The sequence below is a fragment of the Haemorhous mexicanus genome, chromosome 8 (genome assembly GCF_027477595.1).
Source record: "Haemorhous mexicanus isolate bHaeMex1 chromosome 8, bHaeMex1.pri, whole genome shotgun sequence".
Lineage (NCBI taxonomy): Eukaryota > Metazoa > Chordata > Aves > Passeriformes > Fringillidae > Haemorhous > Haemorhous mexicanus.
In genome coordinates, this window is record NC_082348.1 from 14,332,726 (window position 1) to 14,459,636 (window position 126,911).

Below are 126,911 nucleotides of genomic sequence, written 5' to 3' on the forward strand. Positions count from 1 at the left end.
AAGGACATCTTTAATCTAGCTGTCATGAGGCTGTCCCCATACTAGGAGTTAAATCATCAGTCCTTACCATAATTACCTTCTGTCCAGGATACCATGGGGGAAAATGCTGATTTTTGCCAATAAACATGGAGGCCTCCCCTTGGCTTCAGACAGGTGAGTAGAGTTTGACCTGCAAAGATGAGCAGGGCTGGTGAAATTAGAGATCTTTTTGAAAGTCTCTGGAGCACACCTTTTTAGGCCCTCAAAACTGGCTGTGCAAATTGCTTCAGGAGGGTTTTGTTTCCAGCTGACCAAGTCCTTGCTGGGATATAGTGCCAGTTTGGGAGGAGTTTCTTGGGTCTTTCTGAATATTTGAGACATGGCCTTGTCATGAATGGATGCCCAGGAAACACTCCCAGGCTCATCTTGTTAAGTTATTAACACAGATTTTGACCTGCTTTGGGCCCAAGCTGTCAGCATGAGGGTACCCAGCAGAATTCGGGAGTTGACATGGGTCAGGAGGAATGGACAGTTTGGATGTGGCCACCCTTTGGCCTTTTTTGCCCTGAGGAATAAGAGTTTGGACTTGGCTGAGTCTTTACCCATTGACATTGGCACCAGAAAAAGGTCCTGAGCACACTGGAATAAGTGTTGCTATAGATACACTTATCATGCATGAAATGAAGAGTTTGCAGTAGAACCAGAAGCAAAAAAACCAAAGAACTTAAATTCTGTGTATCAGAAATATAACCAGTACTCCTCCTAAATCATCATGTGATGCCTGGGAGGATTTTTGGCTGTCTTGTGGCAGCAACTGCTTCAGGACCTTTGGAGTGACCGCACAACTGCCCATACCCAAATGGCTGCTTGCAGCCTGACAGGGCTGAAATGGTGAAATGCTATTTCCCAGATTGCCTATGGGGTTGTGAAAAGGCAGAGACTTTGGCCTACTGAGGAAACTTCTGTCCTGGATGCTCTTCCTAAGAAGTGGAGGGAAGGTCACAGCTTTATCTCAACTGCGGCCCCTTAGGGATGGAGGCAACCTCTCCTTGGCAGTGTCCATCCCAGCTGAAGCCAGTGCTTCTCTCCAGCACTGGGGCATCTTAAATAATGAGATCATCCACCTTTAATGTGACATCAAGAAGGCAAAGTAAAAAGTTCGTAGCTCTGACTGTTGTGTGAAGACTTTACTGCTGCCTGCATTGTTGCTTTCAAAACATTTGTTAGGAACAAAAAAACCCATTAAAATTTAGACCAAAATCCTCAGCCAAACCAATACTGTGACTTTATTAAGCACAAGGTTTGGGAAAAGAACAGCTTGGCTGTTCTTAATTAAGGTTGTCTTTCCCTGGCAGATTAATTACCCAGAATTCATTGCAGATTTCTGGCACCATGGATGTTATTGATCCAGTCAGGATGATAGTTTGTGCTTGCAGGAATCTGTCTGTGATCCTCCTTCCATGGGAATTTGGGGAGGGAGGGAAGGAGGGAGCTTGCTGGTAGTTGTTAATAGAATTTGGAGCAGATTTTTTTCCCCATGCTGGTTAAATCAAAATGCTAGACAGTTGCATAATCTCGTTCAACTCAGTAACAGCAGCAATTTCCACCACCACCACAGGGCAGAGAAAAGTGTGGAAGAAGTGTGGAGACAGATGCCAAAGGAAGCAGTGGATTTTTTTTTCTGGAGAGGTAAAGTAATGGGATTTTTCTACATGTGTTCAGAAACAGAGTGCTGAGAGTGTACAGCACAGAGTACTGTGGATGCTTCCAATGCCTCCTGGGCTGTAGTTTTAGTGTAATATGATGTGTTCCAATCAAGTCCATGGCAAGGAGCAGGGTTGCTGGTACCCTGTGATGTGCACATGCAGGTCAGGGCTGATCCCACCAGTGCTGGTGAGCTCAGCCCAAGGCCCCTTGTTGGCGGGGATAGGAAGCCAGTGACATCTGCTCCAGCCCTGCAGGAGAACACCATTTTGGCTTTCCAGAAGGGGAGGCTGAGACAGGCTGCAGGTCAGCTGATGGGAGAGGAGCATTGCTGTTTGGGTAGCTGAGAAAGACAGTCCAAGGAATGTCTCCTGGGTGCAGAGCTCTCCCTGAAAATATCAGTTCCTTGTTGTGTGAGATCATGAGTGATTCCCTTTCACAGATTTGTTACTTTGCAAAATTTAATGGGCACCAGCAACTTTACCTTGTTGAGCCTCTGATCTCCTTTAGCCTTGCAAATAGTATTTTAAAGCCTCAAAACACCTCCACGTGCCTCTTCTTGTTTGCTTTGGCTGTCAGACAAATGCCTTAGTTAAACATTTTCAGGCATGATTTCTAATCCTGAGGCTGTCGTGTAGCATGAGGCTGTGCTTTCCATCAGGCCAGCTTGTTGGCTATGGTGGCTTTACTTGCTCCTTTTTGTCTGGTACTTAGCCTCTTTCTATCTTTCCTTTTTTGTTTTCTCAGGATTTTTTTTTTGCAGGCTTTAAACAAGAAAGCAAACTATTCCCCAAAGCTCTGAAAGGTGCTCCTGTGACCAGATGTGCTGTAATGATGAGAGTCACAAATGGTGACAGGCATAGGACTAGCTCCACAGCCTTGAAGAATTTGCTGTTTAAAAAATCCTGGGTTTCCCTGAGTATTTAGAAATTCAGGCCTGAATTTTCAAGAGGTATCAGTAATTTGAGGTGCTAAATTGGCCTAGAAAGCATTTTGGTTTGGTTTTTTTAATTTTAGGAAAAGTTTAACAGTGTTTTATTTATGCTTTTTGCAAATTTGGAACCGAAGTTGAGAATAGGAGGCAGGTTTCAAGCAACAGATGTAATGATCTGTAGACCCCAAGCACAATTAACTGCAGGGCTGAGAGGCTTGGAAGCTGAAGTCTCACACTGACTGAGGACTGCAGGAGAACTTCACAGTTGCTGTAGGTTCCTCTCCTTTTTTCAGTAAGTGAAGAAACAACTGGTTTGGGGACCACATCTTGTGTTCAGCCTGGGCAGCCAAACTTGCTTCCTCTGATTAATACACTCAGGGGAAAAATGGCTGATGCGAAATTGGGGTGGGTGTTTTTTTCCTAACTTTACAGATAGGTGTCAATTTAAAATTGAGACAATGGAGGCCAGTCAAGCATCTCAAATCATGCTAGACAACTGTGTGGGCAGTTTGGTGCTGAACACAATTGAGATGAATAATTCCTAGGAGGCACCTATTTTTCTCTGATGATTACTAAAGAAGCTTAGAGTTTGACAAGTGGCCTTTAGATGTATAAATTTGGGTGAGCTGTAGCTGTAGATGACTACATTAAATATGTACAAAGGCAGGTGGAAATAGATGGCCTTAAGCATTGCTCAGCTGGCAGAGGTGGTTTACTGGAGATTGAAGACACAGAGAGCTTCAAGGGTCACTCCGTGTGCTGTGAGCAGAGACAGCTCCAGATCTGGTATCTTTCACCACCAAGAAATCTTATCTGAATGGAAAAGACATGGCTTGTATGTGAAAGTTGCACTCAGTGAAATGATTTTGCCTTTCTTTACACCAGTTATAGCTTTGAAAATTATCTATTATGTTCTGACCTGAGACCATTCTGAAGTTTGATAAGGCTTTAGTGGCGCAATAAAGTTCACAGTAGTCACAAATTAGAGAGAAGGCTTGGGCATTTAAAAAAAAAATATAAAATAACTGAGTTTATGGGTGTCTGTTGTTATTTAATGCATTAAATAACCAGGGCACTGTTTACATTAAGTAATCAGTGTTTGTTGCTCCCAGCTAAACCTGAAGTGAGACTGAGTGAAATACTTTAATTATTCTCTGTAAGGTGTGCAACTCTGTGACTGTGTCTTGCCTGGATGCATGGGGCTATTTTTGGCTCTTTGTGAGGATGGGAGGCCTTGTTTACAAATGTAACTGACCTTGGTAAGAACTCAGAGTATTTCAGCTGATTACCATACCTGCCTGTGAACAGGCTCTTTTCCCTTGCAGATGCAGGTACCTACCTATGGTTCCACTTTGGCTGATGCCAGTTCATGAGGCAGTAAGACAATGCATGCCAGGAGTCATCTCAGGTGGCCTTGGGAGTGGCTGAGCAGTGCCACCTCACACAGGCACATATTTATACACGTGGACATGACTGGGTGCAGCTGTGTCAATTCACATGAGGCTTTTGCAAACATGATGCTTTAAAATTAAGTGCTATTAATTCAATGGCAAACATGGGTGAGGAGTGGGTTGTATGGTTAAAATAGTAATTTTTGCAAATCCTGCAGCAACACAGGCTCAGTTGACCTCACAGAGCTGATCCACTTACTGCTCTCCCAATGCTCTTGCTTAAGGATTGCAAAACCAGAAAAGATCTGAAGAGCTGGGAGAACAAAATGCCCCAAGGGCACAGCCCTGATGTTACATGCCCACTCAAGCCTGAGGAAATATCCTGCAGATTTCAGTCAGGTTTATGTCAGTCCCTTAGGTGATCTCATTCAAAATTAATACACTTGTTGTCTATTCAATAGACTTATGTTACATTGGGAATTTTACCACTATAATTGCAGACAGTTGTTTGCTGTCTTCTTTAGAGATGGGCATCCTCTGGCCATTGAGTGGACAGTGTTATTTTGCCTCTAGAAGTGGCCAGTAACTTCTGGATGGGAGGCACTGACTTGCTGCTTGAAATTCTCAAACAAGATTATTTTCTCTTTAAGATTCCGGTAAATATATTCCCATTCAGATTATAACAATATTCATTGTAGTTTAGGTTTTGAAATTTCCTCCCATTTCTAAACCAAAATACTTGCGTATTTCCAGGAGTTAAAACATCTTCCTGCCACCACCTTGTCTCTAAAACTTTTTACTCTTGAGCCTGTGATTTTTGCAATTCTGCCGTGAATTTTGCAGCTTGAGCTCAGATCCCAATGTTTTGGCAACACTCCTTTCTGTGTGTGAGGAAATCCAGGCTGCAATATCACTCAAACCTCCCAGTTTTACAGATTGCCTTACATCTCTGTAGAGCAACCCAGTGTTTCAGTATCCCTGTTCTCTTGAAATCCACTGAGGTGGCAAAGACCACAGTGTGTTACAGCTGCTACAGTTCAGCAGAGCCTGGTTGGCTGGTGTAGGAAATTCCTTTTGGTCTGAGCAGCTGCAGGGCACATGATGGCTTTTAGCAATGGAGTTGTGTGCACTGAATAAAACTAGCCCTTGGAGGCCACTTGCAATTAATACATTCTATTAAGAATAATTGGGTTTGAGGTAAGATGATGTGTGCAGTGATTTGTGTTTGTCTAGCCTGGGTGATGCAGGTTTTTGTTAATCAGGGGATATGATCTAGCAAGTTTGTCATGCTGCAGTCTGTGGCAGAACCAGTTTTGGTACTGGACTCATAGGCTGGTTGGAGAGGGCTTCTTGAAGTCCATGTTGTCCATGTTTCATGGCTTCTTCCTCCATTCCCTGAGGACCCTCTAGGACCTGTCTTGTCCTCTTTATTCCAAACCATCAGTGTTATCACTGCAGTAATCAATAACTGCCACCAGCCTCTTCATTTATCTTCCTTCTCTCTATCAGTACTATCCCTTCTCCCACTGTCACAGTCCTTCTTTTTTGTCTCTCATTTTTGATTACCACAGCTGTTTCTTTACAGGCACCTCCTTGTCCTGTCTATTTTCTTTTTCTCTATTTGCTCTTTTCTCCCTCTCCATCTCTCTGCATTTCAATAGACTTACTGGAATAGATCTATATTTAAAAAAAAAAAAGGGAGAGAAGAAAAGGACTTATCTTCTTCCAGGGCATGGATGAGGAACAGACTGCCAAACTCTACAGAGCAGTATCCTCACATGTACAAGCATGGGAATGTTCAGTGATCTTTTGGCATAAGTAGAGTTTTCAGAGCTCCTTGTGACCATCTTCTGGGTGAAGCACTGCCCCTGCTTTCCGTCTGAGATAGGAAGGCTGTGTGGCTGATGGCGCTGGGCTTCTGGGCACGTCACCTTGACAAGTGTTGCTCTAGGCATTCAGCAGGCACCTCAGAAACAAGGAGCAGCCTCAGAAGATGTCCTGGGGTACAGCTTGGCTGCCATGTGCACTCAGAAGAGGAGCTGTGGTTCTAGCCTAGCTCTTTACCATCCCTTCCAACCCTGTCATTGGTGATTGCTTCCACTGTCCTCCCTTCCCCTGTGCATGCTTGCACTGAGCATTGCCTGTGTCTTGGTGTTTCCACAGCAATCTGTGGAAGACACAGCCCTGGTGTAGAGGTTGACTCCAGCACTGTTTGAACAGGAGATTTCTCTGTTGAGGGCAGTTCTGTACAATCCCTGGGAAGGACGCAGCACATCAGGGTGTGTACTCTGAAAACAGCTGCATGTACTTACCATGGTTGCTTCAAGCTTCTCTCTTGAACATAGGGAAGACACTACACAGGAGCCTTATAGTGATGTTTGGTAAACAATTTTTGCTGTTGAATGACATAAACAAATGGTATGTCAAAGTGCTAGCACATTCTGCTAGGCATGCTGAGCCCCGGCCCTTTGTTCTAATCTCCTTATGTGAAGTCTTTGCCTCTATCTGATGTGTAAAGTTAAAAGTTTACTGTGTAAGGTCCTGTGTGAATTGTGACCAGAAAGAAAGAGATTTATTGTAGCAAACAAGCAAGAAAGGAGGTGAATTTCACAATGTGTTACAAGCGAAGAGAGGAAAGGAAAAGATTACCAAGAGTCATTAATTTTCTTTTTTTATTATGTATATTTTCATTAGAAAACAATCTTGAACACCCAGGAATAGTTTTCTAATAAACGTAAGCTCATGAAGAGCACTTGGAAGTTTCCATTCTGGGTTCAGGAGAATGACGGGACAGTAACACAGTCGACATGGTCAATCCTCTTAGTCAGCCCCTCCCTTGTGGCTGATCTTTCCTTACATTGCAGCCTTCCCTTCCCCGTGCTTCCTGCCCTGGACAAAACCACTCCCTCCCTCCCAACCCCACAGACATCTCTGTAGTGTCTCAAAGAGAGTATTTCTGCATGGACACACCATTGACTCATCTCAACCCTCAGTGAACATAGTGATTTCTGGCAGGCCTGAATGAGGATCCCAGCAGCAGACCTGGGGGATCCATGCAGAGACACTGCTTCCTCTCCTGAGCAGACCCTTTAGTAGTGAAGGAGGCCTTAGGAGTGACTTCAAAGGGGACTCACATGTAGAGATGCAAAATTTTCCCCCTGGGGACGAAGATCCAGGGAAGTGTTCTTGCCATCCCTGCTAGCTACCTCCATTCTTGCGCTCAGCCTCTCAGGGGCAAAAGTCCTGAAGGGATTGATGCATAGCTACGGGCTGGTTGTGCTTCTGGAATGAGGAAGATTTCCTCCCCAGGCCTGGCCTGCATTGCCTACAAAAGGGTTTGTTTATAATGGAGAGCTGATGTAAATGAGCCAAAACCACGAGGGAACAAGGCCATTTTGCTTTGCTACCGTATGAAGCTGACAAAGATTCTTGCTCTCCTGTCCTCGGAACAAGCCTCACCCAGGTTTTACCACCATCCAAAATATCAGTGCTTTGTCCTCACTGTGTGTCTGGCTCAGGTACCTTATCCACTGTAGTTACCCTGAGGCTAAGAAACAAAAGATTCCCCATGCCATTATCCCACAGCTTGATAGCAGTGAAGGAGATGCTTGAAAGCGGTTGCTCTTCTGGATCAAGAAGTGAAACTCCATGAAAAAGGGTTCTGCTGGCCACATCAGTCTAGAGGAGTGGGAGAAGGTTTGTGTGCCTGTTAGCAAGAAGCAGAAGGGCTGTCCAGACTCCCATCTCAGAGAGATTGCTACCATTTGGTAGCAATGAATCACCCCTTTCCAAAGGAAAGCAAAGATGATGGAGTAGTGAGTGAAAGGGGAGGGGGAATATCATCTCATAAGAACATAGGTACTGAGATCAGCTGGTCAGAGAACATTAATTTTTGTCTCTCTAGCTAGAAAATAAGATCAGGTGGGTTAGTCAGAAGTCTGTTCATCCTTATAGGAAAAAGGATCTCTATAAAGTGTAGTAGAACTCCCAGAGAAGTGTGGCAGGCTGGATTTTAAAGGAAAGCTCTCCTGTGATGAAGACCAAAGAGCAGAGTAGCTCTCAGCAGCTTGAGCTGTGAAAGGATAAGACAGGTCACTTACAGGGACACGATGGGCATGTGCAATTTTTGTGATTATTAATATCATAACCTATATCAGCTGATGAAAGCTGCCCAACACTGACTTGCTAACAACAGGCGGTGATCCTGCCACAGAAGAGTGCAGCGGTAGGCAAACAGCCTGATGCCAGCAATCCCATCCAGTGGGAGCTCTGGTAATCTGGTGAAGGCTACACTCTAGGAAGTCTCCTTGAGCAGACTCAGTCACTGAGACTTTCTCTGAATGATCAGGGAACTGAATGTGATATCTTAATTCTGTTTGGCAAAGCACATCTCGATGCATAATATAACATAGAAAGGAGCATCTTCTCTTAGTACCTCTTCTCTACTGTTACTTACTTCTTTAAGACTTGGGTATCAGAACACTCCTTTTTCATTTTCTCTCTTTTTTTTTTTTCCTTTTTAAAGTAAGAAATATGGGAAATGTGGCTTGGAAAATAATTACTGTCTGAGTTCTTGTCCCATTTAGAAATCCATCTCTTTTCAAGCAGTTGTGATGGCGGCTGTTTGTGCTTTTGCATCATTGTGCTTTGTTGGAGGCTCAGATAATTCTGAGGGATCTTTAGTCTGTTTCCTGCTGCTGGAGCCGAGTGTCTGTTTTCCACATATTTCTGCCTTAATTAAATGCTATACAATAATGAGCATGAACTAAAGATAGGCCAAGAGTGCCACAAAAGTATTTCCCTCTTCTATCTTCTCTTTGCCTGAAGTCAAATCCTATGTTGCATTTTCCGCACAGCAACTCCCTGGCTTCTGACAAGACCTATTCAAAAATCAAGTATTGTTGTAGGTTTATTTAGGTTTTTATCTCTTCTTCATGTTTTCAGGATAACATTTATAAATATATATGTATATGTTTACATATCCATTATCTTGCAATTCCAGTTCTGAAAGAGAAAGGAGAAATTCACCCACTGACCTGGAGGTAATTTGAATAATGAACTAAGATAGTTTTTGATGTTTGTGTAAACAGCACAGAACTGTCAGATTCTGCTCTCCTTTTATCCGACATGATAGATATGAGATCAAAGACTGCCTACAGTAACTGCTGCATGTCAGACTTGCATTATTGAGGGAAATATTCCTAGAGCCACTGGTCCATTGCTGCAAAATGGAGGAAACCAACTGGTGTTTTCACCATATTTCCTTCAGCACATAAGAAGTGGTGAAGGTCAATGCAATAAGCTCCTACACTTGCTTGTCCTCTCAGGATTCAAACGTCATTGTTTATAAACGGAGTGAATTTGCCTGTCTGGAAATGTGAAGGATGTAGGAGACTTAAAAACTACTCTGGGAGGAATTCTGTGTCTGCTCATGAGATCTTCAGGGTCAGAGTCTAAGGACGGCAGAGGGGATGAGGCATCTGTTGCCTCAGGAATGAGGAGGAGCAGTCACAGGGAAGATGATGCTGGAGGGGAGATCAGCGTACTCAGCCAGTAGTCCCTAAGGCAATTGCACTGCTGACTGCTTTCCTCCAAGTGCTTGACCAACATAAAAGAGAAAGGGGAAGGAACAGCTCTTCTGGCTATGCATCCTCACAAGAAGGAGGACAGGAATCCTGGTGGATGGACTACAGGTTGGAAGCGCTAATGATGCAGCCTCATCCTACACTGAAGAGCATTAGTGCTTTGCTTAGTCAAAACAATCTTTTTCTCTTAAGGAAAATGAAAAGAGGATGCTTGAATGACTGACAAGGGGACAGAAGATGGTCTTCTGAACTGGAAAGTCTTCAGAATTGTCCTCCAGCTACAGCCATTGGCTCTAGTGTTTTACTGCTGCCATATCAAGGGCTTTGAGAAGAGCCAGGGATCAGGCAGGCATGAATAATATTCTCCTTTCTCCCTGAGTGAAAACAGGACAGCTGACACTTCTCTTGACTCAAATCTAAGCTGCTGACTTTCTCTTTCCTTGAGTTGCCCATCCCATTGTGGGAAGGTAAAACAAGAACTTCTTTACCACCTTGCTTGGGAAACCACAACAGGGAACACACCAGATTTTTCTGAAAAACAGCCCACAGTTTTTTACATTTTAAGTTGGAAATCAAGTGTTAGCTGGGTTTTGCCAGCATTTGTAGTTTTTTTGTAGCAACCAATTAACAGCAGGCATTAAGATTGGCAAAATAAATATATATCAAAACTGATGGTTATAGAGTTTGACTTATTGATACAGACTCTTAACATTCCCTGTGTTCTCTGGTGACCCTTAGGTTAGTGCATGTGTTTGACCCCTTGCAGGCACAGAGGAAGAGGGTTTGAACTTGGCAGTGAGTATTTACCAAGAGACAGGATGGCAAGAAGGGAAGAGCTATGGAAGCTGGAGACCAGCACTGATGTTTCAGTAGGCAAGAAGAGCATTGGCAACTGACACAGAGCAAAACACCTCTGAAGAGCATAACCAGATAAGCATTACCAGAAAGACCTGTCAAAGCTGACAGAAAATCAGGGGACTGGCAGAAATCACTAGATTGAGCAGGACCATACACACACGATTTCTGATGATGGCTGAACACAGTCCTCCACACTGACCACCCCCAAACAATGCTGGAGGACCACAAAGCCCAAGAACTGAGGGGTCTCCACAGTGATAGGACCCAGAATTTTCTCCATTGGGAGAAACAGCTGCCAAACTCTGCAAGCTTTGTTTGTCAGTGGAAGGTGATCTGACAGCTTTGTAACAAAGTACAGGGAACGTCTCTTCAGGGACCCAGCAGACAAGACTAGAAGAAAGACAAGGGGAAGAACAGATGCCTCTATAGCATAGCTCTGCCCCATCTCATCTATCTGCTAGAATCACCCAATACACAACTTATTTTTCATGTCTCGGGAGCGTACTGTCTCCATTTGCACCTTTGAAAGTCCTGCATAGTAGCACAAAGGGGACGGCACAAGGAGATTGTGGGAGATGAGAGAACTGTGCTATGGAAGGAAGAGATCCTCAGTATTTCTGCCATCAAAACTTTGAGGAGGAAACAAAAAGGGAATTCAAAACCCCAACCCCCACACTAAATTTGCACTTGTTCTCTCAGGCTGGCAGCCTAGAAGTCCGTAAACTCAGAAGTACCTTGTTCTGGAGTAAACTGTTCTGAAAATAGTTTCCAATGGCTTCCCCCGAGTTTGCTTTGCTGGTGGCAGCCCTTCGGCTCCCATGCTGGCACATGTATGAAGCTCTTTGAACAAGTTTTGACCTTCCTTTAGCCCCTCTGCCCATCAAGCCAGCTAATGACATGCTTCGTATTGCACAGAACACATACAATTGACAAGTTCATAGTGTTGTTTAAATATTAAACAGTCTAGACAGGCTTTTGAGTCTTATGCCACTGTGAAAAGGCTCAGACCATGCCCATCTCTGAACTGGGCTGCGGGATCATTTGCACAGTAAGACAGACAATAAGACTTGTATACATTGCCATGCAACAGAATAGACCCCAAACCGCCAGCCCTAAGTGGAAAGTTTATTTCTAAGCACAATATATGGAAAAAACAAACCAACAAACCCCACAGATATAGAAAACGTTGTAGCAAATCCCTGGTCAAGTAGGACTTCATGTCTGTCACTATCCTGCACCTCACAGCCGCTTAAAATGTCATGCAATGGAGGAGAGGGCACTCGGACGACAGCCTCCGCTTCCAATCGAGGAGGGTCTCCAAGGAGGAGAAGGCCGATGGGCTCCCGCTGTGATTCAGACTGTAACCAGCAAAAGGGCAGCGCTGCTCACCCCCACCACACACCTCGTCACTACCGGCGGTAGACTTAGCACTTCAACAGGCTTTACCAACGTGGATTCTCACAACACCCCTGTGAGGTAGGTACGTATTGTTATTCCCCCTTTGCGTGGAGGGGGGACTGAGCCAAACAGCCCAAGGCTACAGAGTCAGTGGCAGAGCTGGAGTGAGAGTATGCAGAGTCCTGTGTGCTCAGAGTACACCACTCTTTAACAGCAAGTTGTGCTTCTGACCTCGTAACATTTTATCGGTTAGCCAAATTAAAGGAATTTGACTTCTCCATATTAAATGAGTGGAGGGCAGGGAGGGAAACGACATCATGGGTGACAGCTGGCCCTTCATCTGTGTATGCTTCCCCCTTCCCAAAAGCACTATCATTACTCAGTCTCTTGGAATGTGGACAGAACAGGCATAGGAGTGAGAGGCTGCTGTGTTTGCTTGCTTTGGCCAGGTTTCTCTCTACTGAAGCAGTTCTTCCATAGTTCATTCATTGCAACACCTTCCTTCTGGGGGATAGCTACTTTCAGAGATGACTGGAACTGCCCCTTCCCTCTCCCTCTGCCCACCACCATCTCTTCTCCCTTCTGCCAAAAGCACTCTTTGGTAGGTAGTGAATCTGGTCAGACAAAGGTACAGTGGCCTCAGAAACCATGCTGTTTCACACTGGTCCTCAGTAAGCTGGCTTTCTTGGATGGTGTTCCACCTCCCACATTCTCTGCCAGAGAATTAAGTACCTGTTCTGTTGCATTCTGATATTTAAAGGGACACTGTCAAGTAATCGAGATGAAAAATACGACCTTGCCTTAAGCTGCTAACCTCCATCCTCAACGCTGCAGGATGGTTATCATGTTCAAACACAGAGGCTGAAGTTTGACACCTTCTCACCTGTGACCTGTGACAGCCTGGCTGCCGAAGGAGCTGGTAGCCCACGTTTGTCCTGTCTCCACAGAAGGTGTGAGAGGTGCTGGTATGATGATGGAGGGCAGCTGCATTCAGCCGTCATGCAACCTTGCTTGGCACTGCTGCTAAATGGATGAAGTTTGACTGAAGACTTTATCTTGATTTTGGAGGGAGTTCAGGCTTGAACACTATGGGGTCATTGTTTTGTGATAGCTGAGCTTTTGCTCCTCAAAATCCCAGCCAATCTCCATATTTCTAGGGTTCCTGCTCTTATGCTTCCTCTGTGGCAGCTGCAAAATAACTCAACCCCATAGAGTTGGGACATACCCTCCATAGAATGAAGACAGTCAGCAGGAAATCAGAAACATGGATTTCCTCCTGTCACAGAAGAAAAGTCGGGAGGAGAAGGAGAGGGATGGTAAAAGGAATGGGGTGAGTGGAGAGAACCATACATGCCCGAATGGAAAAGGACAAAATCGGTAGGGAAAGAAATTTTATTTTCAAGCTTGTAAGAGAATATTACAAACAATGGAGAGTAAAAAAAGCCCAAACCCTAAAAACTATTTAAAAAGTACTTGACAGTGTCCCTTTAATATCCACAAATGATTCAGCCATTGTGCATTGAAAGAGAATGTTCCTGAAGAGCAACCGATACCTACGAGGATATATCCCAGAGAAGGAGACTTATTAGAAGTGCTACACAGTCAGTCAGCAACTGTGCTCCCTCTTCAGACTAAACCTCTTTTGGATGATTGAATGGAATAGACTCTGTAATAAACTAACAGACTGGATGTGAAAGGATCAGCCTACAAGACTGAGTGAGACTGTTGCAAATTGAGCAGCAGAGATACAGACACCAAAAAAAAAAGGGTACATCTCCAATGCATGAGTGTCTGAATCAGCAAGGGAGCAGAAACCCATTAAATATGGGTCAGCTTCTTGTGATTAGAGCAAAATGGAAGGAAATTAACCTGGAATGTCTGCATGGAAAATGATGTGTGTGGGTGGCAAGGTCTGGATGCTGGATTTGGGGTTATGAAGGCATGAATCACACCAGTACTTGTGCTTGAAACACCTGCGGAACATTTGTACAAAATTTGCCAAAAATGCCTATATGTCAAATAAAGGTTATGGAGCACCCTCCCCCCTCCCAGTTCTACCCTCACAAACCCCTTGTCAGGAACATTATGAAAAAAACAGGCTTCTTGGTGAAATTTGGGTATGCCTGGATTTTGTTAAGATTTTCTTACTGAGATGATTCAATCTATCTTCTGTAAATCAATACTGAAAAATCCCCAGCCATTTCACTTCAGGTACCCCACAGCAAATCAAACAAGGCTACAGTGACTCATGAAACAAAACAACTCATCGCCCTGGTTAATTGGAGTCTGGAAAATAAAAACACTCCAAATATTTTGTTCCCTTCCATGTTTTTATAAATCTCACACTATGTGTGTGTTTGTGTGCGCGTGCATGTGTGTACGGGGGCTGTGCACAGAGCGTTACCTATTCCAGGTAATAGGATTTGTAAGACATGCTCAACCGTCTGTTCCTCTGCTTCCCCAGAGCTCTGCCTACTCAGTTTGTAGTCTGTATTGCACTTGTTTTGTTGGTTTTTTTGTGATTTGTGTTGTTATTTTTTCTTTTTTTTTTTTTTTTTTTTTGTTTTTTTTTAAACAGGCTGGAAAACATTAACCTCTTTAGCATGAGTGTGCAGCTCTCCCTCCACCTGCATTTTTCCTTAGCTGGCCAGGTGCCGCCTCTTATATCTTGTGCAGTTACTGAAAAAAGAAAAGAAGAGAAGAAAAAAAGAAAAAAGAAAAGGAAAGAGAAAGAAAAAGGCACACCATGCTCCTCTGCTTTATGAGTTCTTTGTCTCCTCCGCTTCGTGTTAAGGCCTCCTGAATTCCTCTGCTCAGACCGTTGTGACCCTCATGACGAGCTCTCTGTTACTACTAGACTGACTCCTCTGTTCGTGAGGCCTCAGGTGGCTGAGTATATGCAGGATGGTATAAGCACAGTGGTGGTCAGAGAGGGTGCCTGTGGCATGGCCAGCAGCCCGTGCCCCGCTGTCGGCTGGAGCGGAGTTAGTGGCTGTACCACCAGTGGAGGACGAGTGGGTGGTTTGGGAGGAGGGGCGCTGATTTGTCCTGGTCCCCGTTTTTTGCTCCTCCATGTCCTTTGTTTTGTCATAGTTCAGCACTTTCCACTGCTGATTGACCGCCTGCCACCGTTTAAAAATCCGGTAAACCGAGGGCCCTTCGTGTATTATTAGACCTGGAGGAAGGGGGAAAGAAATAGACATAAAACACAAACAAAACTTTAGAAAGAACCATAAACCTTCCCCAGCATTTTTCCCCAGGTAGCTGTTTAAGCTCAGCTCTCCAGCCAGTGCTTTCTCAATGATAAATCCTGTATTTTAATTACCGACAGGCAGAGCACTGGTGCTCCTCCTCTGCTGGATCCCTTTTTCCCCTGAATTAAAGGGATTACGGTTTTATCTCAGCCATCGACAAACGGATCGTAAATGTAGCACAGTGAGTTATGCTCTTACAGCAAAAGAGTATCTGTTTACCAACAAATGCCCAAGGTTTATCTCTCACTGGGCTAATTTTGCATGCTGCATAGGCATGATTCACCGGGCTCAGGCGTGTGTTTGGAGGGGGTGTAACTGCAGCTGACGTGTCACTGACGGCTGCTGCACCAGCGCTGTGTGTGTGCACAGCCCGTGTCTCTCCCCACACACACAGCAGCAGAGCAGACACATGTGGAAGACAGAAGCAGCAACTGAGCAGAAAAAGAGGTTCTGTCTGTACCCTTAAGTGGTTTGTTATCCCAAGCAAAGTTTTGCTCATCTGCAGAGCAGGTACCTCATCGAACGTCACTCCCTCCTTTGAGGGGGAGCTCAGCACGCTTGACAGAAAGGGCAGAGGAGCTCCCAGTGTATGCAGAACATGCAGGCAGTGCCTGTGTCCTGCTGCCCACGTGCAGGCACAGGGCTGATGTCTGGGGACGGCTCTGGACTGTAGGACATGGCACTGCTAATGGTCTCTGTGCTCCCAAAAGAAGGAGCAGCTCAGGCCCCTCGGTAGCCCAGCAGCTATCTCATTTCCCAGCTGTCTCCATCATCCTCCCCACCCTTGCATGAGCACTAACAAATTAAATTTAGTTGCTTCTATGATGACAGTATTTTAGTATTAAGCTCTGCTACTATTATTGAAGTTGCCAGACCCTGGCTAGACCCTGTGGAAGTACTAGGTCTCTAGCAGTGGCTGCAACACAGGTCTTCTCCACTGAGGCTGGAGGAAGCTGCAACACCTCCTGTAGACTGGCTTGGCTGGCACACTGTAATATACCTCACAAGCTTTGCTAGAGAATGGGATTTATGTGGACTGAGGGGAGTCTGAGTGTCCCTGCTTTGCAGCCATCTGTCTCTTAGGAAAGTGCCTTTCTGTCCCAGGCAACTGAAGCCAGACCAGCAGGCAGGACTGGGTGAGTTAGCACATGGATGGCTTCAATGTCCTTAATGATGGAGGCTTCACCACTCTGGGTCAGGATCAAGATTATCAAAAACCCTTCTAAGAAGAGTAGCTCTCTTGCTTTCCTTTTGCAAGCATAAAAATACAAGAACAAGACTCACAAGAATCAAACCCATGCCTAAACAAAGGAACAAAGGGGCTGACTTGACCAACAACGTGTGGAGAGATGATGGGCACCCCAGAATAAAGTGGTTTGCAGCTATTACTGATTATTCAGATGCTACAGCTTTACCAACCACCTACCTTTTTTAGACAGTTCAAGCTTCTGATGACAGATAATTGCTGGAGACAGCCTGTGCCACATCAGACTCCAAAACACCTGGAGGTCATCTTACCCTTAGGGCTGATCTCCCCATTTACCCACTGACAGGATGCAGGCACTTGGTTTCTTAGGGTCAGCATCTGATGTTAGAGAGTTTAAATCCTTGCTTCAGTAGAGATTGAGTTTCCAGCCTCCCTGGTTCTAAGCATAACTAGGAGCCCTGCTGACTTGATCCCAGACTAGCTTCAGGGGGACTCACATTGATTGAAATGGGGTGCTGAGCCTGCTCACTGGCTGCAGAATTAACTCCATTGGATAGCTTGTGTGCAGATCTGACACTTTTGGGACAGGGAATGGTGTAGGGCACCACAGAAAGAGAGAGCTCTACCCTCTGGTTTCCACGGGCCACTGAGATTGCATACCCTGCAGTGCTGCTGGCTTTTTATAACCAAACCCAGTGATGTCTTAATAGAAAAATGTGGCTTTCCTTCCTGCTTTGAAAGATGGTTGAGAATTCTGACGTGGTCTGATCAAAGCATCAACCATAAAAAGCAGGACTTAGGGAAAGCCCGCAGATCCAGCCAAGGACACAGAGCTTTGAAGCATGCCTGAAGTGGATCAGCCCATGACAAGGGACATTAGACATACATTTAAATGAGCTGCCTGATCAGTAATGAATGAAATTCCACTCTGATCAATGGTTCTCAGTGTTTCTCAGAGACCACTTTAAGCCTGGGATAAAAGAGCCAAAATCAAATGTTTTCTCTTTGGCTGTAGAACATTCTCCATAGCATCAAATCCATTCTACAAAGTATTAAACACCGAGCCACGATTGTAAATCTATTCTTAATTACCTTATCACAAATATTTAATGCACAGCCTGATTCAAGAGGGCTGTTTATAAAATTCTTGTTTGTTTGCCTTCTAATTATAAATGTTTATGATCTTATGCAATTAACTGTGTGATGCTGATGGATGGGTTGCTGAGTCAATTGAGCAGCTGTTTTCTTAGATAGTTTTGGTTTCCAAATATTTATAAAAGTACAAAATAACCTCTTTTCATCTGTATTTACTGGGCTCTAAATTACTTATCGATTTCGCAGTGTCAAGCTCAGGAAGCTGTAAAATTAAGAAGGAACCAAGTGGAGAGGTGGGCATGGGAGCGGAAGTAACAGCGATTCATTTACAAAAGGAAGTGCCAAGAGTAAGCAAGAGTCTATCAGTTAATATCAAGCTGCATGATGCTTAATGCTCTCATCGAAACACATCTTGTCTGCCTCAGATAAATTAGGATTGGAATTCTTGCATTCAGCCCTGTGCATCCCTTAACAAGAACACCCCTCCCCTCAAGAATTATTCTTGTTGACAGAGGTGAAATGTTCAATTTAAAGGCCAGAATTCAGTGGGAAGTCTTTTAGGAAAGACTGTATTCAACTTGAGGTGTCCATTTAGAAGCAGTTATTCCATAAGCCAAATCCTCTGTTTGAGTGTTTAAGATTGCAGGCTGGTGTGATCTTCTCTCTTTGTGCAGTCCTCAACACAGAAATGTCTATATCAGAGTTTCGGATGGATTCTAGGAGTGTCCCGGTCCTTTTCTACTCCTCCCCATTTTATCTCGCCCTCTTCTGCTTCACAAAATCTCTTCTCAGTATATCCTCTGTGAAAACCATCATCTTCAGAAGGAAAATTTCTGTGAGCTGTACTTGTACTTGTTAGTCCAGATCATTGCCTGCTTCATGAAATCCCTAGTTTGTAGTGTTGGTGAAGTGGAACTCCCATGGAATGTGGGCACTCATGATGTGCTGCTCTCATTCCCATTTTCTCATGTAGAGACCTGGCGGACCAGCCTTGGATAAAATTCCTTGATCTGAAAATTGTTGAAAGCTGGACTCTCTTGGGAATAGATGAGACAGAGGTGCATTCCATCAGTGGGCTTGTAAGAAAACTGATCAAGAGAAAGGTCCTCAGCCCAAGGACCAGAAGGGCTGCTGGGAGAACCGTGGCAGATGTAACAAGGGAATTGTGTTTGTGTCTCTGGATGGGGAAGTGGGGATCAGCTGCTGTACCACCATCCTGTGAGATTAACCCAGGTGGTTGTGAGCCTCCAATTTAAAGTAACTTTGGAGCAGCAGTTTCCCAAAAATGACATTCAGTGAATTCCTGAACGTGGTCAGCCTGTGCCACTAAGTGATGTTTTCCCCAGAATTTTCAGCCTCTAATTAACCTTCCTCTTATCCCAACACTTGCCATGCATTTTCTTGAAAGAAACAGGTAAATTTTTAGGGCAGGAACTGTTTCACCTCTTTGCCAGTAAAGAAAACCACCAAAACAAGGCTTCTGCTGACAGTGGGTAGCTCATCACCCCTGCACTGACACTGATATTATCTACATGAGAAAAAAAATCACAATCCATTCCAGCCTGTTGCCTTCTCAAAAAGGCCCTGTCCTGTCACCTCTTGTTTCCACCTTCAGCAGGACTTTGCCTTTTTGTTTTCCTTTTCAAATGCAATTTCATCTCAGCCAGACAGCTGCCATGCTTCAGCCTGTTTCTGTTGCTTTCATTATTGGGTGTCAGGGGAAGATTATGGCAGCTGTGATCAAAGCTTAATGTTTGCCTCCACAGCAGTTGTGACTCAGGCCAAGGTAAACCAAGCTTTCTGGGAGATAACACTTTATTTGCTAGGCTTTCTCTCTGTTGACATCATTGCATACACAAACCCTTCCCTCCCTTTCTGTGAATTCTTTAATCTTTTGTGACAATCTTAAATTTCTGCATTTTTGTTTCCAAAGCTCCACCAGCTCAGCCCTCACTAATCTTTTTGCCTTAATCTTATCTTATTAGCTCCATCCTTAGTCGCCTTTCATCTTGACCTAAGAACAGGAAAGTGGCTGATGATAAATCAGGGAAAGAGAGTCAGAAGGATCTGTTCCTGGAAATACAGGCTTGGAAAGGGGTACATAGAATCTGGCATCCCTCACCATTGTGCCTAGGTCAGTTCCAGCTGAATATGACAAGTTCTCTGAACAGCCTGGCATACTTAGATGCTCCTGTGGCAGATACTCAAGGCTGCAGAGGAAATGGGGAAGAGGGTGAACCTGTGCTTGTCAGGAAATGGGGAAGAGAGTGAACTAAGGAGCAGGGAGAGGTAGTTTTGTATTTGAAAACAATGTCATGCCATCAATGTGACTCTGTACTTGGGCTGATTTGGAGGAGAGTTGTGAACCCCAGAGCTGACCAGGCAGGGGATGAGGTAATGTCCCCCTTCTCCTCAATCCTGTTCATCATCTCCAGAACCTTTTCATTTCATCCCCCTTTTTCTGCAGGTGAACTCCCCAGCAGGGTGCATTCCAGGAGCAGAGAGGTGCAGAATCAGCACTGTAACACCCCACCTGCCTTTTGGTTCCCTGATGAAATAAACTGGTATGTCACTCTCTTCAGCAGTGTGACTGTCTGATCCAGCTTGTGTTTGGGATTCTGATTTCTCATTCCTAAGGGTAATGCTTTGCACTTCTCTTTATTCAATTACATCTTGTTGATTCCTCCAATTTGCCAAGATAATTTCAAATTTCAAATGCTGATCTGATCCTCCAAAGTCCTTGCAGCCTTTCAAAGTTTGGTGTCATCTGTGTATTTTATAACAGTAGATCCTATTTAATTATCTAAGTCATTAATAAAAATATTGAAGAGAGCAGAGTCCAAAAGACTCTTTACTTGAAAGCAGTTTCTCCATTGGCTGTATACCTGCATTATAGTTATTTAATCTAGAACATGCTTCTCTGGGAGGAGAGTCCAAAGGCAAAGCACCAAGAGCATTGCCCAAGCCACAGCATATTAAACTAACAGCTTCCCCCTTAGCCACTTTGCAATTACCCTTCCAAATTACATCTGGTTATACTACTGTGCTCACCAATTGGTTAGCTCAAAAATATTCAGTATCTTTCTATGAATCAGTTAAGCTGATTTGCCCTTCATTTCCTCAGTGCCTACCTTCATTATCTGATAGAGATTGTATTTAAAGTTAGGTACTCTGCTTGCATTTCCCCAGCTGCCTGGCACCTCCTGCATCCTCCTCAAGCTCCTGATGATGAAATGCTCATGGATCAGCCACTGTTCCTGCAGCTGCCTCTGAAGTTCATTAGGACATGCTGTCAAGGACAGAGCTAACTCATTTGAATATTTTTGAGGCTCTTCTTTTCTGATTCTGCCCTGGGCTCCTTTCTCCTCATTAAAATTATTTTAGTTAAGTTTTGAGGACAGAAACAAAGGCAACATTTAACTATTTGGCCCTTTGTTATCAAATACTATTTGAGCTCTTAGACTTGCCTTGTTCTTATTCACTTATGCTTATGGACCCAGTTCTTTTTGCCTTTTGAATCTCTGGATGGTCATCTTGGGGCTCAACTCTGACAGCTCCCCATGCCTGTGTGATTTCTAGAGACTTTTCATTAGTTGAAGGTTATTCTTTCTGCCTTTTGTGTGATTGCAGCTTCTGATTTTGGGTCCTCAAAGAGTTCCTGATGCAGCCTCTGTGCTCTCTTCCCACGCTTCTGAGCTTCCCCCTGCACAGGCACAGTCTGCTGCTGTGCCTTTAGTATCATCCCTTTTGGCAGCTGTGAGCTGTTCACAGCTCTTTTATCCTTCAGATTCTCTTCCCAAGAGACACTCGCTGCTCTGCTCCCTGGGGGCTGCTGCTGCTGCTTTTCTGGAGTCCATTATCCTCACATCTTACTTTTCTTCAGCTCTGGAATGCTTTCATTAAACAGTTGCTTCCCATACAAACTACTGATACATGCAAATTTTCAGGGAGTCTTTGCTTTCTGGGGAATCGAATAGGAAGTATAGATTCCTTTGTAACTGTCATCTCCACTCTCCAAAATATAATTTTTGTCCCTAGAATGTTTCAAGAGCTGAACACTGTACCCTGCATACAGGATTAGTTCCTAATGGTTAGCCTGGAACATATGGTGCTGTCTTTTAGAAATTTCTGGAAGCTGCAAGACACTGGACCAGTGATCAGGATTTCTCTAGACCATAAGACTTTAAGCAAAGGTCTGCTCTGAATAATGCTGGAAATGTACTCGGAGGGTGTGCAAACTTAGCAATTGCCAGCATTGAATGAGATAAAGTATAAATTGAAAATGTATTCATAATGATTAGAGCTCAACCGAATGCTTAACATATGGAAAAATAATTAGCTGATTATAATCAGGCACTTTCTTATCAATCATTCTCAATACACATTTTTTTAAATGTTTAAAGAACTGATTATGTATGAGTCTAGAATGTGTTTTTGCTCAGCAGAACTGGGATGGCTGGACTCCCTTGAGTGCTGTTATCACTGGATGACATGGCCATCATGGATCCCATGGACCTGGGGAAGACAAAACACTCCTTCTTCTGTGAAGTGCCTTCACTGTAGTGAGGTTTCACTGTCACACAGCTTTCCCAGCACTGGCATGCCATGCTTGGATCTCCTGGGCCACAGGGCCATGACGCCAGCAAAACCGAAGTTGAGCCCCTCAGAGATTGGTACCTCCATGGCCAGGGAAGAGCTCCCACCAGTGTACACAGAGAAGCTGTTCCCAGTCTTGAGAGGAAGTTTGGACTCTTCCGTTTTGGGTCACTATAGCAAAAACAAGATGGCCCATAACCTTCAACTGCTGGCTAACCAGAAAACCTTGTGTTTATTACAGCTCATTTCTCCTTGTTCAAAGGCAGCTGTGCCTCAGAGCTTCCTCAGCCCCTGGTGGGCCAGGACTACCACCCCAAGTGCAGTGAGAGCCCTTCTCCTTCCCTGCTTCCTCCACTGCATCTGGCAGAGCCAGGGGAGCAGCAGATCCCATCTGGGCAGGTCATCATGCTATGCCCCAAGCTCTCTGCAGCCAGTAACACCCAGCCCCAGAGTCAGCAAGAGCCCTGCCAGGTGGGACATGGATCCAGCGTGCTGGCACCTCAGGGAGCCCCACAGTGGCTGCTCCACCAGGTGGGTGATCCTGGGGCACAGTGTGGGGGGCTGGGGATAGAGGCAGCTCTTTCATTACTGCTGGGAGTGCCTGGTGTGGCAGCTGGCAGCTTCCCTCCCCCAGGAAGCACAGTGATTTTGCAGGATGAGGCTGAGCTACATGGCAAGAAACAATTTCCAGGCTGTGACACTGCAGCATGTCCTAAGTTCATGTGACACAAGTGTGCAGCAGTGATTCCTGTGTGCACAGGATGCCACAGGTTCCTCCTGGAAGCAGGAGCTGTCCACCCCACAGACATGGAATTTGTAACTGTGGGAGGAGGAAGGCTTTATCCAGCAGAATGAATTGAGTTGACAGGTAGGACTGCCTGTCATGGGGCTTGTGGAACTCATGGGAGCTGGGGGCAGGGTGTTGCAGGAGCATTTGGGGAGCTTTTATGGCTGCAAAGTAATGCATCCTCTCTGCAAGGTGCTGCCACCATCCCAGGGCAGCCCCGCTCAGCCATATTCTCCAAAACACACAGGCTGGGCCCTGTAGGGCTGAACTGGTAAGACCCAACATGAGGAAACACTGGCAAAATTAAGGAGCTGAGAAGAGGTGTCCCATGGAAATGAAATTTCACTTTGTTCAGCACTCCCACATGGTTTGTTTGCAATGGGAAAATAACACCAGCTGTCCTGCAGAGATGTGACAGAGGAGCTGGGCTGACCCCTGGAGCTGCACACAGCAACACCGTGGCCCTGGAGATGCCACAGTACTTCCATCTGTAAACATACAGACTACCAAGCACAACTTTCTCCTCCTGCACTGCCCAGACCAGTACTTTTTTACCCCTTAACTCAAAACTGTGATTAAAAACCACCCTAAAGCAAAACAAGAAATAACTGAAAATAGGTAAAATGAAACCCAAAGAAATTTTTGCTCAGGCAGTAGATAAAAGCATAAACTGAAGTACTCCCATAAACTCAGTTGTCTGTGGACAGCTACAGCAAAATGGACGTTGTGCCCTAAAGGGCCCTTGTACTCCTGTGGTATTTAACTCACAGGGCATTATAAAGCAGAGGATTAAAGGGAAGTCTGTAGTTATGCAGGCAGCAATAAATGAGACTCTTCTTGGAAAAAGCAACTAAATAAATAGAGATGGGAGCTCCAGCAAGAGAACAACCCCTTGCTTCTGAATCATGCCTCTCCGGCACCATTCCCCACTTGTGTGTCTATCCATAACTGTGCCAGAACAGGAGGGATAGGGCTTGGAGGCAGTACTCATTTACCCTCTTGCTCTCTTAAAGTTTCCTCTCCTTGCTTTGTAGCTAGGACTGGGTAGATCCTCTTGGAACCTTTTTTTTTTCCTCTGAATTTAAAATGGATATAACAGCAACACCCTACAAATTGAAAAGGCTTTGTTCAAGAGGTGAAAGACATTCATTGTGTGCATGACAGATACGGTAAGGTCTTTAAAAAAAGGGAGTAAATAATAATTTCAATCTAGGTTGAACAGAGCACTGATCTCCAGGTGATTTTATGGGTCTTTTCTACCTTCAGATTTCCAGACATTCCCTACAGAAGTCCATGGAGTTGAATACTTATGGTGAAGAGAGAAAAAGCACGTGACTTCCACTTCATTCTGTTTGCGTGATGGAAACCATTCCTCCAGGTCTGGGTCCTGAACCTTCCTATGCCATAGCTAATGTTACTCTGACCAAAGCACTGCCTGGGCAGCCATGCTGATCCCCAGACATTCCAGGGACACTCCTTTAAAAGGACAACACCACTGTGCTATGCAGGGCTTGGGAATCTGCCTTCACACTTGCTTGGAGACCTGAAAAAGTCACATTGTTCCCCAAAATGGAAGAACACGTGTATTTGCAGACAGGTTAAAATGTTTCATTTGGAATTGAATTTTTTTAAAATGTTGTATTCTAAATTCTGACACTGAATTTGAAATACTCAGCATGAGCAGTCATCTCTAAATGTTAAATCAAAATGCTTTGTTCAAGAATGATCAAAACATGACATTTGCTTATTGAAAGTAGAACTAATGCCTCCTTCTCTGCTTTTATTAGCAAATGAAATTCTGTAAGGAAAAATGAGAATAGTTTCACAATTTTTTCATTTTCTAAGTGATGCAGGTCCTGTCTGAGCCCAATTCCTCCAGACTATTCCAGTCACCTAAGTGCTTTTTCACTAAGAGAAATACAAACCAATTAGGAGAGACACAAAGGTGAGTACAGATCACCCTTGCCATCCCCCAGGGTAATGTAGGGCACACGGGCCAAACTAAGACACCTGAGATGCCTGTGATGTCACACGTTGGCATGTGCATGGTGATTGCTTCTACCACCTCACTGGAGTGAGATGTGGACATCTTTCCCCTCCAACATGCAGGAAGGCATCCCAAGGATGTGAGGCAGAAGGTGTTCATGCTGGAATTTGGCCAGCCTTTTGTTAGGATAAACATGTTCCTGGGACATGCCATGGTGCAGCCTGTCCTGTGCTGCTTTGTCCTTCACAGCCATGCCAAAAAAAAAAAAAAAAAATCTCTCACTGCAAACCCAGGATTTCTGTGAGATCTCCTAAGCCTTTCACCTTGGGTGCTGCAGCCTCTCTCTGCTCCCTGATGATGTCCCCACAGGTCTCACCCCACCTTCTCCCCTCCAAAGGTCTTCCCCTCTCCCACAGAGGCACTATTCAAAATTAACAAAGAGTGGTAGAAGCCAAAAGGAAAAGGGTCTGGTATTTCTGATCTGTTACTAGCTAGGATCTCTAGGAAGGCAAAACATGTTTCTTACTCCTCTGCACCTGCAAGGGTCTTCCACCAGAGCTGAAGGCCTTTGTGGCTGCAATATCAGATGAGTGAATACTGACAGAGGCTGAGGGGCAGGTAAGGGTTTACCTGCACCTATGGGATCTGTCAATGCTGAGCTTACAAGTATGACAGCAGTGAACAGAGCTGAGCGTGGCTAAACCTGCAGCAAAGGTTTAGAGAGCCTTGGAGATCACAGAAAGGCTCTTCATGTGGCTGTGGCTGAGCAGGGTCAATTGTCCCACCTGGCATGGCATGGATATTGTGGAACCAGCTCTGCCATGGGGCAGAGGGGCTCAGGCTGTGGCTGTCATTCATGGGTCTTGGTGCAGGAAGAAAAGCACTGCTTCAGGGAGTAACTTTCAAGAAGAATTGAGTTTAGCAACTTAGCCCATAGGCCTGTCTGCAATATTCTTCATTACAGCCTGTTGTATCTGGGTTGAAAGATGGCTCTGCTGGTAGGTAGCCATCAATCAGTCTCTACAAGGTGATCCCAGAGCTTGATTAATGTGTCTTCATATTAATCTCTTCTTACCTCTGCTTCTGGCTCCCCACTGAGCTGGGGACACACCAAAAGCAGCCTCATACATGGGGGTGACCCTGCCATGGTCTCATCTTTGACCAGGGAGTTGAATTCTCTTGCTGCAGCCACAACAGCCTGCCATGGACCACAGCTTCCACCTCCAGGAGTAATGTGTCTGTGGGGATGCAGGCTGTAGTAGGAGGAGTGACGGGACAGAAGGCAGTTGGAAAAACACAGCATGGCACAGAACTGAGGACTTTTTTCATCCTTTACTAGACAGCACAGTTTGTGCAGCTGGCATGGGAGATCCTACCAGCTGCCTACAAAGGAATTTCCTGCCACAGTGTAGAGGTTGTGACAGGCAGGTGAGTGCTCCTGCCTCTGCCCACGTACGGAAACCTAACCCGGGGACACCAGGCACTTGATTTTGTCAAGGAATTTCATGACAGTAAGGCACCATTCTGATTGTAAGGTATCACACTTGAAAGCACAAGATGCAGTTCACAAGGCAAGAGAATTTCATTTTTCCCTCAAAAAAAGTTAATTATGTTGCCCTCATTAAACACCAAACACATTGATCCACTGGAGCAGAGAGCACCATATGGTTATTCACGATAAATACATCTCTGGAGCCCTGCTGCAACAGTGGGACCCTGCTGGAGATGGATGTGGGGAAGGAGTGTGGAGCTGAACGCACACATCTGAAAGCCCAGGTGCTGCTCAGACTGTGCTGGAAGGGGAGAGGGTTCAGACCCAGGTCCAAAGCTGTGTCTCTTTGCTCAGCAGTGACGTCTGGCTCTGCGGAGAGCGGCCAGACCTGTGCTGGAGTCCTGTGGGCACACAGAGTCCCTGCAGCCCTGCCCACTGCTGGGAGCACACAGTGCTCCACACGTGCCAGCTGCCCCTCTGCTCTCTTATGGAACAATCAATGCAACAGTGGATAAAAATAGGTCCCTTCTTTCAGGGGCAGAAGGGTGGCTTGTCTCGATTTTGCCGAGAATCCACTGTTCCTGGATAACAGCCAAGGAGTCAGTGGCCAGATCAGCTTTGCAACGTTGCTTCTCCTGATGCTGGCCCAGCTACAGGGCCCACAATGATCGCTCCCCAGGAGAGACCCTGCCCAGCTGGATTGAGAGCCCCATAACATGCCTTGTGGGCACTGCTCCTGTCTACACAGCCTCTGTACAGCTGATAGATCAATGATTTGCTCAGTGGTTTTTAAAGCATGCATGCTGTGGCTGAATGTGTCCAAACCAGGGTTCACGGCGAAGAGAAGGTGACTTTGCTGCCAAGCTTTATCCCAGCTGCCTGCTCTAAAGGTAGGACCTGGATCTGGCCATTCCTATTAGCTCCTGATAGCTCCAGTTTACATGCAGATTGGGTAAGAAGTGCATGAAGAGCATGGCAAGCAGTACATCAAGCTGAAAGACACAGAAGACTTCTGTATATTCTCACAGATCTTTTCCAGGTATGCCAAAGCCACACACATTTGCTGCGTGGGCTGCTGTCAGGTCTGTCCTCCAAAGAACATTTGCTGAACTTCTCTGCCTTGTGCTCTGCCTTTAGGGTGTCATCGAGCCAACATGTGGGTTTGGTGCTTCCTCAAAACCGATTCCCTACTGCGGTAGCAATTCTTCCAGCTTTGTACCTTGGGGGAATGTGTAGACCTGAGTGAAAACATCTGCTTTCCTTTTGAGAAGGGGATTGATATAGATGAAGACCAAGACCCTGAAGACACTTCATTTCTCAGTTTCTTTTTATTTCGTTGTGACTTTGACTCCTAAATCCTTTGAATGCTGAAGGCCCAAGTGACCTGGCTAGATAACACCCCGAGGCTACCTCAGCCCGGCATTTCCTCTGGAAAGCAAAGCTAATTTAGAACAAAAACCCCATTAGTCTTGGCAAGAAGCTTGAATTGTCACTGTTTCAAGGAAGCTCCATTAATTACTGTTCCCACTGCACTATGAAAGATCAAATGCTGGGGATCGGTTTTAATTGGCTATTGATTTCTTATGTTATTACCTATGGTTGTGCTGAGATGCTGTCAGACATACTGGATGCTTTTGATTATTCTTTCTGGCAGCTGGGATTAAAAACAGCAGGCAGACATTTCCTGATCTGTAATGGATTGCCATGGTGTGCCAACAAGACTCGTTGGCTGGATGAATGGTCCTGCTCTGCCTATCTTGTGCTGCTGAGCTGCAGTGCAGTTTTGAAGGCAAGTACCATCAGGGATCAGCCAGGGAAAGAGCGGGAAAAACTTCAAAGAGCACGAGGATTTAGTGCTTGCAGAAATGCACTGCTGTCAGCACTAAGGGCAGGGAGAGCCAGGGAGCAGGGACTTGGGCACAGACAAAGCAGAAGAGCCCATCAGTCAGTGATCCAAGGAGAGGCAGATCAGATTACTTTTGCACTGCTGGGGATAACTCCCCAGGCATGCCAACCTCAGGGATAGCCCTGTGTGATCCCAAGCAGGCCAGCACACACAAACCATATCACCACAACCCTGTGCACACAGCCTGCTAATGGCCCTCCTGGGACATGCTTCTCCCTCAGAGCCCATCTGGGGATGCCTGAGCCTGCTCTCTGACATGCTCTCATTAGCTGGCAGAGCTCCTCCTTGTTTAACAGGAGATGCTTTCCTGTCCTCCTGACCCCAAATGACACCTTATTCTACAAATGTCGACTTCCCCTAATTGCACCTTGACAGAGAGAGAGGCAAACCCCTCCTTTCCTCTCCAAGGACTGTCATTTAATTAACAGGCAGGTATCTCTCAGGATTTAGAGGCCAGCTCTAAGCTGCTACTCTCTCTACTCAGTAACTGAGGCCTGTGAAGGCTCATTCCATTTATCTGTGCATTTCAATAACCGCGTTTCTGCTAATCTCGCTATGCGACAGATTTACCTCTTGGATTTACCTCTCATGGACCATGGAGAGAGCAGTTAATCAAATGAACAGTCCACATCTCACTTCTCATTCCCTTCCTGGTTCCTGAGCTCAGATGTCTGTGCTGTAGATGACTTCATAGCAGAGCAATACCTATGCTGGCACCATCACCAGTTCCTAGTTTAATCCAACTCTCATATCTGTCCAACAGACATGACCAGAGATAGCACAGATGAAAGAGAGATCAGAATCAAAGACATCAAGGCTGGCTGGATATCAAGAAGCATTTAATTTGTTCCTCCTTCACAAACTGGGATCATCTCTCTGCAACCTGTTCTTGACATATGTTTTCTAACAGGTTCTTAAATAAAATCCAGTACTGGAGGCTCCCACAAATCCCAAGCAATCTTTTCCAGTGCTTCTTGCCCTCCTGTTAGTTGTCTGAGAGCAAGGCAGAGAACAGTGTTGAAAGGCCATCTTGCACATTCTGCCCAGAAGGACAGAGATTCTGGTGCTTGGGGCCATACCACCTGTCCCGCTGATCATGAGGAGCAGGCTGGTTTTACTTTGGTTGTGGTTTTTGTTTTCATCATGGGTGAAGAGGTAGATAACGGTTCCTGTCCCTCCCAAATGTTTTTGTGGGGCATGCTAGATCTAGAAAAGTCCAAAGAAAACTAGTATATTACTGAAGGTTAATGACTGAGGGTCAAATCCAGACCCCTGCATTTTGTTCCATGGATCAATAGTCTCTGAGTAAACAGATGTATTTTGAGAGTTCAGCTTGGAGATGATCTGACCATTTCAGAACAAATTAAGATAACAACAACCAAATGATCTGTGCTGAGAGAGCTATATGTACAAGGAAGCACTCATGCCCTGACCTTTGACTCCGCGCCGGAAAGATCAGTGCTGCCATGGGATTGTCCGTGCAAACTGCTGCTGATATCTCTATCTTGGCAAATTGCTACCTAAATCCCTTACTGAATAGGTAGAGAGGAGATCACACAAAACAGCTGGGCAGTTGCTGACTGACTGTCTGATTTTATTCACACCTCTGCAGAGTTGGTGACTTCTCCAGCTTTGAGACTCCACACTGCCAGAGGAAGTGTCCTACCGAGCATCTCCAGTGACAGGGTGTATAAACCTGCCTCCAGGACAAGAGTACCCAATGGATGTGAGACACACAAGTATAACTGAAGTGCAAACTGGCTGGAACCACAGAGGAGCTCTATTTCAGCACACCTGCTCTTCAGTAAGTACTTTGTCTTTCAAACCCCTGCTCCTCTGATAGTGAAAGAAAAACTTGGGGGTCAAGCTGGAGGAAGAAACAACTGGAATTTGTGCAATTACTGTAGGACCTAGGGTATCACATTCTGCTATCTAAGGCTGCCCAGCCTGTTACAAATAAATGTACAGACAGCATCTTACATTAGCTCGAAAAAACCAGTGTGGTAGAACTGAGTGCACCTAATGTCCTGCCCTTTCCCCATGACTGAGCATTTCTTAGTTCCTAAATCTTTCCTATCCACCCACAGGCTAGGAAACAAAAGAGGAAAAGGGCTCTGATGCAGAGGAGAAGACACTGAATTGCACAGACAACACTCCAGTATTTCAAGATCCATTGCCACTGTAATTTTCCACGAGAGGTTTTATCCTAAACTTGCAGAAGTTGAACTAAAACCCACTGATGAATAACAAGAGGCTTGGGGCCATGCTGGCAGTCAGGACCAGAACTTTCAATCTCCAGAGCTGCCTTTGACTATTTGTCAAAAGACCCTGCATGAGGCAGTAAGGTTTGGAAGAAAGATAAAGAGAGGGATAAAAGCTGTTCCACAGTGAGGAACTCACTGCAAGCCTTCTAGGGAGACATTGCTGCATCCATCACAAAGTTAAAATGAATGAGGAATTCACCTCAGTTGCAGTGTTCATAGAATGGGTTGGGTTGGAAGGGACCTTAAAGATCATCTTGTTCCAACCTGCCTTGAGCAGGGACACCTCCTACTACTCCAGGTTGCTCAGAGCCCCCATCCAGTGTGGCCTCGAACACTTCCAGGGATTGGGCACCCACAACTTCTCTGGGCAACCTGCTCCAGTGCATCACCACCCTCACAGTAAAGTATTTCTTGCTAATATCAAACCCTACTCTCTTTCAAATTGAAGCCATGACCTGTGCTCCATCACCACATGCTCTTGCCCTAAGTCCCTCTCCAGCTCTCTTGTAGGCGCCTTGACATACTGGAAAGCTGTATCCCCAGACCCTTCTCTTCTCCAAGCAGAACAACCCCAACACTCTCAGACTATGTAGATAGGAAAGAATTCCCTGTGATTGGTCCCTTCCTCTGGCCTGACCTGGCCTTGGCCCTCAGTGGGACAGAGCAGCCTTTTGGCTAGTGCTAGTGCACACCCTGAAATCTGCAGGGCTGAGGAGAAGTCACTCAGAAAAGAGAGATAACCACATCAACAGCCAGGGAGTCACAGCTCATGCTAAAGATCTCATTTGTCACTGAGTTGAACTGGGCAGAAGAGGAGGAGGAGGGTAGGAGAGTGAACACATACTCTCAGCTAGTACTGCTCAGAGCTTATTTCCTCTCCACTGCTGAGCTGGCAGCAGCAGCAGCAGCAACAGCTGGGATTTCAAAGAGCACAAATGCACTATACAATCAAGTTTTACACTGCAGGGTGGCAGGGGCAGAGGCCTGGCAGCACCATATATGAGCTTTTCTACAGGAATGGAGACAGAGCTCACGTGCTCCAGAACATCCCCTCTCCTGCTTGAGCATGGGTGGGCAGCCTGGCAGCACGGGCAGACGTGCTGCACACAGCCCAAGCAGAGCCAGCTCTGGGCAAGAGAACCCACGTACAGACATGTTAACTCACTGCATCTGTAATGCTTCCCACTGGCTTTTGAGTTTGTGGGAAAGCCAGCATGCCTGGCACCCCAGGACTGCCAGCTGTGCAGGGAGGAACATGAGACAAGGGGGTGCCCCAAGTCACGACTATGAAATGTTCCTGGGAATGGGATGTCTAATTGTTCTTTGGCTGGAAAAAAGAACAAAGCTCCCAGCTTAGGGCATTATGCTTTATGGTGACATCAGTGGAGATGCAAATAAACTTAGTTTTTCCTCAGAGAAGGTGGAAAAGAGAAATAGAGGCCAAATCCTTGGAAAAAATAACAAAAACAAACAAACAAACAGAAGAACCTTCTGTCTGCCCAGTTCCCCTTCAGTTCAAGGTTGGCATGGTTTGTTCTCTGCTATGTGGGAAGATTTAGCTCCTATTAACAGATGAGCTAATCAGTTCCCCTCAGCTCTTGAAGCTTTATCAAAGCCAGTTAATCATGTTACTGATGTCTGCCCGGCTCAGAGCTCTCCACTTCTGTCCCCTGCCAACAAGGCAACACATGTGCACACCACACATGCACAGGGAAATTTTATTTTCCACTTTCAATTCTACCAGCAAGAGAACATAGCCTGTTGTGCCTACTGAGCCAAGATATGCGTGCTGCCCATCTCTCTTTAACACACTTTGTTCCTGGGGAAATGTGGTAGCTCCGCCAGCATCACATGAAGAAGCAGGGTGATCTCTACAGGCCAAGCTCACATCTCATTGCTAGCACAATGGTGGCAACAGTGGGAGGAATTGGTCTTGGCAGGCCCAAGTCCTGTGCTGGAAGGCTGCTGAGGCAAGAGCCAAGAGCCATTTGAATCTGGACACCAGGGTTTGCAGTCCAGAATTCTGGTCCTGACACTGGGTCTGTTTTACTTCTCCACCCAAATTTCACCATTGCTGCTCTGTCCTTCTTCTCCTGAGGGCTGGAATAGGGGCTGTTCTTCCCTCTGGAATGACTCTATCCACACATACACATATCCACCAAGTCAAGATGACTGCCTTTTCCCACTGAATTTGGGAGGGCTTCTTCTAACTCCATAACAGTGACGCCAGGACCTGGGCATGAAAAGATCTTTGGTTCCCTTTTTGCTTCCAGTCAGGGTCACTTGAACTGACAAGTGATCTTGTGGCCTGGGCTTGGGTGGACACTGCTCAGGGGCACATTTGGAGGTGGCTGGTGCTCACCAGAGTGTTTCAGGAGCTGCTGCAGATATTGGCAGCTATGTCTCTCCATCCTGCAGACCTGTACTGGTCCCAGGGAGACTCTACTGGGGTCAGGCTGACAGCAGCTGCTGTGCTCTCCAGGCTTGTGCAGTGTGAGGCAGCTGCATCCTCAAAGAGCTGCTCTGTACCAGCAACCTGACAAGGACCCCAGGCTGGCCCATGACCTGGTTTTGACTTGCAGCTCCAAGGTGGGCCAAAGAAGGAGAAGCCAGTCCTGCCTGGCAGAGAGACTGCACTGGAGAGCCAGGGAGCTGCATGTGGAGAAACCCTGCCATGCCCAGTGTGGGGCAGTCCCTAAATTAGCTATTCCAGGAGGAAAGGAGTTTCTCTAAAGCCTTACACACCCCAGCCTCCCCCAGACCTCCCCACCCACTTCTTGCTCTGAAGAGACATCTGGTTCTCTTTGGCATTTTTGCAGGTCCCTCTGCCACCCCAGTCAAGGAAACACTCTGGGGCTGCCCAGACGAGCTGAGAGAATGGTGAAAAATGGGCCATAAAAGCAAAGAGGAGGAAAAGCTGTGGGCACTCAATCCAAGCCAAACTGTATGGTCTGGCTCTGCAGGCCACGTCCCACTCCTCTCCAGAGGTGAGTGAGCCATGGCCGCCGTGTGAGATATGGTCACCCACCTATACAGACAATGTCCATGAAGCCGTACATTCCATAGCAGATCTGGAAGAGCAGGTCCTGGCGCTGCCACTTGGCTGAGGGACTGAAGGTCGACCAGATGAGCCATGAGATACTGGCGATGAGGAAGAGGGAGCCCAGGATGGCCGCTGCTATCTGAACCTTCTCAATGACTGTCAGAGAGATGGCCTGCCACTGTACAGGGAAGGGACAAGAGGGAGGGAGGAAGGACAAAAGAGAAGAGATTAGTTACTTGGAGCACATCACTGTTTTACACCATCGTGGTGGCTTTGGAGATCTCAAAGAGCACCTATGGGCATAGGTGCTTTTACCCCATCCGCATCTGGGATGGAGCGTGGCAGTTGTTCAATAGTGCATGGTCTTGGGTTTCTTGACAGAAAAGAAAATAAAAGAATCCTGCATCTCACCAGGAAAGCACAGCAACCTGAGTGAGGCAGGATGGATGAAGGCACCAAAAATAACATGCCCATGACAGTAGATCTGTGATGGCCATCACAAACCGTAAAGCTACTCCATGAAATAGAGGGAGTTGCTCCCAGCTGCTCCCTCAACAAGAGGCCAGGCAAAATCCTCACCCAGGGCATCCCAGTACCAAAAGAGTAAGTATCTCAAAGAACCAAGCTTTCTTTTGAAGGCCTCACATGAGCTGGCTCTGTGCCACTTTGTGAGATCTGACATGATCACAGCCCTAAGTAGAATCTCACAGTGGCAATGCACATCCCACAGAACGTGCTACAAACAACATAAGTTGTTGTGGTCAGGACACCCTGCCTTTAGATGATGACATATTCAGGCTGTGTTCCAAGGTAAACGTCAATGCTTCTTCCTCAGAAAAAGAAAAAAATAGAAATAACTCCTCCAAATCCATTCACTTTGTCAAAGAGCTTTGTATAAGCTACGTTATAAATATCCTAAACCCAGACTCCTCTCTGTCATCCAGCATAAAACCTCCCCACTCAGATTTACACTGCTGAGAAAACTGTCCTATAAAACCAAGAGCAGAAATTGGAGACTTTAACAAGACTTGGGGATGTGGTCCACAGCATCTTCTGCAAATCAAAAATAAAATCTGAAAACAGAGAGAGAGTCTCTCCTGGCATTTAAGTATATAGGCCACCTCTAGCTGTGAGATACATGCCCTTGAAATCACAGTGGGACTGGCAGGAGGATAAACAAAGATGGACTTCAACCTCCTGCAGGTATAGAGGATTCAGAGGAGCTGAAAATCTTTAGCCCAGATTCAGCCCGAATTCAGTTTCCCCGTGAAGTGACAGTCTTGTGAGCTCTCAGTGCCCTGCACGTGGTCAAACATATCCTAGGACAGCAGGATCACCCAGCAAGCCTTGTCCCATCCTTCTGCAGTGCAAGAAGGGAGTTCAAGTACTGGATATCTCTTCAGTGCTCAGGCCAGCCAGGAGTTAGCAATATTTTTTGCAAGGACTTTTGAACCCAGACTGAAGGGCAAGAAGCACAAGGTGACTTGTGCTGGTACAGGCACACATGGCACTGTGACCAGGCCAATGACCAAACCCCTGAACCAAATGCACTTCCCTGAAAAGGGCTGCATTTGGAGAGGGACAAACGAGAGCTTAAACAAAGGCTGAGGTCTGTGGGTGGCAGCTGAAGGAGATTCCTCTGCCTCTGCCAGCTTTGCTCCTTGGCTTACATCCTGCAAGGGCAGACAGCCCTCAAATTGTCTACCATGGATGTGCAGCACCAGTGAGGGGGGCAGTACCAGCTTATTTGGTAGTTGGCCACAGAAATGGCCACTGAGCTACAGAGCAGAGAGAAAGCTTGTTCCCCCCTGAAGCAGGACTGGGCTCAGCTAAACCTAGTCTCTTCTCTGGGCTCAGCTACTGCAGTCCAGCTACTTCCTGCCATCTGCCCCAACAGCTGACCCAGCCAAAGGCAAACACTTAGCACTGGGGCCACTCAGTAATCTTTTCAACAGCCTGTTCCCACTCTGCCACAGCCTGACCTGCTCCATGCCTCCACCAAATACATCTGGCCCCTGTGTGCCACTGAGAAGGTCCCACAGTGAACAGCCTGGAAGTCCCAATGCTTCAGAGGTGCTGGAGTCCACAGGAGAGGTGCAGTGGTGTAACTCCTCTCCTGACATCAGGCAGAGCAAAGGCCACCCAGCTCCCATCACAAATCTGGCTTCTGAGGGTGGGATAAGCAGCTCTGCCATCCTCCCATCAGCTCTCCAGCTTCATTCTCAACAGCACCACAAGCCAATGAAGGACAAATCTGCAAGCAATGCCATTAGCCCAGAGCTCCAGGACTAAATTCATGTGGTGGGGAGGGAGCTTGGCTATGTGCATGGGGTTGCAGTTCCGCCCCTGCAGCTTTCCCCAGATTCATCTCCCCTTCCACTGCCTGTGGCTGACTCGGAGGGAAGGAGAGTGCTGAGAGCACAGCCTGGTGCTGCGTGCGAAGGCTTTACCGCAGGCCCCGCACACTGACCCGCGTGCGCCTGTGCCAGCCAAATCATTCTGCATCATTTCTCTCTCTTGAGGAGGTAATGGACTGGCTCCTTACCATCTGCCTGGCACACTGCAAGGCCTCTGGTAGCAACAGGTCCTTCCAAGGTAGCAATTAGAGGAGAAGGGAAGGAAAGAAAAAACTGTTTTCTACAACTAGAAACCATGTACAACCAACACCATGGCTTTGCAAAGAAAGGGAAGCTTAGGTGTAGCACTAAATACACTGTCAAAGGGGATGGGGCTCAGAGAACAGAAGAGTTACACCTGAGTGCAAAACTCAAACTCTGCTCCCCTTGGCTGGGAACAGGGAGGCTGAAACACTGGCAGGGACAGTGCCTGCCACTGCTCAGCTGGCAGTGGCTGCTGGGAAGTTCACTGTGGTGATAATGAAGAGCCTGGAGTCTGTCAGCTGTGCCAGGGGGTAGGAGGCTCTCCCCCTGCATCTGGCACTAAGTGACAGTGACACACACAGCAGCAGTCCTGACTCTGTTCAGAAGGTGGCACTGGGGTGTGATTACCCTCTGGCAAGGAGGTAAATGGGTCAAAGCTGAACATTGGGGAAAACAGCCAGCAAGCAGAAGAATTTAATATTTTCCAGTAAAAACAAAAAGAAGTAATAAACGTATTTTCTCTCTGGCAACATTGGGAACTGCAATTTAGTGTCCCAGATCTAGCTTGAGCCACTAATAACTAGAGTCATTATTTTTCATCTTTTAATTCCATTTTGCTACACATCTTAGTGTATGAGATAGAAGATATTAGCGTGAGACAGAAGATAGAGCCTCTAACCCCCATGAGTGCTCAGACAGAAAGGTCCAAGAGCTGTTCAGAGGTGGAATGTGCTGATGAATTTCAGCTGCAGGAGCTCAGCTTGATGTGTCCCAGCATTGGTAGCCTTAGGAGGTCACCTCAATCACAGCACTGTGTCTTTCTGATTTCATAACAGCCCCTAGAAAATCATCCCTTTTCCCAAGCCCTCTCCACCCTCATTATGGCCAGCAGACCAGGGACTTGGCAGATGACCCTATCATCCTTGGGTCACCAGTAGAGCTGCTCAGCAACTCTGGAGTCCCTCTACTGGCACATCTGAAACCCCCAAAGCTCTTTGTCTGAATGCCTGGCAGCAGACACAGCCCCCTCCTTCCAAATCTCCAGCTCAAATGTTCAAGATCTAGCAAGATCACAGTGTCAAGCAATCCCACCTTGTGGGAAGAGACCTAAAGCTGAGCCCTTCTTCCCTCAGCTGATAATGACTAGAGCTCCTGGTAACCAGTGAGCAGCACTAAAGTGCACCTTTAACACCTCAGCTCACCCAGGTTGTCAATCAGGGACATGACCTTTAGGCAGGTAGAAAGCCCTACAGATGCTCTGCCAGTGCTGAACAGGGCAGAACTAAGGACTTGGTGGTACCAAAAAGCTTTAAAGGCTCCTACAAGATAACAGGATCAGCTTTGTGATCTCCAGACTCACAATGGCTTCAGAACATGTCCAAGCAGTTCTCTGTGATGGTCTGCCATCCACACTGGAAAAGTGCTCCAACCCTCCAAACCATTCTAGAGAAACGGTCTGGAGCTGTCTGTCCTCTGCTATCATCCCCCTGGGCCAAGTGCTTTGGCACACCACCCATGTCTGCAGGTGCAGACCACTCTCTCTCAGACCAGTTTCCCCAAGTTTCCCCATTTTGCCCAAATCACAAAGCTCTGCAACCCAGATGCCTCAGAGAGGGCTTCTTAGGAGCTCAGGTCTGACATTTGTGATGACTTTAGTCAGGGTCCAAGCTGGTACTGCTGCCTTTGTATGTCACTTGCTCTCCTGCACTGTTTCATAACCTGCAAGTTGGCCTTGACAAAAACCTGTTTCCCTGTTTGCTTCAGTGCTTCTGCTTATAGATTTGTAAGTGAAAACCTGGTAATGTAACACAGATGAACAATGTCATTACTATAGTATTTAATGCCTGATCTGTATTTCCCTGTCTTTGGCACTTGCAGTCTACAAAGCTTCCCAAGCACCAGCACAAGCATATCCAAGGCAGATACTGCCTGCAGAAGATGTCTATGTCTTACTGCAGCAGCTTGCAAAGAAGTCTCATTTGCTGGAAGAGCCTTCCTGCACTCCCCTGAGAGCTCCTCCATGCCTGCCTCAGGCAGTTCAGTTTATTTTTATTGCTGTATCTGACACGTCCCCTTAATACACATCATTAACATCCTGAGCTGTGCTAGTCAGCAATTTAATTCTCAGACCCAGGGTCACAAGCAAGAGAGGTTATTCCTAGAAGGTTGGAGAGGATCATTTGTAGCTTAGGTGTGGTTCTCCCCTTGCTGCTGTCCCAAGACCCTGACCATCAATTATCTTCTGGAGGATGGGTTTTTTTCACAAATTCACCAAGCAAAATTAAGCCACTGCTGTGGCATAGCTTCCCTGCTGTACACTTACAGATGCTGTGGCTTACTCAGATACTAGAAAAGCAGCTAGGAGGAGGGAGGGCCCAATAGGGCCAAGTAATGGAAACATGCAATGATGAAAACTCCCCTCCTCCATGTGCCACAGCATCTGGTAAGACTCAGGCTACAGCACTGGCATCCTGGAAAATTCCTGTTATAACACACAGGCCCTGAAGTCTCTCTTGCAGTGACTGCACCCATTGCTTGCAGGCTGCAGCTGAAGCTCAGCAGGTATCAGCAAAACTCATGCTCAACACAACTGATTCAGCAGGCTGGGACAAGCAGGAGACATCAGTAAACTTGCCTCAAGTTTTTTAGCTCAGCATCTCAGGCTGAAGTTCAAACACCCTGTGAGATCAGCTGTTCTTGCAGTTGTGAGCATCCTGATGAAGAGGCCATATAAGAGCACTCATCAGCCCGTAACAGATCATCACCATGGATAAAATGGAGCCAGAGGAGAACACAGACCAGATCCCAACGTCAGCACTGGATAACTGGAGATCTTTGGAGCTGAAACATCCCACAATGCAGGAAGAGTCACAGATAACAACTGTAAATCAGAGCTGAACTCATCAAGACTGCAGACAGTTGTTGGGAAGGTTGGTTCAAACAGATTTTCTCTTTGCTAAAATCAAAGCATCAGAGTAGATGTGGTTCTGGACTGACTATAAAAGAGGTGTATAGATAAAATACACTCAGAGGCCCATCAAAGCAGATACCCACTCCACTATGTATCAGCACCAGGGTGCAGGCAGTACGATCGCATGCTTCTAAACCCCTGTGCCTTCAGGGTCTTTTAAAGATCATGGGCTTTACACAAGTATTACAATGGAAGGAAGCATTTAAAGCCTCCAAGCCTGTGACTCCTGTCTTGGTGACTGGCAAACTGGAGAGCAGAATGAATTGGTGGATGGATGGATGGATGGATGGATGGATGGATGGATGGATGGATGGATGGATGGATGGATGGACAAAAGCTCTGGATTTCCTGGTTGTTCACAGCTGGTGGAATGTTTTTGCTTATTCACTGCCTGACTGCTGCTTGGCAGGACACCTGCTATGTTGTCCAACAAATTTAATCCCCCCGTCTCAGCAGGTTAGCACTATTGCTGCTTGAAGACCTTTGCTCTTAAATGCCTGCAATCCAGGGAGCAGGGAGTGGCGTGGGTTAATTTACAGAGATTAATTCTGCCAAAATAGAAGACTAAAGGTCTCTCTCTGGTATGAAGCATCATCATAGCCTGGAGGCTGGAAGGAGCCTGTGTTAATTATGCATGAACCCGGCTGTAACTTCTCTGCCCACACCATGAGTCTCCAGACACATCTGGCCCATGCTGTGCTTCTAAGCATTCCAAAAAATGTGCAGCAGATGTCAAAATGGGCAGAGAAACATGCAGGTCCCAGGGAACATGTGGGTGTTGGATGTGCTGCTCTGCTCAGACCAATTGGATATGCTTCAGGGAGCCCAGGGTCTGCCAGAGGCCTGGATCTGGCTTCCCAGCAGTCTATCAGATACAGGACACAGGAGAGAGGTAGGCCATGTTGCTGGTTAGAATATAGCCAGGCTCGGATCATCACCCAAGTAGGTTATATTGGACAAGGACATGAGGCTTGTGTGGTCCTTGCCTATATTACAATGGTCAGGAAAAAACAGATGACCTTGACTTCTTACAGCATTTGCCCTTCAAAAACTGTGCTTGAGAAATTCAGGGGATTTCTTGTAATAAAAAAGCTGGGCCCAAGTTCCAGCACACCCTGAGAAGAAAGGTTAGGGACTTTGAGATATACTTGCATGTCCAGCTGGTCCGTGTTATCCACACGTGCGGTGCAGACCATGAAGAAATGATGCTCCTCCTACCTGCACATGCTGTTATGGGATACAGTGTTGGGGCAGAGTTAACTACTGTGTCTTGTCTTCCTCCTTTTCCCAGTATCTTACCAGATGGTGAGAGCCACTGAGAAATGAGGCATTCATGGTAAGGGGTTACAGGGGGCCCAAGCCCTTAGTACTGGTAGGAAGTCCTGGCCTGGTGTATCAGCCACTTCCCACAGGATTTTGCATATTAATGCCAGGGTAGCATCTGCTTCCCAGCAGTGCCTTTGTGCTGGCACCAGACAGGGCACCCAGGCACACAGATGTAGCTCTACACACTGCATTTATTCCAGGCCAAGTGGTTTTTCACTCCAGTTGCTTCTTCCCATCCTCCAAATTTCCCAGTGCTTCTGTGAGAAGTGCTGTGAAGTCTAAGCCAGCAATGTAAAGGCTCCAAGCCCCAGATCTGCACAGTCCTGTGGGACCCTTGCTCCTGGAGCTGAGCTCTCTAACTCAGCTGTTTCTGCCACTCCATGTTCATGGCAAAAGCCATCAGATCAGGCCACTTTCTGACAGGGGAAAGAGAGAAGCTTTGCACGGGCTCTGAAATTTGTGTGTGTGTGTGAGGTGGAAGCTTGTTCATGAGCAGCTCCAACAAATTTTAGCTGAGTGAGGAACAGGAAGAAAGTCACTGACCCATTGCCCTGAGCCACCTGAAAGTGCAGAGTGTTTTGAAGTCATTCATTAAAAGCAGTTCTGGGGACACAAGGGCTCACAAATTTGTACTCACAAACCTTCAGTGCTGCTCAGCATTGCATCCCCAATCTGAGATGCAGGAAGCATTAGGGCACTCATGGAGCAGCTTTCCAGAAATAAACAAAAGCTGCTTTGTCCACATCTCCCCTCCTGCGTTTCAATCTGCTCTGAGTTACTAGAGCCAAGAAATTTAAACATTCTGGGTCTGAGGCTTGGGATGAAACTACTGACGTGTCCAGCCCATGGCTCATGGAAAATTGAATCAGAAGCTGTAGGGACTCTCAGAGAGCAGGCAGGTTCTTCCTTCCCCTCAGCAAAGTTTCCCCATGATGTCCCCCTAATTTCAGTACTTCATTTAAGTCTGGAGTCCTAATGGGTTGCCCCTTTTTCCTCAATGTGGTAAGTGACCTCAGGCCTGGAAAAAAACCACACAGAGATCACAGTTTGAAGGAGAGAGCAGGAGTTTGCATTCCCCCACTCCCCTGTACAACTGGGCACCATCACCAGCACTGTCCTTGCTTCCTGTTAGAGAGTGACCCACAGAGGGCCAGGCACTAGACAGACCAGAATCCCAACAGACATGACCCTGGTCTCTAAAGCACTGTTATGCCTCTCCAGTCCAGATGATGCTGATTAAGCAGAAGTGTCTGGATATATTGTGCTTCCTTATGGCTGAGGCACTAAATGATGCTCAGCAAAGGCATGCAGTAATTAATGCATCTTCAGGCATTGCCCCCACAATAAATCAATAGCTATTAAGGATAATTTATCCCATTTTTAATAGTCACACAGGTTTCCCCATTCTGAATCGTGATTTTAAATCACCAGTCTGTACTGTGACTTATTTACAACGTTTTTCAGACAAGAAAGAACGTGGGTCCTTGAATGACTTTCACAGACACATCAAGATGTGCTTTACCAGTTGTGTGCACATCTGCAGAAGTCCATCAAGAATCAGACTTGAAGAGACCAGAGCATCAGAGTCAACACCTCCTGTGCCATGCCATGATTGTGTGAGAGCAGTAAAGTGAAAAAGGGGGTGAGATCAGAGAGGAGAGCGCTAAGAAGAACCCTCCATCTGCCTCCACCATCCCTCACGCCAACACAGCAGAGTCTCAGCAGGAGGAGATCAGGATTAACGGCACAACTATAAACACGTGGAGTCTCGACTGCTCAGTCACAGACTGTGTGCTCTGTTGCAGTAAATCCCACAATGGCACAGTCCTTGCCTGGCCCTGGAGGCAGGCACACCTGGGGTCTCCAGTGGATGAACACATTTGAATGGCTGTGAGGTGTTAGAGCACTATTGTGGAATTTTCAACAGGAGGCAAGTGAATATAGGAATTGCCAGGGAGAGAAAGAGCAGACTCCCAAGGGATGCTCCCAGAACCACTGAGCAGAACATGGGGCCTCTCTGGACCAGCCCCTGGCAATCCTTTCTAAGTGTCACAGACATAGGAATCCATGTGACTAGGGAAGGAAAACCCACACAGGTAAAATCCACTTGCTCCCAGAAACAAAAATTGAAACAAGAATAAATAGACTTTGAAATGTCTCTAGTACCTTTACCTGCAGAGGGTTCTTTGTGCTTATGGCAATGACGTGATACTTGTAGTAACACAGCTCACAGCTCCAGCAGCCTCTCTCGCTAATCCATTTGATCAGACATGGCTGGTGCGTGCACTTCACAGATCCATCGCATCGACACGGGCTCAGCAACTCCCCCTGAAACAGACAGACAGCATCAGCGAGGCTCCCTTCCTTCCACAGCACAGCACACATGGCAGGCATGCAGAAGCTCCCTTATCCACCATTTGAACTTTCTTCCTTTTTTACCTTGTTTGGCTCAGGCAATCATGCTGCTTCCATCTCTTTTCCTCTAATAATGCTTGGCTGATGTGAACTGAGACTGTCAGGGATGTAATGGTCTCAAATACCAGGGTCTTACATGCCTTGTCACCACTGAAGGAAAAGCTGGATGAGCACAGCTCTTACCACTCCAGGGGACTCACACTGACCCCAACTAGTGGACACACCTCTGTTGGCAACCAGACACCACCAGTTCATTGCTCAGGTTTTTGTCTCTGCTACCTGTTTTAGAAAGTGAGGTTGGTGGTGGTGATGAGTTCTGAGACAGCCTCTGCTGCAGACTGATGTACTGCTCAGACGCAGGTAGCTTCCTCAGGCCCAGGCATGCAAAATGTCCTCAAATTTCTCTCCCACACTGTCTACCACCCCAGACAGTCACACTGGTGAACAACAGGGCTGGCTATTTGCACCCTAGAAGCAAGCAAGATGGAGAACAAATTGTGTTCTGGCCTGTGACCCAGACAGTTATGAGTGGTGGCCAAAACACTGAACCTCCTGGCTCGTTCCCTTGTTTCTGGTGCAGCTTTCAACAGGGTATCCACGAACACCCCATATTATTCTGGTCTATCTGCTATTATCCTGTTCACCATAAGACTGAATTCCTCTGTGCACACAAGCTCAGGAGCCCTTTACAGTTGTTTGCCATTGCTTATTTAGGTTAGGGAAGAGCCATTACATTTTACTCCTCACTGTTTAGTGTTTAAAAGCCATGGTATAGATTCCAGTAGTCTCTTTAGCTGTGCTCCAAGATGAAAAAGCTTTTAAAGGCAGAATAAGAATATCTATGGGACAGGGAAGGTTGGATCATACTGTCAGCATTGGGGAGAAGATATTTGCTCTTACATCCCAGATCAGCCTCATCACTAACCTGATGGAGCACCAGGATAACAGACCCTGGCATTGGACACTGCTGGATATGGTAAAACACATCCATTCCAACTGCCTTGGGTTATGAACCAGATCCTGCTCTTGCTAACCCTGGTGGGAAACTGTCTCAGCTTCTAGGTCACTACATCAGGTCTCAGGTCCTGAGGAACTGAGGACGACACTGGGCAAGAGTGATACTTCTTTTTATGAAACCTAATGCGAACATGTTAATCGTTTCATTTGTTTCAGCTAGGTCACCTAAAAATGTCATCTTTCATGAAATTTTAGAAAAACTGTAAATAACTGTTTATGTTACAAACACAGCTTTGGCTCTACTTGTTACTGGTTTTCATTACATATTGGAGAGGATACAAAGGGAGAGGGGGAGCAAGGAGAGTTGTAGGCTCCATGAACCTTTTCCACCTGGCAAGGGGTGACATGACAAACCAGAAGAAGGGAAGTAGGGAAGGATTAGATGGGGGAAAGGTGCACATGGGAATGAGCACTGACATTTGCCACTCAAACTCCCCATGTGAGGTACAATTTGAGGGGGCTCAGGTTTGGCTGTGCATGTATGTGCCCTTGCCTGAGACTGGGGTGGGACATCACCAGAGTGATTAGGAGCCCAGAAGAGCAGGTACTGCCAGACAGGATGCAAAAGGGGAGGGACCAGAACTTGGCACAACTCCTCACTTCCCCACTTGCCAAACCTCTTCCACACCAAGAGCCAGCCTGGTACAAGGATCACTGCTCTGTGCCTCTGGTCTGCCCTTCTCATCTCAGTCCCTGGTGCCTTATTTTGTCAGCAGCTTTGCCCCTCAGCACACAAGTGCAGCCCCAGCAGTAAGGAGGTCATGCAGAATCCTCCCAAATCGGCAGCATCCCTGCCTTTCCACCCCACTGCATACCTGGGTCTCTTGCAGGGCTCAAAATGGTGAGTGCAGGACCTGGGCTTTGTCTAATGAGCAGCTGGAGGCATGGATGATGAGGGATCAGGAATGAAGCAGAATGGAGCAGGAACCAAGAGCAACAATCTCCAGGCAAAGGCAGAGGGGAAAAGCAGCAGCTACAGCATGGACTCGTGTTGGCTTCTGGGGCTCAGTAATAAATGAGTCTCTGAAATCTGAGCTTCTCTCTTCAGAGCCAAGAGATGTTCACAGATGTCCTACAGCACCATGGGGACCCAGTCTCCCTCCCTAACTGTGATGCTCAAACACACAGTCCTGCCAGCTCCTACAACCTCAGGATTCAGCTGTGGAGATGAATCCCGCAGTAACTTGATTTTAGCAAATCTAGCAAAAACTCAATTTATCACATTTTCTCCAGCTGTCTGAAATATTACATCCTTGTATGTGGCACACAGCTATTTTTGCATACTGTGAATCCCAATTCTATCCACAGCAGGCATTTGTAGAACACTGCCACATGCACACACGTGCACATGCACTCCTGTACCAGCAGAAAAACAAACACCAGGGGCATATTAAAGGAATAAATCCTTTGTACAGCAAAGAAGAAGGAGTCTCATTGCTGGCTGTACAGAGAGCTTAGGAACAGACCATTGGCTGTAATACACAGGAAGGTTTTGCTGTACAGAGTCCTCTGCTGCTAAAAGCTACAGGAACACAAAAGCAAACCCAAAGTGAGACAAAAATCACAACAATTAGAGATGGAAATTAAATCCCTAACACCCATTTTTGCAGGTTTGTACATGATGGGTCTGCACAACATATTCTCCAGTGCTCAAACTGCAGCATTCCCACCAAATCCCTTAGGGGACTGCAATCCAAAAATCCTTTGAAGGGTCTATTTCCCTTCTTCACAACATTTATTTTTGCAACTTCCCATTGTAGCGTTATATCCCATCACTGGGATGAGTCTAAGCAGCATTTTTCCGTTGTCAGTAACTAGTGGAGAAATGCTCCCCAACTGCAAGCTTCCTCCTCAGTTTGCTCACTACCGTCTTGTTCTTCTGAAACATTGAAGTGTGCTTTGGAGTCAGGGCACCTTTTTTTTTTTTTTTTTGGCTGTTATCCAAGTCATATATTATATATATTATATATATCATATTCTTCCCTATTTCTCGATATGATGGAAGCTTGTCTCAAGGAGCAGCAAGGGCAAGGCCAGGCTGAACTGGCTTTACCCTGAGGAGGGCAATACTGCTGGAGATGCACCAGTAGAGCAACTCTGCTCCAGCTCTGTCCTTTCCGTCTGAATTCCCAATCTGTCCCCACTGCAATACGTCAAAGTGGTTAATGATTATCTGGCCCCTGCTATTTAAAGCCTACTAGCAGGAGTGTTGAGAAAGGATGGGGAAAAAATTATTGCCAGTGCGTGTCTGTAGTGCTCAGTATATCCAGGGAGAAAATAACCACGTCAGTAGCAGCGTCACCCCTGTTGAGTGGTGGTGGCAGAGTTTTGCCTGGCTTTTATCTGTCATTTATCAGTGCTGGGAGCCCATCCGCAGCTGCAGCTGCTCGCCCACCAGCAGGCAGACAGGGGATGTGTTTCCCAGGCCTGTTCTTTTAATTGCAAATTAGGTACAGCAAATTTGGCCACCCAATCTCCTTTAAACATGGCAGGACTGGGGATGATGGTGTCACTGGACTAGGATGTGCTTGGTCTCCTGGGTTGGCCCAACATCCTACTACCACGACCATTAAAGCAAACATTTTGAAAGCCAGTGCAAGCTGTACAGAAAACCAAGACAGCTGCTGATGATCTTAAGACCTGCAGTTTTTTCTTCACCTGTGCATTTTTCCTGCTCAGGTATGCAAAGCAGCACAAGCATCAATCAGAGAAGCAGTGCCCTGGGCCAGAGCAGGTCAATGAGAAGACACTGGAGGAGTTGTCCCATCACAAGGGCTGCTATCTCTCTTTGGGGGTGTACATGCAGCTGCTGCTGCTGCTCACAGATCTGCATGCGTGCATCTGACTGCTAGCATTTATGTCTTGTTTGCAGAAGGAAGCCAGGGTCATTTAATTTCAGGTCTTCAGCTGTGTCTCCTAAATATATTTAAATCTTCACATTGAGTTTAAATGGAATGGGAAGTTTTATTACAGCAAATAAATGCCAAATGATTTCTATATTAGGAACATAATTACAGCCAAATTAAGTAAAATGGCAAAGAGAAGCCCATTGTTACACAGCTGGTAAACTTCAATAAACATGTTCTAATGACCACTCTGTCTTCACACACTTAGAAGAGTTGCCCTTCTATCCTTTTGAACTATACACATAATTACCAGCATCTCAAATGCTTCCCCATGCATGCAAGCCCTGTGCCAGCCAGCAACAGGCAACAAGGGACGTGGAACAGGTACCTATGTGTACGTGTGTGTATACGTATGTATTAGATTGCATGAAATTCTCCAGCACTGGGACAAACTGACACAGAGTGTGGACCCAGAGAGGAGTGGAGCTAATTCTCCTGTGGTGTCAGGACAGCACAGGACATGGTTATGTATGGAGCTCTGGTGAGATGGCATTTCCCCAGGCACCTCAGCAGAGCTGGGTGCTGATCCCAATCTCCATCTTGGCAGAAATCTGCTGAGAGACTTTTCTTGACCCAGCTGGGGGAATACCCTAACTGGGCACTTCCCTAAAATCAGGAGACCCTATAGGAGAATCTATGCAAGTGATTGCAAAAAGAAATCATCCAGACTGCCATCTCTGTGACCAGAACTGGCTCATCACACAGATCCCCCTCAAAACCTGATATCCCTGTGCCATGCAGAGACAGCACTGCCCATGGCAGGCAAGATCTGTGTGCCCTGGGGTGCTATGAGTTCCCCCATCCCAACAGCAAGAGAAAATGCAGTCCCACAAAGGAGAAAAATCCAGCTCTGGACAATTGTTTTCTGTTGCCTAGCTGTGATTTTATTAAGTCTGTGACTGCCTGGCTGAAGCCTCCGGTGTGTGCTCTTGGCCTGGCAGCTCCCTGGGTCAGGACCATGTCTCTGCAGGGCTCAGCTGTGGCAGAGGTGTGGGCCCCTCTCCAGGATTCCTCTATCTCTTGGCAGTATGAAGGAGCAGCTACAGTTGGGCATGTCAGGCTGGGGGCTCTGAGATGGGTGTAGTGGGGGCACAGCTTTTTCATGGTTTTCTGCAATTTTCAATGGGTATTAGCTGTTCTGTGTGCCTCAGGCATCTCTGCCTACAGGCTGGGTGTGAGCAGACAGAGATCTCAGCTTTAGTGCACCCAGAAAAACCATCACACACCCCTCTGGGACCACCAGGAGTATTTTGGTGATGTCTGGGAGTGTGGGCGCTGGTTGGGAAGGGGATGTGTCTCACAAGGTCCTGAGCCGAAACCCCACGTTTGTTCCAGTGAGTCTTGTCTGAAAAGCCATCACGTCTGCAGAGCTCCCAATGCTCCAAAAACAACACAAATTGCCTTTCCACCCACAGAGGCTGCTGCGGCACCTGTGAGGAGTGCTGGGGCTGCCACGCTGCTCAGGCTTTTTCTGCAGCTCTCTGATGAAAACACGAAAGGCTGCAGCCACAGCTGCGAGGAGGGCAGGGTGGGACCTGCTTTGCATCTTCCTTCTGCTGGAAAACTCATCCCACCATTATCACAAGAGGTATGACTTCCCAGCTGAGCAGCTGATGCCCACAGCCTCTGGCTTCACCATGGACCAGGGAAATTTTAAATTTTCTCTGCTCTTTCCCGTCTGCAGTGTTTTGTGCTTGTCACCACTGCTGAGACAGACAATGACAGAGGTGTCAGCTCAGAATTTGGGAGTGGGATGGAGGAGTGGGAAGGGAGACTTTCCATTTTCTGAGCATTACCATTCCCCCTGGGGACTCTTCTGTCACTGCAGAACTGAGGGACCATCACCTCATCTGGCTGCTCATCAGGGTAGGAACAAAGCTTGGCCGTGTTTAAAGTCCAGACATGGATTTTTTTTTGGTTGAAGCAGATGACTCAAGAGTCTCAGCTATGCTGGAGGCAGACAGTGGGTCAAATCCCTGTACCCATACCCATCAATAGTGCAGGGATGTGGGGGAGAGGCATCTGACAGGTCACTTCTCAAGGCTGTTCAGCAGAGAACAGGAAAGTCCCAAGAGGGCCTTGAGCTGCACTGGCTGCCCTCTTTACCAAATTGCTCCGCTCCTACTCTGCCACCTCTGAGCAAGATGTTCCAAAGCAAGACCCCTCACGGCACTGTCCCTGTGCCCCCAGGAGATCCCCACTGCTTGTTAACAAGGATGGGTGCCATGTCAGAGAGGCCTGAGGGCAACCTCTGTACTCCACCTTCCCACAGGGTAAGCAATGGTGCCACAGACTCAGCCAGGCAGGAGCAGGAATAGGTTTCCTCTGCACACAGACATCTCTCAGCTCTGCCAAGGAGCAGGAAAGAGGACGCCTTCTTTTCCTCCCTTAATTGCTAAAACCTTAAAGAGTTCTGCAGGGCAGGAGGGTGGGAGAGAGAAATGAAGACAAGGAATAAAATCTCATGAAGAAAAGAAAGAAGGAGGAAGAGGCTTGAGAAGTCCTGGGTGCAGAAAGCCCAGCGCATTGGAGAGGCGGCTCTGGCTCACTCAGCCAGGAGCCTCTGCTGTGGTGACTCATCCTGGGAGCAGTCTGGAGTGGTGGCTCTGCCCTCGCTCCTTCACTGATTTCCAGAGCAAGGTGATTGAACACAGCTCCACTGAGCTTAATGGGATCTGTCAGGGAGCTGGGGCGCATTTGCCTTGGTAACAGAAGAGAAAACAGGCAAGTTGCAGCGTTTAATATAAAATATTTGGACATGACCCAATCCCTTTTCACTATAAAAAAAGGAAAAAAGGACTTGATCTAGGCTAGGGCTGTTTCAGTATTTATCTGACAGCAACTTGGTCATGTGCTTGCCCACAGCCTGTACTATCCAACAGCTCTGGGTGCTTCTTTGCCACCACTGGTAAAGACCAAAGGGAGCTGGTTCAGGAAGGGCAGGGTGTCTCATGGCTTAATATCAATTTCCTTCAAAGCAGCAGAAAAAATGCTTTTTTGTGAGAAACAGAGAATCACAGTGCATTTTATGTGCAATGAGCTATGGAGTACTTTAACACCTGGTTTCAGGCCAATGAAAGGCAAAGGGCAGAGAGCCATTCAATTTAAGTCCCACTTGACCAGGGAAGGGAGATAGCATGGAATGGGAGGCTGGGGATTGGTTCTCACCTGAGTCAACCACTGCAGGGGAAGTGAGAGGGAAGGACAGTCCCTAAGGGTCCCCTTAACTGAGAGGAAAGATGTTGAACTCCATATCTGTGTACAGGCCTTACCAAGACAGGCCCTTCTCAGAGGAGATTCCTCTGAACAGGAATCCTGACCCACCGGTTTTCCTCAGAGCAAATAAGCAAATGAGAGCAAATCAGAACAAGGCAGTCCTCAGAGCAAATCAGCTCCTCAGCAAAGGCACCTGCAAGCACTCCTGCTGTGTTGCTGTTGCCACCCGTGACAAAGTAGCTGAAACAGACCCTGAAAAATTGTTCCACTAGAACAAAGTTGAACCTTACCTGAATTACAGAATAAGGAATCAGGAATTAATTATTAATAGCCCAAGGAGCAGAGAGGTTACAGTATATGGTATTTATTTGCTTTTCTCTCTAGAGAAGGATTTTCACAAGAAAAATTACTTGACTTATGTCTTCTACAGCCCACTTCATCCTAATGTCATTGAACATGTTTTTGATTAGCTTATTTAAGTAATTCTTACTAAATGTTGCTTGGTTGCAAGGAATCAAAAGGCAAGTGTCTCAAATATCACCTGCTGTGCCTCATCAGGTGTGATGATAGCACCGATTAAGTGAAGAGCCTTCAGTGCATGAAAGTCACAGTGCTGCACATGTGAAATCAAGATACCTGAACATCCCTGAGCACTTGGCTGTTGCACTGAGTTCAGCCCCAGACTCGTCCTGAATACAGAGTGGGGCCATTTCAGCATCCCAGAGAAGAAATGTCATGACTGGTAGCGCCTGGGCTTTCACCCAAGCTACTGAGAGCTTCAAGCTTCTGGAGATTTACTGTAGACCCCAATCCTTTCATGAGGTAGAATACTCTAGTTACTTTTGAAAAAGAAATCCACAGTTGTTTCACTCTGGCTCTTCTTAATTAAATTTAAAGTATTTCAGACAATACTTAGATTTATTCTGTGTGAGATACAAGAGGGAACTCAATTTTGCTCCTTAGGATGAGATGCTGGGATAAATCTGATGCGACACCATGAAGTCAAACAACTCTTCAGCACAAATCAAGCACCCTTAAGTTATGGCTTCTTGTAATAAATCTACAACCAATTACAGAAGTTTTCTTTTTTTTTGGGGGGGGGGAATACAAAGGGCTTTTTCACTAGAGAAAGCCTCATCCAAATAAAATCTTTCTAAATATACTTGTTTTTTTAATAGATAAAAAAGATAGCAATTATTCCTTATTATCTCTAAGTTCAAAGTATAAAGTTAATGCTTTCAGAATGCAAGTATCATACAATGCAATTCTTATCTGAGATGTGCTCGTAATTCAGCAAATTGAACTTTGCAGCTACTTCCCTGGGAAGCTATTCATAAAGATATTCAGCTAATGGCCATTTCAGGAAACATTATGCCATCATCTCCTGAGGAACAGCCATGAAAAATCTGCAGAAATGGATGCTGCTTTGACTCTGCAGATGTAGACCCCACTTTTAAAGACAGTGAAACAAACAGACCAATAGGCTTTATAGGCTTTTGGGGGGTTTTTTTGGTTTTTTTTCTCAGAGAGAGCTGAAAAACCCTTCAACACTAGACCTGAGAAAATCTTTACTCTGTAATATTTGCCTAATCTTCCTGGGTTCTTCAGGAATGAGAAAATGGCCAGGTGCTACTGGCAGTCCTACAGTAGTGAGCTGTTCCTTCCAGAATTGCAGCAATTGCTTAGGAGCTGCTTCGTCCTGGTACCAGCAGCTCATCAGTGGGGGGCAGTAGATGATGGCAGCCAGGATTTGAGGGTTGTCATTTGCCATAATACCCTCAAGTGACCCCCAGTCAGGACAGAGGGCCGTGCCGTGAGGAACCGAGGGGGCCACGTGCACATTCAATAAGTGGAAGCCAATAAGAAGGTGTAAACAGAAGCAGAGAGCAAATCTCCACAACTCGAAAGCAGTGTTTCCCAGCTGGGAGTGGAGATGATGACATGACAGGAGGGATTGTCCCAACAGGTCTGGATGGGAATGGTTATGCAGGAGCTTTTCCTGCTCCATTTGGAATGGTCAAGACTGGCAGCTCAGAGATGGAAACCCTCCAAAGCCACGTCTGTCTCCAAAGCTGTTTGTGTCTCCTGTGCTGGGAGGTAGAGCTCGAATGGGGGCTGCTGGCCTTGGGGGCACCTGGGGTGAAGGCTGAGGACAGCCTGGCAGGGGGCTGAAAGCAGAAGTGAGGTGGGAGACAACACACACATGGCTGCTGCAGCAGCTGGGGAGCTGTGATATAAAATAATGAATGTGGTTTGTTTACTTTTGGCTTCACTAGCACCGCGGGACTGAGCTGGTTCATTAAGACGTGGACTGATCCGCTTTTCCTTTCTGCCTCCCAGACTCAAGGAGAAGAATATGCAATTACAAAGTTCACTCATGTAGAGCCCTTCAATTACTGGGTAACTCTGTTATGGCTTTTCCAAATGTTTCAAGACCCGTGCAATAGGACATGACATCTGAAGTAATTCATTTTTCATCTGCTGATTAGCAGAAATTAAAATGGTTCTCAGAACATCCCAATTTATGTGAGATCAAGTTCCTTATCGTCTTAGTGGTGAAGGCATTTCTTTTTGGTGTCTCAGGCAACCCTGCAAGCAGAGATGCTGAACAAAAATACATGAAGGAGGCAGCAAGGGGAGAATAGAGGCCCACAGGGTCAGTGGGGTGGTGGAGCTCCAGAGCCTCGTCTTCCAGTCCTGCCATTAGGTCACTTAAGTGTTTGGCAGAAAGTCAAAATGCTCGCTGGCACAAACGTGCACTGGAGGCAGAAGCACCTCCTTTCGAAATGATGCAGCTACAGAGTGAAGCTGAACTGCCTTTACTGGCAGTGAGCAGAAAACCAGCCATAAATATAAAGGTTTTCTTCTGCAGGTGTCTGCCACCAGCAGCAGAGCAGCTGCCTGAGGGATGCACTTGTGCCATGATGATGGATACCACTCAAGATCCCAACAGGCAGAACTGCCAGCAGCACCTCTCCAGTGGGATCCAGGCAAGTACTCATGGGGCTGTGGTGGGGGGTGTCTGCAGGGCTGGCAGCTCAGGGGGATGCAAGTCAGATGGAAGAGCGACAGCATGGAGCAGCCTGAGTAAGGAATGGGATAAGGGAGAGAATAAAAGCAGGGGGTCTCAGACCATTTGGCCAGGCAAGAGTGGTCACACTGCCCTTTCATTTGCTTTCTATTTTCAAGGCATCCTGGGAAAGTAGGTGAAGTCCCCTGGGGAAGACTGGGATTAGGAGGCAAGGGAGCATGCTCTTGCTGACTCTCACAACCATCCTCCCTGCCACCGCAGGAGCCTGCTCCAGAGCTCATAAACCCACAGGCCCACTTAGCTGAAGTGCAGCAAAAATACACCATGGGAAAAGGCAGCTTAATCCCCAAATCCTTTTGCCTAGTGTGACAACTTTCCAGTCAAGAGCAGCCCAATAGGATAGAGCCAGAGGTACCAGTTGCACTGGCTGCACTGTCCCCAGGGGAAGCTGCACAACACTAATTATGATTTTTTCAGTGCTGCCCTGGCAAAAGGCCTCCTGTATACGAAGCTGCATAAATCCATGTGTTTCAGTCTCTGCCTGCATACATCTCCTGGAAAGCCTTCTTGTATTTTCCTACTTCAGCTGGGGAATCCAGCTTTCCCTTTCACAGGCAGAGTATGAAACAGAAAGGAGAGAAAGTAGAAATAAATGTAAGAATAGCTGTAACATTAGACAAGTGGGCAATAGAGGCCATTTTCTTTTTTTAATCAGTCTTTTGCACAAGCTGAAGACCAGGTTTGTGTAAAAGTATGTGTAAAAGTGAAATACATACACACAGATGTGCATATATAAACACTGCCAGGGCTTTGAGGTTTCAGCACTATCAGTGCCCAGGTATTAAGCATTACATAGGGCTGACTTACCATCTAACTCTGCGGTAACCTTTTGAAGATATACTGATTGGCAACTTACATACTAACAAATATATCAACACTGAGGCAATGTCAGATGCTATGCAGCACTCCAGAGATGGCTGAGCTTCAAACAGTGGCCAAATAATTTGTATCCCTCAGCATGAAAGATGCCCTATTGAAATATGAATTATTATCTCTCTATTATTGGTCTTTATTGTGCTTTGTCAAATTGGTTCTCCTGCCCTTTCCCCATGGGATTTGCTGCTTCAGATACAGAACCTGTTTGTGCCAAGCAAGATTCCTCCTACCACACCTGGATTAGTCTAGCTCGGTGAACCATGTCCAGCCAGACTGTGCTGTGGCCTTCTTTAGCTACAGGTTAGGCTGCCTTTCTCTGAAACAACACATCTCCTTTGTAACAACTTAACAGTTCTTTCAGCAAGTTGTGTCTCCACACAGGAAGGCTCAAATACCCGTTCCTGAGTTCCAGTGGTGGAGATTTTATTGTCCATCTAACCCGCACTCAGCTTTAAGGATGGGGTTCTCCTTTACACCCACCCGGCTGCTCTACTCCACTTTCTGGTGCAGCAAGCCAGGAACAACATGAAAATGCTCAGCCCACTTCCCTGAGGGTGACCTGCTGTATTCTGGCAAGACTCATCACGCCTTCAGTTGTTCATGCTGCAAGCAGCTGGGATAGAAGAAGGGCACTGGAGAGAGAAGAGGAAAGAGGGAAGCTGTTCTCATTGCTTTACCCTGGACGTCATGAGTACAAAGGGGACAGGGCTGCAAGCCCCAAGAGTTGAGTTCTTTTAGTACAACACTCCTGGGCTTTGTTGTGCTTTTAAGAGGTTTTTGAAAGCGCCTAGTATTTTGTTGTTTGTTTTTTTTTTTCTTACCTTTGCAGAATTGGGGTTGGTAGAGAGATAAGCATAGAAATGATCACTATCCACACATGTGTATTTCCTGGAGGAAGTCCCACTAACTGCACAGGGCAGGGTATTGTGTAATCAGCAACTCATCTGCTCTTTGGTGTCAAACACTGAGAAATTGTGTCTGGAGAGCCGAGAGCATTCAAGCAAGACTAAAGAAACTCATTACCCAGCTATCACCCTCCACTGTGATGCTCCAGGAATGGGAAACACCTGCAGCAGCCACAGATGGGCTGCAATGTGATGGGAGCTGCATGGGGAAGGCATGGGCAGAGTGGGCCCTGGCAGCAGCTCTTCCTCCCACAGCTCTGCTGATGTCCTGCTGCTGGGTTTGGGGAAGGCTCCATGTTGTGATCCTTGCTCTTCATTTATCTACATGTGTCCACAGTGTATAAAGGTATTGAAAAAACAAGGCTGAAGAGAAAATTATTAAGCATGGCTGGCCACCTGTCTGCATGGACATCGATCTCCACTGGTGTGTCTTTGTTGCTCTGGCAGTCAGAGCATGTCCAGCCCAAAGCACTGGGGCAGCCAGTTCTGCTCTGGAGGCATGTTCCATCCCTGCAGCAGTCCTGTTCACCTGCAGAGGTGCTGTTTTTCAGAGGCCCTGCCAGTGTTTTGTGACAACAAACTGAAACTTTCTACTTCACAGCCTCCTGGTAGGGGGGCTTCTCCTCTTCAATATGTTTACATACAAATTCTCAGTCTGCTTTCTGCATCCTGGGTGAAATGAATGGGCAGCTGCAGATGATTTTTCTTTCCAAAATGAGTACCTCCAGCTGCCATGCAAACCTGTGAAGGGCCAGTGCTCAGTGGTCCCTTGCTGCAGGGATGGCAGAGCAGGGCTGAGGTGCCCTGGCAGAGATACAACACCTGCATCCAAAGCTCTTGCCCAAGCCATGTCTGCCTTCATCTCTGGTGTCCAAACATTTCCACAGGTAGTAAATACATTTCCAGGTTTTCCTTTTGAGGGGCAGTGAGTATGAAATGAAAGCAGCAGTGCCTCCTGGCAAGGCTACAGCAATCATCCCAAGAAGCTGGAAGACTTCTGACAGCCCCAGGGCCTGGAGGGTGAAAATACCCCGTGTCCTCCAGACCCTTTCCTCACGCTTGGCCACATTCCTGGACTCTGGTAGCCACCATGGAAGTTGAACAAGATCTCAGGGTGGGACCTGCATCCTAGCCTTCACTGCTCAGGATCTCCTCCAGCTATTTTGCCCTCCTGCTGCTGGGAGGAAAGAACGGGTTTTGAATTTTTAATTTATTCCTTCTCTTTATTTCTTTGGAGATAACGGAGATGAAAGTCTGCCTGGTAACAGTGCTGAGGAACACAGGCACACAGGGGGCAGGTCTTGAAACGTGCTCTGCTGCACTGCCACATGTTTTAGGGCTGGCTGTATTACAAACTAAAAGCAGGGTGTCCAAGTCTCTCCTGAACGGTTCATTTTCTGTTTAAATTCATTGCTTAATAGGAAAAAAGTAATAATCGAAGCCTGCAGCTATTAGACTTGCCCACGGTTACAGAGGTGAGCTTGCCTCCCTCCTTACCTGAATAGATTTCAAGGAAACAGGGACATAAACTGAATGAGATTTTCCCCAAGGTGAGCCAAAAATATGGGCATGTTTGCCTCCACAGCAATGGTTTTATTTGCACAGCCTGCAGGTAACTTGGGCACGTGAAGGCAAGGCTGGGGCTGGAGCACAGGAAGAGGGGAGGCGGAGGGGAAGCGGTCACCTGGGTGCAATGGGATGGAAGGGAGCGAGGTGCGAAAGCGCAGAGGAAGCGCAGCCGCGGGAGCTGCGCTGCGAGCAGGGAACGGGGGGCTGGAGCAGGGAACGGGGGGCTGGAGCAGGGAACGGGGGGCTGGAGCAGGGAACGGGGGGCTGGAGCAGGGAAAGGGGGGGCTGGAGCAGGGAACGGGGGGGCTGGAGCAGGGAACACGGGTTGGAGCAGGGAACGGGGGGCTGGAGCAGCGCAGAGCCCGGCCGGGCTGCCGGCAGCCCAGAGCGGCCGCTGGGCACAGAGAGCCGGGCGGGAGCCTGCCGAGATGGGTTATTTGGTTTTCCCTCCGGGGCAGGGACAAACCACTGCTAGGACCGAACGTGTTAAAGCCACGCCACCTCGAGACTGCCGGCAGATCCAGCCCTGCCTTAGCCTGGGTGATGCTTTGCTTCTCTGCTTCGGGCCTTAGGATTTTGGGCAGAGGGGTCTCAGGTTGATTATCTGCTCATCGTCCCAGGGTACAAGCCCTTCAGAGCAGGGCTGGCCCAGGCTCTGCACTGTCCCCAGCTTTGCACAGATCCTTGTGCACACTGTTTTCCAGAAGCAAACCCAGTGCATTCCCTGCATATGAAACAAACTCAGATATGCACAGGCAGTCACTCAAAGCTGCCTTGCTCTGCCATCACCTTCCCTTTCCTCCCTGTCCACACTTTACATCACCTCTCTACAAGCATGAATGTCTTCTTTTTCATTCCAGACTGTCAGGAGGAGATGGCAACAGACAGCTGCTTATCCAATGTCATGTCCACCTGCAATGTTGTCTCAGGAGGAATATCATACATTACAGCTGTGAAAGATGATGGGACAATACCTTGGGACAGACACGGGGAGTGAGGGCCTACAAGGGAAATGCCATAATTCATCATTGGTATGGGTGTAGTCAGGCTTTTTAGACATTGGTAGTCAGTTATGGAGATTGTCACACATAGAAAAGCTTCCCAGTTCCCACCACGCAGCAGAGGGAGGATCCTGAAGTGCCCTAGAGGGTGAAACAGTCCTACTACAGTCTTTAAGTATTAATATACCTCTAAAAGCATCCTGTCTAAAGGAGAAAATATTTCCAGGCACCTAACTTCCAAATACACAGTCTGAGGAGACCCCAGGGCTTCCCCAGCTCAGACCTGTCCTGCAAGGACACACAGCATCTTCACAGCCCACCTGCAGCTGCTGCAGCCTTCCACCTCGCCAAGACTGACTCAGGAGAAAGCCCACTGGGCTTATTTCCACAGTCCTGAGGGCATTATCAAACACACCTGAGTATCCTGTGCACACCTTTTAAGAGTGGAAAGTGAGGCCGTTTTAGGATTTGGATAAGGCAGTGGGGTGTCCTCTTGGGCTAGTGGCCAAGAGCAGTCCCAGGGTCCCCAGGAGGGGACTCTCCACAGCTGAACTGCCTCTTGGAGCAGCTGTAAGGAGGTACTTTTAAGGTCTCTATTAAAGCAGGGCGCTGTCTGGGTATGGGTTTGCTAGGGAAGATTTTGTTGGCTCTCTGCTGCTGCTGCTGCTATTTGGGTGGCTGTGTCCATGACAAGCTTTGCTGAATTCTATAGATCTCTATCTGTACATCTCTACAGATAAAGATCTATAGAATGGTGCATGTCCCTAGAAGCAGGATGGAAGGAGGCTGAGCTCCCTTTCAGTCAGCAATGTTATGGCCTTTGTTTGGCTTTAGTGAGTTGTGATATGTAACTCTGAGCCATGCAGGATTTGTTTCTCTGGGACAAGTGACATGTTAGGCTGTACCTCCTTTCTAGGAGAACTTAGCTCACTGGTTTTGCTGCCTCATGGGGAGCAGGTACCATTGATTTTTCTCAGCCTCCCTTTTCCTGTCTCCTCTCCTTGCCTTCATGGTCATGCAGTGCAAGCATGTGCTCTGTGAACTCATTCCCAGGCATGGACAGGAAGTGTTTCATAATGAAATGCAATCTAGTTTTATTACTAAAACACAGCTATTTTCATGTAGAAGAAAAAAAAGAAGAAAAAAACAAACAAACAAAAAAAAATCCCTCTGGCAGCCTGTGGTGACCAGAAAACACTTAAACCCACCTCTTATCAAGGAATTTGCCCTTGCCCCAGTCCAGGCAGCCCCTAGGGTACCCATCTGTCCTCAGTGCAGCCAGGTACAAATGGAAGCATGAGCTCTGAACTGAGCTGAGTGGGATTCCTCCTGCATCCACCTTTATTTACTCTGGATATTTCCCAGGTACAGAATTTCTCAAGAGCAGATTAATGGCTGAATGTGAGTAGAGAGCTGACATGAGCTTTTTAACCTGATACTAAACACACTTCATCTTTAAGCATCTGTGGTTCAGAAGCCCCTCACAGTACTCCAATCCCTAGAGAAGACTTTAAGCTCTGCACCATGCAGGACAAGAAAATGAGACTGCTGTAGATGTAAAGATTGTAGGTTATGGCTAACATACCTCACCCTTGCTGTGTTTCACGCTCCAGACTTGTTTCCTCTACCATGAACCTGAATACAGACCCTCAGCCAACGGGGAAGGAATGCTTTTCACCAGAGATCTGATCCAGTTCTAATTTTTTTTTTTCCTTTCTTGAACCTCCAGAGTTTGATATGGTCTTGGGGCTAAAAATAAGTTTTCTGTCCACAAAGCACTGTTTCTTTCATGTTCACGGACTGGAATAATGGGTCTGCTCACATAGTTTTTTTTTTTGGTTTGTTTTTTTTTTTTTTTTTTTTTTTTTTTTTTTTGTTTGGTTTTTATTTTCCCTTTGAGTCAGGCCAGTTTTTCACTTTTTATCAGGTCAGCTGATGCAAGCTCTCTGCAAACCTTGCTGTGGACTATGGGACTGCACCTTCACCTCCCCAGGCTCACAGAAACATGCCATTGCAACCCAGCAGCCTTTCAGGTAGACATTTTTTTACTTATTTCTGTAATTTTGCTGTAAATCTGTGGGTCTGAGTTGTGGAGTGGTTCTTGGGAGTGCTGTTACTGCTCCTTGTGTTGCTATGAACCTGTGATCAGGCATCACTCACCTCTGACCTGCTGTCTTGGGCTCCCTCCAAATGCAGGGAGCAATAATCCATCCACCATAATATGTCTTTACCAATCATTTTTGCAACTGTGACAGGATAAGGTACTGTGAAATTGAAGACCGAGACTCTTGGGAACAATTATGAAACCCGTATCCTAAAAATGCTCATTTCCTTCTTGCAATTCTGTGTTTTCACTTATACTTTAAGAAAACTATTGTAGCTTGTATTTTCTGAGAGACAAGCACTGCCAGCAGCAGACTGGAGATGCTGTTGAGTTCTTTGGGATGCTTTTCCTCAGGGCAAAGACTTTCCTCCCCCTCCCCCCAGCCCCCCCCCATTCTACTGAATGGCTCATTAGATCCTATTTAGGTGGAAACAGTACTTATTTCACTTGGGAGATACTCAGAGCTGTGTGCCAGGCAAGCTCTCTCTCTACCTGGAATTATTTTGAAGGATGCTCCTCTGCAATACTACAGTAATTGTAAAAAGATCACCCAGGTGTATTAGCAAACTGGAAGCTTTGATTGAAGATAAATGAGTGATAAGCTGTCTACTAATTTGAGGTTTATCTGTTCCTCATGTGTGTGTGAGTTTGGAGCTGGCTGCTTTCAGATGATCATGGCTGGTTTCAGACTTGCTTGTCCTGATTTAGATTTGCAACACCCAGAGGGGGTTTTGCACAGGGGAATACCCATGCTAGAAACAGCAAAAAAGGCTGGAGAAGCACAGATAGGCCTGCTGTGTGTGTGGCCTGATGGAAGCTGCAAGGTCAAGGAGGGATAGTGATTATTTGGCAAAATTCAAAGAGAAGCAATGGGAGAAAGGGAACAAAAATGTGGCAAGGGTCCACCTTAGCTGGGATGATGCTCCTCTGGGCTGGGAAAGGTTTTCCCCTCACACTGACTCTGGTCCAGCCTCCATGTGTCATGAACGGCAATGCTTCTACTGTTTCTGTGGGTATTAGAAATAACACACCTTCATCCTTGCAGTCAGAGAAATAAAAGCTTAAATGTATTCAGTGGAGGCTCTTCCAGAAAGAGAGCCCTGTTGGGTTTGACTTGAGAGGAAGGAGTTTTTGTTGCTGAGATTTTGTTGCCTTGCACAGTATCTCCTTAGGGAGGGCAGACCGTGGCAAGCAGCTCTGGGCTGTGGAGAGAGGCTGGTGGTGGTCAGCAGCCACAAGTCTGCCCTTGCTAACTGAGTGAATGCTTTTGTGTTCAGAAACTGGAGTCTGCTTACACCAGAAGGATGTAAGATTGAAGAGATCACTTCAGCTACCAGCTCCAGCCTCCTGTTATTGCGTGCCATAAATTTGCTCTCAAACGTGCTCTGCTTCATTCTAATATCAGTTCGGTTTAATGACCCAGCTCCTTCTGGAATGTTCCTCCAATAGCTCCCTACTTGGTCAGTTGGAAACTTGTGAGTTTCACCCTGAATTCATTCAAGCTTTATCAATACTAAATATTCCTGTTGCAGAATAATTTGGGGAAGCTTGAACAGCTTGAACTCTCTACCCAGAGCTGCATGTCTCCCGTCTATTTACAGGGACAAAACAGGTCAGCAGTTTCTTTTTCCCTGGGCTCCCAAGCTCCTGCTCAGGAACCCACCCTGGGTTTGTGTGTAGCCTGTTTCTGCACTGCTGCTGGATTGAAACTGCACTCCAAGTATGGTGTGTTCCCTGTGCTACCCTGGCCCAGACTTGCCTGCAGACAGACACAGGTATCAATACTACAGAGAACAGTAGGGAGACCCTGTTTTCCACTGTGTTGCAGGATCACATTTGTCTTTTTCAGCCCAGACACACTCTGGTCACTCAAAATTACTGATCCCAGAGTTCCTCAATGAGCTCCGTTATCTTCTCTTTTTTGAGGGTAGAGATATCAGACACAAGGAACCATCACCCTTCTGCTTTTGATGTGTCAGGACTTTACAGCAGCAAGTCCAGGAATACTATTTGTACCAGAAGGCATACACTGGAGCCTTGTGAGACCAGCCTGGGTGAGGTGGAAGCCTCACAAGTTACTCCTAAAGCCAGAGAGTCTTTAAATGATGGGAACCCCTAGCTACAAAAAGCCAAAAATATGAAAGAAAAACATGAAGGAGCACAGCAGCAAAAGCCCACATGAGCTGAAGATTTCCTTCAGCAAAGCAGAGCCCTCAGTGTCCCTCTTGTCTGTGTTTCCCTCCAAGGCCCAAGGCAGACAGTGATGCTCTAAGCCGCGGAGCTGGGATGGGGGAGAGCTGGGGAGATTTCCACTTCTCTTTAGGGGCAGAATTCCTGTGCTTCCTGCTCATCACTTCAAATGTTGCATTGTCCAGACAATTCATTGCAGAAGGGAATTAAACAAACATCTCCTTTCATTTTCCACAATAACAGTTTTATTCCTGGGAAACCTTGTTTGCTGCATAATAATTTAATGGGTGTAAGAGAAATATACTGATTAACTGTTTCTAAATTTACTCACTTGGTGCAACAAAAGGGAGCTTAATCTTGCAATGAAGTGATTTGAATGATGGGTACCTTTGAGAGGCAGATCAGGGTATGAAGTCGAATAAGGAGCTGTGCTGGAGAAACCTGCTGCTCTGTTCCTCTGTGCCTCCAGCCGCTCCTGCATGTGGGGCAGAAGACTGAACTGGAGGCAGAGGTTCAGACCTTTAAAATACCCTCAGTGCCATTCAGTACGAGGCAGCCCTTCTCCCAGGTGTGCTCAGGCTGGCTGTGGCAAAGGCAGTGCCATACCATGACCTCAGGTTCACAGGATGCACAAGAGGGAAGTCTGGAGTGTGTTATTTTCTGCTTGTCTCCTTTTGAAATCTATGGCCATTTTCAGACATCAACCTGTGAAGCCAGTGGGAGGGTGCAGGCAGAGATCCTGAAGTGCTTTCTGGACCCCTCTGGAGTATCACCCTGCCCTGAGCACATGAGCAACAGTACTCAAATAATAGTGCTAGAAAAGCAATGAGGTGTTGCACCTTTCTTCTGTTGTTTTTGCACAGGAAGGGCACAGCTGATGTTTCAAATCCGCCATGGCTTGGTGAATTTGGCGTTTGGGTTTCAGTGTAGCCCATGAATGTGGCTGGTGGCTAGTTTGAAGGCTTATTCTGCAGTGAGACATCTTCTATGTCCCAGCAAAGGAAAACCCTGAGTCATGGTGATGCCTCATTCAGCTCTGATGTCTGGACTGGATTGACAATCTGGTCAGCTTCACACAATTGTAAAGAGGGAGGGCAAAAATCCAATGGGCTGCCACTAAAACTAGTTCATTCAGGCCTGCAGCCAACATTCCAGATGTTCTGAATCTTCTGGGACATGTGGCAGAAAGGATATAAACAAAACCCAAAAAACCAACTCAGCTCTTTAACACTTAATTCACAGAAATTTTTATGTTTTTTCTGATCCATGTGTCTATGGCTTGGGAGAGTATGAATGCACTCTAGGGATGCAGGCAAAGATTTAAGCCATAATCCCTTCAATTTCAGACATTTAAGAAATATAAATGCACCACAAGAGTAACTGCTTCTCCCAGGTCTAAGATATGTTAGTAGTACATGAAAGGGAAGGTCAGAAAGGACAAAAGAAGACTCAATCTTGCTCTCCAGCAAATTCAACAGGAAACCTCTTTTTGACTGTGATGAAATTGGGACCTTGAAGAAAGTGTCTCCTGCTGAAACATGCTGAGGATATTTTAAAACCAGATTAATAAATAATTGGACCATCTGCATCAGAGTCTCTAAGTGGAGTGACACATGGAGGGTGCCTGTAAATGGAACAGCTTCAAATATGCAGAGTAAAATACACAGTGGAATGGATTATTTTTTTTCCAGAATAGACATAATTATTGCCCATTTGTGTCTCAATGGCAAGCACAATGAGAGACACTGCCTTTAAGATGGGCTGATTTCTCCTAAGAATGGAACAGATAGATAGTAAAAGGATGTGCCTGCCCTGCAGAGGTGACAATCATATTACCGAGACAGAGCTGAGTCAGGAGCAGTACCAAGGAAATGGTTTTCCTGAGGCTGGGGAGCAGATCAGCTTCCCATTTCCTAGGATCCAGCTGGGCCCCTTTGCTGACAGAAGATGATATTGCCTCTAAGGCCACCAATATCTGTTGAATCACCTCCCATCACTCCTGGGCACTGTTTGTCCTGCACTGGACAAGTGTTTTAATTACTGTTCCTCTTGAGGCTGCAGCAGTGGTTGGGGTTAATGCTTTCCAGCCACAGCCTTCATAAGAGCAGGGTCAGACCAGAGCTCACTGAAAGAAGCTGCTTCTGGACCACTGTGTTTAATAACTCCTTTTTTCCTCCTGCAACATCCCAAGGAAGTCAGCTGCCCAGCTGATGCATTGTGTTTCCTTGTGCTGCTTTCTGATCTGGTAACTGGGCATCCTTTGGCTCTTGTACTGGAAGAAGTGATGAGTAATTAACTGTTTCTTGTTCTTGATGCTGGATTTTGTAGCTTTCTACCCTGAACTCTCCACTACCATTCAACTGCTGAGCCAAGGTGAACTAGTTATTTAGCTTTTTGCTTTCTAGAAACACACCGAAGGAAGGTGGCGTATTTTTTTGGGAAAAATGTCTCATTTGCATAACCTATAGATAGTAGCAACATCAGCCTTTTTTAAAACCTGAAATGAAGAGGAACATTGAGAGAAGCAGTGACAGCAAGAGAAACAGTTTGACTGAGAGACAGAGTGTGGGATTTATCACATCTAATGTGCAGTGTTCCCCTGCAGACTCTCTATCTGAGCTTGGTTCCCTGAGCTCCTGGGTTAGGGACAAGTCAGGACAGGTAAGAGAGGACCATTAACCATCCACAGCAAATGAATTAGTCTTGACACTTCCTTGCTGGGCCATATCTGTTATTGATCTGTGCAGACAGTGCTTGGTTTCTAGAGGTTTCTGAAGGTATTTGGGGTGCAGTGTGCTAACCTTCCCTTGAACACCTGGAAATTCCTCATCTCCAAGGCAGAAATTATGCCTCAGAAAACCTGAGATGTGGTATTTTTAGTCTTCTTGCTGCACAATCACACTGACTAGAATTTAAATTTTTTATAAATGCAAACATGTTTTTGATCAGTTGATGTCTCGTTTACACTAATAAAATTAGCTTTTATAGGGATAACTCCTTATTTTTAAATTGTAGTTGAAATTGCATTATATATATGTAGAGAGGAGACAGTCTCTTCCGTTTTGGTTGATTGAAATATATCTTTACTGTGAACAATGCACGTCATATTTTTTAGAGAACAAAAGAGAAAAACCTATTTGTCACTTCAGCTCTTCATTTAGTGTCCTCATGAGCAAAGAAAGCAGCAGCATTAGCATGAAACAGGTGCTAAATATATAAATACATGCCAAAGACCTAGAAAAGGGTCCTTACTCATGGTAGCAATGGAGTCTATCTCTAAAAATAAAATATAAAGGAGTAGAGATAATTACATAGATATAAAGATGTAAATAAAACTATAGAGGAGTAGAGCATCCCCTTGAAAAAAGGGAAAGTACCACCTGGGTGGTAGAACAGCTAAGGCTTCCAAGAACAGTCAGGCCCTAACTTGAGACAGTATGTGACTAAAGGATGGGACAATACCAAGACTGTACCCATGAGTGCACAACTGCAGGGGTACCAGGAGAAACAAAGCCTGCAGCTCCTCCCTCCAGGCACTGCCTGGCAACCAAGGGCCATGACCAAGGACCTCACCAGAGCAGGCAGTTAAGAGATGATGGGAACTAAAAACGTGGGACAGCATGGAGGAGGGAAAATAGCAGGTGTTGCCACGTGGATCCTACCCTCTCCCTTGCCTCTGTTTCCCCGAATGTGAATGTCAAAGAAAAATGCATGAAGAGAGATTAATCAAAATAGCTGTTTTGGCCAGGATGGACACGACACATCCATGCTGCACCATCAGGATAACCCATGTTCCCTGCTTCCATCTGGGGAAGTCTGAGGCCAGTTCCTGCTGGCATCAGTGGGTGCTTGAACACAGCTCTACACTTAGCCCCACAGCCCTCACCATGTAAGATCCTCCAGTAGAGTCTCCAGTCATAACCTGTACCCAGACCCTTCAGCTGATGGGATGGCAAGACAATATTTGTGAAATCAGCCTGTTATGCTCTGTGGTCTTATAGTCTTAACCCTCAAGGGTAGGAAGTTGGTTCTCATGAGCAACTTTCAACCCAAACCACCTAACCATCCCCTGCTGAAATTCATGACTGTGGGTTGGGGCAAGATGGCTGTCAGTCTCTATAGGAGATTTTTCTCTACAGGAAACAGAGGTAGCTCCAGTTTGCCACTGCTGGCAGGTTTGATAATGGTTTAATCCTCATGCGGTGTCTCTCTGCATCCAGGCACAATAAATGTAAAGCAGAAATAAAAGAACTGCCTCATTAAAATCTGGTCACAGAGCTGGAGATAATACCCCTGTTTTTGTCAGATATGAAGTCACGCAAACCCCAGCAAGGAAGGGAAATGATGGATGGAGTAAAATGTACCTCGTGTCCCTCAGACACCCCCTGCTCCTCTGTGGCGCCATCCGCGGCTGCAGCGAGCGCGTAACATCTCTGGCAGTAATGAGTGACTGGCAACGCTGCACGGATCCCTGCTGGGGAGCTGTCAGTCAGGGGCTCCCGGGAGGGAAGAGTGAGGAAATGGGAGGATCCCGACTGAAGAAATAACCCCTGACGCAGATCTCCAGTGACTAACTCCCCACCCTCTTCAGATGATGCAGATGCAGCCCTGGGGGCTATGTCTGAGTCGTGTCAATGTGGCTCCTTCTTCCCTGCTCAGCACCAACACCTCCATCCTTTTGGCTTTATCACTCCAAACTCCTGGCTGAAGACTAGTTCCCTTGCTCCTGGCCTTTCCTTGAGCGTGGCCCATGCTGAAGAACCACCTACCCCTTCTTTCCCTTTGACCAAAACTCCCTGACTCCAACCCAGCACTACTAATACATAGCTGTGAGGACATCTCAACATCTTGCTCCTGCAAAACCACATCATTTGGGACAATGTCCCAGAAACAAAGTTCAGCTCTTCTCCTGACAGGACCACCCTACATGGGCATTCACTGACCAGGATTTAGATCTGTGAGCTAGAAAGGAAAAAGCACTATTTTTTTCTGATTCCAATCCCTGAGCACTTGGATGCTGTGAATGCTCTGGTTTTTCAGAAGGGAAGCAACACCTGACCACACAGGGGATAAACTCCCAGAGAAGTCAGCACTGAAGTTTCACATCTGAAGAAAGGGAAGGGACACAATATAAATTCTAAATCTTAGAAAAACTTCTTCAAAGAGCCTGTGAAAAGGCCCTCTTCTCCAAGATTCAGTTAGCACTTTTAAATGCATCGAACTCTAGAGATGTGCCCTGGGCAGTGCCATTAGAAAAAGTGCAAGATTGGAGCTGATCTGAAGTCACCCAAAAGTTGCTGAATTCAGGTCTAAAACCTCCCCTGGAGGGTTGCCCTCATTAGATTAGTCTCACTCTCAGACTTCAGTCCCTTGTGGAGATGCAGATAGGGGCAAGAAGATGAGATTCCACCTGGAGTATTGCATCCAGCTCTGGGGTCCCTCACACAGGAAGGACACGGATGTACTTTAGTAAGTCCAGAGGCGTTCCCTGAGGATGATCAGAGGGTTGGAACACCACTCCTATGAAGGTGGGTTTGCTCAGCCTGAAGAAGAGAAGGCTCCAGGAACACCAGACTGCAGCCTTCCAGTACTTGAAGGAAGCCTTTAAGAAAAATTGAGACTTTTTAGCAGGGGCCTATTGTGACAGGAGAAAGGTTAATGGTTTTAAACTAAAGAAGGGACAACTTATACTGGATATAAGGAAGAAGTTTTTACGGTGAGGGTGGTAAAACACTGGAATAAGTTGCCCAGAGAGGTGGTAGATGCTCCATCCCTGGAAATGCTCAAGGTCAGGTTAGATGAGGGTAAACAACAAGGATGTTCCCCTTGCTCATTGTAGAGGAATTGGACTAGGTGACCTTGAAAGACTCCTTCCAATCCAATCTATTCTATGACTCTGTGATATCCTCAGCCTGGTCCCAGCTGCCTATGAAGGTTGATCCATCACTGTCCTTGGGATGTCCCCTCCTGCATCACTCTGTGTGAAGTGTGAGGACACCTTCTCCCTGTCATGGCTGGGGACAAGGATGAAGCGGGGATGCTGCACGGCTGGATGGGGCTGCCTTTGGGGGCACAATCTGGTGGTCCATGAAGCTGCTCCAGAAACATCCTCTCATGTTTCTGCAATGAGCAGTTGCATTCAAACCCCACACTGCAGCAGTGCTGACTCAACACTCTGAAGCCCTGAGCACCCAGAATGTGAGTACTGAAGGTCCTCACCCCAGCACTGCTCCCCACAGAAACAGGCAGGGGGCTCAGGAAAGCAGGCCATCAGATTTTTCCTTTTCCCCCAAATTTGCACTCTGTAGTGACAGTTCAGGTTGGCTTTGAGTGATTCACCAAAATCCCACAGGAGATCTCTGGTAAAATCAGTGTTCCACCTCCATTTCCTCTTAAAAAGAGAACATCTTATTTTTCCTGAGCAACACACAGATTTTGGTACGGGCCATTCAATAGATTTTCCAGAGAAGAATTAATGTTAACATAGGACAATCACCTCCCAAACTGACCATTGCAGAGCTAGGAGCAAGAAAAATACCACAAAATCAATTTATTTGCGTGCCATGAACTGGATTCAGTCTGTGATAACAGGACCAGGATGCAGATCATGCAAATGAGGTCATTGCATGGATCTGGAGTGGAAATGTTGCAGATCTCTAGACAGGGGTTGGTTTTCCATCTTGGCAAGTTTTCATAGACCCCAGTGTCAGTTGGACTTGACAATTCACTCACAGCAGCATCCCCCTGTCACCAAACAGTTCACAAAAGTGCCCAGACACAGTGCCTTAGATTGCAGCATCTCTTTGGTTGACTGGTGGAAAGAGAACATGCACTTGGTGGAAAATATAGTGTACTGTGACTGTAAATACTACGTGAATTATTAATTTGCTGTTTACTGACTTCAATATTTTTCTATTCAATTATTCTCTATAGATAGAGCAAAGGACTGCTCTGATTTTTAAATAATACGCAAATTATTTTTTGCACATATTTACAGGAAGAATTTTTGCACATCTTTTTATTTGAATAGATTTTGAATTATTTGCTGCATGTTTTATTAAAGCAGCTGTTCAATAATTAAGAAGAGTATATAATTATATGTAAGGCTACCGAATGATTCATATTGCAGTATTTATTAGCAACCCATTGAGAGTATAACCCCTCTCCTATGAGCTGTTTTTCAGGATTCATAGGTAGGAAGACCACTGTCTCCAATTTACTGCTGGAGAAACTGATGCACAGGAAGGGCAGATGATTCAGAGGACTAAATGTGAACTTAAGAGCTAAACCCAGAACTCAGGACCCACTACAGATCTCCAGTCATCACATGCTGCATCTTCCTGGCATACTTTGCATTGCCTTGTAAGATCCCCAACCATATTCCTGAGAACAAAGCAACCATCTCCCTGGAAAAGGAGGGAGTGTGAATAACTAAAATCCTTATTGCTCTCTGGGCATTCTGTAGGCAGTGACTGACCTCAGCATTCAAAAGAGAGGGTCCCAGGTCCTCTGTGCAGATCACATTTAAACATAAATAGCCTTAAAAGTTAGTTGGGAGAACTCGCTGACTCAGGAAAAGGAGGGCTCATGTTTCGGCTGGAGCCAGTTGCACACACTGTGATGTAATTTATTCTTCACAATACACAACTCATTTAAGGCCCTCCAAGCTGTGAACCATTTAAAGCAGCAAGAGGGTGACTTTGAATGCTGTTACTGAAACATGTTGAAAAACCCTTCAGCGTAAGGGTTAGGGAGTTTGGAGATGTCCTGTTCCTTTCCAGCCATCAGAAAATTAGTCCAAAAGGGAGTGTATTACTGTTCCAATGCAGGGATCCCAGCCCAGGTTTCCAGGGTGGTTACCAGCACATAACTTGAAGCCCTGTGACCTTTACACTGACAGTGATGTCCATTTTTGTTGTAGATCCCCACCTGGACCTCCCAGCTTTCTTCTAGGAGCCTATGTAACAACTGTTCCTTAAAATAATGCTATTCCCAAGCTCTGTAGCTCATTTCTTCCTCATCCCAAAGAGATGCTGTGAGGTGGGCTGGATAAGGCACTCCAGCTCTCAAAGCTGTGCCTTCCCCGTCAGCTGGGAGAACTTATAATTACAATTCCCACTATTGTAAGTTGTGCACACAGTCTTGTAAAACATGACACTTTAAGCCTATTAATTGCCATGTTTTGAATTCTTGCCAGCAATTTACTCTCCCCCACCCCCAAAGACCCAACCCCTAAAAAAGAAATTATTCAATCAAATCTGTAGCACAACACCACCTCTACAAGAGAACCCAGACTGCTGTGGCTGGATTTGGGGCTCACAAGGACCTGTCCTGAGACATGGTTCACATGGAGCTGTAAAGTCCCTCTCGCAGCTGCTGGCAAGGTCTGCTCTTCCCATGGGATTAGTACCTCCAAGACCTGGCATGACCCAGGCTCATGGATGCCAGCTGCTTCTCCCACTCCCTAAGAGGATGTTTGAGCTTAATTAGTTCAACCTCTTGATCTTAGACCCTTTTCTGGTCCCAAATGCTCAGCTCTACATCATGGTAGACTCTCAATCCAGACTCTGCAGGCTGCCAGGAAAGAAAGCTAGCTTGCCAGGAAAATTGGGGTTCAGCACCCACAAAATAACACCCAAAATAGCCTAGAACCTCTCTGTGTGAACTTCACAGGCATAGGTGGGTTAGTTTCTGTTTCCTGCCCAAATTTCAGCTTTCCTCCTAGGAAGAAGTCCCTGTCCTTCAGCTCAGCCTTTTCCAGAGCACTTTGAGTATTTGGCCCCATGTAAGCTGTTGCACCTTTAGTGGCAGTGACTTTCTTCCCCTCACACCACGAGTTCCAGCAGCAGGACCCCAAGCCTTGCTTTTGCACACCACTTCGGAGCCCTTTAAGTGAAAATAATGACACAGAAGCAAAAGCTCTGTATGCAGCAAAAACTGTGTGGATTTAAAAATACTGAAATATTTTTTCTGTCTGGAGCATATGTGACGACCCCAAAGGGTTTTGGAAACAATGGTAAGACTCTGTTCATGTTGTGATGTGGGAAGGCAAAGAAACCACGTGCAGTCAGAAATGAAAGCAAATGGAGATGGTGAAGAGCCAAAAAGGAGATGGGGGTCCTGCTTGCCTTTGGCTTCTCCTACACATGGGACATCTCACTGGGATCAGAAGGGAGAAAAGGGAGCGCCAGGGCCCCAGCTCCCCTTTAAGGGAGCTGTTCTCCAACAAGACAAGAAAGAGCATAACGGAGCATACAAAAGCACAACACGGAGATCTTCCTCAGAGCCAGGCTCTAGCACAAGAGCCCCAAGAGCTGCATCTGGCTCTTTTCTAATCCCTCACCAAATGGACTTTCATCATACTTATAATTAGGGATAATAATTTAAAGAGATAGTTGAATAACCAAATCTGCTAATCCTTTAGTGGAGACTCTACCCTTTAATCTCTCTCTGGTTCACTAATGCATAAAAATGTAGCCAGGCACCCACTGCCCTCATTAGAGGGAAACTTTACCCTCCTCCTCCCAGCCTCGGAGACCTGCCAGCGATGAAGGGAGGGCACAAAGGCAGCCCTCTGACTGCTTGAGACATGCAGGAACTTTGAAAACATCAGCCTGAGCTTGTTTCAAGACCGATGTCACAACAGTGGCTGGTTGTCATGGAAACAGGTTATCAGCTATCGAAAACCATCCATGAGATAAATGTCACAAGGAGAGATGGCAACTGGGGCTGCGAGGCCCTGCATATGGGCAACTCTGACTCCTCCAAGCCTCTTGCTCCATCTGACCAGATGAACATCCTCCCCTTTGCTATAATTTCTGCTGTCACAAGCCACCCTGCTCTCCCTGTGACAAAGCTTGGTTTGCCACCGATGGGGTGGCAGTGGCTTTTGTGCATCCCCTCCAGCCCTCTGGTTTGTACCCTGTGCTCTGGTGGTGGGCAGTGGGGAGCCCACTGTGGGGATCACTGTGGGGATCAGCAACATCAGTGCTGGCATCTGCAGGGTAAGAGCTGACGCACTTGCTGGGCGAGGAGCAGCCGCAAGTGGGAAGCCATTGTTAATTAATCAGATACGCCATGTAATGGCATTAATCACAATCAATATATTAGATAGGGATGATGAAGATGCTGTGCAATCTGTCAGATAGCAAATACACCCACACATTCCAGCACAGCCACACACAGTTCTTGGGATGTCCATGCTCTTCCCCTGATCCTCCTAGCTTGATGACAGCATCAAACTGTCTTTTTGCCTCTGCTTCTCGGATCCTGCCATTCTCCTCTCCCCTGCCTGCCTCTGGTCTCACCCTTCCAGTCTGCCTGCCTCCCCCTTCCCTCCATCCTGCCTGTATTCCTTGTTTTTCTCCCATGACGTAATTTGGAGAGCTGCTCTGAGTGGCATCGTCTCATCCACACACGCCTCCATCTCCAGAGCTGGCAAAGACTTAGGGAAAGGATGGGATTGAGACCTTGATGTGCTGTTGTGTAGGTGGGCAGTGCAGGCTGTGCTGCTCCTCTTGGAGGCCCTCTGCACCACCAGAAAAGCACGTTAGCCTTCGCTGGAGCTGAGTGACAGCAGAGTCTGCTAAAAACGCAGCATGCTCACACCATTCATCTCAATTGCACTTCCCCATGTTTTCCTGAGGAACAAACCCCATCTTCTTTTCTCCTGGTGTCCCTCATCCCAAGAGCAGAAATTTTGTGATGGAAAGGCATCTGCACTTGGGTAAAGGGTCCTTCCAGAAAAAAACACTCCTGCCTTCCCACACACAGTGCCACAACCTCACTGCACAAGCTGGAAGAGTAATGCATTTTCTCTGGCAGCTGCCACCACAGACGTAAGAGGCATGTTTGAGATAACAAGACTTCATTTCAAACAGGAATGGTTTTCATGGCCAGCACAGTGAATAAATGTAAGACATCTATTTTTGCTTCATGTCCTGCTTTCCCTAACACACATGGAAAAGAAACCCCAGACATACCAAAAACTTTGACACAGCTAATCAACAGCCTATTTAAAAACAGAAAATACCTTAATATTGGGTTAAAAAAAAAAAAGAAAGAAAACTAAATGCAGTCCATTAAAAGCAGATGAGAGGATATGAAAAACACTTTTGGAAGCTAAGTAATAGCAAAACACATTTTAAAACCCTAAACAAATTGGCAGAAAAGCTCAGCGAGTCATTTAATGCTGTCTGTGCAGGCAGCATTACTGGCTGGGTAATTTATTTTTCTTCACAGCATGGTCTTGGGGCAGGTCACTCAGGGAGGGTGTGTTCAAACCCACCATGTTTTTGGCTCTGAAGAACTAAGGCCCTTTCCTGACCTCACTCAGACTGGAGGGATATTTTCTACCTGCACTGGGGCCAGTCATGCAAAACAGGTTGGGAACTGGTTTTTGATGCGGAACAAAGCACCTTGTGCATGAGGTCTGCTGTTCCCCAGGAAGGCAGTGCCAGCAGGGCAGGAGCAGGCTGGAGAGCCCCAGCAGGAGCTGGGAGTCTTATGCACAGTCTCTTATGACCAGGAGAAAGGATGTCACACAAGAATAGTGAGGGAGGGGCATTTGAAGAGTCCTCCCACATGTGAAGGCTGAAGGAATAATTGTGTACAAAATTTGCTTTGGGGCTGATGAAGGCCAGAAGCCTCTTCTGAGTGAAGGAGAAATGCAAAGCAGTTACTCAGGGATGGACCAGCAAGAATTGCCAGACTCCTCCTCGCTCAGCTGCCCTCCTGCTACCTTTTTCAGATACTGATCTGCGGGGCTGAAGACATTTCTGGGTGGAGAGGTTTCACAAATAGTGTGGGGCAACAGGGGACAGTTTTTCATAGAGACCACTCACCCCAATGACAGTCTTACCTTTTACTTTCCATGTTTTCATGAGATTTCAGGAAAGCTGAAACTATCCATTTCAAGTGGACCTTGTGATTTCTCAGTGGAAAAATACAGTTGCTCTAAGTCCTTTCCAGCAAGCTGGAAAGCTTGCTGTCCCTTGGTCAGGCTCAGGAGGAGAGCCTCACACCCAGCTGCACTTGCTGGGAAGAGCCTTTTCCTAGCAGAGAGCATTAGGTATACTGGAGCTGGAGAGGCTGCAGTGCCTGGCACAGATGGCTCAGGTACAATGGGACTGTCAGTGCCTCTGAGGAGCCTGCACTGGCTACAGGAAATGAGCTACAGCCAGAGCCAGTCCCAGCTGCCTGCTGGATTTGTCCTCACACAGCCATGTTGGACAGCCACCAGTTGGACAGTGAGTGGAAGTTTAAATACTGACCTGAATGACTGACATCTTCTCTCTCATCTCACCACAAGGCCATGAGAGATGAGCCAAAGCCAAGACAAGGTCAGGATGTCTCCGCTTACAGCTTATGAGAGCAGGAGTTAGACCAGAGCAAATCTCCTGTCTCTGCCTCCTGACAGCTGACCTGGCTACTTAGGTAGGATGAAGAGTGTGTGTAGAGATATAGACCTTGCCCAGATTCAATACTCTGAGTTCACAGGAGGCTTTACACTGATTAAGACCCATTTCATCAACTAGATGTAGATTAAAAGATTAACTGTCTGATTAATAGTTCCAATTTTTGAGCAGGGAGAAGAAACCAGAGATGATGACATAGTCATAAGTTCAGAGTTATTTTTAGTTTGCTAGTGAATGAGTCTCAAATGACTAAAACAAACAAATCCAGCTGGGATTAACAAACTGTACATATAGAATTGTATACCTACTGTTGGAATCTCAAGTCCTCTTCTTCCAGCTTAAGTTTCATGCCACCTTCTTCTTACCTTAGCCACCTGATTTATTATTTTTGGCAAATAGGCTTTGGGTATGTGAAGAATAGCAGAGTTACAGATTCTGAGTGGTTGATTTACACAAGACTTTTCTGAACTGACTATTTTTATGGGGAAGACTTTTAACTTGGATAGACCAAGCTATATCCCAAGGCAAGCATCAATCCCAAGTAAAAGACCCAGGCTTTTAAAAGTAGTTCTTCTCTTTGTGTCATTCCCCTTGAGGCTGTTTCTGAATTTTTCTCCTTTGAGAATCATGGTGACTGCTAGTGGACATTGCTCCTTCATGCTATGCTGTCCCATACCCCATTTAGCAGAGCAAGAATAGCCCAGCATCCTTCCTTCGGACTTTGCCTTCTTAAGCTAAACACATGGCTGGTGTCTTCCTCTCATCCAGTGGGTCTCCATGCTCGTGACCATGCCAGAAATCCTCCTCTGCCATTTTCCTCTCCACAGATGATGCCTCTGAACCTCATGTCATCAGCAGATTTCAGCAGTGCATTGGCACACCATGCCACTCTGTCCTTCTATCAGGCTTTTCCTGCCCTGATAAGCAACAACCACAATGCAGCAGCCATGGCTTGGGCTCTGCTAGCAGTGTGGGTACTGCAGTTCTGGAGCTTACTCTGAAAGAGCTCAGGAATGAAGAAAGCTGAAGAGAATACAGGTCTTCCTCAGTTAACACATAATTTTGGGTTTTTTTCCTTTTTTATCCTTTACTTCTATAGACTATGTTTTCCCGGCCTTCTCATGTTCTTTGTTTTTAAGGTGCAAAAAGAAATGTGAACCTGTAGATGCATATTTTCCCCAGAGAATTTGTGAATGCCCCATCTTTGGCAGTGTTTAAGGCCAGCTTGGATGGGGCATTGAGCAACCTGGTCTATGGAAGGTCCCCACGGCCATGACAATAAGGTTGGAAATCTGAAATCTTTAAGGCCCTTTCCAGCCCAAACCCTTTTAGGGTTCTACACAGTGAACACTCATGATTGCTGCATAGAAAAGAATCTTTGCATGGGAGATTTCCTCAGTTACACAGTTCCTTTCGTAGTCTTAGATGGGATTAGCATTCCCAAGTCTTGAAATTATCACCCATGACTTCAAGTACAAATGGTTAAACATCCTATCCACGTGTGTTTTGTAGAAGTTGAGGGACACTGAGGGGACATTTTAACAACCACAGGGGCATTGACTTCAAAAGGTCAGCACTCTGATCCACTTGCCCTGCCCAGCCAGCTAATAATCTGCTTACTTGCCAAGAAATGTAGCCAGTGTTAAATTACATGTTTGATTGACTAGTGGATGCATTTAGCAAGGATTTATAACCAAAAAGACAGAAGTCTCCTTAGACTCCTTCTCAGCATTCATAAGGATTAATTATTTTTAGTCTGAGCATTGTAACTGAGTGTATCTCAGTGTATTCCACAGGATAGAAGGGGAACTGGGTCCCTGTTATTTGCACAATTTCACAATTAATATGTACCCCTTACCTGCTAAGTTTCATCTGCCCAATCACCATGCTATCACCTTCCTGGGAAAGCAGATTCTTCCTCTGGAGAAGTCCTGTTGCTCTGGAAAGTCTAGTGCCACATAAAGGCATCAAATGTACTGCTCAATGCCCAACTCACCTACTTGACACATGGAGAGGAGGTGTCCATATAGGTAACTGGAAATGTGGGAGATTGGAGCCCAAAGCCGGAAGGCATCAGACTGCCACTGAAAGCAGTAATTTACCATCAATGCCACTGGTGTTGGCAGGCCTACCACAATTTCATAATTCTGAGAAGAGACCTAGGCAGATGTCAGAAGCAGTGGTTTCCCCAGCCTGGGGAGTGGCCCAGGCACTTGTTTGGATGCCTTTTCACCAGGACTTGTTTGGATGCCCTTTCCAAAAGCACCATGAGAGCTTTCATTCCCACCAGTGGGAACAGTCACTGCCATTCTGACTGAAAGCAAGCTTCTTGAGATAAACACAAGCTTTTCCATCGCTGGGGACCAGAGGTCCTTAACTCAGTAACACTGCTCCAGGCAGTCTGTTAGGCCTGCACTGGAAGGGTCCCCAAGCAGCAGGCAGACTGTGGTGACGCTGGGGTAATTTCCAATGATTTATTTTCTTTTTACTCCCCCTAAAGCTCGGAGCTGTTATATGCTTAGTCTTGTTGCACACTAAATCATTCTGTGTCCTATTTAGGATTTCTGAGTCTTGAGGACTCTTCAGTCCTTGGCAAAGCTGGACATCCCTTTCTTTATTCCACAAACCAGAGAAAGGAGGACAGGAAAGGCTTTGGGGACCTGACGCAAAACAATCTGAGCACATTAAGCCAAATCAGCTACTAAGGAATTCATGTTTCACAGACAACAACACAAAACATCATGCAAAGACACAGGATTGAACATCCTTCAGTCCCCACCTCATAGGCCTATCCCACCCACTGCTCCTGGGTGATAGCAATGATGGAATGTCCTCAGACTGCCAAGATGAGAAACTGTGCATTTACACTGAAGGAGAAACCTGTGATTGAGGAGTGTAGCTTGGGCAGAAATCCAGAGGCAGAAACCCTCTTCAAGACTTGGCAGGTCTGGTCAGGCACGACATGTCCTGGCTTTAGAGCAGTTCTGTTACATGGAACCCAGGTCCCAGTGTTAGCAAGGTAAGAGATCAGCAATGGGAACAGTTATGTCAAGCTACTCAAACTTAAAAACTTCCAAGAAGTTTCAGCCTTTGGATCAATTCTTATTCCTTCCAGATTGCTTCACTCATCCCTCCTGGGTACCCTTGATCAAATCACAAAATTGCTGAGCAGATTCTTACAGCGTACTTTCTAATAAACCGTTTAGGAAAGCAGACTTGACAGCATCTTACAGTTTTTTCTTCTTTTTTAAGCTAGCTCCACAGCCTCTGCCAAATTCAAGGATGCCAAATATGATCAGGCTGTGGATGGCACCATTCGTTTGTGTCAATCCTCTTCATACTAGATAAGCAGACAGGACATATGGGCCTATCCTTAACGAAGTGCACACAAGAAGTAAATGGGAAATTTCTGCAAATCAGTAAACTTCTAAGTGCAAGATTAACCCAAAGACTGCCAGATGCAGAGAGGAGCTGCTCTAAGTTCAGATAGCTGAGAAATGTTCTTTCACCTCCAATTCCTGTAAATACATCCTGGAAGAAGATATGGTGGAGAGGAGAGGTCTCCAAGACTATAGAGTACTGTGCTTCATCTCCATGGACCAGAGTCTGGCAAATCAGCACCTCAGAGTGAGTTCAGCCTCTCAAACACAGCCTACACCTTATCCCCATGTCTTGAGGTTAGTCTGGTCATCTGAACCATCTGGAGCATACCCTGACTCTGCACAAACCTCCTACAATTTCAGAGGTGAAAAGCAGAACTGTGAGTCTGTGTTTGGGAAAACCTGTCTCTCTAGTGAGTAGAGAGAGAAGCTTAATCTTCTTAGCTTAATGAAGAGAAGGTGAAGACGTGACGCGACTGTAATCTCTTAAGTACTACCACTGGGAGAAGGTTTTTAACAGTGGAGGGCTTTTTAATCCTGTAGACAGGCAGAAGGAGATCCAGTAGATGCAAGATGAAGGTGAACAGATACAGTCTAGAAATAAAGTGCATTTTTTTGAAGGAGTGAAAGCAATTAGCTATTAAAGAACTTACAGAGAGATGCACTACCTCCCCCAACTTCTGAAGTCTTAAACAAAACCTAGTTATGTTTGAAATTGTAAGTGTGACTGGGTCTGAAATGAGGGAAACCTGACAGAATTTCACCCTACAGTGAAACCAGGAGCATTGTTTTATAAAATTATAAAACAATGCTTTTATAAAAGAGCCGCTTAAAGAAATCCATACATTTACCTTTGTTTCCAAATGGCTTCTGCATGTCTGTTTAACAGCTGTCACCTTCCAGCCACAAGTTGTGCATTGAGCAGTTACACACATTCTCCACAGAAGAATGTTAATCAGGCTCTTGATCACTTGCACACAGTCCTCTCCCAGTTGCATTTCCAGGTGTTCTAAGGTACCCATGACCACAGCTGGCCAAGCTGCTACACTTTGAATAACAGAAAACGTTCCACATGCTGAAAGGTCTTACTGGCATCCACCTGGTGACCAAAGGGCCACGTGGGCACTGTCAAGAAAATCAAGGACTTTCTCTCCTAGCTACTGCAGTCATGGTGATGACCTGTCCCATGAGCTTTTTCCCTTCTCAGTGGCACACTGGGCCCTTGTCAGAGACCTTCTCATCCAAACCCTGTGAGACACTTTGGCAGTCCTGCCCTGAAGCCCCTCCCTGGGGCACAAGGTGCTTGTGCCCTAATGCTGGCAGAAACGCACACACCAGTTTGTACCTGCCCCAATCTTCCCAGGGACCCCCAACAGTCTGTCCAGTTCTCTAGCTCAAACTCTGTGAATTACACAAGCATGTAGCATGGAGGCATTCAAAACAATGCTCAGCCACACCTGAACTATCAACCTTTGTCCAGAACTGCAGTGTTTTGGATCATCCCAGCACACGTCAAATATATCCAACTGCTTCAGCAGCACTGTTGAGTGCTTCTTTCCTCCCTCCTGCAGTCAGAGCTACCTCACTTCTGCCATCACTGCCATCTCTATAGTGCTGCATCTTGCCCCATCATGACCAGTCACACCAGGTTTTGCTCTTCCCCTTTTTGGCATGGTTTGTAATGGGAATGATGCAAGACTGGGCCTGTTTAACACAGGCCTGTGTGAAACCCCCAATAAATAATTTTTTAGTTGTTGGCCACTTTCAGCCAAATTTGGCAAGGATAAGAGGATTCTAAGATAAAATTGCTTATGTGTCTTGAAAATTTGGGAATGCATAGAAGAGAGAAACCTTATTCCAAACTGTCAGTGTAGGAAAATCAATGCACTGAGCTGAATTCCTTATTTGACTCTGGAGTACCCACACAAAATGGAGCGGATGCAAAGACAGGGTCAGAAGTGCCTTGGTATGCTGGAAATTGCTTTAGTTCACATGGTTAGGTACCAGAGACTTTGGGTGCAAGGCACAGAGGAAAGCAGCCTTCATCAGCACTGTCCACCTTTTCTTCAAGACCTCCCTGAAGATCCCAGATCTTTAGTCCTGGAAACCACAGAGCTACGACCAGCTGCCAGCATGAGAGACAGCATTTGCCAAGGCTGCTGATGGAGGATCCTGAAGACATCTAACAGACAGGAAGACCACATTCTCCAGGTTTCTCTGGAGCTCTCTCTCTGACTGCAAAACAGCTATGTCACTTGGTGTGACTGGGTGATGTGCTGAGGAGCAGAGAAGGCAGAGACTTCACCAAAATTGGCCTAGGAATTTTCCCTCCACAGGGAACCGGTAGGTGTTTGGGGGTTCTACTATATGAGGAAAGCCTGTCTGCCAAGAGCAGAGGGAAATCCAGGCCTGGGGATTCCTGCCTTGTCCAAAGCACCTCCAGCAGGATAGCACTCTCAGGGCAGAGCTGGAGAGCTGAGCAATAGCTAATAGAGCCACTGGGACTTAGAAGTCATGCCAAGAGGGTCACTGCTGTGGCACTAGATCAGATGTGACTGTCCCATGCCCCGAGCCTGAGTGGGATGCCAGGAGCACAGAGTGTTCTGAGACACACAGCTCCTGCTGTGTGCAAACATGCTCTGCACAGCTTGGGCAGCCTTGGGGGTCCTGCGCCTTCCTAATGACCTGGTGTTATGTGTGGCTGTGACAAAGCATCTGGCACATACAGTCCCTGCTTGAGGCCAATCCTTGGACTCTCCATTGGATTAATCCAGATGCCCAGTAATTCACTTGTCTTGGCTGCTCCTGGGATGGTGTGCTTTGTGCTGTCATGCTTTCCCAGTGCTGCTCCAGCAGTTGTCAGCCACACTTGCATTTAATCTGTGCAGAGCTGGGGCACGCCAAACAGAAAAGCAGTGCTAAAGACTCTGCAAGTGACATCCATAGAGGAGGAGAGGAAAATAAAGAGGACTGAGAGCAAGAAAATGGAAGTTCTGGACATTGCTGCATAAAGCCCACTTCTGCTGCCTCCTCCCCTCAGTGTGACAGCCTCACCAACATTCTCATGGACTCCCTCACCAACATTCCCATCCTGTGCTGGAGCAACGCCAGCCTTGATACTGCAATGTCCCTATCCTTCAGATGAGCTCTGCCTGGGGGCTATCAAATCTGCTGGTGCTGATGCTGACCCTATTAACAGCAATAGCACGGCTGGGGCACTGCTGGGATATAAATCCAGTGATGGGAATGCATTTGCAGCCAATGCTGCTGTGTGGGAGGGGTCGGTGTGTGAGGCTGCATCGATGTGCATTTTGCTGGCACAGGCAAACTCCCTGCCCATGCAGAGAGCAGCTGAGCACTGGGCCTGGTGTGTGAGCCAGAAATCACTCAGCTGCCTTTAGCTCTGCTGAACAGCTATGTTCCCTTCTGTTAAAGACTGCCACTGACTCCAGATACAGCCAGAGCCTTTGTCTCAACCTGCAGAGACCGCAGCAGTGTCTGGGAGAGGCATTGGTGTCCAACCCTGTGCGTGGAACCAGCAGACAGAGACTCGGAGTCACTGCAGCAGCAAGAAAGCATCACTGCTTAATCCCCAGGGCCTCTGAACTCCCTTGTCAATCCCCACTCTGCTTCCTCCTGCTCACAGAAAGAGCATCAGAAAGTGTAGATGGCTATGTAGGCAGAGGAGGAGGGAGGGCTGAGAAGCAGAGAGTGCTGAGGCTCCCAGCACAGCAGGAGGAACGGGAGGGGGATGCTGGGGACATAAACAGCAATGACTCTCAAAGGGAAACTGGCAGGGTATTGTGCATGACTTTCCAGTTTTTCCTACCTCTCCCTGTTCACTCTGTGACACTTAAAGCAGTCTCCTGGAAAAACATTTTTTGCACAGAGTGCTGCTGCCTTTAATGTTTCCCAGGGCCATGGCAGCTGCAGTGGGAACAGGAGGGAAGGAGAACAACCAGGAGGGGAAGAACCAGAGCAGTGCTGGGCCCTGCTCTATACCACAGACAGAAGCAGTGGGAAGAGGAGAGAGGTTTATTTTGGTTCTCCTGATTAAACTCCAGCTGGCTTTATTTCCCATTACATTGTTCTTCTGAAATGCCAGGCTGCACACATGAATTTGCTACTGTGGGGCTATTCCTTCTGAGGAGGTTGCTACAGAAATGCATTTTTTTTAATGAAATTTTTTTTAAACCAAATGCTATGAAAAGATTTGTTCTGAACTGCAGGGACACAGAGGAGCTTGTCAAAGAGGCATCCCATGAGTGATGGGATCCATCCCCAGTTGTCAATGGGCTTGAGATCCAGGTGCTGGGCTTGCCTGCTTTTTCAGACCAGGAGCTGGGTCTTCAGAGCTGTTCCTCCTGGTTTCCAGCTTTGGTTCTATAAGATACCTTACTGTAACCAGGTGCTATTAAAAAACAGGCATGAATGAACTTGTGGGCATCCATGCTTATTTGAAAGTAATAGATGGCATAAAGCTCCTGGACACAATGAAAGGTCAATGCCAAGAAGATTGTGATCTATTGGATAGTGAGGCTTATTAAAGGGAAGGGATGGCGAGCTAGAAAGAATGAAAAACTGCATTTTCTGAAGCTGAACTTCGTAAAAAAACTATATCTGAAGGCAGCACATCTTCCTTTGACAGCCCTTATAGGCTGGGATGTGAAGCAGAGGATAGGGGTGACCTTTTTTCTCTGTAGGAGATAAGGAAACTGAGGCACAGGCAGCCAATTAAATGGAGATAATCAGCACATTTTTGAGAGCTAACGTGGAGACACCCAAACTTCTCTTCCAGGCCATAAACATCTGTAGTTAATGACAAAATGTTAATTACTGGCAATCAGCTAATGAGGGTAAAAGCTGAACTAATTTTCTGCTGCCTGTAATGCTGCTCTAGACTGTGTTTTGCCCATCAGCTGAACTGCTATTTAAAAAGAGGATGAAAAGGAAAAGGGAAAAAAAAAACATTTTGGCACCTCGCTCTGCCTCCTCTGCCAGACCAGATTAGTGCAGGGGGGAAATTCTCTGGTGTAGACAAGCCCTAGTTCATTTTCCCATGTCAGGCAGGGAATCAGCTACAAGCTGAGCACAGGGCCCTGCTACCCAGCCCTGCTTCCTACTGCCATCAGCTCAAATGACTCTATGGAAAGGTGGAAATTCTGTTTCTCCCCGATGCTAAGAAAAGACTCTGCACAACTGTGCTCCCCACAGTGGGACAGGGACAATGTGCTGCCCCTCCTTTTGCCCATCTAGGGTATCAGCACCACTCAGCCACAGCGTGGGCCAAATCACCCCCTTCTGGCATTTTGAAGAGGCAGCTGGAGATGACCCTCCTGGAAGAGTAAGGCAGCACGTATTCCTGCTGTGCATGAGTAACCAGCAGCCATTCCGGAGGAGGCTGTGCGCTACCGCTGGGCAGAATGATTCATCTCTGTGTCACGGACATGGTAGCAATAGCCCTGTAACAAAAGGCAGAGCCATGGGGTAATTTGTCATTATGGTGACTATCAGCCTTGCACTGATCAGCCTGGGTGCTCACATCTCTGATGCTTGCAGTAAAACCTCTCCATGGCACCAAGGATGGAAAGACACCAAACTGGAGTCACTGAGGATCTGGCCCTAGTGGAGACTGAATTGTACAAAGTGGGTTTGGGGCTATGAAGATGAGCTACAGGGTTGGAGATTAGCTGTCAGTGTTGCCATCAACACAGTAAAACCAACTTTGACTGGCACTGTGCTTTACCCTGCCACGGCACAGCAGGTTCATGGTAGCTCCGTGCTTGGGGAGCAGAAATGCCAGGCTGAATCTCATGCAGGAAGAGCAGCTAAATGTCCCTTATTCTCTGACTTAGTTGCCAGGGACAGCGACCTCTGAAAATTGCTAGCTCCAAAATTCACTTTTAAATCTGGTATTTCATTTCAGTCCCAAGCCCACATCTCAGGGATTTGTCTGTGGCCACTTACCTATGATCACATAAAATCAGGTTTCTCAGGCAGCACATCCCAACTGCTGTCCTGTGAGTCCTTCTCCACACTCCTGGGGAGCCTGGGCCGACAGGCAAGTGGCTGCCATGGTTCTCCACTGTGCTCCTCCAACCCGGTGGATGCCTTCAGGCACTAATGCCAACAGATGTCGTTTCTGTCCAGCTACCAGCTGAAGAAAACTCCTCCTGATTAAGCTGATTCCAGCTTTCTGATTAGGCTCCCCCTCTGCAGACTCACCTCCCTGCTCCCATGATGCTGACTGCCAATCAACTGCTACTGCTGGTGCAATTAATTCCATCTCCCTTTGCAGCCCCAGTTCACTGCGTGCAGGGACAGCTATCACATTTCATGCTCTAAAGGGCTTAACACCCCACTACACACACATACATCTGCACACTAGCTGGGTGGCCAGGAGGGTGAATGGAAACAGACTAAAGGAATTGGAGGCCTCAGAGACGAGGCCACCCTAAATCAGATTTAGGGAGTGAGAGGACAAATCAAATGTTCTTGGACAGAGTTGCACATGCCGTCCATAACATAAACCTCTTACCTGAGTCAGGGCTGCATCTATCCCACAGCACCTTTGGTGAGGGTCACCTGAGCTCTGCATTGTCTCACTTGGGATGCAGCAGCAGTAGCAGCAGCAGCGTCCTGGTAGTTCTTTGCCCAGATAAAAGCTACCTGCCTTGCACAGGGCCCAGGTGGAGAGGTAACTGGAGGACAGCAAACATGTTTAGTGTTTAGCTCCATACAGAGCATCCCCTGCCTTGGCACTAAGGCTGAGCTGAGCTGGGCTGGGATGGATACATCCCATCGTGCAGCATTTCCACAGGTGGCTGTGCCAGCCCTGAGCCCAGGGAGCTACAGTGAGTTCAGGGATAGCTTAAATGGGGAGACCATTTTGCTACAGAGCCTGGGAATGGGAGCCAGCGCTGCCATAAATCCAAACACCAATTCCTCTCCATCTCCTGCAATATACTTCCAAGCAGCTCCAAAGCTCCCCAAATTCAGCACATTTCCCAGCAATTCCACCACCCTCTGGGCTGATGCCATGGAAAAATACTTCTGGATTACTGCTGCCAACAGCTCCGCAGCTGACTGTAGTGTGAAAATCCTACAGGTCACTTTAGCTTATGATATTCAGGCTACATTTTACAAACGTGCTCTCTCTGGCTCTCTTGGGTGAGAGCAAATGAGCTGTGTGACTGGCGTGCAGGCGTTCTGCACCTCTCCCTTCTCCTGCAATAGCTCAGCATGGCTGGTTGATGCTGCAAGATCGACTCGATAACTACTATTGTTATTATCTTTAATAATCAATAATAATGTCCTTATTTTCTCTTGTAGGGCTTCCCAGTACATCCTTGCTTATTCATCCTCTGTCTTATTTCCATCCCGACTTTACAATCAGATCTGGGTGAGCAGCTGCCAGCACTGACCCAGCTGCCAAAGCCCAGCTGCACTCGAGTGAAGTCCCTTTCAGAGCAGGGACAGTTCTGACTTCAGCCAGCCTCCCTGCAAGGAGGGAGCCTCATGGAGCCGGGGCCAAAGCCATCAGCTCTGGTAGGCAGCTCTGTCTGAGCTGAAAGGGCTGTAAGTACCTAACATCCTTCCAGGGAGACACTGAGACATCTGCAGCAGCTGTAAAAATATGTAAAATGAGGCAAGGTTAATAGTGGCTATCTTGGGCATGTGTGCCTGTGTCTCCTTCTTTCATATTGTCTGAGGGTGTCTAATTGTCAATGCCTTCACTCTGAAGGTCTCCCTGGGGAAAAGGAACAGCATAGTGTCCCCCGTGCCCAGGCAGGAGCTGGTGTGTGGGCAGAGGTGTGCTGGAGGACACACTGGCAGAGCAGATATTTATGCCACAAGCTTCCAAATGCCAGGTGAGAGGTTTTGTACTGGCACCACCCTTTCTTCCTTTAACCAGCCTGTATGCCCCTCCTTGGCTTCTCATTCAGCCCCTTTCTAACAAAACCAGTTGGTCCTACCCAGCCTGGCAGCACCCCTTCAAAAGCCACAGCACATTCCTGAGCTAAGCCACGTTACAGCAGTGAGAAGCCACTGCTCCATGAGAGAGCTCTTGCTCTTTGGGAGAACAAAACTCATTCTGCTTAATTGCTCCTGGCAGCGCACTCTGCCATAATGAAGGTGGGAGCAGGATGGCAGGGAAAGGCAGCGCTGCTTCTTTGCACTGAGCCTCAAAATCCACCCTTTTGTGCTAAAAGCACAATGAGATGCTGGGCTCACTCCTTCAAGTCACTCGTGCTGGGGAAAGCAGCGTCTGCATTGAGCCCAAATCCTCCCTGCATACATCCCCAGCTCCGAGCGCTGGGAGGAGGCTCGTCTTGCTTTATTTTTAATCCCATGAAAAACCTAAAGTACGTCACAAGTGAGAATCTGCATTGTGGAAAGGCTCTTTCATAGACCCTTTGGACTCTGCTTCATGCGCCCAGAGGGCTTTGCAATAGTTAATTTTGCCTCCCAGCTCCTGGGAGGGAGGGAGGGAGGGAGGGATGGAGGGAGGTGTTACTATTTGCGGTTTTCTAAGAGGACTGTGAGATGGATGGCTGAGAAATAAAGTCTGTGGCCTGATGGTGCTTCTCAAAAGCATTAACACACTTTCTTCCTTCTCACCCACAGGCACAGTGACGTTTCACACTTCTGCTGGGGTCTGGCTCTCTGGAGACCTGATAGCTGTTCCCTAATGCCTCTCCTTTCACAGCAGCTTAAATAAGAGTCAGAGCCAGTGCCACAATCAGGAAAATGGCTCCTCTGCAAACCAGCAATGTGGTACCAAGCCCCATGCAGAGGCTGGGAAAGCCTGCCCTGTCCAGTTGTGGCACCTAATTCCAACTCATTGAAGGACAACAGGAGAGAAATTTTTTAAAGAGGAAATTAGTAACTATTTAAATGAATATAAATAATTTATTTGACATTTTTGGAGGCCTGATTTTGGTTAAATAAAGGACTTAGTGGACACAAAATCGAAAAGGTCTCAAATAGCCTGGGCTTGTGGGCTGGCTAGAAATTGGTCAAGATTTCCTGGCCATCCCCAGTGCAGGGGCTCTCTGGGTCAGTCCCCAGCAAAAGCAGACAGGGAATTAAGTCCCTTCCTGCTGGTGCTGGATATGCTCAGGGACACAGGGCAGCCAGACCTGGCCAGCTGTGCCCATCTACCGGCCCAGAGCTCCCTCTTTGCCTGGTTTCTCCACTGAGGCAGGCTGCATTTTATCATCTCTTTCTCCCTTGGCAGAATAGCACTAGATTGAAACCTTTAATCTACTTCCTTGAGGGAGAAAATGAGCAGCATTTCAATGCATGTGTCAGATGACCACACTTACGCCTTTTGATAGCTGAATCCCACAGACAGAAACAAGCATCCAGAGGCAAACAGGAAAGGTATTTTCCCTTGAAATAAGGTGCTGTAGTGAGGCAGAGATATTTCTTTTTTTTTCTTTCTTTGAACGTCATAAATGAAATCCATTAAACAGTGATGAGCAGACGGCACTGAAAACAAACACCAAATTAAGCACACCCACTCTAAGGGAGAGGTTTTGCCTGCCTTCTCCTCCCACACTCCTGCCAGGGAGGAAGGTGAAGATAAAAGGTGGGCACCTGTAAGGACCATTTTGGGGAAAAGGGCTGGAAGAGCTACTGGAAGAGGGAAGTGGGGATGTGACACAGGAGAAAGAGCCTTGTGTGAGGATGGTCACTAAGTGATGACTTTGCAGTACTGAGCTTGGGAAGGCTCTGGGAAGTGGGGGTGTAAGAGAGGTGCTGCTAAGTGGAAATCTGAGATGACAGTCACTGGGAATATGTTACTGGGGTGCCTCAGCAAGATAGGTGGAGAATAACACTGAAAGCAAAGAGTTTGATATCTGGGGAGCAGGGGTCTGATGTGACACTGGAGGGACCTGGTGTAACCTACAGTAAACCCTGTTGATGATATGGGAAATTGGGGGTTATCTCAGAAATAGAGCAGGAGTCATGCCAGAGGTACAGGTAAGGCAGATGGTGGGCATATACAGTACATCTATCCAGACTTTTCCAGCCCAAATTTTCACTAGTTAGATATTAATTTGATCTCAAAGTGAAGGATGGCAGTACCAGCCCCCACAACATGAGTGGGGAGCACAGGCACCTCCTGGACATCAGTCATGGACTGACTGCTGCCACCAGTTCAAAAGGCCATAGTTTTGCTGTGCTCATTAGGACAGGCTCTCGTGCTGGACCAGCTCATTTGTGCAAAGGTCAGTCAGACAGAAGTTGGGACACACTGAGATGGCTGCAGGCACAGTCATGTCTGAAGGCAGGCAAGTGGGTGGGCTCACATCTCTGCGTGCTTAAGAATCTTCTCCCTGTAACACCATTGTCCAGAATGAGAAGGCTAAAACCTATGACCAGTGACACTGCAGCCACTTCTCATTCTTCTCAGCCCCTGTTTTTTTTAAGGTCACAGAATTTAGGTTGGGAGGTCCCTGGATTTCTTTTGTCCAACCTCCTGCTCAAGCCTAGCTTCAAGCTAGCAACAAGGCTAGCTTCAAGGTTGCTCAAAGCTTCATTTTGCTTAATTGTCAAGATGTCAGAGGACTGAGATCCAACCACATGTCTGGGTTCTTGTCTCAGCACTGCTCTGCTCTCACTGCAAAAGTTTACTTCTGTATATCCAATGAGTACCTCCCTTGCTGCAACTAGTGCCACTAGACCTTTGCTATGCCCCTCTGGCTCTGTGGTCTTTATGCTCTGACTTCAAGTAGAGGAAGGCAGCTGATCTCCCCTTTCATCTTCCTGTTGCTAGGCTGAACAAGTCCAAATCCCTCCACCTCTCCTCACACAAAATGTGCTTCTGTCCCTTTAGCACTTCAGCATCCCCCACTGACTAGCCCAGGTTGTCAACCTCTCATTTGTGCTGGGGGAGTATTTGGGCACTGAGAAACATATCTCTGAAATTTCAGTTGCAACAGCCTTTCTTCCTGGGATGGCCAAAAGACAATTCCTCCCTGAGCTGGAAACAACTTCAGCGTCACTTGGGAAAAACTGCAAAGTGTGTAAGAACAAAAATGGCATGGCTCCATGCCTAAAAGTGTCACTGGCTTTCTTTTTCCTTTTACAGAGGTAAAAGGGACTCCCTCCTGGGACAGATATTCAGATGTCAGGCCAGGCAAGGAGCTTGTTTTCTTGAAGAGCTGAGCTTGAAGTTTGCTTTATCTCTGGGCTGAATATAAAATAATCCCCTTAAAATTGCTGCAGAGTATCTTCAAATGCCTTATACTTCATTGTTTCTAGAAGGGAGTTGCTAAGTTCTTGGTGTTGGGATGCAATTCTGGGCACAGTTTATGCCCCCATCTGTGCTGCCATCTCCCCTGTCCCACTGCCCTTCCTGTGTGTGCTGCCCTGCCCCATTACCAGTGCTGTGTTGGTGATCAGGTGGTCAGATAGGGGAATTAATTAAAAAAAAAGCTAATCAGAATTTAAAAAAAAAATTGGGATCAAGTCCCTGGCTGGATGGTCCCTGCTGCTAGAGCTTGGAAAGGTTTGAAATGCAGAGCTGAGGGGGGCTGCTGCTCATTATAGCTGCAAGGTCTTGACTGGCTCAGCTTGCTCATGAGCACGCATCACCAAGACACTGGACAGTCACCCTTATTCTGAGCAAACGTCTGTAGATAAGACTTTACCTTCTTTCAGTGACACTGACATCTCTTTCAACTTCAGAGACACCTCCTTCCTTCCCTTGGGAATGTCCCTGCTGCTCCTGTCTGAACTGCTGTGCAGGGAGATACCATGTTGGGAAGATAGAGTTCCTGAACTGACTTTAGCCTGACTGTGCTCACCACAGATGTTCTGCCTTCCAGCACTGCATGTCCTTTTTCATGCAGCCTTCACCCAGTGCAACTCCTTTGTGCCAACCATTCCCCTCCTCATCCACCCCCCAGCAAGGTGTCAGTCTTCATTAGCAGAGGAGTATGGGGTTTGCTGATATAATTTCCCAAGCAGTCTGTCTGAATACACAGTTGTAGCGGAGCCAAGGAACTCCAGGCCTTTGCTCACTGTTGTGAGCTGGGGCACTTGTGCTGGTATTGCCAATCTCAGCTGGGGTAGGGGTTCCCTGAGGGCTGAGCTCCTGAGAATTTTCTCTCAGGACAGATGCAGAGAAATACCTATGTCCATACTATGATCTATCCCAGCCGGCCCCTGCTCTAGAGGGGAATCACTGACTTAGAAGCTTCAAGGACATTGACTTCTCTTTATTATAAATATTCAGACAAACCAGTGTCAGAGGGAGATGCAACCCTCTTAATCATTCCCAACACTATTAACTAGACAAATAATGAAGAAATTAATTAAGCAAAAGCAAAAACAGACTGAATACATGGGAAAGTGTCTTGACACTGAGTTGCCTTATGATAATCTCTTAGGGACTTGGGGGAGGCTGTGGTACTCCTGGCATGTGGAAACCGGCGTAGAAAAGCAACAAGAGAAAGCAGTGGGAGCAATGTGTAGGTGCTGCAAGGTAGGAACCAGGAAGGAAACAACAAGCCTTCGATATCTATGACACAGCTGGAAGACTGATAGATTCAGCCAGCTCAGATTTTTTAAAAATCCCAATAATGTAAATTCCTTAAGTACAAGCCAAGCCTATGAATAAGATAAATCTCTTAGTGACTTTGCCAGTGATATCCTTCTAATCTCATCCTTCCTGAACGATGCTGCTCAGAGAGTGAAACACTTTGCATAAATGGGTTTGCTGCTCAGAGCAATCACTCATGCTTCCCGCTCCGACCCCAGGATTAGAGAAGTCCCCTGGATTAAGGCTGTTACTATTTAGAGTCAAGGGTGAGCCAGCTAAGCAAGGGCTCAAGGGAACTTTCAAAAGTGATTGCAAGAGAGCGAGAAAAAGAGAAGGAGAAGTGAACAGGAGGCCACCACTGTCTTAGGGAATTGCATGTCCCACACTGGTGTTGAACTGTACTTAAAGTGCTTTACAAAGAGAAATGACCCAATAACAAGGAATTATTGACATGCACATGGGAAAATAATGAACAGTAGATCAAGAGCCAACCAAGTCAACTTTTTCTTTAAAAAATAAAGATGGCAATGAACTGATGGTGCCATTTGCAGAGATGCTGAGAGCCTTGCTTCCCATCAGACATCTCTGTCTGCTGAACAGGCCCAGCATCTTGAAATTCAGAGCCAAGGTCTGCTGAACTCTCCCTCCCAAAACACAGATTGAAAATGACCTGCTGAAGCATAAGAAGTGATCTGAGGACCAGAGACACATCCCCTGTGCTCCCATGCCCAAGAAGCGTGGTGGAGCCACTTACATCCAAATGATGAGAGCCTCAGCACCATCAGATTCCAGACTGACGTAGGCCACTTTATGAAGGTGAAAAGATAATTCCAGATTCCAAAAATAGGAAAACCATGTTGGTTCATACAAATTACACCTAGGACCACCATAAACAATTTGCCTTTTGCTTACTGTTCCCCTGTAGCACAGACACATGTGAGAACTGTTCCCAGTACTACTTAGGTAGCATATACTGTAATAAAGTACGTAATCCCTTAATATACAAGAGCTTTTCTTATAATCCATGCTTGTGTGAACCCAGACAAATATTTAATACATTCTTATCACACCAACAGGAAATAGTTTCATCAATTCTGACAGACACATGAATTTTCAGAAGTGCCTGTCACAGATTCACTGCATCATTCCCCAAGAATTGATCCCTTTCACAAATTCTCTGTGAAGACCCCTTCTGCTGATGCTCTCCCCTCCCCATAGGAGAGTTTCCAGCAGCAATTCCAGTTGGATACTGTAAAATGGAAAATAGTGACTTTTCAGAAGCCAGAAGATTTTTGCAGTTAGCAACATCAGACTGGATTTTCAGTGTTTTGCCAAGAGAAGGGTGTCCTCACGCAGTTTCTGCCTAGGTTTGCAGAGCAGTTTTTCTGGGCTTTGGTTAATTAAAATACAGCACGTCTTGCATAACTTTTGAACTCCATTTCTGTAAAAGATATGTGAGGCTGCAGGCTGTCTGTCACATTATGCATGTCCCCCATGCCAAGACTGTAGCATTCTATTTGACTGTAAGTAATCTATTAGATGTAAGACAATTACTGTTTTTTAGTGAGTCATTTTTTTCTCAGTAATTAGCAGTTGTCAGTTCAAGTCAGCCCAGTGCTGGTGTCACTCAGTGACTTCAAGGCTGTATTTAAAAATCTCTTTTCTCCCACACAACAACTCACTACAAACAATATCACTTTTCCTGCCTTGTCCACTGGAGCCATTTTGCACCATGATTATCCTGACTAGCCAGGCCAACAGTGAGGAGCACTTGCTGCTTGAGCACAGAAGGGACTGCCCAACAGGAGAAGAGCTTGGCCAAGAAAAGGCAGCTCACCTTCTTGACCTCATTTCACTGCTATATGCTTTAAATCCTGGCTGCGTCTGTCTTGCTATAAAAATGTCAGACTGTCTCTAACACTTATTTTTGCTCATCACTTCAGCATGGCTTTACTTGGCAACTTTTCCCATCTGTTTACTTCTCTTCAGTGTTGTGCATGCATTTCTGAATTCCTGTTTACTTACAATAACGTGAACATTCAGCATTTGCAGAGCACCTAGGCTGAAGTAATTTCAGTGTTTTGTAGATGAGCAAGGATTCCTTAAAGCATTCCTAGAAGTGAAGGTTTCCAGTCTGCTTTATGGAGGCATGAAAGGGTCCTACGTACTCTGTGTAGATGTAGCAGCTCTGTATGCACTGGATGCCCTGGTTCCTGTATAATCAATGGAGGTCTAGTCAATGTTGACAGCAGAGCCCTGGGAGTGAGTCAGCAGAGCAAATGTAGGTGTCTGGCTCTCCAGCTCCGCTGCCTGCATTCACTAGGGGCACAATTACCTACCTCAAGATGTTTTCCACTAAGAAATCATTGCGTGGGCATGACTCAAGCTCTTGATTTTTCACTGCCTAAACACCCAGTCCACATGCAGACACCTACATTGTGACACTCACATTGAGGTGCCTGCAATTCAGAGATGTGTCCCACCTTGGTGATGTGCCCAGAATCACAGTTTGCTTACAAAGCTCAGATGAGAAGCTGAGATCCATGGTTGTTGCTCATCCACTTTCATTCACTTGAACTGGAAGAGGAACCTCCTCTAGCCAAGTCATCCCAATGGGGGAAATATTCTAAATGTGTCCTCTCAGAGCCAGAGACCGACCCTCCACCTGGGCTGGGACCTGTTATCCAGTGACTCAGCTGCCACTTGACTCTAAAATCTGGGGTTTGCTTATTCTGACCTCCTAGAGTAGCTGTCATCTGAGAGGACTGCGTTAGCTGCTCAGTTCCCCACACCTTTTAGTCTACTTCTTTTTCTTCTGCAGAAAGGCAAAACCTGGCACTCATGGAGGCAGGCCATGTGGTTTTCCTCCATATCACAGTGTCCCATTTGCTTAGCAATCTTCTGACATGGCCAGGAAGTTTTCTTTACCACTTGCCTTATCCAGCAAGGGCTCACTACTGTTTCATAGTCACAGCCCTGACACCCCAGTGTCAGAAAGTATTCAAGCCTAAATCAAGTTCTGAACCATCTTCATATCTTGGATCTTTCCAGGTCAGCCTGCTTTCATGACCTGGTGAACTTACAGCTGACCGGTCAGATGGAAAGATCTTTTCCAGTGGATGAACACAGAACACTGGTAAGTGGATTGTAAAAAACCCACAAGACACGGAGGCCTGATCTGTGAGCGACTGTGATTCAGTACAGTTGTGATACACTGCACATCACCACATTGCACTGGCCATGCCATGCACACACTAGTGGAGAAACAGGCAAAGTGCAGATCTCTCACTACAAATGTACCAGTAACAGCAGAGAGCAGCTCTGCCCAGCTGGGAGAGCTCTTGGCTGGTGTGCTGGGTTCCCAGCCCCATAGTGCACTCAGCAGAGTCCCCCAGGAAAGTGCCTCACAGCAGCCGAAACTGCTGCATCTGCTCCACAGCCCAGATGTGCATCATTGCATCAATCTGCCCTCTGCAGGAAAACGTGACCCACAAATGACCATTTAATCTCCTCAATCCAATTTGGCTCAGTCATGTGGCATCTGCTTTCTCCCACCCTGCCACAAACACACGTACAGCCAGTCCCTGCTCAGCAGTGAACGCTGGGATCAGCACACGCTGCGGCGGTGCTTGCGGCTGGCTGCTGCCTGGGAATCACACAGAACCTCTGAAGACAGAGAGGCCATGGAGTGTGCTAATGGGAACCCAGGACCCTGACCCCCATGGCCCTCTGACCATCTCATGAGAGCCCCAAAGGCTGTGCAGTCCACAAGGAGAGCAGTGCACTGGAGATATCGATGCCAATGCTGCTGCACACATTTCAGGAGGGAAGAAAAACAGCTCAAGGCAATGTAGACACAGTGATTTAAAAGGAAACAAGATTAAAGACAGTCATGTGAGTTCAGCTGTGTCCCAGCAGTTATGCTATATGCATTATAGGTAGATGGATATCTGGCAAAACTCCTTCTCTCTCCCTTGAAAGGATCTAAATCACAGGAAGGGCTGATATTCCTGCTGCATCCCACCCATGACAAGTGAAGCTGTGTCAGAGGGTACCAAACAGTATTGGCCAGGTGGACAGGGCAGTCTGAGAAAGGGGACTTGGGGTAAAAATTTGTTCCAAACATGTATAGGGCATGCCATATGGGGGAAATCCTGATGGTTATCTCCGTGGATTTGTACAGCCTCTTTTTGACTTGTCAGTATCTCCGGCATACAAATAGCTAACGGCCTTAGGAGCATTTACATAGGGGTAAAGACCTTGGCCTGCACTGATGTTTGTACAAAAATGCAAAACAGTCATCAGTCAAAGTGAGTTTTGAACTCAAAGTTGTTTCATTTCCAGCTGAGCAAATTTTCTCTTATTTTACAGGATACAGAGAGAACATACTCTCTTGTGCCTAAGCACTGCTCCTCGTCTCTGCAATACAACAGAACAAATAGCCTAATCAAGCCAAAATGCAGAGCATGCTGAAAAACTGGGAACATTCACAATGTAGTCAGAGAAGGTGAAAATCTCCCCTGTAGCCTAGGAGGGCTGGTATTGCTGCTCCACTCACAGTGCTTAGGAGCAAAAGATTATCTGATAAGAAAAGACAGAGTTACATTGCCCTGTTGGAGAGATGCCACCAGGAGAGGGATGAAGTTGCAAACCCTGTGGAAGGAAAAACACAAATGGGGCAACGCAGAACTGGGATGCAAAGAAGCAAGGAGCTGATGAATGCCATTGGGCTTTTTTGGTGGCAGTGGGATTGCAGGAGTGAATGAATGAATGAGGTTCCATCACGTGCAACAGAGTCTTGTGCTGATCAGAGAAGCAGAGCACGTGTTTTCCAGCTTTCATTTGTCCCAAGAACATCCCCCTCCATCTTCTGTTTCATCACAGAAATCCAATCTCAGAGGCCTTCTCACATCCATTACAGGAAAAAATAACTGGATCCAACACAAACAGAAAGCAGAGCCATGCTATGGTAGAAAACCTGCCACCTTCAGAGATCACAACTTTTACCCCATACGTTTCTGATCCTCCTAAATACAGACAGAGCAGCTCAGTTACACATGCACACACACACACATTTGCATGCCTTGTGTTTGCAAATAATCTCTGATGTGGAGCTTATTGGAGTGCTCCATGGAAATGTATAAGCCTGTAGCAGCTTCTACATCTCCTTTGGCTTACCAAAGCAGTAAGAACTTCTGAAGAGTCCCTGCAGCTTAGTTTGCTTTCCTACTGACAGATGTACTTTGGATGCCTCTGATCAAAGTTCCTCCTCTTATTAAGTTGCAAAGAATTATTTCTGATATTCTCCCTGCCAGTCATGATCACTTAACTACAATCCTTCCCCTGATCACCTGGCTCGCCACTCCAGCTGAGTTTTCTACAGTGATGGAGTGACATAGAGAGTTCTGCAGGCTTGGAGAAGAGCTGCTGCCATCAGCCATCTACCAAAGGTGTTTCTGCAGGTTTTCAAGCAGTCCTAGGTAGGGCTGGATCAACATCATCCCTTTTTGTGCTGCCTGAAGGGCAAGTCCCATTTGGCTGTGTGAGACCACCCTGTTGTGAAGTGCCCTTGATAGAGGCTGACTGAAATAACAGATCCTGGACTGAGATAAGTGGAGAAGCCTTTAGAACTTTTACTATACAGTTCCCTGTGTTTCCTAAATGTACAGTTTTCTGAAATATTCCAGTATTAACTTCAAATTTGCTAGTTCCATGTTGGCTGACAGATGGATACTTTTCTTGCCTTTTTGTAAAGAGAATTAAAAGCAAAGACAACAGCAGAACCAGAAGTTCTCAGAGCAATGGAGCCAAACAGTGTGTATGTTCTCCCTGAATTGTACCTGGTAGTAAGGTGTCTTTTTTATGATGTCTAGTAGGGGTGGGCCTCTTATGACAGTTCCCCTCCACGGCATCACAAACCCAGTGTGGGGAGTATGCCCCGCTTGGCCACACATTTTCAGGCAACTCATAAGAATTTAAGAGTTCTGCAGCCCTTTATTCATCAAAGGTGGCTGGATTTGGCAGAGAAGTTTAAATGTCATTGAGTGTATCTTGTGAACTTATAAACAGAACTGACATGGATAAGTACTGATGCTTAGGGAAGCAAGTAAGAAAGAGAGAAGAGAATATTTTTCATTTCTATTAAAACATATCTTGGGACAGGTTTTAAACAGCTTTCCAGGCAAATAAATTGAAGGCAGAAAGCAAAAATGGCCTGTAGAAGAGAGAATTACTGTAAGATTCCAGAAAGCAGCAATTGTAACAGAATGCTTTTGTTTGCTACAAAGAGACTAATGGCTGTTTTGGTAGTAATAAGACAATGTATAATAAATTTCTGCTATATTGCATATTTTTAGAGATTCATAATTTTTCAAAATCTGCTTCTGTAAAGTTGAAAACCTTAGTTACAGATATCTTTTTCCTCATCCTTTTGCTCAATTTAAACAAAAACCATTCTTGGTCAATCAAGGTTTTCTACAACCACTATTTCTGTAAGACTCGGATTTGAAATGGAATCGCCTCCTTGAGGTTTAGTGATTATTGGATCAAGAAGTGTCCTGGCTATGACAAAGAGACATAACTGAGCTGTTGCTACTATGAGCAATGTTTGTTCTCATTCTTCAAGCTATAGATGGGCAGGTATTTTCCCCTGGTATTTATGTGACTACCATTACACAAATCTCAGCCCTTGTCCAAATCCACACTGGGGGGTTAGAGCAGACATTTAATCCTTTCTTTTGCACACTCCTCCTAAAATCACCGTAAAAGCTAAGGGCAGATCTTACTGCTGTCTACAGCCACCTCATGGTACAGCAAGAAAGCCAGACTCTTCTCGAAGGTTATAAGAGGAAACAGATACAATTTCAAAAACAATAAATTATGATTATAAATCAAAAACACCCCCACATACACATTTTTACCGCAAGGGAGGTAAATATTAAATCTGGTGTCCAGAGACATGACTGGAATAACAGTCCTTGGAATTATCCAACTCTGGATATCTGGAGATCTGATTTGGTCAGATCTGCTTGAGTAGAAGTTGAACAAGATGATCTCTTGAGGTTCCCTAAAATCCTAAAATATTCTGAGGTTGTGTGAATTTTATTTGACATGAGTTATATCTCAAAATTGTCACCATCATCTGATGTTTGCACTGAATGCCTGAGCGCACCTTCAAAGAGATGAAGCTCCTGTCTAGCATCACTAAGAAAAAGATGAGAGAGGAAATCTCATTAATAGCTGCAGGATGGGAAGGCCAAGAACTCTCCCACAGATTCCACATGACTGCGAAAAGGGCAAAGAAATAAATCATAAGGAATGGGAAAAGTAATAACAGTGACCCAACATGACCAGCTGGGACAGGTCATGACAGTGTAGCACACTGGACTTTATGAAAGAGTCCTCACTTCAGGCTATGGGGGCTCTAAAAATGTTTTTCTTAGAAATGATGTAGCTATCTTGCCTATGAATAAAATTCTCCAGATGTGGGTTAAATGTAGGTGACAGCACTTCTGCTCTCATATGTCAGAGGAGGCTATGAACTGTTTTTTTCCTAACTAGCTGAATCCCATGAGTGTTTTTTCCAGGCTGAAAGTTTCTTGCTTTTAATCTGATGTGGAATAAAACTGTCCTCAAACACAGAACTTCTTCCATGAGGGAAATCTTCTCTGCCAGCTAGCCCAAGGGTTTTTGAAGCTGGTTTCTAAGGATGCACACAGTACACAGTTCTTTCTGTGACAGAAAAGACAGAAGTTGATATGCAAAGACAGTTTCAGTTGTCTGTTTCCCTAGATTTTCTCCTTGGGCACTGCAACAATTTCCCATTGTTGCAGACCTGAAAATCAAGAAGGGATATTTCTTCTCCAGTCCTTGCACTGCTCTTAAGCTTCAAGCAGGAATTTCATTGACGGAACTTATTTCACTGCTATTACAGAGAGGTTCGACTAGACTAACACAGTAACTCCCTCTGGCCCTAAATCTTGTAAGAATGCCTTTTCAATGTTAAGGAAATATCGGGGTTTTATATCCCAAAATGTGAACTCTGTAGGGCAAGAAAAGCCTTTGCTTCACTTCTTGGTGCAATGTTTGACATATTGACATCCTATAAAGGTTACCATAGTATTAAAATAAAGAATGGTCAGGAGGCCAGAAGCACCCATAACTCTCCTTCTGCCTCTTGTAGAAACCCTCTCTTTAATTGCTTAACTGCTACTTCTCTCTGATACAGTATTTTATTATTATCTACTTTTCTTGAATGCCCATCTGATCTGTCTTAATGTTCTTCTAATATCACTTGGAATGGGATAATAATATTCTTGTACTTCTCCAGCACCTTAAGCCCTGACAGGTCCTAGTGTGCTTAACAAGGAGAAAAAGAAAAGGGAAGTGCTTCATTCAGCAGACAGTGCAAGGTCATGCAAGACATCAGACAGAGAAGAAGACTGATAAAACTAAAAGCACTGGGGTGTTTGGAGGGGCAGACTTAGCCCATGGCCCTGTGCTTGCAGGAAGTGCAAAGCGTTCATTGAGCTTTAGTTCAGCACCTGCAGGAAATTGCCAGGGTAGGTGCTGATGTGATGTGGGTGAAGTGCCAGCAGGATTCCTGCAACGCTGATGCTGTGTGTTATGTCTTCAACAGATCCTTCCACATGGGTTTTTTTTTAGCTCTCCCAAACACTGAGAATTGGAGTAAAAAACTACACAGGATCTATCTGGGTAAGGACAGGGAACACTGAAGGGTGTGGAGATGCACATGGAAGTTCTTGGAAAACCATTTCTTTCATCAAGATACCAGTCAAAGAAGTGAGCTTCTTGGTTTCGACTCCACTGAAGCAGGACAATGCCTGTGCTGGGAAATTGGAGAGGGAGGGATCATAGCAATAAGGCAAGAAATGAGGATCTGAACAAATGTCTATGCAATCTTAGAGAAAGCAAATGAACACAACATGAGTACACAGCTGGGATATGAGAGAACATAAGCTCAAACTGGGTGTAGGGTTAATGCCCCAAGAGACAGTGCTAGCACAAAAAGGTGCTAGGAGGAAATGTGAGCCACCCCATCCATAAAGTGATTGAAGAAGGAAGAGGGGTGGTGTGGGCAACATTTCAAGCACGACTGGCTAGAAGCGAGAAACTGTCAGGAAAATCATATTCAGCCTTGCTGAGAGTGGCTTTAATTGGGGCAGAGAGCAGACACCTGAACTGAAGGAATGAGGATCCATTTGCCCTTCCTCCACATGGCTATAAGTGGGCAGGACCAGCCCCAGCCATAAGTCTTACCTATGGCAGTCACAGGATCCTTAAAAAAAAAGCACAACTGCTCCTCCAGCCTTTTCATTCCAGTTCCCCTCAGGAGGCAAGGCAGAAGAGGTCAAGTCATTAAGGATCTGAAGATTCAACAGAGTTAATGCTTATTGCATCTGCAGGCCCTCCTGTAAGGGGCTGCTACTGGGGAAAAATGGATGCAATTCAATAAGGCCAAATGCAGCTCCTCCACCAGTGCAGTAATGCCAACTGCACAGAGCCAGGATGCAGGACTGGCCAAGAAACAGCTCTGAAGGACATGGAGATCATGAGTTGAGTAACAATCAATAATCATCTGCTGTTCCCTAAATAAATGAATAAATAAAGAGGGCGAACATTAGTCTGGAATGGACGATTTCTGCTACCTGTTGAACAGGATTCAAAAGCTTTCTGCCTGCTTGGCACTGACAAGGATTCAGCTGGATAATTGTTTCCAGTGCTTTTTTAACAAAATATGGACCATTTGGTAAGGGTAACACCAAGGATGATTAGTAGTATAGAAAATACAGCATGAAAGGAAAGGCACAATTGGGATTGTTTGGCCTAGAGAAGAAGCAGTGTTATGGCTTCAGCTGTCAGTCAAACTTGTAAAATCCTGAAAGGATGAATTTTCACTGTATTTACATGCAAATACTGGAAAATACCTTCAATTACTTACTTCCTGGGAAAAAAAGGAAAGAGCAAGAAGAAATGAGTGTCAACAGGAAAGGTGGGTTCTCCAACTTAGCTCATCCTTAAGAACTGGTTAGATCAGCCTCTGTCAGGATTTGGATAGGTAGATCTCTTGATACCTGGGCACTGCCCCAGGCTCGGGCATGATCAGTGCACACATTAATAAACAGAAGCTAAACCTACACAGTACCAGGGGTTACAATGGCAATCCCAGGCAATGACTTGACAGAGGCTGCGGCCACAGGGCTGTCTGCAAACAGTGGGGGCAAACACCTCCAAATGCTTAGTGCACTACAACCCTTAGGGGTGCCTCTAGCACTGACCTCTTGGCTAATGGCACGTACTTTTTGGGTGGGAAAGGTGACCTCATGGCCTTACATTAAACATAAACACATTGTCAGTCAAGCAGACCTTGGTAACCTTCTCTTGAGAGCAACATGGCAAAGAAACCACAAAGGCCGTAGCAGTGCTTGACCTCCAAACTGGCTGACTATCAAGTTTATTTCTCTCTCATGTTCTGCAAAGTTGTTTTGCTTATGTCTGTGACTCCATGGAAAAAAGTATGTCTGACAGTCCAGTTCTCCAAACAAAATGGACATTCCCTGCAAAGTTATTCTACAGAGGAGACAAAACTTTCTCAGGGATCCCTTCAAGATACAACTACCCCATCCTCCATGGGATTTACACAGTTTTCCCCAAGCACAGCTGGTTCCTATGATTAAACACAAGGTGCTGGATGTAGGAAATGATAATATGTAAACCCTTTTTTTTTTTGCATCATTCTCCCATTCTGTACCATCCCTCACCCCCCACCCAGGGAAGCAAGTTGAGCTTGTGTGACTGTTGGGAGCGATGTCACCTGCATTCCAAGCTGCACAGAGAGGAGGCTTGGATTCGATGGTACATAGGCCATAGGAGAATCTGTGCAGATAGAGACAGATATGATGGGTGAGACCAAGCTCTGATGTGTCAATTGGCTTTGGCCAAGAAGAAAAGAAGGAAGAGGAGGCGAGAGCAAACCATCCAAGAGTGTAAAGAACAAGAAATGACATGACAGAAGATGTGTGAGAATTTCAGTATAGGGGCCTTGTCACGGAAACCAGTCTGCCCACCATGATTTTGCCTTATCTCATCACTTTTCACAGAGGGGCATGGGGAGAGTCCATTTATTATCTACATAGGTTTCCAGGTCCTGCTGTTACTTTCTTCACCAGAAGAAAGTCATCACTCATCACTCTCCACTGCCAACAGTGTAATCTGTTCTACTGTAACCAGTAATAAATCAGAAAAGGATAAAAGGTAGGTTGTGAAAAGATGGGGGAAGATAAGAAAGTCTTCAGCATCAAGCAATTCGTTTTAGGTAAGCAATTCTGATTAACAAAGGAAAGGGAGAAAGATAAAAAGTTAACAAGCTATTCTGTAAGTCTGGTTTCCCATGGAAACCATATCATGATGGGGTTATTCTTTTTTTGTCTAATGGGATACACGTTCCTATTACTGCTGCTGTTCCATCTGAAGCTCTCTCCTCCATGGACTCTACAGTGTCTAGCACAGATAATGCTATAATCTCTCCCTCAGCAGGACATTTCTAGCTTTCCTCTTCTTCACTCAGCTAGTTTTCATGAACCATACAGAAATTTAATGCCTTTCAGATCTCCACTCTCAGCCAGATGTGGCTGTCATTAGCCAGTAGGTTTAGAGGAGGGCTGATGAGCATAACCCATAACAGCTAACACCATCACACGGCTTTATTCGTGTGGCAGCCAGATAATAAAGGGATGGGATGATCTCAGACGTGGACCACTAACAATTAGAGTACATCTTATTATCTTACTACAGACCTAGGAGGAATGGAGATGTGCAGCAGGCACATAGGACACACACAGTATCACAGATTTTTGGCATGACCATTACTGACTTCTGGACTGGGCCAGCCTTGAATGCAAAAACACTGATGGGAGCAAAAGGCTGCCACAGAGGAGGCCCTTGCTGGGAATGAATTTTTCCTTAAAAAACAACCTAAATGCAATTCAGTTTTGTATTAACAGAGCCCTTCCAGAGGCAAGTGTTGCCTTTGTGGAAATAACAGTGACTCTACAGATGCAAACAATGGAGCTACATGCTTTTGCATTGCTTGTTCTGTCACTAACTGACATCAGCCACTGTTAATCATGGCCTGAAATGTATATTTAAGAAACAGTGTCACATAGACAAGTTCCTTCATGAAGCCTTTTATACAGGGAAAAGTGAAAGAAAAGAAAAACTGCTGCTCAGGCTAGCTAGTGGCACTGAAATAAATGGGTCAGGCATCAGAGTTTCAGCAGGCACAAAAGGTGAAAACCTTGTCTTCCAGAGCAATTAAAAGTCAATGGGATTAGTGGCTTTCACTATTATTTATAGAAACCCCGCTGTGTGCACAACATTATTGAAATACAGGGGTCAGGTCCTTGCTACTGGATGCCTACACTTTTGCTGTTGAAGTTAATGGGAGCTTTGCCAATCAACTCTGTGGCAACAGCAACTAAATCTAAAATAGATGACATCCTGGGCTCCATTCAGTTGATGGCTCAAGCAAAGCTTTTGCCAAAGCCAAAAATGTTCTGCCTGCACTGTACGGATTTCAAGGGACAGGTGAAAGAGGAGAGGTAGCTAAAGAGGTGTTAAGATTCAAAGATGGGAAGGCAAAGAGATGGACTGAACGTCACAGAAAGCATCCTCTCTTTCTTTATTTCTTTCTTCCATAAATTACAATATACAGATTGAAATCTAAATGGCTGCATTCCAGCATCTCTTATTCTCCAGTTTTAGCAGGACTGGCTGTTTTCTAATGAATGATTCTCCTAACAGCAAAGAAATGAATCCAGTGGGACACACCTATGAAAAGGACATGGATGGAAGCCTGCACTGTCATGTGATTCAACATGTTTGAAAACAGTGTCCTGATCGTCTAGCCAGTTTGGACAGCCCCTGTGAAGCACCAACATGTGTATTAGCAAGTTTTCTGGGCTTTGGACATGCTTGTGATACTGGTTGTACAGTTGTTTCTTCTTCCACTCATTCATTATCATACTTGTGCTCTGAATTCTGACACAGACTGCCTCTTTTCGTCTTTGTCTCACTCTAGTACTTCATTTTCCTCAATCTTGCAACATTGCAAATCAGAAATCAGGTATCCCAGACACCTCCTCCACTCCTCTGTGCTGCTGAGAGACCAGTTTGTATACCAGCAGTATCTCCTGACCTTAGCTCATGCCTTCTCTGCAGACCCTACCATGCAAAGAGCTGATGATGCTTTTTGCTCATGTCTGTACCAGGCAGAGGTTGAGATTCTCACCAGCTATTTCAAGTAACACAGGCTATTGATCAGCTGTTCAATGGTACTGACCATTCCCTGAATCTACACAGGGCCCCAGGAATGTGTGTTAGTCCAGGATGAATAATTTGAGGTCACTTTAATTCTAGAGAAGTCCTGAATATGGTAGGTGCCTACGCACTGAAGACATTACCTTATATGAGCATGAAATCCAGACATGCACCTGCAGGAGTGGATCTCACTGACTGGGCACAGGAGGCTGGTGAGCTGTGGGGCAAGACAACAGCCCCAGGGCCCTGCTCCTAGTCAGTCTTACCCTGATCTCTAGATTGGCTTCAGATGTGAAGGATGAATTTTATTTTCAGAAGTGTTATCATTAATTGTGATGACTCTAGATATTCATAATAATCACATAGCCTTATAATACTTCATTAAACTTTAGCTGTTTGTTTGTCCACAGCCCAGTTACATGCTCACATGCAAATGCAAGTCTCAATATCCATTTTGTCTTCCCTTCCAATTTTCTTGAAGGTTTTCATGTTCTCATCTTAAGGAACTGGTGTCCCAAAAATCTAGCAGGAACTTTGGTGGGAAGAATAGTCTTCATCCAAGCATTTCTATTGAATACTGTGCTAAGTCCAAGCTACCAGCCTGCAGGTAAGAGTCTACGATCTGTTCTCTCTGATCCTTCACAGCCAACCAAATCTACCACTAGTGACTTTTCAAATCTTCATCTTTCCAGCATCTTTCCCCAACAAGAGAAAGAGAAACACAGACTGAAAATTATTGGTAAGAAAAGATGTGCACACACTCTAACTGACAATATAACAAGCAAACCTTGAAACACATGGCTTTCCAGATTATATCAGTTTCATTTAAGAATGGTTTTCTATTTATTTTCAGCACAGCTGAAAGCACCACTTCTGAGACCCTAAACTCCACAGCACTGCTAACTCCTTGTGACGTGGGCTAACAGTTTATCCCTGATGCAAAGAGACTTTTCACCCATGTCTTTTTCTGGTAATCCCCATGACTTGCTTTCAGCTTGAAACCATGCCAAATACTGTAAAACATTTGTCAGTAAGGAGATCATCTTAGTTTCTTTCTCTTGCAGATCTTCCTCTCAGAGATCCAGGAAAGCAGACAAAATTCTACAAACACTAAGCATTAACCAAAACAGAAGAAAATACTCCAGCATTTTTCTTCCTCACTTTCTCCCCAGAGCTTTGCTGCTCAATCCAGGGTCTCAGAATTTGCTGACACAATGGTGCAGGACGTTCAGTCATTGAAGCCTTTGAAAATGCCAAGCAAGTCCCTGAAAGGAAATGCCATGGCCAAGAGCTGAGTTCAGTCCCACAGCTTCAACCATGTTCAGCTCTCATTTTCAGTGAGAGTAGCTGCCTTTTTCAACTCTCAGACCTGAGCAGAGTTTGTTCTTCACGCCCTCAAAAACATGAGCCCAGATGCTGTGATCCCCTGGTCATCAGATCCACTCTTTTCTTGCCCACATCCCTGGTTTCTCTTGACTAACACACAAGGATCAGAACAGTTTCACAATAATGAGTTTTCCTCCTTCCTATGGTCCTCAGCACGTTTTTAAATGGAAGAATCAGATTACGCATAAGAGCCACAAACCAACATGAGGAGCTTAAAATATAAGCAATTCAGTAGCCTGAAGTATTATGCATGTTGGGCAATCATAAATTTAAAGCAAAAATCCCTACTAATTTTATTTTGCATTAGATACTAAATAAAACCTACTTGCAAAGCCAGATTACTAAGAAACCTTTTTGGCTGTTGTTTTGGTTGGGATTTTTTTATATCAAAACAGGATTAAAACATCTTTTGGAGACTCACTGTCATTTTATCTGAGTAAATAAGCTTAGAGCGCCTAACAGTCAATTTATAATGAAGGCTTTTGTTCTTGTTACTGTGATGCAGCCCTGCAAATTTGCCCACAGCTGCAGCAAATTCAGATGGTTTTGACAGGTAAATAAAATACTGTTTAGATCTGTCATTGTTATTAATCAGCAGAGTAAAGAAATAGCAATTATATTTTGTTTACAAGCAGATAAATTTTCATCATGATCTTGGCAGGGGTGGTATAGAATAATGTGCATCTATAACTTTTACAGTTGTGAGGGTCCAAAATATGAAGAGTCTTTGGTCAGCTGTTGAGCTGTAAAAAAAAATGGGAAGCAAAGGCTAAACCAGTAATAAACACCATAACAAAAAGGAACAAGGAATGTGGGATTTAGCCCTGTTGGAGTTTTATTGATATAAGCACCAAATAAACCAAACTGCAGGTCTTGACATCAGCTGCACCAATTCAGTGCTCAGTTATTCTGAACTGTACTTCCAGGAAGCTGTGTCAGGATCTGGCTGTGCTTTGAAACCCCACAGTCTGGGCCTCCATAATGACTTGTGCTTCCCAGCTGCTGCAAGGGCAAAGGTTTCAAATACTCCTCAAGCAATGCCAATGAACAAAAAATTATTTGTAGAATAAGGTACTGCTCAAGGAGGAGTAGCAGAATACAGCTGCAAATATCTTATTGTATTGGTCAGAAATGTGAGAATCAAAAAAGAGAAATCCTAGTGAAAGTGTTATGAGATGCCAGTCACATCCGCTCCTCACTCAGGTAGGCTGGCAGATGGTCAGCAAATAGTCTCACTTTTACAATGCAACCTACACTGGTTTTCAGAGTGAAAATTAGCATCCAATTATTTTCAAGCATTAATGTTCTCCAAGGAAGTAAGCTACCTTTTAATTCTGCTTAGGCTCTATTTGCTCTAACACTAAGCCGATCTTGGAGGTGCCTACGTCTTGTGTACACAGGCAGAATGGCAAGCCAGGGAAGAGTACTAGAAATGTGGAATAATGCAAATTCCCAGGAAGTGAACTGCATGGCTTCCAACTTTTAGAAGAGATGGGGACAAGGCAAGCAAGAGAAGAAGGTGTACAGTACCTCCAAAAAAGAATTATTTCCTCCATTCCCATCGGAAAGCCTATGGTGAAAACTGTGTTTCACAGCTATCTGCCAGTTGCACAAACCATTAGAGAAGGCTACAGTCCATTGAGCACTGACCTGGGACCTATGGAACCCTTGGTATGACACATCCAGCAGGGCTGTGGATATTGGGATCGATTGGTGGCAGACCCCTCTTCTCCCAAGGAAGAGTGAAAGCCCATTCCCCACTTTCCAGCACCCATCACCACCATCCTCAAACCAACATAAGGGAAGGCACAATCACTGCATTACAGATGTAGGCAACTTTGGGAAAGGCAGGACGTGTGCAAGACCATGGCCACTTTCAAATGAGAACTGGTTTTCTCCTTAGCAGAGTACACAGGTCCCTGAAGGGGAAAGAACACCTGGGGTAAAACCCATTTTGCATAAGATTTCAATGTATCACCTTACATGCCAGAATCTGTGCCCAAAATGGAAATAGTGAAGTTGAACTTTGCAACCCTTTTTCATACAAGGATCCCCTATTACGACAAGTAATAGAATTATCCTGAGTAATAAGGGTTATCTGCACATATGGGCTTGATCCCACAAGCAGAGGTCTGCAGCCTTCCTTGCACCTGCAAGCTGTGTCACGTTAGGTACAAATGTTGCTGGGCACATCTCTGTAAGGAAGTTGCCAGCCTGAAAATACATGAGATGCTTTTAATTGTCATTAAATACGGAGCATAATGCTCCAGTGTGGCATCTTATATTCTAGCATGGTTGCATTTGTTTCATTCTCCTGTGTGGTGGAGGGAAACTTCACTGGCCTAACCTCAGGCTGTACCATGGAGCATCCAAGGCTGCAGCTTCAGCAGGTACAATCACAGCTCTCAGTGTTTCTCCTGCAGATAGTGCAACTGGGTACACGGGAGCAGTGGAGCACCTGCACAGCTCCTATTAGCCATCCCCTGGGAAACACTGAAGTGGGGTTGTCTTGTGCCACGTGTTTTGTACAGACTGAAGTTGTATTTTTAAAAGCAAAGAGCACATTAAACTCCTCCTTTGCATCACTTTTGGAATCATCACAAATGGGTACCCACAAAGCACCGAACAGTCTCCCTTGCTGAGATGTGCTCTGCTCCATGAAGGTACCAGCATGTCCCTCCTGCCATGCCACGCCTGTACGGCACTCAGGATGGGCATGAGTGCCCGGGGCAAAGCTGCTGGGAAAAGGAAAGCAGAAAAGGACGGAGCACGCCTCCACCCCACACCTCCCTGGGAAACACTACCGAGGTGCAAAATCTGGAGCCCGGGGCCTGGGCAGAAGGCAGAGCCGCTCTGGGTTTGGGCTCCTGTTCCGGGCAATAGGGACAGACCCTCAAGCAGCAGGCCCCGGGTCCCTCAGGCCCGTCGCGGCCCCCACCCTGGCGCCCACCGCCCGCGGTCGCTCACCTGCTCGGGCCCCTGGAAGCAGATCCTGCAGAGCGGGGTGCGGATGCCGCTGTCGACACTGCTGCCCAGCGAGTAACGGTCCTCGGCCTTGCCCTTGCCGAAGTCATCCGAGGAGGTGCTGCTGGGCAGGGAGGCGGGCGGCTCCCCGGCGGGGCTGCCCCACTCCTCGGCGGCCGGGCTGCCCGCGCCGCCGCCGCCGCCCGCCGCCCGCCAGCCGGGCCCGCGCCCCCCGGGCGGTGCGGCCCCCGCCGCCGCCTCTGCGCCGCCGGGCATGGGGAGCGGCGGCGGCGGGGAGGGCGGCGGCGGCGCGGGGGGTCTCCGCAGCAGGAAGACCTTCAGGTCATTGAAGAGCATGCGGCAGCGGCACTTGAGGAGGCCTTGGTTTCGCAACATCTGTCTCGGACGGAGGAGCCCGCAGCAGCAGTAGCAGAAAATGCCCGCGCCGGGTGGTATTAACATGTGCCTTTCCTTGGCAGGCGGGCACGGGGGAAAGAAAAGGGCAGGAGCCGGGCGCCCCGCGGCCGGGGAGGCTCCGCGGCGGCCGCAGTGCCGGGGGGGCTGCGCTGGCCGCCGGGGAACGCACAAAAGCAGAGCCGGAGGGCGAGGGGGCCAAGTCCCCGGCAGCCCGCTGCAACCCGGCGGGGACGGCAACTGAAAAAAAAAATCCACACCAGGAAAAAAACCCACTCTGTGCTGCCGAGGGATCCTTTTTCCCCTCCACAAGTTTGCTTAGAAATCAGCGGGAGGAGGAAATAAATCTCCCACGCCCGAGGGTCCAGGGGCGCAGGCGACGGTCTCGGGAGAAAGCCCCCGATCAGCTCTCGCAACTCCTAAGCCTGTAAAAAAGAAGAGTCCACGTCTCCAGTGGGTGTGGGAAGGAGAGAGAATATGGTTCTCTCGACAGTATTTGGCATCTCAAGTAATTTTCCTTTTTCTTCTATTTTATAATAATTTTTTTTCAATTAAAAAATAAAACCCGATCACACAAATCCCGGTGTGCATCCAGACAAAATAGCAGCTGGTCTGGCTATCAAAATGCAAAATTGGTAGCTGTTGTTGTTATCAAAATTGCCTCTTTGACAAAAAAGACCTTCACATTGTTTGTGGGAAAACACCCTACATTTTCAACACTGTGCTCCCAGGTGGCTTCAGATTTTACCGTTGCCTTTAAAAGATTTTATTGTAAATATTAAAAGTCCAGAAAGAAATAATTAGCATTCAATGAGCTTAATCCCAGATGTACTGAGACAAATATATTTTTATATATATAATATATATATCATATATATTTTATATATATTTATATATTCTGACCTTCTCTATTCCAGCAGCTGTCTGGACCATACAAAAAAAAAAAAAAAAAAAAAAAAAATCAGGGCGAAATTGATGAGGGAAGGCGGCTGTATTATTCCCTAAGCTGTTACCATCCTGGACCAAAAAGCCACGTCGAAATCGGATCTATTCTTCGCATGAAATTGACCGGGGAAACGTGGATCTTACATGGTCACGTTTCCTTTCCTCCTTTCACAAAACAGGAACGTCATCAAACGCATTGGCAGCTTGTACAGACCATTGTGGATGGCGAGGCGGTCAGGGCTCTATCAGCAATTGCAGGGACCTCCTTTTGATGCATTGGACGAGGCTCCTTCTTTCTCTCCTCCACCTTCATTTTCCTCCCCTTCTGTTCTCCTCCTGCTCTGACTGTTGCTCTCTCTCTCACAGACATTGACATTCAACCATCGCAAGTCTGTCGCACTCTCGCTGGCAGGGGAAAAAATCGGAGCAGATAATTCTCTTCTTCCTCCTAAAAGGCTCGGATGGAGCACAATGCGCCAGACACATGGGGCAGCATGGCTTATTTTTCGTGCGGCTCCTACCGCTTTGGCAACATCGAGCTGGTGTGTGCGTTTGTGCCTTCCTCCCTCAGCAGCAGCCTCCTCTCCGCTCTCCCATCCGGCTTGCCGTGATGATGTTGCTGTTGCTATCTCCCTTGGATGCAATGGGGAAGGCAGATTGTTTGCAGTGCGAGCGGGGATTTGCAGGAAGGGAGGGGTGGGACGTGGCCGCGCTCTTCTTCCTCCCCCAGCTTGAGAAAAAAAAAAAAATGAAAGAAAAACGAAGAGAGAGAAAGAAGAAGCAAAAAGGCGGGGTGAGAGGGGGATAATCAAAGCGAGGAACGGAGCCCTTCCCAACCTTTGATGCCCCGAGCTGCCGGCTGCCTGCGAGAGCCCACGCCGGGGAGGAAGGGAGGAGGGGCGGGGAAGGGGCTGGGCGGGCGCTGCGGCTTCAGCACCACGGGGCGCGGACAGCTCCACCGGGCGGGGCGGCGCGGGGCGGGGCGGGGCGGGGCACGGAGGCTCCGCCGGCGCTGCGCCCCCGGCCCGCCCGCCGAGCCTCGCCGAGCCCCGAGCCCGCCCCCGCCCCGCCGAGCCCCGTACCGGCCCCGCCGAGCCCCGCGCCGGCCCCGCTGAACCTCGCGCCCCGCGGGATGCGGCGCCCCGGCCGAGGGGCACCCGGAAGGCGGCGAAGCCCCTGCGCCCCGGCGTGTTCCAGGCGGGTTTCCACCTCCCACCGGCCGCTGCGGGAATATGTGACACACGGGAACTTCCAGGGGCAGGAAGCAGAGGCCGCAGGTGCGGCGATGTCTCGGGCAGTGGTGAGGGTTTAACATGATCCCAGTAGGAAGCCGAAACCCCACCAACAAACTTTTCCCTAGCAGATTAATTTGTTGCAGAGGTTTTCATTTTCTAACAGCTGTGATATCATTATTACATTTTACTCCAGCAGTGTTTTTTGCTGATAATTTTTTTGTTTCAGTAGCATGTATTTCAGTAGAAATATGGGTTCATTGTAGCCCAATGGAGGGTAAATATGACTGAACACTATTGCTTAATTAAGAGTTTTTCTGCAAGTAATGAATGGATGCCAAGACCAATAGTTTTTACTCTTTCAGCCTGTTTGAAAATTTTAAGTAGCAGCTACTCTTGGCCAGTAGCTCTTCTCTGCAATCATCAGCAGAAGTGGCTTTCCCCACCCCATCTTGCTATGTATGTCTATGCAGACCCATGCAGCCTATGAATGGTAGAGGAAACTTAGGTCTCCGCTGGGACTTGGTATTTGCATTCCAGCTGGAACAGCTGACAAAGGTGCTGAGTTTGATATGGACCAAAAGTATTATTGATACAGTCTATGCAACATAGCTAATGTCAGTGCAATAGCTCAGCTCAGGGACCAGTGAATATCTGCAAGATGAGACACACCTCTTAGAGCCTGGGTCTGACATCATGTCAATGCCATTGAAATTTTATTTGATTTGGTTTCTTCCTTAAACTTCTTCTGGAGGAGGCCATTGCCTGCACCAATGCCCTGTCTGGGTTCTCTAGCTGGTCTTGAGTACAAGATCTTCATTGGCATTGACCCAGGAAATGCCACTGATAAATAATCTCATGTCTCTTAAAAGTTGTGCTGGACCCTAGACAATGATTTGAGATTGTTTCCCATAGAAAAAGACATGACGTGCATAAAACATCGTGTCATGATTAGTAGAGGAATCTATGTTGTTACCTAATTAAAAAGGAGCAGACTGATTATTTGCTACAGGAAAATGAAACCAGCACATGCAATTAATTTCCAGGAAATAAATTACACATTGGGATGCTTTAAAACATTCATCAATGCAGCATGCCGTTCCTCAGAAAAGCTGGGCAGATTTGCCAGTGTGGCTGTCTACAACATATTAAAGCTTCTCAGAATTTCATATGTGTCTAATGGGGTCATTAGAGAAATAATAATGGAAAGAGGATTTTAGAGACTTCCTGTGTGTGAGACAGGCTGGCTAGAGGCTGAGTCTCTGTGTCCATGCTCCTGAATGGCTTTCCACCACCACTCCCCATGCTTTTTACTGGCCTGTCTTCTTGTCTTGATGTCACCAACATTTTCAGAATGGTTCCATCAATAACAGAATTGGAGAAAAATATATTGTTGTCATCCTTTGCTTGTGTAAAGCATCTTTCATCCTTCCCTCCTGCCCATGCCTGGTTTTACAGAAAGGATATTCTCAGGCTAGAGGAGATCTTTGTGTTATACTTTGGGTTTTAATGTATGGGCTGTGTGCCCAGAGAGTTGAATTGCTGATAAATGTGACAAAATAAATAAAACAAATAATAAATCAGAAGTGCTCCATATGCTTCCCAGAGGTGAGTGGGTATTATTTCTGTTTTGGTAAATGGGACAGCTGCCAATGTTTTCACACTTGGATGCTGCATTCAGGCCCTTTGGTATGGATCAAGGTGTCTCGCTTAAAATGCTTGCACTGGAAAGAGCTGGCCCAAGACACTTTAATGAGATCCCAGTGAGAGTCAGGAGCTGTCAGGAGGCCAGTTCAATTTTGCTTCACAGGAAGCAATGTACAGCAAATGATGGGCAGCACCTTCTTTTGCAGAAGAACCTGTTTCTGGGAGCTTTGATCCATTGTCTTTTGAGCCAACTAACACAAGAGGTTAACATTGGGAGGACAACTATGGGAGGCATCACCTCTGGTAGACACTACCTCTGCCATCCTCGGGTACCCAAAGAGGAAGAAAAAACACATGACTCAATCAGCTAAGAGTGGATAACTGGTTCCTCTTGGTTGCTTACATTCAAGCTACTGACCAGGAAATTAGATTGGGGAGATGTCCAGGCGTCTTGGCAGGCCTGTTTGTTATAGAAGGATTCAGGTGTCAGGCTGCAGGTTGGTCTCACAGCAGACATGGTTTAGATAACACTGCTTATCTAAAGCACAGTGTGGGCCAATTTGCCCTTAGCTACTCCCTCAACAAGGACAAAAAAAGTATTGCTATTCATGTGCCTCCTCTTCACCTCTCTGTACAAGCCATGGCTCAGCGGAGAGGGGGTGGAGGAAGCAAGAAAAAGAGTGGCTAGAGCTGCATCAGTACTTGGTTTGCCTGTGTGGCAGCTTGATATAAAATCATATAAGCAAATTTTTATTTCTCTTTTTTTATGTTGTTAGTTCAGGGATTTTTTAAAAAATGGCAGAGATAGGGAGAGGGCAAATGCAAGCAGGAAAACATTATGTGGACTGTAGCTGAACAGCTTGAACTCAGCACAATGGTCATTGTGCACAAGCATGTGAGAGACAGACAATATAAATGCTGATGTGGACAGAGAGGATCAGGGAGCCAGAAAGCTGCCAGAGAAACATTCCTTTGTGTTTTCCATCTCTCAGGAAACAGTTACCCAAACCCATTTTCATGCCCACCTATTCGGTCAATAGCTGCACTGTGCCTCCTGCTCCACTTACAGCTCCTTAATGGTGCAGAGTAGCTTTGATTGCCGTGGCATGGGCCCCATCCCTCTGGCAAACCATTACTTAAATCCAATACATTGAAGGTTCCTGCTGCTCTCTCAATGATGGGGAGCTTCTCATCAGCTGAGTACCCTCTGATTGCTTGTCACAGCCAGACTTCCTAGTTCTTTTTCCCGGACAGAGATATAAAATAAATCTCAAGTGATTTAATTACCATAACTCAGTTGAGGAAGCTTGTGGGCAGATGCAGCCAGGGGCCAGAGAGAGCTCTGCCACATTTTTTTTTTTTCTTTCTTTCTTTCTGGGCAGTTTCAAATGTGCTGATGCAAAGGATGTTCCTGCTGGAAAGATGGGCTGAGCAGGTGGGGGTTATGCATCTTCTAAACATTCAGAAATAATCTATATATTGATTGAAATAATCTTCTCAGAGAAGAACACAAATAATTTCTGGAGTTTTGTGCCTTGGTGTATCTGCTGTCTTGGACTGGAGCAAAAGTCATCACACTCTGCACACAGGGAGTTCCTGTGCTATTGCTTTCTCCACAGGCAGGGACTGAACTTCCACTTGCTGTCTTCCTGCAAAAATCATGGTCTGTCTCTGAGTTGATACAGAGCAAATTTTTCTATTTCCATGGCAGCTTGCTCTCTACAAAGAGGAGAGAAAAGGATTGGTTCTTTTTTGAAAAATCAGGCATGTCCAGCAAGAGGACCCCAAGCAAAGCAAAGTACAACTGCACATCTTTTTTGCTTGGGCTCAGGAAGAAATCCATGTCTTTGTTTTGGAGCTTTCTCTATAAGAAGGCTTGAGGCCAGTCAATGTGCAGGAGAATGTGGGTGAGAAGATACTACTGTTGATGAGGACAGCCCCCAGTTTTTCTTTCTTTAGGCTCTGGATTTAAAATTCAAACTTGCAGTGCCACAGCACTTCTCTTCAGGACTAGACAACTTCAAACATGGAGCTTTCCTGGTAACAAGTCCTACACTACCTCCTACAAAAGGAATTCCTTGTCCCCTTGGATGACTAGTCAGAACTCTGACTGGAACAGAGCAGCTGCAATAGACGGTGTGTTTCAGGATATCTTCAGAAGGCATTCAGCCAAATGCTGAGTGGATTTAACTATCCAGGAATGTAGTAATTGTCATGAAATCCCAAGCCTAAAAGGACCTGAAAATTAGACAATAAAAAAGAAAGTATATAATCAAAAGTCCCATGGTCTCCAAATCCAGGTGAACAGAAAGGATCTAGCATGTCATCCAGCATTTGCTTAGTTACCAGGATTCATCAGCAGACATGGTAACACTGAGGACATTTCCCCTAGGACCATCATCTGGCACAATACTGCCATACTCAAGAAAAAAGCAACAGTTTTGTATGGGAAGATTGATAGTCTGTCCTCAGGAGGATCTGTACCTGGCATAAAGGGGTAGTGCATGGAGACACCACACCAGGATGTCTAGGACATTAATCCTATGAATCCTGTGCTGAGCTAAGATCCTTCTTGAGATTCAATTCTCCTTCAGTATAATGAATATTTGGATATTTGAGACTGTTTCCCAAATTCTTACAATATGTATCTTAGGATTTAACATCTTAGGCTGCCCAGATAGCTTCCCCATCTACAGCAGCTTGTTTCTGGATCAGCAGGCAGATATACACATGCTGCATAAGTACAGTGCAGGTAGTGAAGTTGCTTACAAGCCAGATAATCTCCTTAGCTTCATCAGCAGTATGTGAGTTTCCATGTTGGCAGAGACCAAGACCCAGCCATGAGAAGAAGACCTTTTTAGGTCTCCTAAATTGTCTTTGTCACGTAAAATGGGTCTTGAGAAGAGCAGGGACACTGGAGATGAGAGAAAGGCACACTGAAGTACATTGCAGGAGGACATCCTATGGTCTCCCTATGCTGAAGAACTACCCACTGTATGCACCAGCTCCACAATATTTTCACAGAAGAAGGCAGTAGGCTTCCACATCTGCCTGGAAATTTCAGGCACAAAACACTGGGCTGACCCACAGCCTGTTAAAATACTGTGTTTTCTCCTCTCTTGCCCTGACTATGCTCCAACGCACATCAGAAACACAGGAAGGATCACAACTGTCACTAATAAGTGCACAAAGGCTCCACTGGCAGGTGTCACTCTCCTTCGTGACCTCTTCCCACACCTTTGCAAAAGGGACAAGTGCAGTGTCTGTCAATGAATGAACTGAAGGCTCCAACAGGAAGAGAGGAGTGTGGATTTAAAGGCAGGGCTGTTGGAGGTGGCATAGTGCAGACGATGAAAGCAGAGGCAAATAGAAGAGCTGTGAGTGCGAAAAATTAGTGGATTTACATCCATGGAAACAGGAATTGATTTTTGACCATTGCATTTCTAAGGAGCATCCCCCGATAGTACCTCAAAATGGAAACTTTGTTCTGAAAAGGAGGTCTTGGCCTTGCATGTGGCCCAGACACAGTATTTGAAAGGGAGCTTAAACATCTCATTGACACTCTCCCAGGGCCTCAGGAGCACATGAAGTGAGAGACTGTTACATCCAAGTGATGGCCCAGATCTACTGCTTCGTAATGCACTTTATGTTAATTAAAGCAAGATTTCAAAACCATACACATTTTCTTGCCAAGATAATTAATTGATTTAGAAGCTTATGTAGTTAAAGAGTTTTGTAATTACATTTTATTGTGGGGGAGCATTTTAGGGATGGATGCTGCCACAAGCTGAACATTTCCACAAAGGTGGTGAGTGCCTGGGTTTCCCTGTGAGATGAACCCACAGTGCTGATGAGCTGGAAATCTCCTCTAGTCTTTGGGGTCATGCAGCTCCTAATGACTTGGTCCCAGTAGACTGAAACATTCAGTCTCACAGACCCTAAAAGGAAACGCTCAAAAGTATTGGTTTCTGAAGCAGTGTTTGCAAGTAGGCAACAATTCCATGCTGCTAAAGGGGCTTTTCCTTCATGGCAAGCTTGGGCTCTCTCTGGTGATGTTTTTTAACCCTCAGGTCATAGTGCAGATGACTGTGGTGAAAGGCTGACTCTAATACTAGTCCTTTCCATCTTAAGACTAGTGTGGTCTCTCTGGATCTTCCTCCCAGACAATGTGCTCTCATTCAAGAAGAAGGGGAAAACAAGCTGTCAACCCCAGGAAACACTTCTCTCCCTGCATCATCGCCAAACACAACTCTGCCTTCCTGCCCTGCCCTGTAAGGACATAAATTAATTCCTGGCCCTGAAAGCACTTAAGCTCGATGGGAAAAGCTACAACCCCTTTTATTTATGTTGGGAAACTGAGGCACAGGCAAGAGAATCCCCTCTTTGAGTCAGCAGCGAAGCCCTGTGTAGGGAACTATTTTACCTCATAGCATGGCTCTCTTTGAGAGCAATTTACATATCCTTGTGTGATGTGCAAGTAAGAACACATGCAATATATCTCTATTTTTCTTCCCTCTTTTTATGACTGAATAATCGCACAATCATTCTTCCATGGAAGTTTGACTGCTGCTGTTTATTGCCCCCTGGAAACGGGATGACAACAGCCCACGGCTCCTCCGCAGCAACTCGCAAAGGTCTCCTAAGCAGAGAATTATGCCCATTGGAGGCAATAAACAGCAGGAACAGCAGAGTGACTAAGCACCAAAGATCCTGCATTTGTGTAGAAACTAGCAATGAAAAGGAGGCAAGGATGCCCTGGAGAATGGTGCCTTAGGAAAAATGTTTCCAGCATTTTCTAAAAATGAAGGTTTTCGTGCATAAAACACAGGTCAAATTTGAACCTCATTCCACTGTTGAAGCTGTCTGTGATCCTGGGTATGACTTTCATGCTAAGCATCAAGACTTAATGAAAAACTGGTAAATCACAGGAGAATTGGCCCAGAGTACACGGAGATGTATTCTCCTGCTCTCCCTCTTGTTTGTGTGTGTGGAGGTACTGGTAAGCCTCCTTGGTATCAGGAGAACGTGCAGACAGAGATGGAGTCTTTTCTATCTAAAGCCACTGAGCCTACCCGTGACTGGCTCTGATGCCATTTGGGGAACTTTCATTTAGGCAGAAAAGGATTAAAACCTTGAGGAATCTCAGCACAGGATACTGCCTACATAGTCTCTTTTCTCTGAAACAGAGCTGCACCTGCAGTAGCACTGGCACCATGTGATCCCATAAAATCACTGTCCCAATGAAATCCTGATGTACCAGGGGAAAAAAAATTAATCTCCTTTTGTTCTCTTCCCTGACCACCTCCTTCCTACATTTTTCTTCTTGATTCATTTTTATGTTCAGAGATATAAATTTTCCAGGTCAGTGCTAAGTCCCTTGCTTGTGTGATCTTTACATACCAGCAGACATATGCAGAGAGATGAGAGGAGACCAAGTGCAAATTAATCCATCCTGCTGACACTTTTATTTATCTATTTTCTGTCCCCATCTGCCACTGCTCAACTGCCTCTGTGTGTGTGTGAAATAGGGATGGGGAAAGGGGTTGGGATATTGCTAGAGCCACTGAAGAGCTCTCTACTTGCAACTGCAGCTGTCCCCTTTCCTTCCTACTACCCTACTATCCACTGCTCCACATATTCATTCTGCTTCCTACAACCCTGCTATCCATTGCTATCCATATGCATTCTGCTTTGTGGCAATTAAAAAAAAAAAAGTGTCAAATAAAAATAACACAGGGCTTTTTAGTGCTGATACAAGATGCCAGGTTGACAGTCAGGAAGCCAAGCCCAGACTAGACACCAGTGGCAAAGCTGCCTTGCTGCTGAGTGCATCAAGGGCTCCCAAGAGAAAAGCACCAGTGTCTGCAGCCCAAGCTGAGCTCCATAGCTGCAGTCAAAGACAGACATATGTTACTTGTGGACCAGGCAGAGAGGAGGACTCTCAACACACACTGACTATTATATTTCATGGTTGTGACATCCAGCAGCCACATGGAGAGAAGAGACAGGAGTTTGTACTTTTAGGTTTGCATTTAACCATGCCTCCCCACTGAAATGTGCAAGCCAAGGTTAATCACGGCACACAGTGGAGTTCTTTGCACACTAGGCTTTGGCCAAGACCTGGATTTTTTTCATGTAGTCTGTATCACCTGCAATAATTTCTACTCTACTCTGATCCATGATGCCTCTGAATCATCAACTAGGGCAGGGTCCAATGGCTGTTAAGTTTCCCACATTAAATAATTCACATGATCTCCATCTAGAGTATTTAACTTTTTAAGCAATCCTGTTTTCTCTTCTAGGAGCTAGGCCTCAAGAATTCATGACCCACCAGGTATTTGCAGAGTGGCATGCATTCAAAATGCAATTCTTTTATAGCAGTGGTGTTATCACATAGAGAACTCGTTCCTGGAATGAGCATTGCTTAGGAGTTGTCAATACTTTAATCTGATTTATGCAAGCTGTGTTCTCCCTCTCTCTCCCTCTTCCCTCAAATAAACGCTAATAAGTTCTCAACCTCGAAAAATCTGAGGTAGTGGGATCAGTACCTGGCAATATATCAGCTTTGTTGCTGAAATCAGGGATGAAGCAGGGACAACTGAAAATGCTTTTCCCAGTTGTTTTTAATTCAGCTTGCAAATAGATGGTGCCTGTCTAAAGTATGACTGCCCTATAGGAAAACACTTCAATTCTTATACTACTGTGTGCCAATTAAGTAATTAATGAAAGTGTGGAAAATCTATTAAAAAAAGGTGGTGGCATCCACAGGAACATTAATACTGCAAGGTGTCATGCCCATGAATAAAACCTGACAGCATCTGCAAATTCAGAGGGAACTACCTGTTCTGCTGTTAAGAGATCAAGTTTAGGTGCTGATCAGAAGATTTTGAAGACTTGGTCTTTAACTTGTCTGTGGACTGGAAAGTATTTGTAGGGCACAGGGGGATTAGTCTTTGTCCTCCAGGACTCAGTTGTCATTTTACAATCTTACGATGCTTTAGACATTGCAGGGCACGAATGTCACTGCTTTTAGCCTCAAATTCTGTCAGCATGATATTGTGCCATGATGCAATCTCAGTCAGCATCTTGATTTGATTTGTGCATTGCTTCACAATTCGCTCCAGGAGGGCTTAGGGTCCAATTCTGCAAACAGCTCTGCAAATGAGAAGTCATACCCACCACTGCTTAGAGAGCTTGACATCCAGCAGCGCTCTCAGAGGACAGAGCAGCGCCCCCCATCCTCACAAAATTACATGGAAATGGTGGCCATTTCCAAACTTCACTTGACCTCAGAGGCAGTGCATGATTTCTCTGTGTTACAGTGAATCCAGATGGACAACATGGAAAGAATCAAAGGACTTGCTGAAAACCCAGCTGCTGCTTCTGAGCTTGGATTTTCCAGGTCAATACATTTCAATTTTTTTCCACTGAAAGAGAGAAGAGAAAACCTCACTCTTCCACACTCAGTCTTAAATCAAGCTCCTGCAAGATAATCTTAAAAGGAATTTCTTGCCTGTTAAAAGAGGAGACCCACTCCCAACCCACACTTCTGCACTGACTGTCTTTGATTCAATAAAGTCAGTGTTTGTACTGTCTCTGTATGTGTGCACCCTCGCATGACAAAGAAATCCAATCAGACAACTCTTGCACTTTCCTCCTTTCTGTGGTGCAATATGAATAGCTGCTCCATGGAGCAACTTCTGAATATGAAAGATGGAAAATGTCAAATAGACCATCAGAAATAACTGTCGTTAAAACAGATGATCAGCAAGGGAAATGTATTGCCTCAATATATAATCTAGGATCAAAATGTGCATTTTATAGTAGACAGCTATGTGATAATCACATGATCTGTCACCTAAAACTTGAGTCTGATCCCTAGTACAGACAAAAGGAAGGATTCAGTGGACAGCCATGCTGAATAGGAGTAGTAGTTCCTTTATTCCTGTATAATTAAGCTAATTCTCCTCATCTGTTATTGTTGTCATTCTTATGCTTTGTAATCCTTTTTACTGGACATAAATATTCCAAACAACAATAGTTTCTTGGGTCCCAGAAGCTGAGCTTAGACAAACTTTTGTGATTCTCAAACCAGGTCATGAGCAAACTTTCTGTGGATCCTTCATAAACCCTTCTCAGTGTTAGGCAAGAATCAGTATGTTACACAAAACATCAAATGAGAGCTTGTAGTTGAATTTTGACATGACAAACACTAAATTTGCTACTTATCATAAAATGTCCAACATCTATGTTTATTTATAGCCCCACTGAGGAAAAGTATAACTTTGTTCTATTCGCTTGTGAAGAACCCTGCATACCTGTGCCACCACAGGAATAAAAAAGTATTATTTTGCATTACCAGTCCATCGAGCTATTCATGCCACTACTTCTCTCTCACCACCCTGTACTAAGCCTTTTAAAGCCAAAAGTGGTGTAAATCTTTCCAAATGCCAGAGGACCATTTTGCTAAAACACTATCCATCTTAACAGCCTGTCAGATTTCTGAATGGGAATGACTTCTTTGGTGGGAACAGGCCTATAACTTATACTGCTTCTCATTTCCTGAAGCACTGGAATTGTGCTGCTCCCTAATGTTATTTTATTAAGATGTGATTTGTCATCATGTTGCTGAAAACAAGATAAAATGCTGGCTAATTAAATTCCTTATTTAACTTGATGAGCATCTGCTTTCTGTAGTCACAATCTTTTAAACAGAACCTTTATGGCTGTTTCTCAGGATCTGGCTATTACGATTTTTGCTATGATCAGAAAGGGGAAATGCTCTCCCTAAACAAAGCACGTGCGCTCCCATTGCCTATGACCCTTGCTGTTTATAATAAGAGATGTGTGGGCAGATTGCAGCAATACCTTGCAAGCACACTGCCCTGACACTTCAAGAGCACTCCCTGTTGTGGAATAATTGCTATCCCATGGAGCCCAGTGGAAATCACTGAGACAAGCTGGTAGCAAAATACTGCAGCTGACAGGAAGTGTCTTCTAGATCCAGCTGCTACACAAAATATAATAAACAAATCACCTTGTGACTTCCACCTTCTTTAGCAGATGAGACTCCCAACACAAAAGAAAATCTTCTCTGTTGAAGAAGCAGGCTTAACAAGCTTAAGCACGCACTTCAAGTTGAGCATGTGCTTAAGCGTGCTGTTTGTCAAGGCCAGATTCTGGCTCACTTTCCAAGAACTACACTCACAGAGGTTTCTAAGATGAGAGAAACCTTCCTGCATCATTGGTTGAGTGAAGATTGGGGTAGAAGAGTCCTCTGCTGAGTCCACATTCCTAATTCAAGCAGCAGTCTCACATTGCTCCCATCTTAGCCACAGTAGAGGATGGCAAACAATTGTATCAGAACCCACTGTAAGCTCAGGGCTTTTAGGAAAGTCTTGAGCATGCCACAGGTCTGGGTCTCTCTCTTGGAAGACCCCTTGACATCAGACCTTGCATCCCACAGAACTCCAGAGGTGCTCTGCCAACTCCTTTTGGCTGGGATTATGCTTTGAGATCATTCAAGGAAAGATGCTGCCGTGAAAGAGCAAAGGACCATTAATATTACATTGGTGTAATATCACACCAGTGACCTCTGATTCTACTGCTTAAAGGATATCTCCATATCTATGGGTCTCCCATGCACCAGGAGGAGAAAGGGCAGAGAACTGTAGGTAGCTTTAACAAACAGGATCTCAGAACTTGGCTTCATATAAATACAAGACCATAGGATTAGCTGCTTGTTCTGAGCTTGACAACCAGGCCAATAATTTAAGCTCCAAAATAGAACTAGGAATGCAACTTTAGTTTGTTTAACCTCATTTTCTAAAGAAATAAAGCTTATGCAGTTAAATTGTCTCTGTGTGCACGCAAGCCTTTCCTTCTAACTTTGGACCCTTCTCCCAGTTCAACTGTGTTTCACAAAGATAAAGTTCTGTTGAGTATCTGAACAAAGAATCCCAACCAGTGGTGTGCTCTGCTCCAATCTGAAGCAAAAGATACTGGAGAGTTTACATTGCCAGTGCCCTCACCCCAGCTGGATCACAGCTCATACTGTGTTAAATGCGGGTGACACGGTAGCTTTGGAAACACCGTTTCCAGTGTAGAATTTCAATGTAAGATGTAGGGGTTTTTGTCTTTTAAATTTTTGTACTGGGTGCCAATGAGCTGCCCCCCACACCTGGGCTACCTCACACAAAAGATCAGGAGCAGACTCAACTTTGCAGCAGCAGCTCTGTGAGGCAGTGGCCTGGCAGCGAAGCAGGGGCCATGTGCTGTGCAGACCATTGCTCTGGACGGGAGCTATGAAGGGGAATCCAGCCAAGAAGGACAGAAGGCAGAAAAGAGACCCTGCAATCTGTTGGAGGGGTTGTACTATAAACAAGAGCAGGAAGGCTTCAGCATGCCAGGGAAGAACAAGCTGTGTAGATAAAAGAGGCTGCTTCAAAAGAATGGAGGGTGACTAATTTTTCTTCCACCCGGTGGCCAAAAGAGGGAAAAAGAAGTGGTCTTCACTGAGCTGGCAGGCAGAGGAGGGGAGCAACCTTCTCATGCTAGAAAAACTCACAGAAAAGCCTCTGCAGGTGCCCTTTCATCAGAGTTTCAAGGGCAGCAGGATTCAGCAAACTCCAAATTTTGTCTTTGGTCCTACAAAGATGCTCAGGGAAAGGGCCTGAGCTGTCAAATGGGCCAAGAGGCCATGGTCTTTGATGTGCCTCAGTGGCAGAGGGAAAGTCAAGGGGATTTCCAGCTGTCTAAGAAAAGAAATCCAGGGAATTGTAGGGAATGCAGGGTCAGCATCTCCCCAATCACACCCTGGCCCTCCAAGCCCAGGGCTCAAGTTCTCCATTAGGCAGCTTTGACCTCCTTGAGGATCCCAAACCAGAGCAGAGGAAGTACAACCCCACAGCGTACAGAGGACAGGTCTTGTAGAGAGTATTCAGGTCAGACCCTAGCAGCTCAAAATAAAGGTTTCTCCATCTGGAACAAGCTCTGACAGTCCAGAGGCCTTTCTCTGACTCTCCTGCACCACAACCTTCTCTTAAAAGCTGACCTGTATGTCCCCAATCCAACCACTTGACTGGTCGTAGCTGGGTACGAACTGATAACATGGGATTAACTTATTTTAGAAGGTGAAACTGCAAGTTCTCCACAGCTAGTCAAAGACTGGTGCGATTGGGCATTGGTTATGGCGTCTCTGAGCTCAGTGTGGGCTACCAAAACCCTCCCAGAAGCTGGGGCATCTCAGGATCCTTAGCCTGGGCTGATTTCCAGTTCTCTGTTGGTTAGCTTTGCTACACACAGCAGCCCCGCATGCAATTCAGCCCCAGCAGAGAGTGCAGGCTGGCCACACATCCAGGAGGAAGGAAGTGAGCTCTGTTCATGTGGAGAATCACCAAGGTGTGCTAGCAAAGTGGTGAAATGGGGCAAATATTTTCAGTATGACAGTAGTAGGACCTCTGAAGAGCAGCCCAAGACCCCTCAAAGGATAATCCATGAAATTCCAGAATGGCTCTGGAGTTTTGGGAGACTCATATTAGATATTAGCTGCTGCTCATATAAGATGTACAATACAGGCAGTTCTGGCTTATTTGAAGCCAGCAGTCAGCCAGCCCAGCCCATGAGAGGAGGTTGAGAGCATGATCCAAATGAGACAAAGCTCCTGCTAAGAACAACACTGAGAACCCCATTTCCTTAATTTTTTTCACCAATGGGAGCATTTCTCTGGAAGGATGTGAACCATTTCCTCTGCAGCACACCTGGGGTGTACTATCCCTTCCCGGATTTTCACTCTGCATCTCTGCCCCTGACCCAGTATGTGGAGGATGAGTCCAAGCCGCTGCTGGAAGCATGTTCTGACTGAAAGGACACCTGGAGTGCACCAGTAAACTGTTTGCAAGTGGCCTCTCATTTTGTAGGTCTGTTCTCTGCATGGCCGGGCTGTTCCTTGTGTCTCGCTGAACTCGTGCCATATGGAGCAAATGCTCCAACGTCTGTCTGTGTCTGCCTGACCGTGCAACTCAAGGGCTCTCTGCAAACAATGCTCTGCTCTCAGCATTTGCATGAGCTGGGGACAGCCCTTGGATGGGGCTTTTCTCACTCTTCCCAAGCTGTTGGTTTTTTTTCCCCACAAGATCTCCCAAAGCATAAGGAGCCATCACCAGGGACCTGGAACGGGATGGCTGCTGGCAAGGAGAAGGTGGCTGGAAACAGTTGCAGGGTTATGCTCTGCACCTTCCCTCTCCCTCTCATCCTTATGTGACACTGGGATCTGGTTTAGCTCTGGGAAGTTAAAAGTGTGACAAGAAAGAGAGAAAAAAGGTCTCTCATCAGCTCTTTTCCCTCTCTGCTGTGCAGCCACCTGGAGTCTGCTGGCTTGCAGGGGAAGAAAGGGTGAAGGCAGAAGATCTGGACAGAGACCATGAGGCTATGCATCCCTTCCTAGCAAAGATGCTCTGCAGCAAGAGGACCTGAAACATGTGAAAAAGTTTGATGTTTTGCTTGAGAGAAGCAAAACCCTGGACTCAGACATCTCCCTAGCCTGTGGTTTTCTTGAAAAGTGGTGTGTTTGGAAGTGCCTGTGTGCATGTGGTGTGCTCATGTCGGTGTGATTCCCAGGGGAGGAGCAGCACGCTCAGGGCTGTGGTGTGTGTTGAGTTGCACCTCACTCTTCCTGCCTGTCTTGTTTTTCTCAGGCTGACAAGCTCCTGACTAATAGCAGTCACTGCTGCTAATCAGGAAGCAATTTAATGATAACCTTTTCTAATTAACTAGCAGAGAGAAGAATGAATAAACTGTGAAACAGCCAGCTGGCTGCAGTGTCCCGAGCCAAAGGGCCTGTCAGGTGGGAGAAAATGGTGTCTGGGGATAAGGATGGCAGCTCTGGGCCTGACACTGGGCAGGGTAGTAAAATTCTGAGGTGGGAGGGGGTTATGGTGTTCCCCAGGGCCTTTTCTCTGCTTTCTCTCCAGTTACTGCTCTGGTCACCCACATGGGGAACGTGGCTGTTCAGGAAAGGCATCTTGACGTGTATAATCAAGCCCCATGTATAATTAAAACCCTGGGAGGCCCTTTTATTTTAACTTTTATTTTAATTGATGCAAATATGAATAATCGCCTTATTTTGAAGATGTTCACAAAATCATAAACCAGCCCAAGTTGGAAAGAACACTGAAAGACCATCTGATCTAACCCTTTGTGGGAAAGGGAGCCAAGATGAGGTTATCTGTCACTCTGTCCAATTGGATCTTGAAAACCTTCCATGATGGGGACCCCACCATGCCCCTGGGGAGGCTGTTTCAATGATTGATTGTTCTCAATGCAAAAAATTTCTTTCTCATTTCAAGATGAAACTTCTTCCAGTGTAATTTCTTGAATGGCGTAGGACCCAGTGTTGCTCCCTGAGGGACTGCACTTGTGACAGGCTGCCAGTGCCAGCCTGCATAAAACCCATTGATTGCTGCCTTCTGCTGTGGCCTGGGAGCCAATTCCCTCCGCATCTCACAGATCCCCCCCTTCAGCCTAGCTGGTCAACTCATCCAGGAGGAGGCCATGGAAAACATGGTCAAATATTGTGCTGAAGCCCAGGTTAACAACCTCCACTACTCTTCCCAAGTAGACAAAAGATGTCATTTAGCTGTAGAAGGTGTTTAGGTTAATCTGCCATGATTTCCCTCTAATAAATCTGTGCTGGCTTTCCGAATCACCTACTTTATTTGCTTTGTGATAGTTTCTTGGAAGACTGTACTACTTTCCAAGGGCCTGGAGTAATACTAATGGCCCTATAGTTTCCTGTGTCCTCTTTTGGTTCTGCTTGTAGAAAGCCCTGACATCTGTCCTCTTCCAGCCTCCAGGCACATGCCCTCATCTGTCTGGTCACTAGTGGTGTCCCCAGGGATCAGTGCTGGGCCCTGTCCTGTTTACTGGCAATCTGGCTGAGAAGACTGAGTTTACCATTAGCATATTTGTGGATGACACCAAGTTGGGTTGGACTGTCACTCTGCAGAGAAAGCTGGACAGGTTGGATGAATGGGCTGAGATTAGGGTATGACATTCAACATGACCAAGTGCCAGGCCCTGCACTTCACCCACAACCACCCCAGGCAGTGCTACAGGATGGGGGCAGAGTGGCTGAAAAGCTGCACAGTGGAAAAGGACCCGGGGGTGGTGGCTGACAGCAGCTGAACACAAATCAGCAATGCCCAAGTGGCCAAGAAGGTCAATGGCACCTGGCCAGCAGGACCAGGGCAGTGATTGTCCTCCTGTGCTCAGCACTGGTGAGGAGTGCTGCGACCATTTCTGAGCCCCTCAGCTGAGGAAGGACATTGAGGTGCTGGACTGAGTCCAGACAAGGGCAACAGAGCTGTGAGGGGTCTGGAGCAGCCGAGGAGCAGCTGGGGGAGCTTGGGGGTGTTTAGCCTGGAGAAATGGAGGCTCAGGGGAGACCTTATCACTCTCTGAAACCACCTGAAAGGAGATTGCAGCTAGTGAAGGTAGGGCTCTTCTACCAGGCAGCCAGGGACAGGATGAGACGACACAGCCTCAAGGTGCACCAGGGGAAGTTAAGGTGGGACAGTATGAAGAATTTCTTCACAGAAAAGGCAATTAGACATTAGAACGGGCTGTCCGGGGAGGTGGTGGAGTCACCTGGAGGTGTTTACGTTAAGACTGGACATGGCACTCAGTGCCCTGGTATGGTTGACATGGTGGTGTTTGGTCAAAGGTTGGACTCGATGATCTCAGAGCTCTTTTCCAACCATCGACATTCAAAAATGACAAAGCAGCCTAGCAATGCCAGCTGCTGCTCCTAACCCCCGGGGGCAGACTCCTTCCTCACTGCTGACAAGTGCCGTCACCCCGTGTTCTCACACATCAGCTCACTGCTGATTCCCCGCTCAGCCACCGTTCAGGAACAGCACACACTGGCGTGCAGACACACACACCCGGGACGGCCAGCGAGGGGGTCC

General features: G+C 46.3%; 1 protein-coding gene across 1 annotated transcript; it reads right to left on the minus strand.

Moving 5' to 3' along the window:
* Positions 1-14,497: 14,497 nt before the first annotated feature.
* MARCHF4 (membrane associated ring-CH-type finger 4) lies at positions 14,498-108,169 on the minus strand. Its single transcript, XM_059852322.1, has 4 exons — positions 107,711-108,169; positions 42,550-42,705; positions 33,466-33,658; positions 14,498-15,024 (listed from the first exon to the last, which is right to left on the minus strand). Exons 1-4 carry the CDS (start codon positions 108,167-108,169, stop codon positions 14,663-14,665), a joined length of 1,170 nt encoding a protein of 389 aa, XP_059708305.1. The 3' UTR covers positions 14,498-14,662.
* Between the last annotated feature and the right edge of the window lie 18,742 nt (positions 108,170-126,911).

Excerpts from the sequence above, each read along its gene's own strand:
- MARCHF4 (XM_059852322.1), bottom strand. The coding sequence starts at position 108,169 with ATGTTAATACCACCCGGCGCGGGCATTTTCTGCTACTGCTGCTGCGGG. Across the intron at positions 42,706-107,710 it reads GCTTCCAGGGGCCCGAGCAG|GGGGAGTTGCTGAGCCCGTG; the intron begins GTGAGCGACCGC and ends TGTCTGTTTCAG. Across the intron at positions 33,659-42,549 it reads GCACAAAGAACCCTCTGCAG|TGGCAGGCCATCTCTCTGAC; the intron begins GTAAAGGTACTA and ends TTCCCTGTACAG.